The 143,779-nt window shown below is 38.6% G+C and overlaps 1 protein-coding gene and 1 long non-coding RNA gene across 2 annotated transcripts; one reads left to right on the top strand and one right to left on the bottom strand.

Moving 5' to 3' along the window:
* Positions 1-22,327: 22,327 nt before the first annotated feature.
* On the bottom strand, positions 22,328-100,593 carry LOC126946605 (uncharacterized). The gene is made up of 3 exons (XR_007722719.1): positions 100,380-100,593; positions 24,800-24,894; positions 22,328-22,666 (listed from the first exon to the last, which is right to left on the bottom strand). It is a non-coding gene; the product is annotated as an uncharacterized LOC126946605 (long non-coding RNA).
* SPIN4 (spindlin family member 4) lies at positions 23,108-27,312 on the top strand. The gene has a single exon (XM_050777022.1). The coding sequence runs from the start codon at positions 23,712-23,714 to the stop codon at positions 24,459-24,461; it is 750 nt and encodes a 249-aa protein (XP_050632979.1). The 5' UTR covers positions 23,108-23,711; the 3' UTR covers positions 24,462-27,312.
* Positions 100,594-143,779: the final 43,186 nt, after the last annotated feature.

Here is a 143,779-nt window from a genome sequence, read left to right as displayed (position 1 = left end):
TAGTCCATTTCCATTTAAGGTTAAGGTTGTTATGTGTGAACTTGATCCTGCCATTATGATATTAACTGGTTATTTTGTTCGTTAGTTGATGCAGTTTCTTCCTAGCCTCTATGGTCTTTATATTTTGGCATGTTTTTGCAATGGCTGGTACCAGTTGTTCCTTTCCATGTTTAGTGCTTCCTTCAGGGTCTCTTGTAAGGCAGGCCTAGTGGTGACAAAATCTCTAAGCATTTGCTTATCTGTAAAGGATTTTATTTCTCCTTCACTTATGAAACTTAGTTTGGCTGGATATGAAATTCTGGGTTTAAAATTCTTTTCTTTAAGAATGTTGAATATTGGCCCCCACTCTCTTCTGGCTTGGAGAGTTTCTGCCGAGAGATCTGCTGTTAGTCTGATGGGCTTCCCTTTGTGGGTAACCCGACCTTTCTCTCTGGCTGCCCGTAAGATTTTTTCCTTCATTTCAACTTTGGTGAATCTGGCAATTATGTGTCTTGGAGTTGCTCTTCTCGAGGAGTATCTTTGTGGCGTTCTCTGTATTTCCTGGATTTGAATGTTGGCCTGCCCTACTAGGTTGGGGAAGTTCTCCTGGATGATATCCTGAAGAGTGTTTTCCAACTTGGTTCCATTTTCCCCCTCACTTTCAGGCACCCTAATCAGACGTAGATTTGGTCTTTTTACATAATCCCATACTTCTTGCAGGCTTTGTTCATTTCTTTTTCTTCTTTGTTCTTTTGGTTTCTCTTCTCGCTTCATTTCATTCATTTGATCCTCAATCGCAGATACTCTTTCTTCCAGTTGATCGAGTCGGTTACTGAAGCTTGTGCATTTGTCACGTATTTCTCGTGTCATGGTTTTCATCTCTTTCATTTCGTTTATGACCTTCTCTGCATTAATTACTCTAGCCATCAATTCTTCCACTTTTTTTTCAAGATTTTTAGTTTCTTTGCGCTGGGTACGTAATTCCTCCTTTAGCTCTGAGAAATTTGATCGACTGAAACCTTCTTCTCTCATCTCGTCAAAGTCATTCTCTGTCCAGCTTTGATCCGTTGCTGGCGATGAGCTGCGCTCCTTTGCCGGGGGAGATGCGCTCTTATTTTTGGAATTTCCAGCTTTTCTGCCCTGCTTTTTCCCCATCTTTGTGGTTTTATCTGCCTCTGGTCTTGATGATGGTGATGTACTGATGGGGTTTTGGTGTAGGTGTCCTTCCTGTTTGATAGTTTTCCTTCTAAGTGTCAGGACCCTCTGCTGTAGGTCTGTTGGAGATTGCTTGAGGTCCACTCCAGACCCTGTTTGCCTGGGTATCAGCAGCAGAGGCTGCAGAAGATAGAATATTTCTGAACAGCGAGTGTACCTGTCTGATTCTTGCTTTGGAAGCTTCCTCTCAGGGGTGTACTCCACCCTGTGAGGTGTGGGGTGTCAGACTGCCCCTAGTGGGGGATGTCTCCCAGTTAGGCTACTCAGGGGTCAGGGACCCACTTGAGCAGGGAGTCTGTCCCTTCTCAGATCTCAACCTCCCTGTTGGGAGATCCACTGCTCTCTTCAAAGCTGTCAGTCAGAGTCGTTTGCGTCTGCAGAGGTTTCGGCTGTGTTTGTTATTGCCCTGTCCCCAGAGGTGGAGTCTACAGAGACAGGCAGGTTTCCTTGAGCTGCTGTGAGCTCCACCCAGTTCGAGCTTCCCAGCAGCTTTGTTTACCTACTTAAGCCTCAGCAATGGCGGGCGCCCCTCCCCCAGCCTCGCTGCTGCCTTGCCGGTAGATCACAGACTGCTGCGCTAGCAATGAGGGAGGCTCCGTGGGTGTGGGACCCTCCCGGCCAGGTGTGGGATATGATCTCCTGGTGTGCCTGTTTGCTTAAAGCGCAGTATTGGGGTGGGAGTTACCCGATTTTCCAGGTGTTGTGTGTCTCAGTTCCCCTGGCTAGGAAAAGGGATTCCCTTCCCCCTTGCGCTTCCCAGATGAGGCAATGCCTTGCCCTGCTTCAGCTCTCGCTGGTCAGGCTGCAGCAGCTGACCAGCACCGATTGTCCGGCACTCCCCAGTGAGATGAACCCAGTACCTCAGTTGAAAATGCAGAAATCACCGGTCTTCTGTGTCGCTCGCGCTGGGAGTTGGAGACTGGAGCTGTTCCTATTCGGCCATCTTGCTCCGCCCCTCTCCATAAGCATCTTGAGTGAGTTTCTTAATCTTGATTTCTAATTTGTTTGTGTTGTGGTCTGAAGGACTCTTTGTTATGATTTCTGTTCTTTTGCATTTGCCGAGGAGTGTTTTACTTTTGCATTTACTCTAAAAATTGTGATCAATTTTAGAGTAAATGCCATGTTGTGATGAGAAGAAGGTATATTCTGTTGTCTATGAATGGAGAGTTCTGTAGATGTCTATCAGGTCTGCCTGATCCAGACCTGAATTCGAGTCCTGATTGTCTTTGTCAATTTTCTGTTTTGATGATCTGCCTAATATTGTCAATGGGGTGTTTAAGTCTCCCACTGTTATTGTGTGGGAGTTTAAGTCTCTTTATAGGTCTCTAAGAACCTGCTTTATGCATGTGGGTGCCCCTGTACTGGGTGCATATATATTTAGGATAGTTAGCTCCTCTTGTTGAATTGATCTCTTTACTATTATGTAATGCCCTTGCCTTCTCTGTCCTTTTTGATCTTTGTAGGTTTAAAATCTGCTTTGTCAGAAACTAAGATTGCAATTCGTGCGTTTTTTCCCCTGTTTTCCATTTGCTTGATGAATTTTTCTCCATTTCTTACTTTGAGTCTATGTGTGTACTTGCACGTGAGATGGATCTCTTGAATATACTATACTGATGGGTCTTGACTCTTTATCCAGCTTGCTATTCTGTGACTTTAATTGGGACATTTAGTCCATTTACATTTAAGGTTAATATTGTTGTGTGACGTTGATCCTGTCATCATGATGCTAACTTCTTGTTTTGCAGACTTGTTTATGAAGTTGCTTCATATGTCACTGGTCTGTGTACTTTAGTGTCTTTTTGTAGTGGCTGGTAATGTTCCCCCCACCCCCCCACATTTAGTGCTTCCTTCAGGAGCTCTTGCAAGGCAGGCCTAGTGGTGATGAATTCCCTCAGCATTTGCTTTTCTGAAAAGGATCTCACTTCTCCTTTGCTTATGAAATTTAGTTTGGCCGGATATAAAATTCTCTTTTGGAAATTCTTTTCTTTAAGAATGTCGAATATTGGACTCCAATCTCTTCTGGCTTGTAAGGTTTTTGCTGAGAGGTCTTCTGTTAGTCTGATGGGCTTCCCTTTGTAGGTGACCTAGCCTTTCTGTCTAACTGCCATTAACATTCTGTTTTCACTTTAACCTTCAATAATCTGATGATTATATGTCTTGGGTTGATCTTTTCGTGCAGTATCTTACTGGGGTTCTCTGGATTTCCTGAATTTGAATGCTAGCCTGTCTGTTAGGTTGGGGAAGTTCTCCTGGAGGATATCATGAAGTATGTTTTCCAACTTGGTTCCATTTCCCCCATCTCTTCAAGTAGAACAATCAGTCATAGGTTCAGTCTTTTCACATAATCCCAGATTTCTTGGAAGGTTTTGTTTTTTCCTTTTCATTCTTTTTTCTCTATTTTTGTCTATCTTTTTCTGAAAGATAGTCTTCAAGCACTGAGATTCTTTCCTCTGCTTGGTCTATTTGGCTATTGATACTTGTGATTGCAATGTGAAATTCTTGTGTTGTGTTTTTCAGCTCTATCAGGTCATTTAAGTTCCTCTTTAATGTAGCTATTCTGGTTATCAGCTACTGTAATATTTTGTCATGATTCTTAGCTTCTTTGCATTGTGTTAGAACATGCTCTTTTATCTCAGCAAAGTTTACTCTTACCCACCTTCTGAAGCCTTCTTCTATCAGTTCAGCCATCGCAGCCTCAGCCCAGTTCTGTGCCCTTGATAAAGATGTGTTGCAGTCATGTGGAGGGGAAGAAGCCCTCTGGCTTTTTTAGTTTTCAGCATTTTTGCATTGATTCTTTCTCATCTTTGTGTGCTTATCTACTTTGATCTTTCAGGTTGCTGACATTTAATGGGGTTTTTTGGGGGTATTTTTTGTTGATGCTGTTGTTGCTCTTTGTTTTTCTTTAGCAGTCAGGCCCCTCTTTCATAAGGCTCCTGTGGTTTGCTGGGGGTCCACTCCAACAACAATCCCCTGGGTTCCTCCCACACCTGGAGGTATCACCGGTGAAGTTTGCAAAATAGCAGAGATGACAGTCTTTTAATTCCTCTAGAAGCTCCATCCCAGAGAAGCACTGACCTGATGCCGGCTCAAACGTTCCTATAGGAGATGTCTGGAGACCACTGTTGGTAGCTCTCACCTAGTCACAAAGAACAGGATCAGAGACTCACTTAAAGAAGCAGTCTGGCTGCCCCTTGGTGGAGCAGGTGTGCTATGCTAGAGGGAACTCCCCTTGTCTAGACTGCCGGGAATCTCCAGAACGAACAGGCAGGAAAGGCTAAGTCAGCTGAACAGCAGGGACTGCAGCTGCCCCTTTTCACAAGGGATCCATCCCAGGGAGATCAGAGTTTTGCCCATAAAACCCTGGTTGGAGCAGTTGAAATAGTTTTATGGTATCCTGGCCGGTGTTTTATATTGCCACTATTTTTTAATTTTAGCTATTTTAATAGATGTATAGTGATATCTCATTGTGATCCTAATTTACAATTATTTAATGACTATGATCTCTTGGTGTACTCATTTGCTATCTGTATATCCTCCTTGGTGGGCAGTTTGATCATGTCTTTTGTCATTTTCTGATTGTGTTGTTTACTATTTTACAATTGAATTTTTAAAGTTCTTTGTATTTTTGAGATACAAAGCTTTTGTGGGGCAGGGCATGGTGGCTCACGCCTGTAATCCCAGAACTTTGGGAGGCTGAACTGAGTGGATCACCTAAGGTCAGGAGTTCGATACCAGGCTGGCCAACATAGTGAAACCTTTTCTCCACTAATAATACAAAAAGTATCTGGGTGTGGTGGCAGGCTCCTGTAATCTCAGCTACTCGGGAGGCTGAGGCAGGAGAATCTCTTGAACCTGGGAGGCAGAGGTTTCAGTAAGCTGAGATTACCCACTGCACAGCACTCCAGCATGGGCGACAGAGTGAAACACTGTCTCAAAAAAAGCAACAACAACAACAACAAAAATAAAACAAACCAAAAAACAAAGCTTCTATTGGGTATATATTTTCCAAATATTCTTTCCTCTCTGAAGCTTGCTATTAATCCTCGTAAGAGTGTCTCACAGAGCAATTTGTTTTTATTTTGATGAGGTTAAATTTGCCAAATTTATTAATTATTTCTTTTAAAATTCTGCTTTTGGTGTTCATTATAAGAACCCTTCATCTAGAACAAAATCTGTAATGTTTTCTCTTAAAATTTTTGTAAAAATTTTGTAGCCTTGGGAGACCTAGGCAGGCAGATAACCTGGGGTAGGGAGTTCAAGACCAGCCTGACCAACATGGAGAAACCCTGTCTCTACTAAAAATACAAAATAAGCCAGACATGGTGGCACATGCCTTCATTCCCAGCTACTTGGGAGGCTGAGACAGAAAAATTGCTTGAACCCGGAAGGTGGAGGTTGTGGTGAGACAAGGTCGTACCACTGCATTCCAGCCTGGGTAACAAGAGTGAAACTCCGTCTGAAAAAAGAAAAAAAAATATATATATATATATTTTTATATATACATATAACATATATATACACACACATAACGTATACCCATATATACATATATACATGTATATACATATATACACATATACACGTATATACATATATAAATACATATATATAAATATATATACACATTTTAGCCAGTTTTCCATTTTGAGTTAATATTTTTATAAGAAGTTTACATCTAATATTTTTAATGTTTTACTTTCAAATTGAAACATAATAATTGTACATATTTATGGGGTACACTGTGATAGTTTGTGGGACTTTCATTTTTTCCTACGTATGTCCAGTTCCTCCATTTGTTGTGATTTGTTGAATAAACTGTCTTTTCTCCTTTAAATTGCTTTTGCACCTCTGTCAAAATCAGATGGACATATTTGTGTGACTGTATTTCTGGGTTATCTCTTTTGTTCTCCAAACAATGTACTTTCTTGATTACTGTAGCTATGCAATAAGGTTTAACATTGGGTAGAACAATTTTTTCAGCCATATACTCCCCTTTTAAAATTATTGTAGCTATTCTAGATATTGTGCATTTGCATAGAAATCTAAAATACAGCACTTTGGGAGCCCTAGGTGGGTGGATCATAAGGTCAGGCGTTTGAGACCAGCCTGGCCAACATAGTGAAATCCTGTCTCTACTAAAAATACAAAAAATCAGACGGGGGTGGTGGCAGGCACCTGTAATCCCAGCTACTCGGGAGGCTGAGGCAGGAGAATAGCTTGAACCTGGGAGACAGAGGTTGCAGTGAGTCGAGATCCCGCCACTGCACCCCAGCCTGGGCAACAGTGCGAGACTCCATCTCAAAAAAAGAAAAAATATATATAAGATGAACATTGTGTATGTCTATAAAACTTTGCTCAAACTTTTATAAATGTTACATTAAACCTATAGATCAAATAGGAGAGTTGACATATTTACTATGTTGGATCTTCCAACCTATGCATACGGTATATATTTACTTTTATTTAACTCTTCTTTAATTTCTGCCATTAATATTTGAAATCGTTAGGACAGAGATCCTTACATGTTTTGACAGATTTTACTTAAGAATATTACTTTATTTGAAGCAATTATAAATGTTAACTCTTTTATTATTGTTTCACAGGTTTCTGAGATGTTCATTATTTTTATCAGTTTATTTTCTCTCTGTTGTTCATATGACATAAATTCTATTTTCCTGTCCTTAAATTTGATGATTCTGTCTTCTGTCATGTCTAGTCTTACATTGACTATTTTCACAGGTGATTTTTATTTTTATTTTATTTTTCAGTTCTAAGAATTTCCATATGGTTCTTTTCTTTATTCATTCTATTTCTTTACAAATATTTTCTATTTTTTCCATTTGTTTCAAAATAATTATTACGTATTGAAGCTTTTTTCTTTTCCGTGAAGTAATTTTAAAATGTATAATTGGAACAAAATAATTGTCCCCCCCCCCCCCCCCCCCCCCCCCCCCCCCGCCCCCCCCCCCCCCCCCCCCCCCCCCCCCCCCCCCCCCCCCCCCCCACATATTTATGGGATACAGTGTGATTTTCCAGTGTAGGTATGCATTGTATAATGATCAAATCTTGATAACTACCATATCCATCACTTCAACTATTATTCATTTCTAGCTATCTTGAAATATACATGACATTCTTATTTGCTATACTCACCCTACCATGTAATAGATATTCTTCTTGTCTCACACCTGACTGCCTGCTCTCTACATCCCAGGCTCTAGTAACCATTATTGTATTCTCTACTTCTATGAAATCAACATTTTTAGATTCCAAATTGACATACTAATTTTATTTTTTGTAGATATATATCCAGTAGTGGAATTGGTGGAGAATATAGTAACTGTATTTTTAATTATTTGAGGAAATGTCATGCTGTTTTCCATAATGGTTGTAATAATTAACATTCCTGCCAACAGTGCATAGGAGTTCCCCTTTCTCCACATCCTCACCAGCATTTATTATATCTTTTGGTCTTTTTTATAATAGCTGTTCTAATTAGCGAGTGAAGATTATATCATTTTGGTTTTGATTTGCATTTCCCTGATGATTAGTGGTGTTGAGCATTTATCCATATATCTGTTGGCCATTTGTGTGTCTTCTTTTTTTTTTTGAGATGGAATCTCTCTCTGTCCCCCAGGCTGAATTGCAGTGGTGCGATCTCAGCCCACTGCAACCTCTGCCTCCCGGGTTCAAGTGATTCTCCTGCCTCAGCCTCCTGAGTACCTGGGACTACAAGTTCATGACACCATGCCCAGCTAATTTTTTTTTTTTTTTTTTTTTTTTTGTATTTTTAGTAGAGATAGGGTTTCACCATGTTGGCCAGGATGGTTTCGATCTCCTGACTTTGTGAACCGCCCAGCTTGGTCTCCCAAAGTGCTGGATTACAGGCGTGAGCCACTGTGCCTGGCCGTGTGTCTTCTTTTGAGAAATATCTATTCAGGTCTTTTGCATATTTATTAATTGGATTGTTTTGTTGTGTCTCTGTGTGTGTGCGTGTGTGTGTGTGTTTTCTTTTTTAAACTGCTATTGAATTGTTTTAGTTTCTTATATATTCTGGATAGTAACCCCTTGTCATATGCATAGTTTACAAATACCTTCTACCATTCTGTAGGTTGTCTCTTTACCCTGTTTATTTTGCAGTTCAGAAGCTTTCTGGTTTACTGAAATACCATTTCCCTAGTTTTTATTTTTCTTACCTATACTTTTTACGTCTTATTCAAAAACTATTTGCCCAGTGCAATTTCATGAAGTACTTCCCCTGTGCTTTCTTCCAGTAGTTTCATAGTTGAAGGACTTATATTTAAGTCTTTAATTTATTTAGAGTTGATAGTTTGATGTCGTGAGAAACAGTGTATAGTCTCATCCTTTTGCATGTGGATATATAGTTGTTCCAGCACCACTTATTACAAAGTTTATTTTCCTCAATGTGCTTTCTTGGTGCCTTGGTTGAAAATTGGTTGTAAATGCATCAATGTATTTCTGGGTTCTACATTCTGTTCAATTGGTCTATGCATTTTTATGCCAGTTACATATTTTTATGGTTACTATAGCTTTGTGGTATATTTTATCTTATCTTATTTTATTTATTTATTTAGAGAAAGAATCTCACTCTGTTGCCCAGGCTGGAGTGCAGTGGCATGATCTCGGCTCACTGCAACGTCCACCCCTCAGGTTCAAGCATTTCTCCTGCCTCAGCCGCCCGAATAGCTGGGATTACAGGCGCCTGCGACTGTGCCCGGCTAATTTTTGTATTTGTAGTAGAGACGGGGTTTCACCAGTGGATTACAGGCGTGGGCCACCACGCCTGGTGCTTCGTGATATATTTTAAAGTCTAATAGTGTGTTGCCTCTAGGTTAGCTATTTTTTGATCAATATAGCTTCAGCTATCTAGGGTTTTTTTTTTTTTTTTTTTTTTTGGCATTTCCAAAAGACCCTTGATAGCCAAACTATCTGAAGTATCTATTTTTATTTTATCTATATCTATTTTGAAGTATCTGTGTCTGTTTTGTCTATTTCTATAAAAAATGCCATTGGTATTTTGATCAGGATTGCATCAAACCTGTAGATTCTTATGGGTAATACAAAGACTTTAACACGAATTTTTCCAATTCATAAACAAGAAATATCTTTCCATTTATTTACATTCTCTTCAAAATTTTCCATCAATAATTTTTATTTTTCATTGTAGATAACTTTTATCTCCTTGGTTAAATTTATTCCTAGGTATATTTTTTGTAACTTTTGTCAAGAGAATTGCTTTTTTTGATTCCTTTTTCAGACAGTTTGCTATAGGCATATAGAGACACTACTGATTTTTAAATGTTGACCTTGTATCCTGCAAGTTTACTAAATTCATTTATTCTACAATTTTTTATGGCATTTACAAGGTATTATATATATAACATATGACATATATATGTTATATACATATATATATGCTTTAGCTAGAATTTCTAGTACTGTCTTGAATAAAATTAGTGAAAGTAGACATCCTTGTTCCAGTTCTCAGAGAAACTTTTTCCCATTCAACTTGTTCTCATTCCGTGTAATGTTAACTGTAGGTTTTTTGTATGTACTCTTTATTTTGTTGAAGTACATTCCTTCTATACCCAATTTCTTGAGTTTTTATCATAAATGGAAGTAGATAAAATGCTTTTTTACCAAATGCTTTTTCAGCATTTACTGAAAGAGCATATGGTTTTGTCCTCTATTCTGTTAATATATATTATGCTTAATGATTTGCATATGTCGACCCATCCTTGCATGCCTTAGGTGAAATTCCATTTGATCATGTTGAATAGTTTTTTAATGTGTAGTCGCATTTGGTTTCTAGTGTTTTGTTGAAGAATTTTGCATCTATCTTCATCAGGAATATTGGCCTAGAGTTTCCTTTCATTATTGTACTTTTATGGTTTAGGAATCAGGGTAATGCTGGCCTCATAGAATTAATTTAGAAGTATTCCCTTCTCTTCATTAAAAGAAAATTCTTTGAGTAGGACTGCCGGTAGTTCTTCTTTAAATGCTTGGTAGAATTCAGCAATGAAGCCATCAGGTTCTGGGCTTTTCCTTGATGGGAAACTTTTTGTTACTGCTGCTATTGTCTTATTCATTATTGTTCTGCTCAGGATTACTATTTCTTCAAGATTCAATCTTGGTAAGATGCCTGTGTCCTGGAATTTATCTATTTCTTCTACATTTTTCAATTTTGTGGCATAGTTCATAGTTGTGACTTATCCTATTTCTGTGCTGTCAGTTATAATGTCTTCTTTTACCTTTCTGACTGAGATTTCTCTTTCTTTCTTAATCTATGGAAAGGTTTATTGATTCTGTCTTAAAAAGTCAGCTCTTTGTTTTGTTCATCTTTTGTATATTTTTAAGTTTCTATTTTATTTATTTATGCTCTGATATTTGTTGTTTATTTTGTTCTACTTGTTTTTGGTTTAGATTGTTCTTGTTTTTATATTTCCTTGAGGTATAACATTGGATTGTTGACATCTTTTTGCTCATTTTCTGTAGGCATTTATTTGTATATTGTAGGAGTTCAGTCAGAGTGGTGGGAAAAATTGTAAAAGGAAATTATAGAAAAGTGAAGCAAACCTTCTTGGAAGGCTGGGAGGTTGCATAGCTTCAGTAAAAGATTTGGCTGAAAGCAGCCTAATCCTCTTTACCATGAGTTAATAGCAAAAGAGCAAATAATAAGGGAATGTGGGGGAGTTTTTATCTAAATAGCTTGTTTACTCATGCGGTCCTAAGACCAACCTTTGATTATCCAGGGGTTCATGATTGCTCTCTACTTGGGGTCTCAACAATGTTAATTACCCTCTAGTGGTGTTTACTTGAGACCTTTGTCATTTAATCTATACTAAATAAATGCAAACTTTGCTGGCTTATCCGGCCAATGCTGCAGATTCTGGAGCAGAAGCCCCTTAGCTTTACTGACAGCGAAAATATCTGTGTCACTGTATGTCTCTCATCCATTGCTGGGTCAGGGTCTGCAGATCGGACCACCACAGGTGGTGCCCCGCATGAGGAATGCTGCAAAGGATTGTGACGGGCCCCTTGAAAACGAAGGTGAAAAGGACTGAGCAGTTAGTCAGTAAGTCATTGGTGCTCACTCGGGATTTCCAAGTTCCAGGGGGAATTGTTCAGGCTAAGGTTTCATCACGAGTCAACAGTTATCAGCTCAATAGAAACAGTATATAAAAGTATTGACACGGCTGCTTAAAGCTAGTGGAGCCTTGGTTTCACAGGCTCAATTAAGGGACCCCTGCAAACTGTGGTATCCCATAACCCATGATTCCCAGAAGAAGGTACGCTAGAAGTAGAGCTCTGGGAACAAGTAGGGAGAAATCTTAACATCATGTGCAAGGGCAATGGATCCCAGTATCATCTCTAACGCTATGGGCTCTAGTAAGTGTGACTTTGGTCCCATTATATACAGAAGAGCGAAAAAAAAGGAAAGGAGAAGAGCTGTCACCTACCTTACCATCTACCTCCCTGTCCCTCAGCCCTGCTATCACTGGGGTGAAAACAACAAAGAGAAAATGGAGTTGCCTGAGCCCCGTCCTCCAATGACTAGGAAAAAAGACAAGAGATGCGCTACAACTATGGGAACCTGTCTTAAGCAAGCTGTATTAGAAGGGGAGCCCTTAGCCTGCCTGATAATGCAAGACCAACAAGGCAATCAGGTATATAAATACATTTCTTTCAATGTTTATAAAAAAATAAGAAAAGGCATTAGCGGTTGGAGCTATGTGGCCAAGCAGGTGGTAGATAGAAAGGCTTGGCAGCAGGGAAGCTCCAGACCTGGAGCTGCAAGTACTCCTGAGAATTTGGTCTGCAGCACACTGGGGAGCCAGGCCCCGCTAGCCTGCTAAGGCAGGGGAGGAGGCGTGCCCAGGAGGGAGGGAGCTAGCCTGCTAAGGAGGGGCCATTAGCAGAGGGGAAAGGGAGTGTGGTGGGTGGGAAGGGAGGGAGCAGCACAAACAAAGGTGATGCAATGATGCAATGCGGCTGCCACCCCGGGATCACTGCCCTCTGGCTCCGGGGGCAGCCCATGGCAAAATTTCATGTGTTCCTTGTACACAAGCAACATCCCAGATTATGATTCTCTGCTACGATTTAAGTAAAATTTAAGAATTTGAAAGACCTCTTTCTGATAATGGCCACTGTTGTTATTCCAACCTTACCCCTAACGTGACTCTCTCCAAATCCAAATTAAGTAAAACAGTAACCTCTGAAGGGAGAGAAATTACAGAGAGCCCATGAATTAATTGAGGAGCAAGTAAAAACTGGCCATATAGAACCAACACAGAGCCTTTGGAATTCACCCATTTTCATCATTCCCAAAAAGTCTGGAAAATGGAGACATTTGCACGACTTACCTGCTATTAATGCTAATTTGCAACCTATGGGGCCCCTTCAACAGGGCCTCCCCTCCCCTGCAGCAATTCCTCAAGATTGGCCTATAGTAGTTATTGACTTAAAAGACTGTTTTTATACCATTCCTCTAGCAGAGAAAGACAGAAAAATTTGTGTTTACAATAGCAACTATCAATAATAAAAGGTCAGCTTTTGTAATTGCTGATTTCATTGGAAAGTACTTCCTCAAGGGATGCTACACAGTCCTACCGTGTGTCGGTATCATGTAAATCAAACTTTGCTCCCTAGTAGAAAAAAGTTTCCTGATTACAAGGTTATTCACTTTATGGATAATATTTTACTAGCTGCCCCAATGGAGCCAAAGCTTTTAAATATATATACCTCTGTCGTAAAGAATACACAGTTAAGAGGTTTAATCATAGAATCTAAAAATGTACAAATGTCCTCTCCTTGGAAATATCTTGGGTACATGCTGACTTCTCAGTCAGTAAAACCTCAAAAGGTTAAACTAAATACTAGCAACTTACATACCTTAAATGATTATCAGAAATTACTAAGCAATATTAACTGGCTTCACTGCACCTTGGGCATTACTATGGATAAATTGCAAAATCTGTTTTATATCTTAAAGGACAATTCAGCCCTGGATTCTCCTAGGTATTTAACTCCTATAGCCAAAAGAGAGATTGAAGAAATAGAACAAGCCATCTGTCAGAGGCAGCTACATTGCATAAACCCAGGCTATTCAATCCAATTATTTGTCTTTCCAGCAAACACTTCACTACAGGGTTAATAGAACAGATGACCACAGGGCACTAGCACTCAGAGAGCTGAGGTTGGGGCCTTAATATTCGCTTTGGAAACTTTTTCGCTCAGCCCCTCGATAGTGTTAGTGACTCGGCTTACTCTGTTTATTTAGTGCAGAACCTTGAAACAGCCATAATTAAGTCCACACTGGATCCCACCCTGTGTGCTCTTTTTCTCCAACTTCAGCAATTGCTAGATCAATGTATACATCCTATTTTTATTACACACATTCGAGTCCACAGCTCACTGCCTGGCCCATTGGCTTATGGCAATGAACAAGCAGAGCTTCAGGTTATGACATCACTGCTTGCCCAAGTCACCCAATTGCATGAATTTTCCCACCAAAATTGGAGAAACTTATCTAAACAATTTCAACTCACCCAGAGACTAGCTAAACAAATTATTCTACAATGCCCAGATTGCCAGCTCACAGTCACGTTCCCTCCTTCAATAGGTGTTAATGCTAGAGGACTGGAACTTAATCAGTTATGGCAAACAGATGTTACACACATCCCTGATTTGGAAAACTAAGATATGTACATGTATCTGTTGATACCAAAACTTACTGAACAGCACACGCTGTTCTGGAGAGTTCACTCGATATACCATTAAATATCTTCTTTTAACTTTTGCATTTATGGGGTGGCCCACAAAAATTAAAACTAATAATGGTCCAGCTTATGCCAGCTCACAATTTCAACAATTTTGTCACACGTGGAACATCCAACACTCTACAGGCATCCCATATAACCCCAAGGACAGGCCATAGTAAAATGTGCCCATTCCACTCTTAAAAATATGCTCAAAAAAAAAAAAAGGGAGGAGTATGAATAAGGACCCTGCAACACTACTACCACAAGGCTTATTACCCTTAATTTTTAAAATTTAGATAACAAATTTCAACCAGTTGTAGAAAAGCACTTTGCTAAAACCTCTCAAGACATAAACCCTGCACTTTTATGTAAACAGTAATGTATGGTGTGTTCCAAATGAATTGTTAACATGGGGAAGAGGCTATGCTCATGTTCACACCCCCTCAGGTCCTCTTTGGATTCCAGCATGACACATCAAGCCATACCATTGCTTGGCTAGGACCCAACCCGATGCCAGAAATGAAGGAACTAACCCTACAGGACCCACAACCCTGGATGATGTGGCTTCCTCAGGCCACATAAGCCCTGGATGTTACCTGGGGGATGCTGAAGAAGACAACTCAGGAGGCTGAATGAATCCTGCTCTGGACGAAGACAACATTTACTCCAGATAATTTGTTCCTTGCTATGCTCTCTATTGTACATAGAAACTCGCATAGGGTATTGATCCTTTTTGTGCTCTCTCTTTGTCTGCAACCTGTACCTGCTACACTCTATTGGGATGATCTCTTAGATCTGCCTTTCTTTTGCATTTTCACCTGGGCAGACACCCCCTTCCCAGCCTTTAATACTGTAACTGCTTGGCTAGGAGGGATAGATTTACCCCCAATAGGGTCCCTCATTAATGGCACACGTTGGACTAAGGTGCCAGGTAACACTATATATCACTCTGCTATCTTCCCACTGTGTGTAAGTTATAAAAGTTCTAACCCTTACTGTGTACCTGCCCAAACACAATTATGGCTACATCATGGCAAAAGAAATGCATTAACAGCCTTAGCTGCAGGTAGCCTCAAACCGAGCAATGCAATCAATGCCACTTTCCCAAACATTCCTTCCCATGCTAAAGAACAAAGCTGGGAAAGTAATGGATTCCACTTTAGCTGGGAGGTCTGTCATGGGGAACAGGCCCGTAGCCTCCAGTTAGGCAATTATAACATCTTAGACTGGAGCCCCCACGGCCATTTGCAGGGCAGCCTTACTGATATCCTCATCCATCATGGCATCAATAACAGTATCAGCCTTCTCCCATTCCCCTATGATTTGGGCTGATTAGGGGATAGGACATCCCAGATCTCAAGTAAAGTCCATGCCACCCCAAGACACTTTATGGCACCTGGGACATCTTAGCACCTCCCTTGACACCTGGCATGGGACATATCATAATTCCAATAACAACTATACTATAACCTTTATTCATAATAACACTGATCTGTGCCTGATTTGCACTACCCATCCATATGATTTCCTTATGGGAACCAATATTTCTATTACACCTCCAAGTTCCACATTTGTGACCCAGGTGCAGAGACAGGCTTGGTTCGCCTCATGTATTACTAATTACAATATATCTAATTTAAATATTACTAGTGTCATGGTATTGAGGAGACAATCTGAGGTATTCCTACCAGTCAATTTGACATGTGATTGGCAAGGTTCCTCTGCCCTTGCCACCTTAGACCTGTCGCAGGTCAGACCCAAAAGATTCATAGGATACTTCTAGCCTTTATAGTCTCAGCCATAGTCATCCTAGCAACTGCTAGTGTGGCTGTAGCACCTATTACTGAATCAGTACAACTAGCTGCTTTTGCAGAAAATTTGGCCAGAAATGTGTCTAATGAACCTCTCTTGCAGCACGTCTGTAAGCCCTCAAGACTGCCTTGGAATATGTGGGGGAGCGAAAAGTTGTGCTAGCATTCCTACAGCAATTAAACTGCAACTGGGAGCATAAACATATCTGTGTCACTTCTCTTCTATGGAATCAATCAACAAATAATTGGGATGAGGTGAAACAACACCTCTGGGGAACCTTTCATAACAATTTAACAGCAGACATAAAGCAACTTAAAACTAAAATTTTAGAATCCCTTCACACCATAGATCTACACATCCAACAAACAGCCATATGGAAGGGTGTGCAAGATAACATCTCCTGGATAGACCCCTGTCCTGGGGGGTCACCTCTTGATTGGAAAAGAATGTTGCTGATTATACTCATGTTTGTCTTATGTTATTCACTAATTCTAGGATGCAAAGCCAGAATAAGAGCAGTAACCGCCATGCCTGAGTGACCTGTTGCTGCACACATCTGCACTCTTCAATCAATAGAGCCTAAGGCAAAAAACAGAAAAGGGGTAGATGTAGGAGTTTAATCAGGGTGGTGGGAAACATTGTAAGAGGAAATTGTAGAAAAGAGAAACAAACTTTCTTGAAAGGCTGGAGATTTGCATAGCTTCAGTAAAAGATGTGGCTGAAAGCAGCCTAATCCTCTTTACCTTGAGTTGATAGCAAAAGAGCAAATAACAAGGGAATGTGGGGGAGTTTATCTAAATAGCTTGTTTACTTATGTAGTCCTAAGACCAACCTTTGATTATACATGGGTACATGATTGCTCTCTACTCAGGGGGTTGGCAATGTTAATTACCCTCTAATGGTGTTTACTTGAGACCTTTGCCATTTAATCTGTACTAAATAAATGTGAACTTCCTGGGCTTATTGGGATGATGCTGCAGGTTTAGGAGCAGAAGCCCCTTAGCCACACTGAAAGGCAAAATATCTGTGTCAGTGTACATCTCTCATCCGTTGCTGGGTCAGGGTCTTCACGTCGGACCCTGCATTATATACTTCCCTTTTAGAGCCACTTTTGTTGTATCCCATATGATTCACTATGTTGTGCTTCTATTTTCATTTGCAATGAAGTTTTAAATTTCCCTTTAACCTTCTTCATTGGCTCATCAGTTGTTTATAAACATTTTGTTTAATTCTGTGTATTTATAAGGTTTTCAATGTTTCTCCTGCTATTTATTTATAGTTTTATTTTATTATGGTCAGAAAAAAATACTTGAAATGATTTCAATAAAAAAATATTTACACTTGTTTTGTGGCCCAACATATAGTTCCTCACAGAGAATGTTCTATTGTGCTGTTGAGAAGAATATGTATTCTGCAGCTGCTGGGTGAAATTTAAAAAAAAAATCTGTTAGGACCATTTTGTCTAGAGTGTACTTTGACTTCAACATCTCTTTGTTGATTCTCTATCTGTAAAATCTGTTGATTGCTGAAAGTGTATATTGAGGCACCCTAATATTATCGCATTGCATTCTTTCTCTCCTTCTAGGACCGCTAATGCTTGCTTTATGTATCCAGGCGTTCCATTGTTGGGCCATGTATGTTTACAGTTTTCATATCCTCCTGCTCTATTGACCGCCTTATCATTATATAGTGGCCCTTTTTATCTTTTCTTTACTGTTTTTGATTTAACATCTATCATTTTTGGTTTCCATCTGCATGAAATATCTTTTCCCATACTTTCCCTTTCAGTCTATGTGTGTCATTATAGGTGAAGGGAGTTTCCTGTAGGCAGCATATAGTTAAGTTTTTTTATATTTATTCAACCACTCTGTGTCTTTTAATTAGATAATTTAGTCTATTTATATTCCAAGCTATTAGTGGGCTTACTACTTCCATTTTGTTACTTGTTTTCTGGTTGTTTTGTAATTCCTTGCTTCCTTTCTTGTTGTCCTTTGTGGTTGACTTGCTTTGGTAGTATGTTTTAATTCCTTGCTTTCTATTTCTTGTGTATCTACTATAGGTTTTTGATTTGTGGTAACCATTAGGCTTACAAAAAATCTTATAACAAATTATTTTAAACTGATGACAACTTAATTTTGATCACAAAGAAGAAAAAAAATAAATAAACTAAAAAACTCTAAACTTTAAATCCAACCACCCCCATTTTTACTTTTTTCATGTCACCTTACATCTTATATTGCCTATTTTTAACCAAATTGTAGTTGCTATTATTTTTAATAGATTTGTCTTTTTTTTCTTCATTCTACAGGTATGAGTGGTTTATACACTGCAATTACAGTATTAGAGTATGCTGAATTTGTTTGTGTACTTACATTTACAAATGAGTTTTTTTAACCTTCAAATGTTTTTTATTGTTGTTGCTGCATATCAGTGTCCTTTTTAAAGATTAAAGAACTACAGCACATCTTGTAGGATGGGTCAGGTGACGATGAATTTCTTCAGCTTTTGTTAGTGTGAGAAAGTCTTTATCTCATCTTGCTTTTTAAGGGATTGCTTTGCTGAGTACAGTAGTATTAGCTGGCAGGTTTTTTTCCTTTAGCACTTTGAATATGTCATCCTACTCCCTCCTGGCCTGAAAGGTTTTGTTGAGAAAACTGCAGCTAGATGTATCAGAGGTCCTGTATATGTTATTTGCTTTTCTCCCCCTGTTTCTATAATATTATCTTTGTCCTTATCTTTTTCGTATTTGTTTATAATATGCCTTACAGTAGCAGTAGGAGGTTGAATCTGTTTGGTGACCTTTTATCTTCCTGTACCTGGATATTTGTGTCTTTTCTTACATTTGGAATGTTTTTATTATTATTTTCTGGAATAGTCTTTCTACCCCTTTCAATTTCTCTATGCCTTCTTTAAGGCCAACGGCTCTTACATTTGGTCTCATGAGGCTATCCCATAGGTTTAATAAGTATTTTTCATTGCTTTTAATTCTTCTTTTGTCACCTCCGATTGCATATTTTTAAATTGTTTGTATTTGAGCTCACTGATTATTTCTTCTTCTTGATCAAATCTACTGTTGTAATACCATAATGCATTTGTAATTCCATCCATTATATTTTTCAGCTCTATGATTTGTTTGATTTTTTATTATTTCAATCTCTTTGTCATATTTCCCTTATAAATTTCTTAATTGCTTCTCAGTGAAGTTCACTCAGCTTCTTTAAAACAGCTATTTTGAATTCTCTGAGAGGTCACACAAATCCATCTTTCCAGGGTTGGTTACTGGCATCTTCTTTAGTTAGTGAGGTCATATTTCCCAGAATACTCTTGATACTTAAAGACATTCATCAATGCCTGGGATTATTGAATCTTTTTTTAATGATGGTTGCTTTAAAATCTATTTCAAATATTTCCAACATCAATTTTTTATCTCAGTTTTGGGCACTCTCTTTTAAGTTGTGATTTCCCTTGTTCCTTGTATGATTTTTTTCATTGCATCCTAGTCACTTTTTAATTTTATATCATGAGACTGTGTGTTCTCTGTAACCTTTTCATTTGTTAGAGAACCCCTTTATTATTTTGTGGCTGAAGGGCTGCTTTTGTATATATGTCCAGCTTCTTCTGTTAGGTTCCCCTGACACAACCTTTGGACAAATACAGCACTAACTCACACTGCCTCATTGCACATGGGCAGTACAGAAGTTTAGCTCCCATCCCAAATTTGCTGACACCTTCACGGTGAAAATCAGTTACAGGCTCATACCATCTTACGAGCTCAAAGTGGGAGTGGGGGCTTATCTGAACTCTGGGCCCCATTGACACAAAGGGTTTAGGGAAAGTTGAGTACCATCTAGTTCCATCATGTTTCCCTTTGTTCTGTCTCACTGACTGTGGATGAGGATGGAAGCTCAGCTACTCACTGGTTTTCACTGACATTAGGTGTATAGGGAACCAGAGTGCTGGCTAGCCCTGACTTTCTCTACTGTATTCAGTCTCATTGCTGTCAGGTTTATATGGGGTGTGAGTGTATCATAACGATTACTAGCACTACCTCACACTATCAGATGAATGTGGTGGAGTAATTTACCATTTGACCTAGATGACACTATCCTGGCTGGAGAAACAGAATACTATTTGCTTCTGCCAGGGAGGTAATAGATCAGCTCTCTCTTCAACATCACCAGTATTTATCTTTCAGGGGAATAAAAACACTGCCTATTTCTGTCAGATGAATCATGGAAGATCAGCTCTCTACTTGGTAATGCCAACACTACACTGTTAGGGGAATTGGAATGTCAGTTACTTCTGCCAACAGTGGATGAAATATCAGTTCTCAACTTTGAGGGTTTTTTACTAACTTTGTTCCACACCACAAGCTATACCCCCTGTTCCTTATCACAATGAACTCTTTGCTCTTGTCACAAACTCCTGACTAGTTTGTCACATATCCTATAACGATTCACTCTATAGGTCTTTCCTTGAGCTCTTTGAAAAGACCTCACTACTCTGCCACCCTCTGAATATCTTCTTTTGTTGCTATTTTAAGCATTCAAGTAGTCTTTGCTGATCTCCCCAGCCATAAAATATCACTATCTCCTTTGGGTCCCCTAGTACTTCAGTTGCACCTCTTTTATAGCATGCATTATAATCTTTTGTGCATACTGGAATTAATAATAGTTATACCTCCCTCCACCGCCCCTCCAATTATAAATTAACACTGATATCCCAAATTAATTTTCAATAACGTTTATTTATTAAAAAGTCAATCTTCCAGAAGCTTCCAGTATTTGAAATACTGTTCTGAAATTGGATATAAGGAAAAAATCACGCCATAGCCCTCCTTGATTCACAAGCCCTGGCCAAGAGGGCTTGAATGTAAAATAGAGGAAAGGTTTAGAGGTGGGGTATGAGCCAGGTGGTTTTTAACAAGATATAATAAGACAAAATAACTTGTTTCAGGAAATGACTAGTTAGGAGACAACTGAGTACTTACTATGTAGTTCATGTGCTGAGAGATTTGTGTGTACTTACCTAATTTAATCCTCACACTTACACTTTGAGGTAAGTTTTATTGTTATCCACACATGTAAGTCGAGGAAATCTTGCTCCCCCTTGCTTTAATGTTTTCTCCTAAGCATTTTCAGACTTATGGGCACATGTATGCACAGGGTCAGTGATTTAGGTGTTTTAAATGGATAAAATTGCTGTCGGAGAGCCTCAGTTGCCAGAACGGTAGTCTTCAAAAGCTTGCGTAAGACTACTTGTTTCACTGGGGAAGATGTCTTTGCCTTGGGGTAGGACAGATGAAAGCAATTATTTATTCATTTAACAAACGTTTATTGAGTACCTATTCTGTGTAGGGTATTTGGGATGCAAGATAAAAATCCCTTCTTGAATAAGTTTGTTGTCCAGTGGGAGTCATACAAAGTAAACATTTTATCAGCATGATAAGTCCTTTTAAATCTATATGTTAGTGAATGATCTGAACATTAGAATCATAATTTTGGAGAAGAAAGGGTATTAGAATTTTTTTTTTCTTTTTTTTTTGTCTCTTCAGGCCACTTTGTGGGGTTGTAAGCAAGAATTCCCTTGAAGGATGTAACCAAAGGCCTGAGGAAACTGTTTTCCCTGCATTTGTGTGTCCTGTGGGTCATCTTCTTCTTTCACGTGTCAACTGCTCTTCTAAGCAAAAAGTGCTTGGTGCATCTTGGTCTGGGGAATTATTTGGAAGACATTATTTGTAGAACATAATGGCAAAACATTTACACACACTCACCTTCTGACTTTGAGTATGAATGTGTAGGTTGTGTATATGTGTGAATATATATACACCATGATATCATTCTAAGTGTTTGGAAATAACTGTTCATGCATGTAGCTTACCTTCCTCCTTGGAATTACTTTCTTGTGATATGGCATTAAAGAATTATCCCATCTCTGAAGTCCTTTGCCTGGGAAACATGGTGAATTGGGGGATCCTTACACATTCTGTGTGACCAGCTATTAAACAGAATGAGGACTAGGTCTCTCTGTCACTGACCTGGAAGGTAATGAAATGTTCAGGCAACCAGTATTGACACCTTGCAGCTTTTTCCCCCGGTTTTTTTGTTTCCAGGTGAATTAATTGCCTTTTTTACTCATGAGTATATGACGCTTTCTCTTTTCACCAGCGAAGAGTAGAGGAACGAAAATGAGAACCCTAGACTCCTCTGGATTTTAATGTCATCTTGTAAGTGGGATGTAGTGTTAAAAGTTTTACAGACACTCTTATTTAATCCTCACAGCAGCTCTGTGACTTAAGGTAAGTGAAATTATGGACACTTTCGTCTCTTTCAGGTTTTCGATATAAGCATGCAGCACTTTTATATACAGAAAAACAGCAAATATATACACAAAAAATCCTTTCTTTCTCGCTCTACAAAATTAAGGCCACAATATTGTTTCAATATATTCCTTTTTCAAACAATGCACTCATCTCATGTGCAGCTCTCCATGTCATTAAATATTCTCTTAAAAAATGGTTTAGACAATAAATCCATTTATGAAGGTAAAATGCTTTTATTCTTATGTTATAGATCATGTAGGATAGTGTACTATCAAAAGGAATATTACAAATATTTAATATTACCATTAAAAATCATGTTTTGAGAGTATTTAACAACCTTGGAAAATGTTCGTGACATACATGAAAAACACAAGTTATAAAAGTATGAAATATGCTCCCAATTTTATAAAATATAAGCACAGGTTTATTAACAGGAGAGAAAACAGTATTGTTAACATTTTGGTGCAGTCTGGATGGTAAAATTAATGGTAGTTTCGTCTTTTATTTCACTGAACTCTATGAGATCTCCACAGTGTCAGTACATGACCTTTACATTCTGCCAAAAAAATTTTAAAAAATAATCACCAGAAATGATCAGGTAGAAAATATAAAAGAGATTTTGGATTAAGATGGTGGACTGTGAATTATACACAGAGTTTTTATTCTCATCTTAAATGTCTTAAACTGAAAGAAAAGAATTTGTACGCACAAACTCTTTCTGGGTGTGCGTGTGTTTTACATTTTTTTTTTAAAGTGAGGAATTCCTGGAAGACAGAAAGCAGATGGAGCCACTGTGTAGGAGGCTGGCGGGCAGCAGACGGCCAGAAAGGAGGAGGAGGGGAGTCGGCCTGTCTGGCTGGCGTTTGAGGGAAACGGTCGAGGGGCGGAGGAGGAAATGAAAGAGAGGGCGCGTGTGTCAGTACAAACTGAACACGGGCACGCGCGCTGACCAGCCTGGCAGCCGCCCGCGGAGCGGAAGGCGGGATGTCTGGGGGCGGGGCCAAGGCTCAGGCGGGCTCACAGGGGGCGGGTTCCCTGGGCAGCAAAGACCCAGTCGCCAGAGTGAAGCCAAGCCAACTAGCGCTGCGAAGCCCGGGCCGCGCGGACTCCCCAGAGACGTGCCGCTGCCTGCGCCTTTGCCGCTGCAGCCATCCCTCTTACCCCGTGCCTTTCTTCCCCGTCGTCTCCTCTGTCGCCGTGCCGCAGCCGCACCAGCATCGACAACAGCTAAGTGGCCGATTCGGGGACTTGGGGTCGGGGTTGGGGCGGGCGCAAGGCACGAACTGCACTCGCGAGCCCGCCATCTCTAGCGTCGGCCGCCACTGCTGCAGTAACCCTTCTAGGGCGAGAGAGGAAAGCACTGTGGAAAGGCACACGCTGTCCCAGTGCTCACGGTTAGAGTTCGAGCATTTCTGCCAAAACCTTGGTGAGAGCCTTGCACTTGGAGAAGGGAGCACAGACCAGGTCTTTGAGATCGCAAAAAATAAAAATAAAAATAATAATAAATATATATATATATATCATATTGCATAGTGTTAACTTTTTGTCAGTTTAATCGACCAGAGCAGCAGCTTTCCCCAAGCCCTCTTAATCCTTGAGCTATGTCTCCTCCGACTGTGCCTCCGATGGGGGTAGATGGCGTGTCCGCATACCTGATGAAGAAAAGGCACACCCACAGGAAGCAACGGCGCAAGCCCACTTTCCTCACTCGTAGAAACATCGTGGGCTGCCGCATTCAACACGGCTGGAAGGAAGGCAACGAGCCCGTGGAGCAGTGGAAGGGTACTGTGCTCGAGCAGGTTTCCGTGAAGCCCACACTTTACATCATTAAATATGATGGCAAAGATAGTGTGTATGGACTAGAACTGCACCGCGATAAGAGAGTTTTAGCGCTAGAGATCCTTCCTGAGAGAGTGCCAACTCCCCGTATCGATTCACGACTGGCAGATTCCCTGATTGGCAAGGCAGTGGGGCATGTGTTTGAAGGTGAGCATGGTACCAAGGATGAATGGAAGGGTATGGTCCTGGCGCGAGCTCCTGTGATGGATACTTGGTTTTACATCACCTACGAGAAAGATCCTGTTCTCTATATGTACACGCTGCTTGATGACTACAAAGATGGTGACTTACGCATTATTCCAGATTCCAACTACTATTTCCCTACAGCAGAACGGGAGCCTGGAGAGGTGGTCGACAGTCTCGTGGGCAAGCAGGTGGAGCATGCCAAAGATGACGGGTCCAAGAGAACTGGCATTTTTATACATCAAGTGGTGGCGAAGCCATCTGTCTACTTCATTAAGTTTGATGATGATATTCACATTTATGTCTATGGTTTGGTGAAAACTCCTTAAATTCTTTGTGCTCTTTACAGAAGTTGTGGAACTGTTAGATGTAAATTATTTTGTGTTCTCGTAGTTGTGAACGCAGAGAACAGTTTAGGTGTCAGAAATTCGGGAAAGTGGATAAATTTTATTGTGCCTCCAAATCTTACCTTGACTAGTTTCACAATTTTGCCTCAAGTGTACTTTGCTACTTTTGATATTGCGTTGTTCTGTAACTTAACAGTTAAATTGGGTGCTAATAGAAAATTAAAAAGTGTTTGCAACCATTGGAACAATGCAAAAATAGATTAGGAAAAATTAATGGTGTAAACCCACACCCCGTCGTCCTTACCCCTTCCTTTCCTTACCTTGTTTCTTCTCAGAAAACAAGTGTTGAGGATGCGAAGTACATCCTTCCACCTATTTTCCCTATCTTCATACAGAAAGTATGTTCTAATAGTTTCTGTAAAAATGGCAAGCCACATGCTTTTCTCACTTGACATGTAGATGATACCTCCTTATCAGTAGCTTCGGTCTTTCTTGCTCTCTGGCTCTCTCTGGCCCTCACTCTTACTCTCTTGCACTCTCACTCTCCCCCTCCCTCCCTTCCTCTAACAGCTGAATACACAGTACTTGCTGATGTGCCAAAAAAGCATTCAGTCATTTCATTATTTATCGTCTTTTATTTCCCTTTTTTTTTTTTTCAAAATAACGCTGCTGTAATACATAATACTGGTGCTTTTATGTCTATAGGTTGGAGTCCCAGAAATACTATGTAGGCATATGTTTCAGAAATATTACAAGATTACTATCCAAAATGAAAGCACCCATTTCAGCATCCTCTTCAGCACTCTTTAATGCTTGAAAATATGAAAGGCTAAAAATTGCATTGTATTGCTTGTGACTTTAATTGCCTTTTATCTGAGTTCAAAGAGGTTTGTTGTTGCTGTCCTTATTTCTGTTTGGATTTTTCTCTGATTTGCCTGTTCTTTCCCTTTGTTCATGTATCTATTGATGTTTTTCATTATAAATTTGTAGAAATTCTTACTACACAGTGCATATGAATCATTTGTAGCTCTAATGTGTTATGATTTTTTCATCTTGACTTTATTGATCATGTATTTTCCTTTAAAATTTTTAAACATTTTAGGTAGACCACTATCTCTTTTATAGATTTTGGTTTTCTTTTTTTACCACATGGATCCCCCCACCCAAAGTCATACAAATATTCATCTACATTTTCTTCTAATAACTTTATTATTTTTAATGTTTAAATGTTTGATCCATCTGAAATTTATTTTTGTATATGGTGTAAGATGGGGATCCAGCTATAACATTTTCTCATATTGGATACCTGATTGTGACATTTATTTAAAATATTACCCATTTTCAAATTTCTGAGCCAATATCATGATTTAATTATAGTGGCTTCATCGTAAGTTTTAGAATCCGATAAAGCAAGTCCCATGTCATTAGTTGTTTTCTTTATACAATCTGTCCTAGACATTCATTCTTTCATGTGAAAAAATGAAATGCAGAATTTTAATAAAACTCTAATTATGATGGCTGACATCACAATTATAATTATATTAAAATCCTGCATTTTTGTTTAGAGGGCTCTTTAATAATATTAAATCTTAGCACTCAAGAGTCTTCATACATCATCGAAATATTTTGGTCTTGTTATTGGAATATTCTTCACGTAAGTATATCATAGCTAATTGAATTTATTTCTAAGTATTTTTACAGTTTTATTTCATATTTTGACATTGTGAATTGGTTTTTTTCTTCTCATTTGTAATTTTCTATTTTTGACAATATAGACAACCTATAGATTTTTGTATTTTTATCTTCTGTCTAATAAGCTTATTTAATCATTGAAATTACAGTAGATTTTTAAGAATATAATATTTTGGGTTTCCTAGATATGAAATTATTTCACCTGAAAATATAGATCATTTTATTTCCTCTTAATGTTTATACTGATTACTGTTACATTAGCTGGATTTTTCAAAACAATGTTGAATAGTGATGACGACAGACATGACTGTCTTGTTCTTAATTTTCATGGAAGTAAGAATGCAAAATATTAATAGGGTATAGTATTCCCTATTAGTATGACATTTACTTTTGGTTATTAGTAGATAGTCTTTAACATGTTTAAGAGTTTCTGCTATTCCTGTTTTATAGTGTTATTGCTAGAAGTGGTTCCCGAATTTTATAAAATGTCTTTTCAGCATCTATTGATAAAATTGTATGATTTTTTTTCTCTTTAATTTGTTGATGTGATGAATTAGAATGGTAGGTATTTGATGTGGAACTAAACTTGTATTTCTGGAACAAATCCTTCTTGGTCATGGTGAAATAATGATTTGCTACATTACTGGATTTTATTTACCAGTACTTAATTTAGAATTATTACATTTTCATTCCAAAGTAAAATTGTATTTTGTCCTTCTGATGCTATCTTTATCAAGTTTTGTTATTGAAGTTGTGCTAGCTTTAAAAAATATGATTATGTGAGTTTTCAATTTTTTTTCCTGTGGTCTGGAATAATTTAAATAGCATTAGAATTATTTGTTCGTTAAAAGTTAGCTAGGACAAAGTGTAAAACAATCTAATCCTGATGACACTTTTGATGGTAGATTTTTAAATCAGCTTTGTGATTTCTTTGATAGTTATTGGTTTATTCAGGTTTTTTATTAAAAAGGTATATACATTCTCTGTGACATACGAAGTTAAAAGTTGTCTCTATTATTGCTGATTGTACTGGTTGTTGCTTGTTGACTGTACTATTCAGATGCTTTATGATTTTGCATATTTTATGTCACCTAGTTCTAATTCTGAAAACATTGTAATAAAATAATCAGCTATAATGGTATTTTCAATTATCTTTGTATTTTATTTATCAAAATTAAATCAAAGTATAGGAAAGTATGAAAGATATGACAAACATTTGCTCACCTCCACCCAAAATTAATAAGTGTCAACATTTTGGCCTATTTAATATAGATAGAGATGTACATTTTATTAAAGTCAGAAAATTACAGATAATAAATCTCTTTCCCAGTACCATCCCACTTCCATTCTTTGAATAGGCAGACACTGTAATTAATTTGGTGTGATGCTTGCCCATGTTTTATGTTTTTACTGCAAATATCATCATAACTGATAATAGCATTGTTTTTTAAAAAATTTCCCCATAAATGAACTTTAAACCATGTGGAGTTTATTTTGTGTTTTGTTGTAAGGATCTATGTTTCCGCAATTGGAAAACAGATTGCAACAACACAACTATTAGGACTGACCTTAGAATGCTAGTTACTGTTTCAGGCACTTTACCACTCCTGATACTCAGAGAGGCGTGGCCCTAACTGAGGCCCTGAGGTTTCAATTAAAATGACAAAAATCTCAGTTCTCACAGAGCTTGTTTTCTTCTTAATGGGAGGCATATACCCGCTACCCACCCCTGACATTTGGGCCAGACATAGGCCTTATGTTGTCTTATGATGATTTTGGTGTTCCCCCACATTCTGACACTCAGAGGGAGGCTAACTCTATTCCTGCCATTGTTTCAAGTGTTTGGGACATAGCAGATCGAACAAAAATCTTCCTTTCTTAGACAATTATAACAATAACATAGATAAATATTATTGCTTCCTAGTTCCTGTTCTCCCACAAGACTCTAAGTCCTGAACCGTGCATTATATTGTTCCCATTGATGATGGTTGGGACTGGAGATAGAACAGTGAACTATCTAGACAAAATCACTACTGCCTTAGAGCATACATCCTAAAGGAGAAAGGAAGACAGCCATCACCATTCTTACATCCCTGGCCCTTAGGCTTTATATTGTCTCATAATAATTTGGGGATATCCCACAGTGTGCCACTCAGAGCAAGATTTGACCCTAGTTCTGACTCTTACAGATTGAGGATATGAAAGTGAGCTAGATGAAGTCAAAATGAACATTCAATCCTGCATAGCTTCAGAATTCCACTGTATATTCTGAAGTGATATGGCAAAATGTCAGAGAATAGAGCAAAGAATTCTGTCCAGAAGATTACAGGAGTAATTCAAACAAATTTTATGTTAATAATTTTAGACATGAATATTAAAGTGCATTGTGAGTGAGAATTAACTTTGTAGCTGATTACTTTTGTAAGGAAACTGACTACCTAGTAATCAAACGCCTCCCGGATTGTGAGCTATCTGCAAAAATCAGAGTTAATGTATGGGAATGGACAAGATTTTAAGAGTCAGTTTTTAAAAAACACAAGAATAAGGGCTAAATAAGTAAGTATAGGTGTAAAATGATATACTTTTTCTCTATTTTAGTCTGTATCTAAATAGACTCAAACAAGTGAATGAAGTGTGAAATGTCTACATTGTCTATCGTTTGGACAAAATATTTTCTTTAAAGATAGAAAAAAGTTTGCCATCTGTAAATTGGCTATTTCACTGAACTAATTAATTCTAAGTATGGATTTTTTTTTTTTTAAACAGTGTCCTGCTCTGTCACTCAGGTTGAAGTGCAGTGGGCGATCATGGCTCACGGCAGCCTCGACCTCCCAAGATCAAGCAATCCTCCCACCTCAGCCTCCTGAGTAGCTGGGAGTACAGGCACAAGCTACCATGCCCAGCTAATTTTTGATATTTTATGAAGATGAGGTTTCACCATGTTGCCTAGGCTGGTCTCAAACTGGAGCTCAAGGCGATCCACCTGCCTCAGCCTCCCAAAGTGTTGGTATTATAGGTGTAAGCAACTGTGCTTAGCCCTGGGTTTACTTTTAACTGTATGAACTATATTCAGGACTTCTGAAAATGTAAAGCATCCATGCTTTCTCTCCTTCACAGATTTTCCACATGCATCCTTCATTCTCTTGTTGAGTGTTCATACCACAAAAGATTTAGGTTCATTTTTAAAGACATCTAGATAACTGCCAAAGGAAGTGATGTTAGCACTTCTCATAAATCAGGGTTTCTGCTATGGTTACTTTGATTAGTACTTGTTTATTTAATCATTCATTTATTTATGAAATAATAACCCAGGATCCTCTGACAAAATGTGCAAGATGTTTTCCTGGGTGCCATGCTGGGAAACCAAGATAAATAAAACATGGTCTTTTATATGTTCCTTTGTGGCCTTCAAATCAATAGCAGAGACAAAAAGTTGCCTTTAAAGCAATAGCAGAGGCAAAAGATGGATATAAAACCCTGTATAACAAGGTAAAAAGAATGTGATAAATGTTATTTAAAGGGTTAGAAGGGTACATATGTTCTGTTAATTCAGGTGACAGAGAACTCATTAATCTTCATTATGTTACACGAGCAAGAGGGTTTCTAAGTTGATGATTTCATAGTACCAACATAGCAAATTTTATATATATATATATATATATATATATATATATATATATATATAGAGAGAGAGAGAGAGAGAGAGAGAGAGAGAGAGAGAGAGGTATAATTACATAGAGCAAAAGACACAGTATCTTGAATATATAACACACTGACTTTTCAGTTTTTCTTCTGTCATTTATTTACAGCATCATTCCATTGTAATTAGAAAAGACACTTTATATTATTTTAATCTTTCAAAATGTATTGAGAATTGTTTTGTAGCCTAAAATGTGTTCTGTCTTAGAGAATGTTCTATGTGCACTTGAGAAGATTATGTATTCTCCTGTTGTGGGGTGAGGTGTTATAACTCTGTCAAGTCTAGTTTGTTTGTAGTGTTGTTCAAATCCTCTATTTTCTACTGACCTTATTCCTACATTCTCTATCCATTTTTGAATGTTTTCAACTGAAGTCTCCAACTATTATTGTGTGACTGTCTATTGCTCCCTTCAATTCTGTGAAACTGTGCATATATCTCGGGTATCTGTTGTTAGTATATTTATTTTTATAATTTTGATATCTCCTTGATGAATTATCCATTTACTAATAAGCATTGACATTTCTTGTGTTTTTTTTTTTTTTTATTTAATGCCTACTTTGTTTGATATTGTTACAGTGGCTGTAGATTTGCAAGGAAAATCTTTTTCCTTTTTTTTTGCTTCAACCTATTTGTGTCTTTTATATCTAAAGTGAATCCCTTGTAGATAGTACATAGTTGGATCACATTTTTAAAAATTCATTCTTCCAAGCAATATCTTTTGATTGGAGAGTTAGTTCCATTTATATTTAAAGTAATGACGGATAAGGAAAGATTTACCTCTGCCATTTTTCTGTTTAAGTATGTCTTAGAAATTTTTTGTCCCTCTTTCCCTCCCTTAATGCTTTCTTTTATGTTGATAGTGGATTTTTTGTTATTAACTGATTTTCTTCTTATATTTTTGTATATAGATTTTGTAGACATTTTCTTTTTGTTTAATATGGGGATTATATGTGACATCCTAAATTTATAACAATTTAGTTGATTTGATGCACACGTAACTTCAATAACATACAAAATCTCTGCTCCTATACAGCTCTATTCTCCACCCTTTATGTTGTCACAAATTATAACTTATACAATGTGTGTCCGATAATAGAGACTCATAATTATTCTTCATAAATTTGTCATCTTAATAGTGTAGGAAGTAAAAAAGCTCTTCCCAGATTTTTGCCTTAGCAATCTACTGTTTGTTTTTATTATAGCCTTTTGCTTCAGACATGTGAGGATTGTATGACTTTCAGTGTTTTAAAGCAATGCTTGTTCTTTTTCTGACCTGAGTTTTACTTAGGTAAAACAAAGATGAAAGCCTTGTGTCAGTCATCCACGTAGTGGACAAGTTAGAGCAACCATATGAACAACCATATGAAACAATTCTACTCTTCTTACTTTGGAACCAGGGAAAGGGTGCCACACTGGGAATGCAGGCTGTCCTTGCTTCTGAACCAAAGCTACTATTGTGCCAGGAAGAGGGTGGAAAAAGAGTAAGTAAAATCATCAATTACTTCCTACTGTTTTGAAGATTTTTTTTTCTCTCTTTAGAGCTCATTTGGTTATTGTAAATTTTGACTGATTTTCTGAATTCTGAAAAAACTGGTTCCAAAAGTATCCACTTGTTCTATGTTTCTATGAGGGATGATAGCCTAGAGCTGCCTCCTCTTTCATATTGTTGATGTCACATTCCTTGTCAGATACATGTATATGCATATGTACATACATACATACAAATTTTATATATAGAGAGAAAGAGAGAGTAAATGTTTCCTCCTTGTCTGTGTGTTGCCTGTTTATTTTTGTAATCAGGTAATTCAATGAGCAAATGTTTTAAATTTGATGAAGTCCAGTGTGGTTTTTTTTTTTGGCATTTTAAGATTTGTTTCACAATCCAAAGGTGCAAAGATAACCTTCTATTTGTGTTATAGGAACGTTATGGCTTTAACTTTCATGTATATGTTTTGATTCACTTTCAGTTAATTTTTGTTTATGGTGTGAGGTATGTGTCCAGATAAATAGGTAGATCAGTCAAAGGATATATGGATAACAACATAGTTTGTTTTTCAATAGAGATATTTAGTTATTCCAGGACCATTTGGAAAATCTTTCATTTAATCACTGAATTTTATTAGTGCTTTTTACAAAAATTAATTAACCATATATGTGTTTTTATTTCTGTACTCTTTTGTGTTTTAATGCTCTATCTTTCTATACTTATGATAATGGCATTCTGTCTTGACTAATGTAGCTTCATACTATATTTTAGAATCTGATAATGTAAGTACTTCAACATTGTTCTTATTCACCTTTTCCTAGTTTTTGCACTAATATCCTTTGTTGTTTTTGATTCAAGACCTGAGTCAGTACTATATTGCATTTATTCTTCATGTCGCCTTGGTCTCCTCCAATTAGTGACAGCTTTTTAAGCTTTAAAGTATTTCATGACCTTGACACTATTAAGGAATATTCGTTAGTTGTTTTTTATAATGTCTCTTGATTTCAAGTCGTTTGATGGTTTTCTCATGACTAAAGGGGAGTTACAGATTTTTTATAAGAGTACCACAGAAGTGATGTGTCTTTCTCATTGCATAATATCAGGGGTTGCACGATGTCAGCATAACTTATTGGTGATATTAATGTTGATCACTTTTGTTGAGGTGGTTTCTCCACTTTAAAGTTTGGTAGGTTTTTTTTCTCCCTTTTCATAGTCTATTATTTGAAATTCAGTGACTAACTTTGGCTGACACTCAATGAGACTAGAATTAAGTTCCACTTCTTGTGAGGAGTATTAAATAATTTTTAAAACTTCTAGCAATTAGTAAATATTTTGGAGGCAATGTTTTGAGGCTCTGCAAATTTCTTAAATTAACCAGTGACTAAATTTAAATTTTGAACTATTGTGGAATTGTCTATTTCTCCCTTCAATTTAATCATTTTTTGTTTTATGTATTATATTTGGGGGCTTTAAAGTTAAGTGTGATATATTTTCATAATTGCTACATTTTCCTGATTGACCGTTTTATCATTATACAATGCCCTTCATTATCTCTACTAACAATTTTTGTCTTAAGTCTATTTTGTCTGTTATAAATATCAGACAAAATAAAACAGCTCTCTTTTGAGTACTGTGTGTCCAGTATCATTTCGCATCCCGTTACTTCCAACCTATTTATATATTTTAATCTAAATTGTGTTTTCTGTAGATCACATAGAGTTGTATCTTTTTAAAAATTCCATTCTACCAATATTGCCTTCTAATTAGGGCGTTTAATCCAGGTACAATTAATTTTGGTAATTTACAGATTGGTATTTACTGCTATTTTGCTTTGGATTTCTGTGTCTTATTTTTCATTTTGTCTATTCTTCCATCACTACTTTTTTTTTGTATTAAATAGATGTTTTCTAGTATACCTCGCCCAGGCTGGAGTATAGTGGCATGATCTTGGCTCACTGCTACCTCTGCCTCCTCGGCTCAAGCGATTCTCCTGCCTCAGCCTTCTGAGTAGCTGGGATTGCAGTGCCACCATGCATGGCTAATTTTTGTATTTTTTTTTTAGTAGAGATAGGGTTTTGCCATGTTGGCCTGGCTGGTCTCGAACTCCTGGCCTTAAGTGATCCATCTACCTCGGCCTCCCAAAGTGTTGGGATTACAGGCATTAGCCACTATGCCTGGCCCCTAGTATAACTTTTTAAAGCCTTTGTCATTTTATTTATTATTCATTCTGAGTTATTTTCTTCTGGGTCACTCTGGTGAGTACAATTAAATTATTACAGTCTAGTTCAGTTTCATTTCTATTTAATTTCAATAGTATACAAAATTATTGATTCCATTTATTTCTATTCTCTTCCCCATCCTCTATGATTTTATCATACCAATATTTTATTTATGCATTATTTTCTCATCAATGCAGATTTATAATTATTATTTGTATTTTAAATCAGGTATAATTATTATTTGTATTTTAAATCAGGTAGGATGAAACACAGAGGTACAAACAAAAAACATACTTCTTTCATCTTTTATATTTCCTCATGCAGTTACCTTTACCAGCCTTCTTTATTTTTTCATGGTCTTCAAATTACAGTTAGTGTTGTTTCATTTCAGCCTAAAAGTCTCCTTTTAGTATTTCTTGTCAAGCATATCTAGTAAAAAATTTTTATCAGTTCTTGTTTATCTGGACATGTTTTTATTTCTCTTTCGTTTGTAAGTTTTGCTGGATATAAAACATTTGCTTCACATGTTTTTTCTTTCAGCATTTTAAATATGGTAGGTATCCCATTATCATAAATAGTATTGGGTGAGAAATCAGTTGTTAATCTTACTAAGGATCTTTTGTATACGATCAGTCATTTTTCTCTTTCTGCATTCAAGATTCTCTCTTTATGTTTGTCTTTTGACAGTTTAATTATGATGTCTTGGTGTGCTTCTCTTTGAGTTTATCTTACTTGCAATTCATTGAGATTCTTGGATGTATATATTAGTGTTCATCAATTTTTGGAAGTTTTCAGCCATTATTTTTTCAAATATTCTTACTGCCTCTTTCACTCTCTACTTTTTCTCAGACTTCCATAATGCGTATTTCGGTATGCTTGATGATGTTCACGGGTCTCTGGAGTTTTGTAAATTTTTTTCACTCTGTTATCTTTCTGTTCCTTAGACTGGATAATCACAATTGACCTACCTTTCAGTTCATGAATTCTTTTTTCTGCCTGCTTATATCTGCTGTTGAACTTCTTTGGTTTATTTTTAATTTCAGTTCTTATATTTTTCAACTTCAGAATTTCTATTTGGTTTCTTTTTGTATCTTTTTACTGATATACTACTTGATGAGATGTTATTCTCATACATTTCTTTAATTCTTTTTTTTTTATACTTTAAGTTCTAGGGTACATGTGCACAATGTGCAGGTCTGTAACATAGGTATACATGTGCCATGTTGGTATGCTGCACCCATTAATTCATCATTTACATTAGGTATATCTCCTAATGCTATACCTCCGCCCTTCCCTCACCCCATGACAGGCCCCGGTGTGTGATGTTCCGCTTCCTATGTCCAAGTGTTCTCATTGTTCAATTCCCACCTATGAGTGAGAACATGCAGTGTTTGGATTTTTGTCTTTGCGATAGCTTGCTGAGAATAATGGTTTCCAGCTGCATCCATGTCCCTACAAACGAAATGAACTCATCCTTTTTTATAGCTGCATAGTATTCCATGGTGTATATGTGCCACATTTTCTTAATCCAGTCTGTCACTGATGGCCATTTGGGTTGATCTTTGCTATTGTGAATAGTGCCACAATAAACATACATGTGCATGTGTCTTTACAGCAGCATGATTTATAATCCTCTGGGTATATACCCAGTAATGGGATGGCTGGGTCAAATGGTATTTCTAGTTCTAGATCCTTGAGGAATTGCCACACTGTCTTCCACAATGGTTGAACTAGTTTACAGTCCCACCAACAGTGTAAAAGCATTCCTGTTTCTCCACATCCTCTCCAGCACCTGCTGCTTCCTGACTTTTTAATGATCGCCGTTCCAACTGGTGTGAGATGGTATCTCATTGTGGTTTTGATTTGCATTTCTCTGATGGCCAGTGATGATGAGCATTTTTTCATGTGTCTGTTGGCTGCATAAATGTCTTCTTTTGAGAAGTGTATGTTCATATCCTTTGCCCACTTTTTGATGGGGTAGATTTTTTCTTGTAAATTTGTTTCCGTTCCTTATAGATTCTGGATATAAGCCCTTTGTTAGATGAGTAGGTTGCAAAACTTTTCTCCCATTCTGTAGGTTGCCTGCTGACTCTGATGGTAGTTTCTTTTGCTGTGCAGAAGCTCTTTAGTTTAATTAGATCCTATTTGTCAATTTTGGCTTCTGTTGCCGTTGCTTTTGGTGTTTTAGACATGAAGTCCTTGCCCATGCCTATGTCCTGAATGGTATTACCTAGGTTTTCTTCTAGGGTTCTTATGGTTTTAGGTCTAACATTTAAGTCTGTCATCCATCTTGAATTAATTTTTGTATAAGGTGTAAGGAAGGGATCCAGTTTCAGCTTTCTTCATATGGCTAGCCAGTTTTCCCAGCACCATTTATTAAATAGGGAATTCTTTCCCCATTTCTTGTTTTTGTCAGGTTTGTCAGAGATCAGATGGTTGTAGATGTGTGGTATTATTTCTGAGGACTCTGTTCTGTTCCACTGGTCTATATCTCTGTTTTGGGACCAGTACCGTGCTGTTTTGGTTACTGTAGCCTTATAGTATAGTTTGAAGTCAGGTAGCATGATGCCTCCAGCTTTGCTCTTTTGGCTTAGGATTGTGTTGGCAATGCGGGCTCTTTTTTGGTTCCATATGAGCTTTAAGGTAGTTTTTTCCAATTTTGTGAAAAAAGTCATTGTTAGCTTGATGGAGATGGCATTGAATCTGTAAATTACCTTGGGCAGCATGGCCATTTTCACGATATTGATTCTTCTTATCCATGAGCATGGAATGTTCTTCCATTTGTTTGTGTCTTCTTTTATTTCGTTGAGCAGTGGTTTGTAGTTCCCCTTGAAGAGGTCCTTCACATCCCTTGTAAGTTGGATTCCTAGGTATGTTATTCTCTTTGAAGCAATCATGAATGGGAATTCACTCATGATTTGGTTCTCTGTTTGTCTGTTACTGGTATATGAGAATGCTTGTGATTTTTGCACATTGATTTTGTATTCTGAGACTTTGCTAAAGTTGCTTAGCAGCTTAAGAAGATTTTGGGCCGAGATGTTGGGATTTTCTAAATATACAATCATGTCATCTACAAATAGGGACAATTTAACTTCCTCTTTTCCTAATCGAATATTTTATTTCTTTCTCCTGCCTGGTTGCCCTGGCCAGAACTTCCAAAACTATGTTGAAAAAGAGTGGTGAGAGAAGGCATCCCTATCTTGCGCTAGTTTTCAAAGGGAATGCTTCCAGTTTTTGCCCATTCAGTATGCTATTAGCTGTGAGTTTGTCATAAATAGCCCTTATTATTTTGAGATACATCCCATCAATACCTAATTTATTGAGAGTTTTTATCATGAAGGACTGTTGAAATTTTCAAAGGCCTTTTCTGCATCTATTGAGATAATCATGTGGTTTTTGTCTTTGGTTCATTTTATAAGCTGGATTAGATTTATTGATTTGCATATGTTGAACTAGCCTTGTATCCCAGGGATGAAGCCCACTTGATCGTGGTGGATAAGCTTTTTGATGTGCTGCTGGATTCGGTTTGCCACTATTTTTTTTTGAGGATTTTTGCATTGATGTTCATCAGGGATATTGGTCTAAAATCTTCTTTTTTTGTTGTGTCTCTGCCAGGCTTTGGTATCAGCATGATGTTGGCCTCATAAAATGAGTTAGGAAGGATTTCCTCTTTTTCTGTCAATTGGAATAATTTCAGAAGGAATGGTACCAGCTCCTCCTTATACCTCTGGTAGAATTCGGCTGTGAATGCATCTGGTCCTGGACTTTTTTTGGTTGGTAGGCTATTAATTATTGCCTGAATTTCAGAGCCTGTTATTGGTCTATTCAGGGATTCAACTTCTTCCTGGTTCAGTCGTGGGAGGGTGTATGTGTCCAGGAATTTACCCATTTCTTCTAGATTTTATAGTTTATTTGTGTAGAGGTGTTTATAGTATTATCTGATGGTAGTTTGCATTTCTGTCAGATCGGTGGTGATATCCCCTTTATCATTTTTTTATGGTGTCTATTTGATTTTTCTCTCTTTTCTTCTTTATTAGTCTTGCTAGTGGTCTGTCAATTTTGTTGATCTTTAAAAAAAAAAAAAACAGCTCCTGGATTCATTGATTTTTTTTTTGAAGTGTTTTTTAGTGTCTCTATCTCCTTCAGTTCTCCTCTGATCTTAGTTATTTCTTGCCTTCTGCTAGCTTTTAAATGTGTTTGCACTTGCTTCTCTAGTTCTTTTAATTGTAATGTTATGGTGTAAATTTTAGAACTTTCCTGCTTTCTCTTGTGGGTATTTAGTGCTATAAATTTCCCTCTACATACTGCTTTAAATGTGTCCCAGAGATTCTGGTACATTGTAACTTTGTTTTCATTGGTTTCAAATAACATCTTTATTTCTGCCTTCATTTCGTTATGTACCCAATAGTCATTCAGCAGCAAGTTGTTCAGTTTCCATGTAGTTGAGCATTTTTGGTGAGTTTCTGAATCCTGAGTTCTAGTTTGATTGCACTGTGGTCTGAGAGTTTGTTAAAATTTCTGTTCTTTTACATTTGCTGAGGAGCGCTTTACTTCCAACTGTGTGGTCAGTTTTGAAATTAGTGTGATGATGTGCTGAGAAGAATGTATATTCTGTTGATTTGGGGTGGAGAGTTTTGTAGATGTCTGTTAGGTCTGCTTGGTGTATAGCTGAGTTCAATTCCTGGATATCCTTGTTAACTTTCTGTCTCATTGATCTGTCTAATGTTGACAGTGGGGTGTTAAAGTCTCCCATTATTATTGTGTGGGAGTCTAAGTCTCTTTGTAGGTCTCTAAGGAGTTGCTTTTGAATCTGGGTGCTCCTGTATTGGGTACATATATATTTAGGATAGTTAGCTCTTCTTGTTGAATTGATCCCTTTACCATTATGTAGTGACCTTCTTTGTCTCTTTTGATCTTCGTTGGTTTAAAGTCTGTTTTATCAGAGACTAGGATTGCAACCCCTGCCTTTTTTGTTTTCCATTTGCTTGGTAGATCTTCCTCCATCCCTTTATTTTGAGCCTATGTGTGTCTCTGCCCATGAGGTGGGTTTCCTGAATACAGCACACTGATGGGTCTTGACTCTCTATCCAGTTTGCCGTTAATATTGTTATGTGTGAATTTGATCCTGTCATGACGTTAGCCAGTTATTTTGTTCATTAGTTTATGCAGCTTATTCCTAGCATTGATGACCTTTACATTTTGGCATGTTTTTGCAGTGTCTGGTACTGGTTGTTCCTTTCCATGTTTAGTGCTTCCTTCAGTAGCTCTTGTAGGGCAGGCCTGGTGGTGACAAAATCTTTCAGCATTTCCTTGTCTGTATAGGATTTTATTTCTCCTTCCCTTATGAAGCTTAGTTTGGCTGGATATGAAATTCTGGGATGCAAATTTTTTCCTTCAAGAATGTTGAATATTGGCCCCCACTCTCTTCTGGCTAGTAGAGTTTTTGCAGAGAGATCACCTGTTAGTCCGTTGGGCTTCCCTTTGTGTGTAACCCGACCTTTCTCTCTGGCTGCCCTTAACATTTTTTCCTTCATTTCAACTTTGGTGAATGTGACAATTATGTGTCTTGGAGTTGTTCTTCTCGAGGAGTATCTTTGTGGCGTTCTCTGTATTTCCTGAATTTGAATGTTGGCCTGCCTTGCTAGGCTGGGGAAGTTCTCCTGGATAATATCCTGAAGAGTGTTTTCCGACTTGGTTCCATTCTCCCCATCACTTTCAGATACACCAATCAGAAGTAGATTCGGTCTTTCACATACTCCCATATTTCTTGGAGACTTTGTTCATTTCTTTTTACACTTTCTTTCTCTAAACTTCTCTTCTTGCTTCATTTCATTCATTCTATCTTCAACCGATACCCTTTCTTCCAGTTGATTGAATCGGCTACTGAAGCTTGTGCATTAATCATGTAGTTCTCGTTCCATGGTTTTCGGCTCCATCAGGTCATTTAAGGACTTCTCTACACTGGTTATTCTAGTTAGCCATTCGTCTATTCTTTTTTCAAGGTTTTTAGCTTCTTTGCGATGAGCTCGAACTTCCTCCTTTAGCTCGGAGAAGTTTGATGGTCTGAAGCCTTCTTCTCTCAACTCGCCAAAGTCATTCTCTGTCCAGCTTTATTTCATTGCTGGCGAGGAGCTGCATTGCTTTGGAGTGGGAGAGGCACTCTGAGGTTTAGAATTTTCAGCTTTTCTACTCTGTTTTTTCCCCATCTTTGTGGCTTTATCTACCTTTGGTCTTTGATAATGGTGACATACAGATGGGGTTTTGGTGTGGATGTCTTTTCTGTTTGTTAGTTTTCCTTCTAACAGTCAGGACCCTCAGCTGCAGGTCTGTTGGAGTTTGCTGGAGGTCCACTCCAGACCCTGTTTGCCGGGGTATCAGCAGTGGAGGCTGCAGAACATCTAATATTGCTGAACAGCAAATGTTGCTGCTTGATTGTTCCTCTGGAAGCTTCGTCTCAGAGGGGTACCCAGCCATGTGAGGTGTCAGTATGCCCATACTATAGGGTGCCTCCCAGTTAGGCTACTCGGGGGTCATGGACCCACTTGAGGTGGCCATCTGTCCGTTCTCAGATCTTATATTCCGTGCTGGGAGAACCACTACTCTCTTCAAAGCTGTCAGACAGGGACTTTTAAGTGTGCAGAGGTTTCTTCTGCCTTTTGTTGGGCTATGCCCTGCCCCCAGAGGTGGAGTCTATAGAGGCAGGCAGGCCTCCTTGAGCTGAGGTGAGCTCCTCCCCGTTCAAGCTTCCAGGCAGCTTTGTTTACCTACTCAAGCCTCAGCAATGGCGGGCGACCCTCCCCCAGCCTTGCTGCTGCCTTGCAGGTCGATCTCAGACTGCTGTGCTAGCGTGGGACCCTCCGAGCCAGGCATGGGATATAATCTCCTGGTGTGCCATTTGCTAAGACCATTGGAAAAGCACAGTATTCCGCGGGAGTGACCTGATTTTCCAGGTGCCATCCATCACTGCTTTCCTTGGCTAGGAATGGGAATTCCCTTACCCGGGGTAGGTGGTGCCTAGCCCTGCTTTGGCTCACGTTGGGTGGGCTGCACCCACTGTCCTGCCCCCACTGTCTGACAAGCCCCCGTCATATGAACCCGGTACCTCAGTTGGAAATGCAGAAATCACCCATCTTCTGCGTTGCTCACCCTGGGAGCTGTAGATTGGAGCTGTTCCTATTCAGCCATCTTGGAACCCCCCCCCTCTTTAATTCTTTAGATGTGATTTTCTCTAGTTCTTTGGACAGATTTATAATAGCTGATTTAAAGTCACCTACTAAATTTAGTATTCATCTAAAGATCTTGCCTATAACAATCACTACTTTGATGTTGTAATGATTGATTTTCTATAAAAGAATTTCCTCTTTATTAATTGAAGTTTTTCTGTTAGGAATAGCTGATCTCTTCTCTCATTCATTCGTTTATTCATCCAATTTTGTGTTTATATCAGTATGGACTTATGGATACTTATTTTATTATTTATGTTGTAATCCATTAGTTGCAGTATTTTAAATATTTTAACTTTTATTTTAGATTCAGGAGTAGTGCAGGTTGTTTACAAGGGGAACTCATAATTTGGAGGTTTCATGTACACATTATTTTGTCACTCAAGTACTAAACATAGCCTCAACACTTTTTTCTTCTGAACCTCTTCCTCATCTTAGTATCCTCCTTCAAGTTGGCTCCAATATTTGTTGTTCCTCTCTTTTTATCCATGTGTTCTCATTATTTAGCTTCAACTTATAAGTGAGAACATGGAGTATTTTATATTCTTTTCCTGCGTTGGTTTGCTAAAGATAGTGGCCTCCAGTTCCATCCACTAGAGAAATGTAAATCAAATTTACAATATTATTTTTATTTATTTTATTCCTAGATTATTTTAGGTTTGACCATTGGTAGTTTTTTATTCCTAGATTATTTTAGGTTTGACCATTGGTAATTTCTTGGCTTCTGTAACATTTTTAACTCCTTTCTTTTTTTTTTTTTTTTTTTTTTTTGATCGTGCAGCCTTTATTGGACATTTATCTTTCAGCAAAGTGCAGTTATATTTTCCATTAATTTTCAGTAACACAGTTTAAGTCTGATACCCTAAATTGTTGACCCAGGTGAGATGTAATGCTAAATACTTGTTTAGGTTAAGATGCCCCCAAATGTCATTATTGTCTGAGTAGTAAGTGCTGAGTAACAGCAGAAATTTAATCCACTAGCTTTAGGATAGGGTTTCTGTTATCTGCATTAGCTTTTCAGTGAAGTGAAAAAAAGATTTTTGCCTTTTGCATCATCCCACTTATTCAAACATCATTCTTTAACAGAGGTTAAAAGATATTTCATGAAGAACTATAGATGTTCTGTGCTTAGAGTTTGGGGGTGAATATAAATACAAATGACATGAAGTAAATGTACTTGAAAAAATACATATGGTTTTTAATAGTTGAAAATGTTTCGGCTGGGCGTGGTGGCTCATGCCTGTAATCCCAGAACTTTGGGAGGCTGAGGTGGGTGGATCACCTGAGGTCAGGATTTCGAGACCAGCCAGACCAACATGGCGAGACTCCGTCTGTACTAAAAATACAAAATTAGCCGGGCATGGTGGTGCATGCCTGTAATCCCAGCTACTCAGGAGGCTGAGACAGGAGAATGGCTTGAACCCGGGAGGCAGAGGTTGCTGTCAGCTGAGATCGCACCATTGCATTCCAGTCTGGGCAACAAGAGTGCAACTCCTTCTCAAAAAAAAAAAAAAAAAGTTTTAATTTTTGTGGAAGTCAAGGTTAGGAAAATATTAATGTGCTAATATGTGTGGCGAAGTAAACTATCACTGTTTGTACAAGTTGGCATTTTAGGACATTAGCACTAAGAAAATAGAGATTTTCATATTAGTAGCCTCTCTCATGCTCCCAAATAGGTTATTGCATCTTTTTTGTTTTTCATACTTTACATTCTGGGATACATGTGCAGAAAGTGCAGGTTTGTTACACAGGTATATGTGTGCCATGGTGGTTTGCTGCACCCATCAAATCATCTACATTAGGTATTTCTCCTAATGCTATCCGTACCCTAGCCCCACAGCCCCCAACAGGCCCCAGTGTGTGATGATCCTGTGTCCATGTGTTCTCATTGTTTAGCTCCCACTTATGAGTGAGAACATGTGGTGGTTGGTTTTCTGTTCCTGTGTTAGTTTGCTGAGTATGATGGTTTCCAGCTTCATCCATGTCCCTGCAAAGGACATGAACTCATCATTTTTTACGGCTGCATAGTATTCCATGATGTGTATTTGCCACCTTTCCTTTATCCAGTATATCATTGATGGGCATTTGGGTTGGTTCCAAGTCTTTGCTGTTGTGAATCATGCTGCAATAAACATACGTGTGCATGTGTTTTTATAGTAGAATGACTTATAATCCTTTGGGTATATAAACAGTAATGGCATTGCTGGGTCAAATGGTATTGCTGGTTCTAGATCCTTGAGGAATTGCCACACTGTCTTCCACAATGGTTGAACTAGTTTTCACTCCCACCTACAGTGTAAAAGCGTACCTACTTCTGCGCATTCTCTCCAGCATCTGTTGCTTCCTGACTTTTTAATGATCGCCATTCTAACTGGCATGAGATGGTATCTCATTGTGGATTTGATTTGCATTTCTCTAATGACCAGTGATGATGAGCTTTTTAAAATATGTTTGTTGGCTGCACAAATGTCTTCTTTTGAGAAGTGACTGTTCATATCCTTTGCCCACTTTTTGATAGGGTTGTTTTTTTCTTGTAAATTTGTTTGAATTCCTTGTAGATTCTGAATATAAGCCATTTGTCAGATGGATAGATTTCAAAACTTTTCTCCCATTCTGTAGGTTGCCTTTTCACTCTGGTGATAGTTTATTTTGCTGTGCAGAAGCTCTTTAGTTTAGTCAGTTCCCATTTGTCAATTTTGGCTTTTGTTGCTGTTGTTTTTGGTGTTTTTGTAATGAAACCTTTGACCATGCCTATGTCCTGAATGGTATTGCCTGGGTTTTCTTCTAGGGTTTTTATGGTTTAAGGTCTTACGTTTAAGCCTTTCATCCATCTCTAGTTAATTTTTGTATAAGGTGTAAGGAAGGGGTCCAGTTTTAGTTTTCTGCATATGGCTAGCCAGTTTTCACAACGCCATTTATTAAATAGGGAATCCTTTCCGCATTTCTTGTTTTTGTCAGGTTTGTCAAAGAGCAGATGGTTGTGGATGTGTGGTGTTATTTCTGAGACCTCTGTTCTGTTCTATTGGTCTATATATCTGTTTTGGTACCACTTACTGTGCTGTTTTGGTTACTGCAGCCTTGTAGTCTAGTTTGGAGTCAGGTAACGTGATACCTCCAACTTTGTTCTTTTTGTTTAGTATTGTCTTGGCTGTATGGGCTCCTTTTTGATTCCATATGAAATTTTAAGTAGTTTTTTTTTTTTTTTTAAGTTTGTGAAGAAAGTCAGTGGTAGCTTGATGGGAATAGCATTGAACTATAAATTACTTTGGGTAGTATGGCCATTTTCATGATATTATTTTTTCTTTTTTTTTTTTGAGACAGAGTCTCACGCTGTCACCCAGGCTGGAGTGCAGTGGCCGGATCTCAGCTCACTGCAAGCTCCGCCTCCCGGGTTCACGCCATTCTCCTGCCTCAGCCTCCCGAGTTGCTGGGACTACAGGCATCCGCCACCTCGCCCGGCTAGTTTTTTGTATTTTTTTTTTTTTAATAGAGACGGGGTTTCACCATGTTAACCAGGATGGTCTGGATCTCCTGACCTCGTGATCCGCCCATCTCGGCCTCCCAAAGTGCTGGGATTACAGGCTTGAGCCACCGCGCCCGGCCGTGATATTATTTTTTCTTATCCATGAGTATGGAAAGTTTTTCCATTTGATTTTGTTCTCTCTTATTTTCTTGAGCAGTGGTTTGTAGTTCTCCTTGTAAAGATCCTTCAAATCCCTTGAAAGTTGTATTCCTAGGTATTTTATTTTCTTTGTAGCAATTGTGAATGGGAGTTCACTCATGATTTGGCTCTCTGTCTAATTTTGGTGCATAGGAATGTTTGTAATTTTTGCACATTTTTTGTGTATCCTGAGACTTGGCTGAAGTGTATTTGGGATTCTCTGAATATACAATAATGTCATCTGCAAACAGGGAGAATTTGACTTCCTCATTATTCTTTATTTCTTTCTCTTGCCTGATTGCTCTTGCCAGAACTTCCAATACTATGTTGAATAGGAGTGGTGAGAGAGGCCCTCCTTGTCTTGTGCCGGTTTTCACAGGGAATGCTTCCAGCTTTGGTCATTCAGTATGATATTGGCTATGGGTTTGTCATAAATAGCTCTTATTATTTTGAGATACGTTCCAGCAATCCCTAGTTTATTGAGAGTTTTTAGCATGAAGGGGTGTTGAATTTTATCAAGGTTTTTATTTTTTTTAATTATACTTTAAGTTCTAGGGTACATTTGTACAACGTGCACGTTCGTTACATTTGTATACATGTGCCATGTTGTGTGCTGCAACCATTGACTCATCATTTACATTACGTATATTTCCTAATGCTATCCCTCCCCCCTCCTCACAATAGGCCCCAGTGTGTGATGTTCCCCTTCCTGTGTCCAAGTGATCTCACTGTTCAATTCCCACCTATGAGTGAGAACATGCGGTGTTTGGTTTTCTGTTCTTGTGATAGTTTGCTGAGAATGATGGTTTCCAGCTGCATCCATGTCCCTACAAAGGACATGAACTCATCATGGCTGCATAGTATTCCATGGTGTATATGTGCCACATTTTCTTAATCCAGGCTGTCACTGATGGACATTTGGGTTGATTCCAAGTCTTTGCTATTGTGAATAGTGCTGCAATAAACATACGTGTGCATGTGTCTTTATAGCAGCATGACTTATGATCCTTTGGGTATATCCCCAGTAATGGGATGGCTGGGTCAAATAGTATTTCCAGTTCTAGATCCTTGAGGAATCACCACACTGTCTTCCACAATGGTTGAACTAGTTTACAGTCCCACCAACAGTGTAAAAGTGTTCCTGTTTCTCCACATCCTCTCCAGCACCTGTTGTTTCCTGATTTTTTAATGACTGCCATTCTAACTGGTGTGAGATGGTATCTCATTGCGGTTTTGATTTGCATTTCTCTGATGGCCAGTGATGATGAACCTTTTTTCATGTGTCTGTTTGCTGTATGAATGTCTTCTTTTGAGAACTGTCTGTTCATATCCTTTGCCCACTTTTTGATGGGGTTGTTTGTTTTTCTCTTGCAAATTTGATTGAGTTCTTTGTAGGTTCTGGATATTAGCTCTTTGTCAGATGAGTGGATTGCAAAAATTTTCTCCCATTCTGTAGGTTGCCTGTTCACTCTGATGGTAGTTTCCTTTGCTGTGCAGAAGCTCTTTAGTTTAATTAGAACTCATTTGTCAATTTTGGCTTTTGTTGCCATTGCTTTTGGTGTTTTTGACATGAAGTACTTGCCCATGGCTATGCCCTGAATGGTATTACCTAGGTTTTCTTCTAGGGCTTTTATGGTTTTAGGTCCAAGATTTAAGTCTCTAATCCATCTTGAATTCATTTTCATATAAGGAGTTAGGAAAGGATCCAGTTTCAGCTTTCTACTTATGGCTAGCCAGTTTTCCCAGCACCATTTATTAAATAGGGAATCCTTTCCCCATTTATTGTTTTTGTCAGGTTTGTCAAAGATCAGATGGCTGTAGATGTGTGGTATTATTTCTGAGGGCTCTGTTCTGTTCCATTGGTCTATATCTCTGTTTTGGTACCAGTACCATGCTGTTTTGGTTACTATAGCCTTGTAGTATAGTTTGAAGTCAGGTAGCATAATGCCTCCAGCTTTGTTCTTTTGGCTTAGGATTGTCTTGGCAATGCGGGCTCTCTTTTGGTTCCATATGAACTTTAAAGCAGTTTTTTCCAATTCTGTGAGGAAAGTCATTGGTAGCTTAATGGGGATGGCATTGAATCTATAAATTACCTTGGGCAGTATGGCCATTTTCATGATATTGATTCTTCCTATCCATGAACATGGTATGTTCTTCCATTTGTTTATGTCCTCTTTTATTTCACTGAGCAGTGGTTTGTAGTTCTCCTTGAAGAGGTCCTTTACATCCCTTGTAACTTGGATTCCTAGGTATTTTATTCTCTTCGAAGCTATTGTGAATGGGAGTTCATTCATGATTTGGCTCTCTGTTTGTCTGTTACTAGTGTCTAAGAATGCTTGTGATTTTTGCACATTGATTTTGTATCCTGAGACTCTGCTGAAGTTGCTTGTCAGCTTAGCGAGATTTTGAGCTGAGACGATGGGTTTTTCTAAATATACAATCATGTCATCTACGAACAGGGACAGTTTCACTTCTTTTCCTAACTGAACACCCTTTATTTCTTTCTCTTGCCTGATTGCCGTAGCCAGAGCTTCCAACGCTATGTTGAATAGGAGTGGTGAGAGAGGGCATCCCTGTCTTGTGCCAGTTTTCAAAGGGAATGCTTCCAATTTTTTCCCATTCAGTATGATATTGGTTGTGGGTTTGTCATAAATATCTCTTATTATTTTGAGATATGTTCCATCGATACCGAATTTATTGAGAGTTTAGCATGAAGGGCTGTTGAATTTTGTCAAAGGCCTTTTCTGCATCTATTGAGATAATCATGTGGTTTTTGTCTTTGCTTCTGTTTATGTGCTGGATTAGGTTCATTGATTTGCTTATATTGAACCAGCCTTGCATCCCAGGGATGAAACCCACTTTATCATGGTGAATAAGCTTTTTGATGTGCTGCTGGATTCGGTTTGCCAGTATTTTATTGAGGATTTTTGCATCGATGTTCATCAGGGATATTGGTCTAACATTCTCTTTTTTTGTTGTGTCTCTGCCAGGCTTTGGTATCAGCATGATGTTGGCCTCATAAAATGAGTTAGGAAGGATTTCCTCTTTTTCTGTCAATTGGAATAGTTTCAGAAGGAATGGTACCAGCTCCTCCTTATACCTCTGATAGAATTTGGCTGTGAATCCGTCGGGTCCTGGACTTTTTTTTGTTTGGTAGGCTATTAATTATTGCCTCAATTTCAGAGCCTGCTATTGGTCTATTCAGGGATTCAACTTCTTCCTGGTTTAGTCTTGAGAGAGTGTAAGTGTCTAGGAAATTATCCATTTCTTCTAGGTTTTCTGGTTTATTTGCATAGAGGTGTTTATAGTATTCTCTGATGGTAGTTTGTATTTCTGTGGGGTCGGTGGTGATATCCCCTTTATCATTTTTTTATTGCATCTATTTGATTCTTCTCTCTTTTCTTCTTTATTAGTGTTGTTAATGGTCTATCAATTTTGTTGATCTTTTCAAAAAACTAGCTCATGGATTCATTGATTTTTTTTGAAGGGTTTTTTGTGTCTCTATCTCCTTCAGTTCTGCTCTGATCTTAGTTATTTCTTGCCTTCTGCTAGCTTTTGAATGTGTTTGCTCTTGCTTCTCTAGTTCTGTTAATTGTGATGTTAGGATGTCAATTTTAGATCTTTCCTGCTTTCTCTATGGGCATTTAGTGCTGTAAATTTCCCTCTACACTTTGCTTTAAATGTGTCCCAGAGATTCTGGTATGTTGTATCTTTGTTCTCATTGGTTTCAAAGAAAATATTTATTTCTGCCTTCATTTCGTTATGTACCCAGTAGTCATTCAGGAGCAGGTTATTCAGTTTCCATGTAATTGAGCGGTTTGGATTGAGTTTCTTAGTCCTGAGTTCTAGTTTGATTGCACTGTGGTCTGAGAAACAGTTTGTTATAATTTCTGTTCTTGTACATTTGCTGAGGAGTGCTTTACTTTCAACTATGTTGTCAATTTTGGAGTAAGTGCGATGTGTGCTGAGAAGAATGTATATTCTGTTGATTTGGGGTGGAGAGTTCTGTACATGTCTATTAGCTCCACTTGGTGCAGAGTTGAGTTCAATCCCTGGATATCATTGTTAACTTTCTGTCTCATGATCTGTCTAATGTTCACAGTGGGGATCAAATGTTTTTTCTGTATCTATTGTGAGAATCTTGTGTTTTTTTGTCATTGGTTCTGTTTATGTGACGGATTACGTTTATTGATTTGCATATGTTGAACCAGCCTTGCATCTCATGAATGCAACCCGCTTGATCATGGTGGATAAGTTTTTTGATGTGCTGCTGGAATCGTTTTGCCAGTATTTCATTGAGGATTTTCATGTTGATATTCATCAGAAATATTGGCCTGAAATTGTCTTTTTTTTTGCTGTGTCTCTGCCAGGTTTCGGTATCAGGATGATTCTAGCCTCATAAAATTAGTTAAGGTGTAGTCCCTCTTTTTCTATTCGTCGAAATAGTTTCAGAAGTAAAGGTACCAGCTCCTCTTTGTACCTCTGGTAGAATTTGGCTGTGAATCCGTCTGCTCCTGGGTTTTGTTGTTGTTGTTGTTTTTGGTAGGCTATTAATTACTGCCTCAATTTCAGAAATTGTTATTGTTCTATTTAGGGATGCGACTTCTTCCTGATTTGTTCTTGGGAGGGTGTATGTGTACAGGAATTTCTTCTAGATTTTCTAGTTTATTTTCATAGAGGTGTTTATAATATTCTCTGATGGCAGTTTGTATTTCTGTGGATCAATGATGATATCCCCTTTATTATTTTTTCATTGTATCTATTTGATTCTTCTCTCTTTTCTTCTTTATTAGTCTGGCTAGTAGTCTATCTTTTTCTGTTAGTCTTTTCAAAACAGCAGCTCTTGGATTCACTGATTTTTTGAAGGGGTTTTTCGTATCTCTATCTCTTTCAGTTCCAGTTTGATCTTAGTTATTTCTTGTTTTCTGCTAGCTTTTGAATTTGTTTGCTCTTGCTTCTCTAGCCCTTTTTAGTTGTGATGTTATGGTGTTGATTTTATATCTTTCCCAGTTTCACCTGTGGGCACTTAGTGCTATAAATTTCCCTCTAAACACTGCTTAACTGTGTCCCAGAGATTGTGGTATGTTGTGTCTTGTTCTCATTGGTTTCAGAAACTTATTTATTTCTGCTTTAATTTTGTATTTTACCCAGTAATCATTAAGGATCAGGTTGTTCAGTTTCCATGTAGTTGCGTGGTTTTGTGTGAGTTTCTTAATCCTGAGTTCTAATTTTATTGTACTGTGGTCTGAGAGACTGTTTGTTATGATTTCTGTTCTTTTGCATTTAGTGAGGAGTGTTTTAGTTCCAATTGTGTGGTCAATTTTAGAATAAGTGTGATATGTTTCTGAGAAGAATGTATATTCTGTTGATTTGGGGCGTAGAATTCTGTAGATGTCTATTAGGTCTGCTTGGTCTGGACCTGAGCTTAAGTCCTGAATAACCTTGTTCACTTTTTGTCTCTTTGATCTGTCTAATGTCGACAGTGGGGCATTAAAGCCTCCCACTATTATTGTGTGGGAGTGTAAGTCTCCGAGTTTATAGTATTCTCTGATGATTGTATTTCTGCAGGGTCAGTGATGATATCCCCTTTATTAATTTTTTATTGTGTCTATTTGATTCTTCTTTCCTTTTTTCTTTATTAGTCTGGCTATTGATATTTGTATATGAATAAAGTTCTCATGCTGTGTTTTTCAGCTCCATCAGGTCATTTATGTTCTTCTTTAAACTGGCTATTTTAGTTATTCTAGTTAGCAATTCCTCTAACCGTTTTTCAAGGTTGCTTTATGAATCTGGGTGCTCCTGTATTGGGTGCACATATATTTAGGATAGTTTGCTGTTCTTGTTGCATTGATCCCTTTACCATTATGTGTTGCCATTCTTTTTCTTTTCTTTTCTTTTCTTTTTTTTTTTTTTGAGACGGAGTCTCGCTCAGTCGCCCAGGCTGGAGTGCAGTGGCGCGATCTCGGCTCACTGCAAGTTCCGCCTCCCGGGTTCATGCCATTATCCTGCCTCAGCCTCCCAAGTAGCTGGGACTACAGGCGCCTGCCGCCATGCCCGGCTACCTTTTCCATTTTTAGTAGAGATGGGGTTTCACCGTGTTAGCCAGGATGGTCTCGATCTCCTGACCTTGTGGTCCACGTGCCTCGGCCTCCCAAAGTGCTGAGATTATAGGCGTGAGCCACCGCGCCCGGCCGCCATTCTTTTTCTTTTTTATTTTTATTGCTTTAAATTCTGTTTTGTCAGAGACTATCATTGCAACCCCTGCTTTGTTTTTGCTTTCCATTTTCTTGGGAAATATTCCTCCATTCCTTGATTTTGAGCCTATCTGTGTCTTTGCACTTGAGATGGGTCTACTGAATACAGCACACCAATGGGTCTTGACACTTTATCCAATTTGCCAGCCTGTGTCTTTTAATTGGGGCATTTAGCCTGTTTACATTTAAAGTTAATATTGCTATGTGTGAATTTGATCCTGTCATTATGATGCTAGCTGGTAATTTTGCCCATTAGTTTTTGCAATTTCTTCATAGTGTTGATGGTCTTTAAAATTTGTTATGTGTTTGCAGTGGCTAGTACTTGTTTATCCTTCCATATCTAGTGCTTCCTTTGGGAGCTCTTGGAAGGCATGCCTGGTGATGACAAAAATCTCTCAGCATTTGCTTGTCTGTAAAGGATTTTATTTCTTTTTCGCTCATGAAGCTTAGTTAGGCTGGATATGTAATTCTGGGTTGAATATTATTTTCTTGAAGAATGTTGAATGTTGGCCCCCACTCTCTTCTGGCTTGTAGAGTTTCTGCAGAGAGATCCGCTGTTAGTCTGATGGGCTTCCCTTTGTTTGTAATCTGACCTTTCTCTTTGGCTGCCCTTAACATTTTTTCCTTCATTTCAACTTTGGTGAATGTGACAATTATGTGTCTTGGAGTTACTCTTCTCATGGTGTATCTTTGTGGTGTTCTCTGTATTTCCTGAATTTGAATCTTGGCCTGTCTTGCTAGTTTGGGGAAGTTCTCTTGGATAATATTCTGAAGAGTGTTTTCCAATTAGGTTCCATTCTCCCCATCACTTTCATGTACACATAGGTTTGGTCTTTTCACATAGTCCCATATTTCTTTGGAGGCTCTGTTCGTTCCTTTTCATTCTTTTTCTCTAATCTTGTCTTCTTGCTTTATTGTATTAAGCTGATCTTCAATCTCTGATGTCCTTTCTTCCACTTGATTGATTTGACTATTGATACCTGTGTATGAACGAAGTTCTCATGCTGTGTTTTTCAGCTCCATCAGGTCATTTATGTTCTTCTTTATAGTGGTTATTCTAGTTAGCAATTCTTCTAACCTTTTTTCAAGGTTCTTAGCTTCCTTGCATTGGGTTAGAACATGCTCCTTTAGCTTGCAGGAGTTTGTTATTACCCACCTTCTGAAGCCTAAATTCTGTCAATTTGTCAAACTCATTCTCTGTTCAGTTTTGTTGTCTTGCTGGCAAGGAATTGTGATCCTTTGGAGGAGAAGAGGCATTCTGGTGTTTGGAATTTTCAGCCTTTTTTTCACCGTTTTTTCCTCATCTTTGTGGATTTATCTACCAGTGATCTTTGATTTTGATGACCTTCTTTTGGGTTTCTTTTTGTGTGTGTGTGTACATGCTCTTTCTTGATGCTGTTGCTATTCCTTTCTGTTTGTTAGTTTTTATTCTAACAGTCAGGCCCCTTTTCTGCATGTCTGATAGAGTATTCTGGGGGTCCGCTCCAGACCCTGTGTGCCTGGGTATCACCAGTGGAGGCTGCATAACAGCAAAAATTGCTGCCTGTTCCTTCCTTTGGAAGCTTCCTCTCAGAGGGGCACCTGCCAAATGCCAGTTGGAGCTCTCCTGTATGAGATGTCTGTCAACCCCTGTTGTGAGGTGTCTCCCAGTCAGGAGGCATAGGGGTCAGGGACCCACTTGAGGAGGCAGTGTGTCCCTTAGCAGAGCTAGAGTGCTGTGCAGGGAGATCTTCTGCTCTCTTCAGAGCCAGCAGGCAGGAACGTTTATGTCTGCTGAAGCTGAGCCCACAGCCGCCCCTTCCCCCAGGTGCTCTGTCCCAGGGAGATGGGAGTTTTGTCTAGAAGCCCCTGACTGTGACTCTTGCCTTTTTTTCAGAGATGCCCTTCCCAGAGAGGGGGAATCTAGAGAGGCAGTCTGGCCACAGTGGCTTTGCTGAGCTGTGGTGGGTTCTGCCCCGGTCAAACTTCCTGGAGTCTTTGTTTACAGTGTGAGGGAAAAACCACCTACTAAAGCCTCAGTAATGGTGGACGACCCTCCCCCCACCACGTTCTAGCTTCCCAGGTTGACTTCAGACTGCTGTGCTGGCAGCAAGAATTTCAAACCAGTGGATCTTAGCTTGCTGGGCTTCGTGGGGGTTTGGATCCACTGAGCTAGACCACTTGGTTCCCTGTCTTCAGTCCCCTTTCCAGAGGAGTGAATGGTCTTGTCTCCCTGGCGTTCCAGGCACCACTTGGATATGAAAAAGAACTCTTGCAGCTAGCTTGGTATCTGCCCAAACAGCTGCCCAATTTTGTGCTTGAAACCCAGGGCCCTGGCGGTGTAGGCATCCGAGGGAATCTCCTGGTCTTCGAGTTGCGAAGACTGTGGGAAAAGTGTTGTAACTGGACTGGAATGCACCATTCCTCAGGGCACGGTGCCTCATGACTTCCCTTGGCCAGGGGAGGGAGTTCCCCTACCCCTTGCACTTCCTGGGTGAGGCATTGTACCACCCTGTCTTGGCCTGCCCTCCGTGGGCTGCACCCACTATCTAACCAGTCCCAATGAGATGAGCCGGTTTCCTCAGTTGGAAATGCAGAAATCACCTGCCTTCTGTATTGATCTGGCTGAGACGTGCAGACTGGAGATGTTCTTATTCGGCCATCTTGCCGGCCACCTTGGTAACTGCATCTTTATAGACTTTAATTCTTTTCTTTACCTTTTCTGTAATCTTTCTTTTGTAGTACTTCCTTATTTTGTGGCATGACAGAGGCTTTAGGACCATCTTGTAATTTCCTTGCCCTAACCCTAGAATCAACAATTTTGTCAAGTGGTCCTGGGTCATTTTATTATAAAGTGGTATCTAGAAGCCCAGATCTGGTTTTTAGATGTGCCTGTTTCTACTGGGTGTTCTTACTTTTTGCTCTCCAACAGGAGAGAGCTATGGAATACATGCATGAATTCTTTTTTTATTTTATTTTTGTTTTTGAGACAGAGTCTCACTCTGTTGCCCAGGCTGGAGTGCAGTGGCATGATATTGGCTCACTGCAACCTCTACCTCCTGTGTTCAAGAAATTCTCCTACCTCAGCCTCCCAAGTAGCTGGAACTGCAGGCGCACACCACCATGCCTGGCTAATTTTTTGTATTTTAGTAGAGATGGGGTTTCACTGTGTTGCCCAGGCTGGTCTTGAACTCCTGAACTCAGGCAATCCACCTGTCTCGGCCTCCCAAAGTACTGGGATTATAGGCATGAGCCACCATGCCCATCCATACACACTTGCATTCTAATCCATGTGTACATCTATATTAGTGTCCTATTGTTGCTGTATCAGCACAAACTTTGTGCCTTAAATCAATGAAAAGTTGTTTTCTTACATGTTTGGAGGTCAGAAATCCAAAATAGTGTGAGTTCCTTTTGGAGACGCTGTGAAAGCATCCATTTCCTTCCCTTTTCCAGTAACTAGAACCTGCACACATTTGTGAGCTTATAGTATGCCCTGCATCTCTCTGATCTTTGCTTCTCTCTCATCACATTGCCTCCTGGCATTATGACCCACATGCCGTTATAAGGGCCCTTGAGATTACATTGGACTCAAGTGGTTAATCCAGGATGATTTCTCCATCGCAACATCCTTAATCACATTCTTTTTAGCCATCTAAGGTAACCTTTTCACAAGGTCCTTGGATTGGGACATGGACATCTTTTTGAGAAAGGAGCTTTATTGAGTGTTCAACAACACTCATCTTTATATTTAGTTTTGTGTCTATTTCTGTATACTAAAATAGTCATGAGTTCAAACTAATGTTTCCAACTCCAATTCAACACTGCAAGGGAGAAATTAGTCAGTTCTCATGCTGTGTATTAGTCAGTTCTCATGCTGCTATAAAGACAAATTCGATACTGGGTAATTTATAAAGGAAAGAGGTTTAATTGACTCACAGTTCCACAGGGCTGAGGCGGCCTCAGGAGACTTACAATCATGATGGAAGGGGAAGCAAAGATGTCCTTCTTCACATGGTGGCAAGAAGGAGAAGAATGCCTGCCCAGTAAAAGGGGATGCCCATTATAAAACCATCAGATCTCATGAGAACTAACTCATTTTCATGAGAACGAGATTGGGGAAATTGCCTCCATGATTCAATTAACTCCACCTGGTCCCTCCCATGACATGTGCGGATTGTGGCAACTACAATTCAAAATGAGATTTGGGTGGGGGCACAGCCAAATCATGTCAATGTGTAATTTCTTTTTCTTTTCTTTTTTTTTTTGAGACGGAGTCTCACGCTGTTGCCCAGGCTGGAGTGCAGTGGCGCGATCTCGGCTCACTGCAAGCTCTGCCTCCTGGGTTCACGCCATTCTCCTGCCTCAGCCTCCTGAGTAGCTGGGACTACAGGCGCCCGCCACCGCGCCCGGCTAATTTTTGTATTTTTAGTAGAGACGGGGTTTCACTGTGGTCTCGATCTCCTGACCTTGTGATCCGCCCGCCTCGGCCTCCCAAAGTGCTGGGATTACAGGCGTGAGCCACCGCGCATGGCCAATTTCTTTTTCTGACATTAAGAAATCTGGTTATCATTAACTATAACGTATTTACTTGTATATTTGTATGTATGTTAAGTTGTTTCAAAATTGGTAAAACTTACACCTCTGAAAGATAAATTTAACCAACCAGAGAGTACAGCATTTGTGTATAGTTCTTTTATCTTCAGCTTTACAGTATCTGTAAAACATGCCTTTAAAAAGTCTTTAGGCCAGCTTCCTTATTCTCCCTTAAATGTGGTAAACTTATACATTTGTAATACATTTAGATTCACTTATTATAGTCTGTGTGTCATTCAAAGTCCTACAATATCCTGATTGCTTTTGTTTATTTTTAACTTACAGTTTTTGCTTTCTGCTGTGCTCAGTCCTAGGGGTTTTGATAAATAGATTTATATGTCTTCTACCACAATATGATATAGTAGAGTTTCATCATCCTAGAAATTCTCCTTGACATTTGTCTCCTTGACATTCAGACGCCCTCCCCCAATCCTTGTCTACCAATGGTCTCTTTCCTTTTTCACTATAGTTTTGTCTTTTTCAGAATGTCGTTTGAATGGAATCATACAGTGTTTAGCCTTTTTATCTAGCTTCATAGCAAATGCATTTAAGATTCATCACATGTTGTATGAGTCAATCTAAATATTAGCCCATCATACAGATATACTACATTTTGCTTATCTATTCATCTGTTGAAGGACATCTGGAATTTGTCAAGTTTTTGGCAATTATGAATAAAACTACTATAATCATTCGTGTACAGGTTTTTGTGTGAATGTATGCTTTCAAATCACTTGGATAATGACCTAAAATGAGACTGCTGGCTCATATGGTAAATGTATTTCTAAATTTATTAGTTACTGCCAAACTGTATGGTATTGTCTTTTATCATTTATTTCTCCATTTTTTTAAATTTATTTATTATTATTACACTTTAAGTTCTAGGGTACATGTGCATAACGTGCAGGTTTGTTACATATGTATACTTGCGCCATGTTGGTGTGCTGCACCCATCAACTCGTCAGCACCCATCAACTCGTCAGCACCCATCAACTCGTCATTTACATCAGGTATAACTCCCAGTGCAATCCCTCCCCCCTCCCCCCTCCCCATGATAGGCCCCGGTGTGTGATGTTCCCCTTCCCGAGTCCAAGTGATCTCATTGTTCAGTTCCCACATAGTGAGAACATGCGGTGTTTGGTTTTCTGTTCTTGTGATAGTTTGCTAAGAATGATGGTTTCCAGCTGCATCCATGTCCCTACAAAGGACACAAACTCATCCTTTTTTATGGCTGCATAGTATTCCATGGTGTATATGTGCCACATTTTCTTAATCCAATCTGTCACTGATGGACATTTGGGTTGATTCCAAGTCTTTGCTATTGTGAATAGTGCTGCAATAAACATACGTGTGCATGTGTCTTTATAGCAGCATAATTTATAATCCTTTGGGTATATACCCAGTAATGGGATGGCTGGGTCATATGGTACATCTAGTTCTAGATCCTTGAGGAATCGCCATACTGTTTTCCATAATGGTTGAACTAGTTTACAATCCCACCAACAGTGTAAAAGTGTTCCTATTTCTCCACATCCTCTCCAGCACCTGTTGTTTCCTGACTTTTTAATGATCGCCATTCTAACTGGTGTGAGATGGTATCTCATTGTGGTTTTGATTTGCATTTCTCTGATGGCCAGTGATGATGAGCATTTTTTCATGTGTCTGTTGGCTGTATGAATGTCTTCTTTTGAGAAATGTCTGTTCATATCCTTTGCCCACTTTTTGATGGGGTTGTTTGTTTTTTTCTTGTAAATGTGTTTGAGTTCTTTGTAGGTTCTGGATATTAGCCCTTTGTCAGATGAGTAGATTGCAAAAATTTTCTCCCATTCTGTAGGTTGCCTGTTCACTCTGATGGTAGTTTCTTTTGCCGTGAAGAAGCTCTGTAGTTTAATGAGATCCCATTTGTCAATTTTGGCTTTTGCTGCCATTGCTTTTGGTGTTTTAGACATGAAGTCTTTTCCCATGCCTATATCCTGAATGGTACTACCTAGGTTTTCCTCTAGGATTTTTATGGTATTAGGTCTAACATTTAAGTCTCTAATCCATCGTGAATTAATTTTCGTATAAGGAGTAAGGATAGGATCCAGTTTCAGCTTTCTACTTATGGCTAGCCAATTTTCCCAGCACCATTTATTAAATAGGGAATCCTTTCCCCATTTCTTGTTTCTCTCAGGTTTGTCAAAGATCAGATGGCTGTAGATGTGTGGTATTATTTCTGAGGACTCTGTTCTGTTCCATTGGTCTATATCTCTGTTTTGGTACCAGTACCATGCTGTTTTGGTTACTGTAGCCTTGTAGTATAGTTTGAAGTCAGGTAGCGTGATGCCTCCAGCTTTGTTCTTTTGACTTAGGATCGTCTTGGAGATGCGGGCTCTTTTTGGTTCCATAGGAACTTTAAAGCAGTTTTTTCCAATTCTGTGAAGAAACTCATTGGTAGCTTGATGGGGATGGCATTGAATGTATAAATTACGTTGGGCAGTATGGCCATTTTCACGATATTGATTCTTCCTATCCATGAGCATGGTATGTTCTTCCATTTGTTTGTGTCCTCTTTTATTTCAATGAGCAGTGGTTTGTAGTTCTCCTTGAAGAGGTCCTTTACATCCCTTGTAACTTGGATTCCTAGGTATTTTATTCTCTTTGAAGCAATTGTGAATGGAAGTTCATTCCTGATTTGGCTCTCTGTTTGTCTGTTACTGGTGTATAAGAATGCTTGTGATTTTTGCACATTAATTTTGTATCCTGATACTTTGCTGAAGTTGCTTATCAGCTTAAGGAGATTTAGGGCTGAGACAATGGGGTTTTCTAAATATACAATCATGTCATCTGCAAAGAGGGACAATTTGACTTCTTCTTTTCCTAACTGAATACCCTTGATTTCTTTCTCTTGCCTGATTGCCCTAGCCAGAACTTCCAACACTATGTTGAATAGGAGTGGTGAGAGAGGGCATCCCTGTCTTGTGCCAGTTTTCAAAGGGAATTTTTCCAGTTTTTGCCCATTCATTATGATATTGGCTGTGAGTTTGTCATAAATAGCTCTTATTATTTTGAGGTACGTTCCATCAATACCGAATTTATTGAGCGTTTTTAGCATGAAGGGCTGTTGAATTTTGTCAAAAGCCTTTTCTGCATCAGTTGAGATAATCATGTGGTTCTTGTCTTTGGTTCTGTTTCTATGCTGGATTATGTTTATTGATTTGCGAATGTTGAACCAGCCTTGCATCCCAGGGATGAAGCCCAATTGATCATGGTGGATAAGCTTTTTGATGTGTTGCTGAATCCGGTTTGCCAGTATTTTATTGAGGATTTTTGCATCGATGTTCATCAGGGATATTGGTCTAAAATTCTCTTTTTTTGTTGTGTCTCTGCCAGGCTTTGGTATCAGGATGATGTTGGCCTCATAGAATGAGTTAAGGAGGATTCCCTCTTTTTCTATTGATTGGAATAGTTTCAGAAGGAATGGTACCAACTCCTCCTTGTACCTCTGGTAGAATTCAGCTGTGAATCCATCTGGTCCTGGACTTTTTTTGGTTGGTAGGCTATTAATTATTGCCTGAATTTCAGAGCCTGCTATTGGTCTATTCAGGGATTCAACTTCTTCCTGGTTTAGTCTTGGAGGAGTGTAAGTGTCCAGGAAATTATCCATTTCTTCTAGATTTTCCAGTTTATTTGCGTAGAGGTGTTTATAGTATTCTCTGATGGTAGTTTGTATTTCTGTGGGGTCCGTGGTGATATCCCCTTGATCATTTTTAATTGCGTCGATTTGATTCTTCTCTGTTTTCTTCTTTGTTAGTCTTGCTAGTGGTCTGTCAATTTTGTTGATCTTTTCAAAAAACCAACTCCTGGATTCATTGATTTTTTGGAGAGTTTTTTGTGTCTCTATCTCCTTCAGTTCTGCTCTGATCTTAGTAATTTCTTGCCTTCTGTTAGCTTTCGAATGTGTTTGCTCTTGCTTCTCTAGTTCTTTTAATTGCGATGTTAGAGTGTCAATTTTAGATCTTTCCTGCTTTCTCTTGTGGGCATTTAGTGCTATAAATTTCCCTCTACACACTGCTTTAAATGTGTCCCAGAGATTCTGGTATGTTGTATCTTTGTTCTCATTGGTTTCAAAGAACATCTTTATTTCTGCCTTCATTTCGTTATGTACCCAGTAGTCATTCAGGAGCAGGTTGTTCAGTTTCCATGTAGTTGAGCGGTTTGGATTGAGTTTCTTAGTCCTGAGTTCTAGTTTGATAGCACTGTGGTCTGAGAGACAGTTTGTTATAATTTCTGTTCTTGTACATTTGCTGAGGAGTGCTTTACTTCCAATTACGTGGTCAATTTTGGAGGAAGTACGATGTGGTGCTGAGAAGAATGTATATTCTGTTGATTTGGGGTGGAGAGTTCTATAGATGTCTATTAGGTCTGCTTGCTGCAGAGATGAGTTCAATTCCTGGATATCCTTGTTAACTTTCTGTCTCGTTGATCTGTCTAATGTTGACAGTGGGGTGTTGAAGTCTCCCATTATTATTGTATGGGAGTCCAAGTCTCTTTGTAAGTCTCTAAGGACTTGCTTTATGAATCTGGGTGCTCCTGTATTGGGTGCATATATATTTAGGATAGTTAGCTCTTCCTGTTGAATTGATCCCTTTACCATTATGTAATGGCCTTCTTTGTCTCTTTGGATCTTTAATGGTTTAAAGTCTGTTTTATCAGAGACTAGTATTGCAACCCCTGCTTTTTTTTGTTCTCCATTTGCTTGGTAAATCTTCCTCCATCCCTTTATTTTGAGCCTATGTATGTCTCTGCATGTGAGATGGGTCTCCTGAATACAGCAGACTGATGGGTCTTGACTCTTTATCCAGTTTGCCAGTCTGTGTCTTTTAATTGGAGCATTTAGTCCATTTCCATTTAAGGTTAAGATTGTTATGTGTGAACTTGATCCTGCCATTATGATATTAACTGGTTATTTTGCTCGTTAGTTGATGTAGTTTCTTCCTAACCTCGATGGTCTTTACATTTTGGCATGTTTTTGCAATGGCTGGTACCGGTTGTTCCTTTCCATGTTTAGTGCTTCCTTCAGGGTCTCTTGTAAGGCAGGCCTAGTGGTGACAAAATCTCTAAGCATTTGCTTATCTGTAAAGGATTTTATTTCTCCTTCACTTCTGAAACTTAGTTTGGCTGGATATGAAATTCTGGGTTTAAAATTCTTTTCTTTAAGAATGTTGAATATTGGCGCCCACTCTCTTCTGGCTTGGAGAGTTTCTGCCGAGAGATCTGCTGTTAGTCTGATGGGCTTCCCTTTGTGGGTAACCCGACCTTTCTCTCTGGCTGCCCTTAAGATGTTTTCCTTCATTTCAACTTTGGTGAATCTGGCAATTATGTGTCTTGGAGTTGCTCTTCTCGAGGATTATCTTCGTGGCGTTCTCTGTATTTCCTGGATTTGAATGTTGGCCTGCCCTACTAGGTTGGGGAAGTTCTCCTGGATGATATCCTGAAGAGTGTTTTCCAACTTGGTTCCATGTTCCTCCTCACTTTCAGGCACCCCAATCAGACGTAGATTTGGTCTTTTTACATAATCCCATACTTCTTGCAGGCTTTGTTCCTTTCTTTTTCTTCTTTGTTCTTTTGGTTTCTCTTCTCACTTCATTTCATTCATTTGATCCTCAATCGCTGATACTCTTTCTTCCAGTTGATCAAGTCGGTTACTGAAGCTTGTGCATTTGTCACGTATTTCTCGTGTCATGGTTTTCATCTCTTTCATTTCGTTTAGGACCTTCTCTGCATTAATTACTCTAGCCATCAATTCTTCCACTTTTTTTTTGAAGATTTTTAGTTTCTTTGAGCTGGGTACGTAATTCCTCCTTTAGCTCTGAGAAGTTTGATGGACTGAAGCCTTCTTCTCTCATCTCGTCAAAGTCATTCTCCGTCCAGCTTTGATCCGTTGCTGGCGATGAGCTGCGCTCCTTTGTCGGGGGAGATGCGCTCTTATTTTTGGAATTTCCAGCTTTTCTGCCCTGCTTTTTCCCCATCTTTGTGGTTTTATCTGCCTCCGGTCTTTAATGATGGTGATGTACTGATGGGGTTTTGGTGTAGGTGTCCTTCCTGTTTGATAGTTTTCCTTCTAACAGTCAGGACCCTCAGCTGTAGGTCTGTTGGAGATTGCTTGAGGTCCACTCCAGACCCTGTTTGCCTGGGTATCAGCAGCAGAGGCTGCAGAAGATAAAATATTTCTGAACAGCGAGTGTACCTGTCTGATTCTTGCTTTGGAAGCTTCCTCTCAGGGGTGTACTCCACCCTGTGAGGTGTGGGGTGTCAGACTGCCCCTAGTGGGGGATGTCTCCCAGTTAGGCTACTCAGGGGTCAGGGATCCACTTGAGCAGGGAGTCTGTCCCTTCTCAGATCTCAACCTCCGTGTTGGGAGATCCACTGCTCTCTTCAAAGCTGTCAGACAGAGTCGTTTGTGTCTGCAGAGGTTTCTGCTGTTTTTGTTAATTTTACTGTGCCCTGTCCCCAGAGGTGGAGTCTACAGAGACAGGTAGGTTTCCTTGAGCTGCTGTGAGCTCCACCCAGTTCGAGCTTCCCAGCAGCTTTGTTTACCTACTTAAGCCTCAGCAATGGCGGGCGCCCCTCCCCCAGCCTCGTTGATGCCTTGCCGCGATATCGCAGACTGCTGTGCTAGCAATGAGGGAGGCTCCGTGGGCGTGGGACCCTCCCGGCCAGGTGTGGTATATGATCTCCTGGTATGCCTGTTTGCTTAAAGCGCAGTATTGGGGTGGGAATTACCCGATTTTCCAGGTGTTGTTTGTCTCAGTTCCCCTGGCTAGGAAAAGGGATTCCCTTCCCCCTTGCGCTTCCCAGGTGAGGCGATGCCTCACCCTGCTTCAGCTCTCGCTGGTCGGGCTGCAGCAGCTGACCAGCACCGATCGTCTGGCACTCCCCAGTGAGATGAACCCAGTACCTCAGTTGAAAATGCAGAAATCACCGGTCTTCTGTGTCGCTCGCGCTGGGAGTTGGAGACTGGAGCTGTTCCTATTCGGCCATCTTGCTCTGCCCCCCCCTTTTTTTTTTTAGTTTATAGAAACATAAATGATTTTTTGTATGTTGACTTTATTCTGGGACCTTGCTAAATTTACTTGTTATATCTAATAGTTTTTATAGATCTCTTTGAATTTTCTCTGTACACAATCATGTCCTCTGTGAATAACAAGTCATTACTAAGAGAATGCCAGCAACCCTTACTCATCTCTAGAAGAAAAATATTCTTATATTATATTTTTCAAGGTTCTCCAGAGAGACAGAACTAATCGAATATTCATTCTGTCTCTTGTATTATTCATTCCTGAAGAGTCTGGACCATTCATAGTCTTGTCTGGATTGGGTTGTTGTAATTTTCCATTGACCTTATTTATGGGCCATATCATCCATGAGATTTGTATGTGTGTGTGTGTGTATACATATATATGTACATATATATATATGTACAGACAATATATTGAGAGCGAATTTATTAGGAAAATTGGATCACATGGTTATGGAGACTGAGTCCCATGAAAGGCCATCTGCAAGCTGGAGACCCTGGGGTGCTGGTAGTGTAACTCAGTCCAAGTCTGAAGATCTCAGAACCAAAGAAACTGATGGTGCAATTCTCAGTCCAAGGCCAAAAGCCTGAGATCACAGAGGGGCACTGGAATAAGTCTTGGAGTCCAAAGGCCAGGGAGCCTGGAAAAGAACAGTATCCCAGATTCAGCAAATAGATTGACATATTCACCTTTTCTCTCTTGTAGTTATCTCTGGCCCACCAACACATTGGATGATGCCTTCCCACATTGATGGTGGATATCCCCCACTTAGTCCTCTCAGACTCACATAGTCATCTCTGGAAACACCATCAAAGACAAGCCCAAATATAATATTTTATCAGGTTATTAGGTATTCCTCAGTCCTGTCAAGTTGACATCTAAAATTAACTATCACCAGCCCACTCACTGTCAGCTTGGCACCCATATACATCTCCTTAAACCATATTTAATCTGTAAGTAACACTATAACAAGGTAATAATTCCACTTAACATGATACACCTATTTTACACACAAGTAAAATACATTAGCCCTTTTCTCAGAAGAAAAGGTAAAGTTTTTTTGGTGATGTTTATTCTTCTCCTTATATACTATGACTTGAGTACTGTTATGTAAAATTAACAATACTTATATACTGATATAAATTCAGTCAATCTTATATTACATGATAAGAGAAGAGTGAAAACAAAGATATTACATAATATATGTATATATACACACAGACATATTCTTAACAAAATAGGAAATAAATTCGTATAACAATTAGTCTTCATTTTTGTAACTGGTTACATGGCCCTAGCTGGTGTTTGTAACTACTTTCTTATACTATATATTTAGTACCCGCTTTGCCTTCCGGAAGTACCTTAGCTGGTGGTGGTTCTTTATCTAGTGAGGTGACCCAAATCTTTATTCCTGAAGTCTGACCATTAGTAATCTTGCCTAAATTGGGTAGTTGTAATTTTCTATTGACCTTTATTACAGGCCGTAGTAGTACTAAGAGATGCCCTAAGGGATCTTCTATATTCCAAACATCTCCTTAACTCCATTGTGAAGTGGCGGTACAATTTCCCCTTGGTAGTCTGGATCAATCACCCCAGCAAACTGTGTAACTCATTTCTTATCCTATTATCTCAGAAGCATGAGAAGCCCGAAGTGGCTGAGCGGCAGCTTGAATGTGCAGTTCAATTGAATTATTGTTGTGTCTCATAGAGGAAGCATTCTTCTCTTTGGAATTAAGATATCTAGAGCCAGGAGAGCATAAAGTCACAGAAACAGGAAGCAAAAGTTTTGCTAGCAGGTCACTAGGGATAATAAATCATGAGTGATGTCACTCCCATTTTCACCTCTTAATTTCTGGATCCATGAATCCTGGCCATGTGAGGAATAGTAGCATACACTGGGCACTGATTTAGAGCATATAAGGCCTTCTGGAGAACCTTTCCCCAGCCCTGCAAGATACTGTCACTTAGCTGGTGCTGTAATTTTGAATTCAAAAGACTCTTCCACCATTCAATTAAACCAGCTTTTTCAGTATGATGAGGAGTATGGAAATACCAGTGAATTCCATGAGCATGACCCCACTGCCATACTCCTTTGGCTATGGAGTGAGTTCCTTTGTCAGAAGCAATGCTGTGTGGAACACCATCATGGTAAATAAGACATCCTATGAGTCCACATATGGTAGTTTTGGCAGAAGAATTGTGTGCAGGGAAAGCAAATCCATATCTACAGTGTCTATTCCTTTAATGACCAAACACTGTCCCTTATATTTATTGAGTGGTCCAATATAATCAGTCTGCCACCAGGTAGCTTGCTGATTATCCCAGGAAATGATCATCTAAGACGTTGATCTCTGCTGCTGTCAGATTGGGCACCCAGCAGTGACCATAGCCAGGCTGGCTTTTGTGACTGGAAGTCCATGTTGCTGAGTCCCTGCATAATCTCTCCCATCACACCATTGCCACTTGGTTCATGAACCCACTGAGCAATGATGGGGTGGCTGAGGAAAGAGGTTGACTAGTATCCACAGAGTAGGTCATTCTATCCACCTGATTATCAAAGTCCTCCTCTGCTGAGGTCATTCTTTAGTGTGCATTCACATGGGACAAAAATATCTTCATATACTTTGCCCACTCAGAGTTTTATTCACATACCTCTTTTCCAAATTCTTTGTCACCAATTTTTCAATCATGTTCTTTCCAAGTCTTTGACCATTTGGCCAAATCATTGGCTACAGCCCGTGAATTAGTATATAACCACAGATTTGGAATTTCTACTTTCAAGCTAAGTGCACATTCAGGTGCACTGCCTAAATTACTGCTCACTGAGAAGATTTCCCTTTACCATTGCCATTGCAGGTTGTCGCAGAAAGTGACTATGCTGCTACAGCTCTCCACTTTTGGGTGGTGCCTACATATCATGCAGAACCATCTGTAAACCAGGTCCTAGTCCTTTCTTTCTGTGTCAGTTGATTATAGGGTACTTCCCATGAGGCCATCAGTGCAGGCTGAGAGAGAGGTGGTGTAGCAGGAGAAGGAACCATGGGTTTTTGGCGCCAATTCTTCATATAACTTGTGTCTTCAGGATCTTCTTGGGCCTCATCACATATATACGACTTCCATTTGATGATGGAGTACTGCTTTGCCTACCCAACTCTATGATTTTGTGGGTAAAGTAACACGCAGTTCAGAATGGGAAACTCAGGTCACATGGTAACTTGGTGGTCCATAGCCAAGCATTCAGTTTCTACTAAGGCCAAGTAACAGGCCAAAAGCTATCTCTCAAAAGATTAGTATTTATCTGCAGATAATGACAGGGTCTTGCTCAAAAATCTCAGGGGGCTTTACTCTGATACACCTGTAAAGGCTTGCCAAAGACTCCAAACAGCATTTATATCTGCCATTGACACCTCAAGTACCATTGGATTCGTTGAATCTTAAAGCCCAAGAGGCAGAACAGCTTGCACAGCAGCCTGGACCTGTTGCAGAGCACTATGTTCTAAGTCCCAGTCAAAACTAGCAGCTTTTCAGGTGTCTCAGTAGATGGGACAGAGTAATACACTCACATAAGGAATATGTTTTGTCCAAAATCTAAATAGGCCCACTAGATGTTGTGCCTCTTTCTTGGTTGTAGGAGGGACCAGATGTAACAATGTATCCTTCTCTTTAAAAAGGATGTTACCACACCATTGGACCCTTAGAAGTTTCACTAAGGTAGAAGCCCCCTGAATTTTAGTTAGATTTATTTTCCATTCACATGCAAATGGTTTAGCAATAAATTCAGAGTGGCTTCTACTTCATGTTCACTAGGTCCGGTCAGCAAAATGTCATCAATATAACACAGCAGTGTGATATATTGTCAGGGGAAAAAGGCAATCAAGATATCTACAAACTAAACTGTGACACAGGGCTGGAGATAAGGTAAGACAATGAAGGCGTATTGCTGGCCTTGACGGCTGAAAGTAAATTACTTCTGGTGGGTCTTATGGGCAGGGATCAATAAAAAGGTTTTTGCCAGATCACTAGCTACATACCAAGTACCAGAAAAATGTGTTAATTTTCTCAAGAAATGAAACCACATCTGTTACAGCAGCTGCAATTGGAGTCACCCCACTTGGTTAAGCTTACAGTAACACACTGTCCTTCTCCAGGATTCATCTATCTTCTACACAGGCCAAAAAGGAGAGTTGAATGGAGATGTGGTGGGAATCACCACCCCTGCATCATTGAAGTCCTTGATGGTGGCATCAATCTCTGCATTGCCTCCAGGATTGCAGTATTGTTTTTGCTGTACTATTTTCCTAGATAGAACCAACTCTAGTGGTTTACATTTAGCCATTTCCACTTAATAGTCCTGACTACACAGGTTAAAAACTCAGCGTGGAGATTCCGCCAGTTGCTAAATATGTATATTCCAGTTATGCATTCTGGAACTGAAGAAATGATCACAGAATGAATTCAGAAACCCACTAGACCCACTGTGAGTGGCATCTGATCTAAAACTGCATTAATCACCTAACCTCTGTAAAGCCCTACTGTAACTGGAGGGTCACAGTGATGTTTGGATCTCATGTAATCAGCATCAGTTCAGAGCCAGTGTTCACTAGTCCCTGAAAAGTGTTATTATTCCTTTTTCTCCACTGCAGTTACCCAGGCAAAGCACCATAGGTCCCTTTGAAGAAAAATCGGATAAAAATAAATGGTACAGATTTTTAGTAGTGTACTGGTGTCCTTCCTGGAGGGGACCTGGTCTCCCTTTCATTCAAGGTTTTCTAGGTCTGTAAACTGGCTCAAGTCTGGGAATTGATTTAGGACCCATCATTCTCTGTTTTTATTACTTGGGTTAGACTTTTATTTACTTGACTTGAAAGCTTTCTACTTATATAAAGTAAAAATTTAACAGTTTTCTATCTGTCCACTTCTAGGAACACCATGTTTAACTAGCCAATACCATAGATCCATGAAAATCAGATTCTTCTGGTTGTTGTTTTGCCTTTGCTGTCTATTATGGTAACTATGCATACCTTACCTTTGAGAGCTGAGTGCCACAACATGGCCTCTTCCACCCCAAGATCGAATTATTCCTATTACATTTAAGTTTTTTAAATGGTTGACTGAGGATCCCATGGTAAGGTCCAGCTTACAAAGAAGTGAAATCATGGAGCACTTCAGGGATACTGGGGATCCCCTCACAAATCTGTTTCACAAGGTATTGGTGAAAGGTATGTCTTCTGAACTTTCCTGGTGTAGGTTAGTAGATTTTATGTGACAAATTTACTCTAGTATTCCAGTATCCCTACAGCTTTGAGTTTTATATTTACATATTATTATATATTATTTATTACATATATGTATTATATATATATTACATATAGTTTTGAGTTTTACATTTAAGTCTTTAATCCTTGAGTTAATTATTGTACATGGTGTAAATAAGGGATCCAGTGTCAATTTTCTTTATATGGCTTGCCAGTTCTTCCAGCACTATTTATTAAATAGAAAAAATATTCCCCATTGCTTGTTTTTGTTGGGTTTGTCAAAGATCAGATAGTTGTAGGTGTGCAGTCTTATTTCTGGGTCTATGTGTCTGTTCTTATACAAGTACCATGCTGTTTTGTTCGCTGTAGCCCTGTAGCATAGTTTAAAGTTGGATAGTGTGACACCTTCAGCTTTGTTCTTTTTGCAGAAAACAAAGGCATACTACGATGTTGGTTGGTGGCTCCTAGGATTGCCTTGGCTATCTGGGCTTTGTTTTTTTTTTTTGTTCCATATGAATTTTAAAATAGTTTTCTCTAGTTCTGTGAAGAATGTCAGTGGTAATTTAATGGGAATAACATTGAATTTATGAATTGCTTTGGGCAGTATGGCCATTTTAACAATATTGATTCTTCCTAACCATGAGCATGGAACGTTTTTCCATTTGCTTGTGTCATCTCTGATTTTTGTAAGAAGTGGTTTGTAATTCTTTTTGTAGGAGCTCATGATTTTCTTTCATCACTTTGTCCAGTGATACTAGGAGCAACCAACTATTATTATATTTCTTTCTTTTCTGCAAATGTTAAAAGGTATCATGTGTAGAGTCACTAATTTTGTGCCTCTTATAAACAGTGAATTAGTAGTACCAAATGGATTTATTTTGCATATCTCTATAAACAGTTTATACCATGGGCTATCATTGCATTCTGTACTATTATAAATAGAGGCCTTAGTATTTTTAAATCTAATCAGATTAAAGCCACTTCCAGATACCCAAAACCAATGAAAGAAAATGAATCTTTAAAAGTTTGTTTCTCTAGAGCCACTCCTAGTACCTAAGTCTGTGTTAAGGCTTTCCAGAAAGGCAGAACCAATGGGATATAGACAGATTATATCTATATTTATAAATAGATATAAATATATATCTATTTATTTATAAATAAATAGATATATTAGATAGATAGATACATGCGAGGTTTTATTAGGGAAATTGGCTCATATGATTATGGAGCTGGAGAAATTCCCTGACAGGCCATCTGCAAGTTGGAGATCCTGAAATGCTGTAGTGTGGCTTAGTCCAAGTCTGAAGGCCTCAGAACCATGAAAGCTGGTGGTGTCACTCTCAATCTAATGCCAATGGCCTGAGAACCCATGGGGCCACTGGTGTAAGTCCTGGAGTCCTAAGGCCAGCAAGCGTGAAGTTGTCCAATGATAGAAGAGGAAGAGTGTATTCTAGCTCGAGAAGACAGACATATTTACCACTTCTCAGTTTTTGTTATTTCAGGATCCCCAGCAGATTGGATGGTGCCCTCTTACATTGAGTGTGGATGTTCCTTACCTAGTCTACTCAATTCACAGGTTAATCTCCTCTGAAAACACTCTCACAGACACACTGTGAAATGTGTTTTACCAGGTTTCTAAGTATTTATCAATCCAGCCAAGTTAACACCTAAAATTAATTATCATAGATATGAATGATGAAAACTGTTAAAACTTGAATGTTGTTTTGCAATTTTTTATCTAATTTAAAATACATGTTTAATATAATTCCACAGAAGATATTAATTTTTAAATGCTTTCTCTACATTAGAAACACTTTCAGCCCTTACCTTAGCTTGATAATGTTAATTTAAAGGGATTTAGATTAACAGCCACTACAGGGATTGATACTTTCTAGGAAATATCTTGGGATGCTAATGAGCTGTGATGGTTAATACTGAGCGTCAACTTGATTGGATTGAAGGATGCAAAGTATTGATCCTGAGTATGTCTGTGAGGGTGTTGCCAGAGGAGATTAACATTTAAGTCAGTGGGCTGGGAAAGGCAGACCCACCCTTAATCTCGGTGGGTACCATCTAATCAGCTGCCAGTGCAGCTAGAAGATAAAGCAGGCAGGAACATGTGAAAAGACTAGACTGGCCTAGCCTCACAGCCTACATTTTTCTTCCATGCTGGATGCTTCCTACCCTCAAACACTGGACTCCAAGTTCCTTAGTTTTGGGGCTTGGACTGTCTCTCCTTGCTCCTCAGCTTGCAGATAGCCTATTGTGGGACCTTGTGATCATGTGAGTTAATACTTAAGAAACTCCCATGTATATTCTATTATATATATATTCTATTTTATATATATATTCTATTATATATATATTCTGTTATATATATATTTTATATATATCATATATATACACACACATTCTATTATATGCCCATAACTAATAGTAGATATATGTATATCAGGATCCAATTATTTTATATATACATATATATCTCCTATTAGTTCTGTCCCTCTAGAGAATCCTGACTAATACAGATTTTGGTACCAGGAGTGGTTCTACAGGAACATAATATTAAGGACGGAGTTCTTTCATTGATTTTGGGGTTTCTGGGTTTGGCTGCTTAATATTATTATACCCCAAAACACTAAGAACTGTGCTTCTAATAGTATGGAAAACACTGATGGTCCTTGGCATAAAGTTTTTAGAGATTTATGCAAAATAAATTCACTTAACACTCTTGATTTACTGCTTGTGAGAGGCAAGGAGTTTAGTGATTCTGTACATAATACCTTTGACCATATGTGAAGCACCAAGGAATATAGTGAAGCTGGTTGGTTGCTCCTAAGTTCAGTGGACAAAGTGATGAAAGAAAATTATAAACTCAGAGATTCTAACTCCCAGGTTTAGAAGCAAATACTGAGCCTCAAATCTGCTGAGATTGCCTTGAGTGAGAGTCTCACCTCCTGTAGAGAATGAGCTGAAATTGTGGAAAACAGACACAAGCTCTCATCATGCAAATGGCTAACCTGCAATGAAAAATGCGTGTACAGCCTTGCCAAGTGTCTATTGTTAAAGGGAGGGCATTGATCGGAAAAGAACAAGACTCTGCCACTTGGAATGGGAACATGTGGGAGGACCTTGATGAAGCTGGGGACGCTAAATTTGTAAACTCTGATGAACCTTTTTTGCCAGAAGGAACAGCTTTCCCATCCGCAGTAGTGGGAACATCCCCTCCTTGACCCAAATGCTGCCATCAGCCTTTCCACTGTTGTCTGAGGAGATAAAACCTGTGCTGCCTGAGGCAACAGTGATGGCCTCCCTGAGGCGGTTGCCAGGCAAGATAATGTTGATTCTCCTCAGGAGCGACCTCCAATACCACTGTTTGATTCTAGACCTATAACTAGACTAAAGTCCCAGCAGGCCTGTATAGGTGAGTTTGAGAGTGTGACCCATGAGGTGGTGCACTACACTTGAAAAGAACTGCTTTATTTTTCTAGTTTAAATAAACAGAAATCTGGATAAAAGTCATGGGAATGGATATTAAGGGTGAGGGATAATGGTGGAAGAAACAGAGTTGGATCAGGCTGAATTTATTGAAGGGCCCACTAAGTAGGGACTCTGCATTTAATGGTGCAGCTCGAGGAGTTAGAAAAGGTTCTAATAGTTTATATGCTTGGTTAGTTGAAATATGTATTAAAAGATGGCCCACTGTGAGTGAGCTGGAAATGCCTGATCTCCCTTGGTTAAATGTAGAGGAAGGCATCAAAAGGCTTAGGGAGGGTGGAATGCTAGGGTGGATTAGTTACTTTTAACCTACTCATCCCAGTTGGGAGGGTCCAGAAAATATACCATCGACCAATACCTTGCAAAATAGATTTGTGAGGATAGCACCTGCATCTTTGAAGAGGCCTGTAATTGCTCCTCTTTATATTTCAGATGTAACGGTGGGAACTACAGTCACTCAACTACAAAATTTAAATACGGTGGGAATAATTGGATCCTGACGTGGCAGGGGCAAAGTGGCAGCACTCAACCATCAAAGGCAAGGTAAGTGTAGCTATCATAATGGACAATAGAGAAAAAGCAGTAATCAGAATAGTCTGACTCATGTAGAGCTCTGGATTGGCTAATTAATCATGATGTTCCTAGAAGTGAAACTGATAGGAAGTCTATTGCATTCCTACTTAATTTATGTAAGCAGAGAACGCCTAGGTAGAATGGACAAAAGACTAATTTGAATTGTAAAAACAGAGAATCATGTCTTTTCGATCAATTTCCCAACTTGAGCCAGTTTACACGCCCAGCACCCGTTGAATGAAGGCAAGGCCAGGACCCCTTGAGGAAAGGCTCCACTACACAACCAACAAAATACACTGTTAACCTTTCTCCCATCCTTCCACAAGGAGACCTCCAGCCTTTTACCAGAGTAACTGTGCTTTGGGGAAAGGGATCAGACATTTCAGGGACTACTGGACACTGGCTCTGAGCTGATGTTGATCCCAGGGGACCCATAACGTCATTGTGGTCCTCCAGTTAAAGTATAGGCTTATGGAGGTCAGGCAATTAATGGAGTTTTAGCTCAGGTCAGACTTACAGTGGGTCCAGTGAGTCCCCAGGCTCATCTGTGGTCATTTCTCCAGTGCCAGAATGGATAATTGGCATAGACATACTTAGCAGCTGGTAGAACCCCCACATTGGCTCCTTGACTGGTAAGATGAGGGTTATTATGGTGGGAAAGGCCAAATGGAAGCCATTAGAGCTGCCTCTACCTAGAAAAATGGTAAATCAAAAACTATATTTCATCCCTGGAGGGATTGTGGAAATTAGTGCCACCATCAAGGACTTGAAAGATGCGGGGGGTCTGATTTCCACCACGTCCCCGTTCAACTCTCCTATTTGGCCTATTGTGGAGGAAAAGTTAAATATTAAATTTGAACTCAATTGAACATGGACACAAACAATGGTCAACTTCTGGAACAGGTTGTGTGAGCTCCTTGAGGTGTTCATTTGGCCCTGTTTCAGAGAAATCTATATTAGTTATTGAAAAACAGCAGACAATAGCAAAAATAAAGTTAACCTTTTTGTGTTCCTTCAGCCCCGTCACGAAGGGCCCTTGTGACTGGGCCTCGTACCAAACAACTCATTACAGAAAGAGCTATGGTCCTAGACTACGCCGAAGTTTCACGAGACCTCGTCTGTGCATGGGGACGTGTCTGACTCTGGAGCCCAGGTTGTTGCTTCCCAGTCTGGTGGTGAATCCTCCATAGTCTGGTGAGTGCAGTGTCCGACTCTGGAGCCCAGGCTGTTGCTTCCCATATATATATATATATATATATATATATATACACACACGTCTTTTCCCTTCTCTCCTGACCATTGCAATTTGCTTATTATATTAATTTGCCTATATTATTTTGCTTATTATATCATTTGCTTATTATATTATTTGCGTATTATATCTGCATTGCTGTTTACGTGAGATACAGCTTGTTTACTCTTAAAGATACTGTGTGTGTGATTTTCTCCCCTCGTGCGTTTCCCGCACAGAACACCTGTGCAGAAGACAGATGAATCTTAGAGAATGACAGTGGATTATCGTAATCTTAACCAAGTAGTGACTCCAATTACAGCTGCTGTACCAGATGCAGCAAGTGGCTTCGTTTCTTGAGCATATTAACACATCTCCTGGTACCTGGTATGCAGCCATTGATTGGCAAATGCCTTTTTCTCCATTCCTGTCCACAAAGCCCACTAGAAGCAATTTACCTTCAACTAGCAAGGCCAGCAGTATACCTTTACTCTCTTACCTCAGGGGTGTATCAACTCTCTGACTTTGTGTCATAATCTTATTTGGAGAGAACTTGATTGCTTTTTGCTTCCACAAGATATCACACTGGTTCATTACATTATGACACTATGCTGATTGTATCCAGTGAGCAGGAAGTAGCAAACACACTGGACTTATTGGTGAGACATTTGCATGCCAAAGGATGGGAAATAAATCTGACTAAAATTAAGAGACATTTTACCTCAGTGAAATTTCTAGGGGTCCAGTGGTGTGGGGCCTGTCAAGATATTCTTTCTAAGGTGAAGAATAAATTACTACATTTCGTCCCTCCTACAATCAAGAAAAAGTCATAGTGCCTAGTGGGTCTATTTGGATTTTAGAGGCAACACATTCCTTATTTGGGTGTGTTACTCTGACCTATTTACTGAGTGACCCAAAATGCTGCCAGTTTTGAGTGTGGTCCAGAACAGGAGAAGGCTCTGCAACAGGTCCAGGCTGTTGTGCAAGCTGGTCTGCCACTTGGGCCATATGACCCAGCAGATCGAATGGTGCTTGAGATGTCAGTGGCAGACAGGGATGATGTTTGGATCCTTTGGCAGGCCCCAGTAAGTGAATCACAGCGGAGACCTCTGGGATTTTAAAGCAAGGTCCTGTCATCTTCTTCAGATAGCTACTCTCCTTTTGAGAGACAGCTCTTGGCCTGTTACTGGGATTTGGTGGAAACTGAATGTTTGACTATGGGCCATCAAGTCACTGTGTGACCTGAACTGCCTGTCATGAACTGAGTGCTTTCTGGCCCATCTAGGTATAAAGTGCATCATGCGCAGCAGCATTCCATCATCAAATGAAAGTAGTATATATGTGATCGGGTTCGGGCAGGTCCTGAAGGCACAAATAAGTTACATGAGGAAGCGGCTCAAATGCCGATGGTCTCCACTCCTGTAACTGTGCCTTATCTCCCCCAGACTGCACTGATGGCCTCATGGGGAGATCCCTATGATCAGTTGACAGAGGAAGACAAAAGACTAGGGCCTGATTCACATATGGTTCTGCAAGATATGCAGGCACTACCCTAAAGTGGACAACTGCAGCACTGCAGCCCCTTTCTAGGACATCCCTGAAGGACAGTGGTGAAGGGAAATCTTCCCAGTGGGCAGAACTTCAAGCAGTGCACCTGGTTGTACAGTTTGCATGCAAGGAGCAATGGCCAGATGTGTGATTATAGAATGATTAATGGGCTGTAGCCAATGGTTTGGCTGGATGGTCAGGGACTTGGAAGGAGAATGATTGGAAAATGGGTGGCAAAGAAATTTGAGGAAGAGGCATGTAAATGGACCACTCCGAATGGTCAAAAACGTTGAAGATATTTGTATCCCATGTGACTACTCACTAACGGGTGACCTCAGCAGAGGAGGATTTTAATAATAAAGTGGATAGGATGACCTGTTCTGTGGATACCACTCAGTCTCTTTTCCCCAGCCACCCCTGCCATAGCCCAACGGGCCGATGAAAAAAGTGGCCATGATGTCAGGGATGGAGGTTACACATGGGCTCAGCAACATGCACTTCCACTCATCAAGGCTGACCTGGCTACAGCCACTGCTGAGTGCCCACTTTGCCAGCAGCAGAGACCAATACTGAAACTTCTGTATGGCACTACTCCTCAGAGTGATCAGCCAGCTACCTGATGGCACGAGGTTTCCATTGTGGAAAGGGCAGAGGTTTGTCCTCACTGGAATAGACACTCCAGGTATGGGTCTGCCTATCCTGCATGCAATGCTTCTGCCAAGACTACCATCTATGGACTCATGGAATGCCTTATCGATCGTCATGGTACTCCACACAGCATTGCCTCTGACCAAGACACTCACTTTATGGCTAAAGAAGTGCAGCAGTGGGCTCCTGCTCATGAAATTCACTGGCCTTACCATGTTCCCCATAATGAGACTGGATTGGTGGAATGACCTTTTGAAGTCACAATTATAAATGCCAACTAGGTGACAATACTTTGCAGGGCTGGGGCAGAGTTCTCCAGAAAGCCATGTATGCTCTGAAATAGCATCCAATATATGGTGCTGTTTCTCCCATAGCCAGGATTCACGGGTCCAGGAATCAAGGGATGGAAGTGGAAGTGGCACGACTCACCATCATTCCTAGTGATCTACTAGCAAATTTTTTGCTTCCTATTCCTGTGACATTACTTTCTGCTGGCCTAGAGGTCTTAGTTCCAGAGGGAGGAAGGCTACCACTAGGAGACATAATGATTCCATTAAACTGGAAGTTAAGATTGCCACATGGACACTTTGGGCTCCTCCTGCTTTTAAGTCAACAGGCCCAGAAGGGAGTTAAAGTGTTGGCTGGGGTGATTGACCCAGATTATCAAGATGAAATCAGTCTACTATTCCACAACAGAGGTAAAAAAGAGTATGAATGGAATACAGGAGATTCAGTAGGGTGTTTTTTAGTATTACCATGCCCTGTGACTAAGGTCAATGGGAAAATACAACAGCCCAATCCAAGCACAAATACAAATGGCCCATACCCTTCAAGAATAAAGATTTGGGTCACTCCATCAGTGGGAAAAACAAAACAAAACAAAACAAAACCAAAAAAAAAAAAAAACACAAAAAAACATGGCCCGCTGAGATGCTTGCTGAAGGAAAAGGGAATACAGAATGTGTGGTAGAAGAAGGTAGTCATCAATACCAGCTATGACCACATGACCAGCTGCAGAAACGAGACTGTAGTTGTCATGAGTATTTTCTCCTTTTGTTAAAAACATGTTTGTACATGTATGCACTTGTACTAAAAAAACTTCATTTTACTTCCTTTTTCTTTATCATATGACATAAGATTTATTGACTTCATATCAACATTTAAGTATTATTAACTTTACGTGATAGTAGTTGTGTTGGGGATTGGTGAGTTTCCAGTTATACAAAGGATAGTTTTATTATGTTAGGCGTAATTATGACCTCATTATTGTCTTTATTTGAGGGTCTCAGGAGATGTGTATGGGTTCAAGTTGACAAGGGGTGGACTTGTGATGATTATACTGAGTTTCAACTTGATTTAATTGAAGGATACAAAATAATGACCCTGGGTGTGTCTGTGAGAGTGTTACCAAAGGAGATTAAAATTTGAGTCAGTGGGCTGGGAAAGGCAAACCCACCCATAATCTTGGTGGGTACCATCTAATCAGCTGCCAGTGTGGCTAGAAGATAAAACAGGCACAAACATGTGAAAATACTAGCCTAGCCTCACAACCTACATTTTTCTCCCATGCTGGATGCTTCCTGCCTTCAAACATCGGACTCCAGGTTCTTCAGTATTGGGACTCCGACTGGCTCTCCTTGCTTCTCAGCTTGCAGATGGCCTATTGTGGGAGCTTGTGATCATGTGAGTTAAGGCTTAATAAACTATATCTATATAAAACTCTGTGTGTGTGTGTGTGTGTGTGTGTATATATATATATATAATTAATTGTATCCCTCTAGAGAACCCTGAGTAACAAATGTGTTTCCAGCATTTTACAGACATAAGGCAAATCATATTTATCACTTTTTTCTGTTGTTACAACAAACTCAAACTGGCTTAAGTCATGTGTCATGATAATGTAAATTAAAATTTGTAAATCCAAAGAGAATTTTTAGTAACATTGGTAATATTACTCAGTGTACTTACTTCTATTTTATAAATTTACAGGTAACATTGTATGCTTTTATTGTGTACAACATAGTTTTTAAGTAAATGTAAATTGTAGAATGATAAAATATATCCGATTAATGAATGATTTTATATTTTGACTATTGTGATAGTGCTAGAATAAACATGAGATGGCAGCTATTTACTTGACCCACTGATTTTAATTCATTTCAATATATACCTAGTAGTGGGATTGCTGGACAACATGGCAGTTTTATTTTTAATTATTTGAGAGACATTCATACTGTATGAGTCCTCTTTGCTCCGCATTCTCATTAGCACGTTTATATTGTCTATTTGATAATGATCCTTATAACTGGGATGAGGTGATACTGAACTGAGGTTTTTATTTGCATTTCTCAGATGATTAGTGATGTTGAACATTTTTTTTGACATACCTGTTCTTCATTTGTATGTCTTTTGTGGAAAAATTTCTATTCAGATATTTTTAAATTTTTGCATCAAGTTATTTACTTGTTTGTTTTTTTCTATTGAGTTATTTGAGTTCCTTGTATATTCTGGATATTATTACATTGTTGGATAAATTGTTTGCAAACATTTTTTCTTATTTGGTAGGTTGTCTCTTCACCCTTTTGATTGATTCTTTTGTTACACAGAAGCTTTTTATTTTGATATGGTTCCATTTGTCTATTTTTGCATTTGTTACCTGTGCTTTTGAGGTTTTATGAAAAAGAAATTGCCCATACAAAAATCATAAAGCATTTCCCCTATGTTTTCTTCTGGAAGTTTCATAGTTTTAGATCTTACATTTAAGTCTTCAATACATTCTGAGTTACTTTTTGTAGATTCTGAAATATAATGGTTTAATTTTATTCTTCTCTATGTAGATATCTAGTTTTCTCAACACCATTTGTTGAAGAGACTGTCTTTTCCCCATAACATGTTCTTGATATCTTTGTCAAACATCGGTTGGTGTAAACTGTGTGGATTTATTTCTGTTCTCTCTATTCTTTTCCACTTGTCCATATGCCTTATTTTATGTCAATACAATGCTCTTTGCTTTGCTGTGTTTTTGCAGTACACTGTGAAGTCAGGTTGTAGTATAAGGATGTTAACTTTTTTGGTTGTTATTAAAATTGATTTGGCAATTTAAGGACTTTTGTGGTTTCATATTAATTTTAGAAGATTGTTATCTATTTCTGTGAAGAATGGTATTGGTGTTTAGATAGGGATTCATTAAATCTGTAAATCTTTTTAGGTAGTGTGAGCATTTTAACAATATTAGTCCTTCCAATGCATGAACATAAGATATAAATTTATTTGTGTATTTTTCAGTTTTTTTCATCAGTGTTGTAGAGTTTTAACTGCAGCAATATTTAACCTCCTTGGTTAAACTTATTCCTAGGCATTTTGCTTTATTGTATTTGTAAATTGGAATTATTTATTTATTTATTTTCAGATAGTTTGCTATAAGCATATAGAAATTCTACTAATTTTTGTATGTTGATTTTATAATCTGCAAATTTACTGAATTTATTTATTGGTCTAACAGCTCTTCAGTGAATTGTTTAGGATGTTTTATGTGTAAGGTCATATCATCAGCAAACAATGATAATTTAATTCTTCCTCGCAATTTGAATGCCTCTTTATGCTTGCCTAATTACTCTGCTTAGGACTTCTAGCATTATATTAAATACAAGTATTGAAAGTGGAAATCCTTGCCTTGTTCCTCTTCTTAGAGGAAAGGATTTCAACTTTTCCCCATTCAGTATGAAATTTACTGTCAGGCCGGGCGCGGTGGCTCAAGCCTGTAATCCCAGCACTTTGGGAGGCCGAGACGGGCGGATCACGAGGTCAGGAGATCGAGACCATCCTGGCTAACATGGTGAAACGCCGTCTCTACTAAAACATATAAAAAACTAGCCGGGCGAGGTGGCGGGTGCCTGTAGTCCCAGCTACGCGGGAGGCTGAGCCAGGAGAATGGCGTGAACCTGGGAGGCGGAGCTTGCAGTGAGCTGAGATCCGGCCACTGCACTCTAGCCTGGGTGACAAAGCAAGACTCCGTCTCAAAAAAAAAAAAAAAAAAAAAAAAAAAAAAAAAGAAATTTACTGTCAATTTGTAGTATATGGCCTTCACATTATGTTCATGTACATTTCTTCTATACATAATATGTTGAGTAATTTTTTTATCATGAAGAAGGATGAATGTTGTCAAATGCTTTTTCTGCATCTATTGGCATGATCATATAATTTTTGTCCTTTATTATTTTAATATGATGTATCACATTTATTGATTCATGCATGTTGGACATCCTTGCATCCCTGGAAGGAATCTTAATTGATTATGGTGATGATCTTTTTATGTGTTGTGGAGTTTAGTTTGTTATTTTTTAATTTTTTATTTTAGGTTTAGAAGTACATGAACCGGTTTCCTATATAGGTAAGTTCATGTCATGGGTGTATCCTATAAGGATTATTTTATTACCCCGGTACTAAGTCTAGTGCCCAGTGTTTATTTTTCCTAATTCTCTCCCTCCTCCTTCAAGTAAGCCCTAGTATCTGTTGTTCCCCTCTTTGGGTTCTTACATTCTCATTATTTACCTCTCACTTATAATTGGAATCACGTGGTATTTGGTTTTCTGTTTCTGGATTACTTTGCTAAAAATCATGGCCTCCAGCTCCATTCCTCTTCCTGCGAAGGAAATTATTTCATTGTTTTTATGGCTGCATAGTATTTCATGGTGTATATGTAACACATTTTCTTTATCTGCTCTACAAGAGATGGGCATTTAAGTTGCATCCGTGTCTTTACTATTGTGAATAGTACTGCAATGACAAGTAATAGTTCTGGTTTCAGCTTTTTGAGAAATTGCCATGCTGCTCTCTACAATGGCTGACTCCCACTAAGAGTGTATACACATTTCTGTTTCTCTGCAAACTCACTAGAATCTGTTTTTTTTTCTTTTTTTCTTTTTGACTTTTTACTAATAGCCATTCTGATGAGATTGAGTGCGTTCAGGGTGGTATGGCCACTGACAGCACTAGATAGCTCATCAAGACAGAAAATCAACAAATAAGCAATGGATTTAAACTATACCTTAGAACAAATAGACTTAACAGATATTTACAGAACATTACAGCCACCTACTACAGAATATACATTCCATTCAGCAGCACATGGAACATTCTCTAAGATAGACCATATTATGGGCCACAAAATAAGTCTCAATACATTTAAGAAAATTAAAATTAAAACTATATCAAGTACTCTTTCAGACACCAGTGGAATAAAACTGAAAATCAACTCCAAAAGGAACACTCAAAACCATGAAAATACATGAAAATTAAATAACCTGCTCCTGAATGATCATTGGGTTAATAATGAAATTAAGATGGAAATTAAAAAATTGTTAGAACTGAATGATAATAGTGACACAACCAATCAAAAGCTCTGGGATACAGCAAACGTGGTATGAAGAGGAAAGTTCATAGCCTTAAATGCCTATATCAAAAATTCCGAAAGAGCACACATAGGGAATCTACAGTACCACTCAAGGAACTAGACAAACAGGAACAAATCAAATCGAAACCCAGCAGAAGGAAAGAAATAACAAAGATCAGAGCAGAACTAAATGAAATTGGAATGAACTAAATGAAATGAAATTCCAATTTCATTTAAAATATACAAAAAACAAAACCAAAAGCTGGTTCCTTGGAAAGATAAATGAAATTGATAGATCATTAGTGAGATTAACCAAGAAGAGAGAAGGCCCAAATAAGCTCAATTAGAAGTGAAAATGGAAATATTACAACTGATACCACAAAAATACAAAGATCCTTAAAAGCTACTATGGACACCTTTATGCACACAAACTAGAAAATATAGAAGATATGGATAAATCCTGGTAATATGCTACCCTCCTAGATTAAACCAGGAAGAAATAGAATCTCTGAACTGACCAATAACAACCAGTAAGATTGAAATGGTAATAAAAACACACCAACAAAAAAGTCCAGGACCAGACAGATTCACAACTGAATTCTATCAGACATTCAAAGAAGAATTGGTAGCAATTCTATTGACACTATTCCAAAAGATAAAGAGGAAATTCTCCCTCAATCATTCTATGAAGCCAATATCACCCTAATACCAAAACCAGGAAATGACATATCAGAAAAAGAAAACTACAGATCAATATCCATGATGAACATAGATGCAAACATTCTCAACAAAATATAGCTAACCAAATCCAACAGCATATCAAAAAGATAATCCGCCACGATCAAGTTGGTTTCATACCAGGGATGCAGGGATGATTTAACATACAGTAGTTAATAAATGTGATAAACCATATAAACATAATTACACAGAAAAATCATATGATCATCTCAATAGATGAAGAAAAAACATTTGACAAAATTCAGCATCCGTTTATAATTAAAACGCTCAGCAAAATCAGCATTGAAAGGACATACTTGAAGGTAATATAACCCATCTATGACAAACCCACAGCCGACATTATACTGAACAAAGAAAAGTTGAAAGCATTCCCCCTGAGAATTGGATCAAGACAAGGATACCCACTTTTACCACTTCTATTCAACAGAGTACTGGAAATTCTAGCCAGAGCAGTCAGACAAGAGAAAGAAATAAAGGGCATCCAAATCAGTAAAGAGGACGTCAACCTGTCACTGTTCGCTGATGATATTATCATATACCTAGAAAATCCTAAAGACTCATCCAAAAAGCTCCAAGAACTGATAAATGAATTTATCCAAGTTTCTGGATACAAAATTAATGTATACAAATCAGTAGCACTGCTATACAGCAACAGCTACCAAAGTGAGAATCAAATCAAGAACTCAATCTATTTTACAATAGCTGCAAAAAAATAAAGAAAATAAAATACTTAGAAATATACCTAACCCAGAAGGTGAAAGACCTCTACAAGGAAAACTATACAACACTGCTGAAAGAAATCATAGAGAACACAAACAAATGAAAACACGTCCCATGTTCATGGATGGGAAGAATTAATATTATGAAAATAACCATACTTCCAAAAGCAGTCTACAAATTCCATTAAACTCCCACCAAAATACGACCATCATTCTTCACGGAACTAGAAAACTCAATCCTAAAATTCATATGGAACCAAAAAAGAGCCTGCACAGCCAAAGCAAGACAAAGAAAAAAATCTGGAGGCATCACATTACGATTCAAATTATAGTACAAGTCTGTAGTCACCAAAACAGCATGGTACTGGTAGAAAAATAGGCAGATGCACCAATGGAACAAAATAGAAAACCCAGAAATATAGCCAAATATATACAACCAACAGATCTTTGACAAAGCAAACAAAAACATAAAGTGAGACAGGACACCCTATTTGACAAATGGTGCTGGTGTAATTGGCAAGTCTCATGTAGAAAAATAAAACTGGATCCTCCTGTCACCTTATAAAAAAATCAACTCAAGATGGATTGAAGACTTAAAAGTAAGACCTAAAACCATAAAAATTCTAGAAGATAACATTGAAAAAACCCTTCTAGACATTAGGTTAGACAAAGACTTCATGACCAAGAACACCAAAGCAAATGCAACACAAACAAACATAAATAGATGGGATTTAATTAAACTTAAAAGCTTTGGCACAGCTAAAGAAATAATCAACAAAGTAAACAGACAACCCTCAGAGTGGAGGAAATCTTTGCAAACTATGCATCTGACAAAGGACGAACATCCAGAATCTATAAGGAGCTCAAACAAATCAGCAAGAAAAAAAAAAATTTCATCAAAAAGTGTGCTAAGGGCATAAATAGACAATTATCAAAAGAAGATATACAAATGGCCAACAAACATATTCAAAAAATGCTCAACATCACTGATTATCAGGGAAATGCAAATCAAAACCACAATGCCATACCACCTAATTCCTTCAAGAATGGGCATAAAAAAAATTAAATGTTGACATGGATGTAGTGAAAAGGGAACACTTTTACACTGCTGGTGGGAATGTAAACTAGTAAAACCACTGTGGAAAACAGTGTGAAGACTCCTTAAAAAATTATAAGTAGAGATACAATTTGATCCAGCAATCCCACTCCTGGGTATCTATCCAGAGGAAAAGAAGTCACTTTTCAAAAAAGATACTTTCACATGCATGTTTATAGCAGCACATTTCTAAATTGTAAAAATATAGAACCAATCCAAATGCCCATCAATCAATGAATAAATGAAGAAAATGTGTATATGTATTTATATAAAATATAATATACACACACACACACACATACACATACACACCATGGAATACTACTCAGCCATAAAAAGAATGAAATAATGGCATTAGCAGCAACTTGGAGACCATTATTCTCAGTGAAGTAGCTCAGGAACAGAGAACCAAACATTGATCTCATTCATAAGTGGAAACTAAGCTTTGAGGACACAAAGCCATAAGAATGATACAATGGTCTTTGGGGACTCAGGGAAAAGGGTGAGAAGGCTAAAAGACTACACACTGGGCACAATGTTCACTACTTGGTTGATGGGTGCACCAAAATCTCAGAAATCACCAGTAAATAACTTATTCTTGTATCCAAACACCACCTGTTCCCAAAAACGATTGAGATTAAAAATAAATAAGTAAAATTTCATTAACTGACCTTTTAGTGGTTAAAAAAAAAATAGCCATTCTGACTAGTATGAGATGGCATATCATTGTGGTTTTGATTTGTGCTTTTCTAATGATTAGTGATATTGAGCTTTTTTTTTCACATGCTTGTTGGTCACATGTATGTCCTTTTTGAAACTGTCTTTTGATCACTTTTTAATGGGGTTCTGTGTTTTTTTCTTGTAAACGTGTTTGTTTACATACATGTTTGCAAATGTTTTATGCATAGTTTGCAAAAGTTTGCATAGTTTGCAAATGCTTTATCAGATTCTGTAGGTTGTCTGTTTACTCTGCTGATACTCTTCTCCGAAGAAGCCCTTTACTTAAAATAGATCCCATTTTTCTGCTTTTGCCGCAATTGGTGTCTTAGTCATGAAATATGTACTAGCGCCTATGTCCAGAATAGCATTGCCTAGGTTGTATTCCAAAGTTTTTATACTTTTGGATTTTACATGTAAGTCTTTTATCCATCTTGAGTTTAATTTTGTATATGGTATAAGGAAGGGGCCAAATTTCAATTTTCTGCATATGGCTAACCAGTCATCCCAGCACCATTTATTGAATAGAGTCATTTCCCCATTGCTTCTTTTTGTCATCTTTGTCAAAGATCAGGTGGTTGCAGGTGTGGTCTTATTTCTCGGCTCTCTGTTCTGTTTCATTGGTCTATGTGTCTGTTTCTGTACCAGTACCATGCTGTTTTGGCTAGTGTAGCACCATAGTATAATTTGAAGTTAGGTAATGTGATACCTCCAGCTTTGTTCTCTTTGCTTAAGATTGCCTTGGCTACTTGAGCTTTTTTGGTTCCATATGAATTTTAAAATAGTTTTTTTTCTAGTTCTGTGAAGAATGTCATTTGTAGTTTGATAGGAATAGCATTGAATCTGTAAATAGCATTGGGCAGTTAGGCAATTTTAATATTGATTTTTCCTGTCCATGAGCATGAAATATTTTTCCATTTGCTTGTGTCATCTCTTATTTCTTTGTAGAAGACAGAAAAAAGAGTGAAGCTAGCATATCTGGTGAAAGAAATATCTAAGTAGCAAAGCATTCAGTCTGCTGTATGGCTACTTTTAACTGCTTATATAAAATAAGAGAGGAAGGAGATAATATAAAAACAGAATTTATAATTTTAAAAGAAAGCATAGTAGAAAGAATTAGAAAATTTGCAGCCTAGTCATATGGTGGAGAATGAAAGAGCATTTTTAGTAGAGGAAACCAAGAGTGTAACCAAGTGACCTATTGATAAGATTAGTGTGGATAGAATAAAGCCAGGGGCTATTCATCAGAATAGTGGCCGAAAACCCTAAGGTATTTCAGAGATATGTGATGTGGCCCCTCCCATCACAGGCCCAGAGCTCTAGGAGGGCAGAATTTATTTAGGGGATGGGTCCCTGCTTTTAGTTGCCTCAGGTGTCTGCTCCCAGCATTTCAGAAGTGCAGCAGTGTTCAGCCACCCCAGCTATAGCTCAAATGGCCTCAGGTGGTGTGGCCTGCTACTCTGGAAGGTGCAAGTCATAAACTTTGGCAGCATCTATGTGGTGCTAATACTGAAGATATGCAGAATGCAAAAACTGTCGGGGGATGAATTTCTTCATTTCGATTTCAAAGGATGTCACAGACAGCCTGAGGAGCAAGGAAGAGATGTCACAAAAGCAAAGACACCACAGAGAGCCTTCACCAAGTCAGTGCCTAGGGCATCTATGGGAGCAAGGCCATTGCAGAGAGTCCGCACAAGGATAATGCCTAATAGAGCCTTGGGAGCAGCACCACCACAAAGACCCCAGAATTACGGAGCTATTAATGTACAAAGCCAACTCAGGAGAGCTTAATTGTGGGGTGAGTCCTGCAACGTGGTTTGTGTGGGGCTTCCTTAAGGCCTTGAGGTCACAACACCCACACCAGTGTGCACAGGATGTATGTGTGAGGTCAAAGGAGATTATTCTTTGGCTTTAAGACTGAATATGTTTTTTTCCTTTTGGGGTTTGGACTTACTTGAGACTTGTAACTATTTTCAGTTTGCCCATTTTCCTTTTTGGAATAGGAATATGTCATATGTCTGTCCCACCATTTTATTTTTGAAATAGATAACTTGTTTAATTTCACAGGCTAACAATTGGAAGAAATTTGCCTCAAGATGAATTGTGAATTGAGTCTCACTCATACCTGATTCAGATGAGACTCTGAACTTAGGATTTTTGAGTTGGTGCTAGAAAGAGTTAAGACTTTGGGGCTATTGATACAGAATGAGTGTATTTTGCATGTGAGAAGGACATAAATATTGAGGGATGGGATAGAACGCAATGGCTTAAATGTGTCACAAATATCCTGTGATGGAAACTTGACCCTCACATCCATATATTGATTGGAGGTAGATCCTTTGGGAAGTAATTAGTATTAAATACAGTTGTCAGGGTGAGGCCTTCATGATGGAACTGGTGCCTTTGTGAAAACAGAAAGAGAAACTGAACTGATATAGACATTCTTGCTCTCTTTCCATGTGATGCCCTTCACCATATCACAACACAGCTGGAAGACCCTCACCAGATATCAGCACCATGGCTCTTGGAGTTCCCAGCCTCTAGAACCATAAGCTAAATGAACTTATTTTCTTTGTAAATTACTAAGTCGTAGGTATTCAGTTATAGCATAGAAAATTTACTGACAACCATTTAATATAATACTTCATGTGTTGTTTATTAATGTCTTTTATCAAGTAGAGAGACTTTCCTGATATTCTAAGCTTGCTAAGGGATTTTATAATGAATGGACACTGTATTTTGTCTTATGTCTTCTCTGCATCTATTAAGATGCTCTTTAATATTTTTGCTGTGTAGTATTAAGGTGTTGTGTTTTATTAATTAAATTTGAGGCAATTAATGCAACCATTCATATATACTCTTACATTTAATTCCCTCTATATACTGATGTGTTATTTTCTTTAAACACTGTTGTATTTTGTTAAAGATTGCTGCATCTCTATTAATGAAGGATATTGACGTGTAGTTCTTCTTCTTTGACATGCCTTAGTCTGGCTTTGGTGTCAGGATGATATTGGCCTCATAAAAAGAGTTAAGAAATATTCTGTACTCATGTATTTCTGAAAAAAGTTTGTTGAGTAATGGAATTGTTTCTTTACATATTTCATAAAAGCTACCAGTGAAAACATACAGTCTCTGACTTTTCTTTGGGCTGAGATTTTTAATATCTAAGAAAATGTCTGTTTTATCTCTGTTATTATTTTATGTTAATTCCTGAGTCATTTGGGGTACAGTAGTAATTTTGTAGAAGTTAGCCTATTTTATCAAAGTTGTTTAGTTTATTGGCATAAAGTTGCCCATAGTATTTATTCCCTTACACTTTTAATTTCTGAAGGGCCCATGGTAATATCTCCTTTGATTTCTAACTTTCATAATTTCTTTATTTTTCTTCTTAGTCTAGCTAATGTATTGTCAAATTTGTAGATATTTTCAAAGAGCCTACTTTAAGTTTGATCAGTTTCAATGTTTCTATGATCTCTATTTAATAATTTTTTGGAGTAATTTATATAATTTTCTTTTTTTGCTTGCTTTTTGTTGGTTTCCTCTATTTTCCATAATTTTTATGTTAATGCTTAGATTTTTTTATCTCATTTAAAAAATAAGTTTAACTTTTATGTAGGATACAGGGGCTACATATAAAGGTTTGTGACATAAGTGTATTGTACCCAGGTAGTGAGCATAGTACACAATAGGTAGTTTTTCAACCCACATCCCCTTTCCTCTATCCCACTTCTAGTAGTCTACAATGTCTATTTTTCTCATGTTTATGTACATGCGTGCTTTATCTGTAACTTTCACTTATAAATGAGAACATGTAGTGTTTAGTTTTCTGCACCTGTGTTAGTTTGCTTATGGCTTCTACCTCCATCTGTGTTGCTGCAAATGACATGATTTCATTTGTTGTTACTGATGCATAATATTCCATGGTGCATGTGTACCACATTTGCTTTATTCAACTGAACACTGATGGACACCTAGGTTCATCCCATGTCTCTGCTATTGTGGATAGTGTAGCAATCAAGGTACAAGTACATGTGTCCTTTTGGTGTAATGATTTATTTTTCTTTGGGTATATACTTAGTAATGGAATTTCTGGATCAAATGATAATTCTGTTTTAATTTTCTTGAGAAATCTCCAAACTGCTATCCAAAGTGTCTGAACTAATTTACATTGTCACCAACAGTGTAAAAGCATTTCATTTCATATCCAGCTTCGTGAACATCTTGTTGCTTTTTGACTTTTTCTAATGGCCATTTGACTGGTGTGAGACGGTGTCTCATTTTGGTTTTTATTTGCATTTCTCTGATGATTAGTGATATTGAGAATTTTTTGATAAGTTTTTAGCTGCTTGTATGTCTTCTTTTGAGAAGTGTCTGTTCATGTCAACTTCAATTTTTAATGGAGTTGTTTGTCTTTTCTTGTTGATCTGTTATCTGTAGATTCTGGGCAATAGGCCTTTGTAGGAATGCATAGTTTGTGAATATTTCCTTTCATTCTCTATGTTGTCTATTTACTCTGGATAGTTTCTTTTGCTGTGTAGAAGCCCTTTAATTTAATTAGTTCTCACTTGTCTGTTTTCTGTTTTTGATGCAATTGCTTTTGGGGGCTTGGGCAAAATTTTTTTGTCAAAGCCTATTTTGTTTTTTAATTTTAAATTTCATTTTAAATATGTGGGTACAGGTGCAGGTTGTTACATGGGTATATTGTGTAATATCATCTATTTTTAGTCAGTTTTATAGAATCTGCAAATTTTTCTTGTTTTTTTCATCAACTTTTAAGTTACAGGGTACATGTGCCATGGTGGTCTGCTGCACAGATCAACTCATCACCTAGGTATTAATCCCAGCACCCACTAGCTATTCTTCCTGATGCAATTCATCCCCCTAACACCCAACAGGCCCCAGTGTGTGTTGTTCCCCCTGTGTGTTCATGTGTTCTCATCATTCAGTTCCCACTTATAAGTGAGAACATGTGGTGTCTGGTTTTCTGTTCCTGGATTAGTTTGCTGAGGATAAAACTTCTAGCTCCATCCATGTCCCTGCAAAGGACATGATTTCATTACTTTTTATGGCTATATAGTATTCCATAGTGTATATGTACATCATGTTCTTTAGCCAGTCTCTCGTTGATGGACATTTGGGTTGAGTCCATGTCTTTGCTATTGGGAATAGTGCTGAAATGAACATACATGCATGTATCTTCATAATAGAATGATTTATATTCCTTTAGGTATATACTCAGTAATGGATTGCTGGGTCAAATGGTATTTCTGCTTCTAGATCTATCTTCCATAATGGTTGAAAAAATTCATACTGTCACCAACAGTGTAAAAGTATTACTTTTTCTCTGCAGCCTCGCCAGCATCTGTGGTTTCTTGACTTTTTGATAACTACCATTCTGACTGGCAGGAGGTAGTATCTCATTGTGGTTTTGATTGGCATTTCTCTAATGATCAGTGATGCTGAGCTTTTTTTCACATTTGTTGGCCACATGAACATCTTCTTTTTTTTTTTTTTTTTTGAGATGGAGTCTCGCTTTGTTGCCCAGGCTGGAGTGCAGTGGCGCGATCTCGGCTCACTGCAAGCTCCGCCTCCTGGGTTCATGCCGTTCTCCTGCCTCAGCCTTCAGAGTAGCTGGGACTACAGGCACCCGCCACCACGCCTGGCTAATTTTTTGTATTTTTAGTAGAGACGAGGTTTCACGGTGTTAGTCAGGATGATCTCGTTCTCCTGACCTCGTGATCCTCTCACCTCGGCCTCCCAAAGTGCTGGGATCACAGGTGTGAGCCACCATGCCCGGCCGAATATCTTTTGAGAAGCATCTGCTCATATCCTTAGCCCACTGTTTAATGGGATTGTCTTTTTCTTGTAAATTTGTTTAAGCTCCTCTTAGACTCTGGATATTAGACCTTTGTCAGATGCATAGATTGTAAAAATTTTCTATCATTCTGTAGGTTGTCTGTTCACGCTGATAGTTTCTTTTGTTGTGCAGAAGCACTTTAGTTTATTTAGATTCCATTTGTCAAATTTTTCTTTTGTTGCAATTGCTTTTGGTGTTTTTGTCATGAATCTTGAATGGTATTGCCTAGATTTTTTTCTAGAGTGTTTATTGTTTTTGGTTTTACATTTAAGTCTTTAATCTATCTTGAGTTAATTTTTGTATGTGGTGTAATAAAGGGGTCCAGTTTCAATTTTCTGCCAATGGCTAGCTAGTTCTTCAGCACAATTTATTAAATAGAGAATCCTTTCCTCATTGGTTGTTTTTGTCAAGTTTGTACAAGATCAGATGGTTGCAGGTGTGCAGTCTTATTTCTGAGTTCTCTGTTTCGTTCCATTGGTCTATGTGTCTGTTCTTGTACCAGTACCATGCTGTTTTGGTTACTGTAGCCTTGTAGTATAGTTTGAAGTCAGGTAGTGTGATACCTTCAGCTTTGTTCTTTTTTAAAGCCAATGTTAAGAAGAGTATTTCCTAGGTTGTTTTCTAGCAATTTTGTAGTTTGAGGTCTTACATTTAAATTTTTGAACCATTTTGAATTAATTTTTTGTATATGATACAAAGTAGGACCCAACTTCTATCTCCTGCCTGTGGCTTTTATTTCTGAGGTTTCTATTGCCTTCCATTGGTCTATGTGTCTGATTTTGTACTAATACCATGCTGTTTGGGTTATAATAGCTTTTCAGTGTAGTTTGAAGTTGGGTAGTGTGATTCCTCCAACTTTGTTCTTTTTGCTTAGGATGGCTTTAGCTGTTCAAACACTTTTTCGGTTCCTTATAACTTTTAGAATCTTTTTTTTTTTTTTTCTATTTCTATAAAGAATGATGTTGATAGTTGGATAGGAATATCACAGAATCTGTAAATTTCTTTGGTCAGTCTTGCCATTTTAGTAATATTGATTCTTCCAATCCATTGGCATGGAATTTTTTAAGTGTGTTTGTGTCATCTCTGATTTGTTTCAGCAGTGTTTTGTAGTTCTCTTTGTAGAGATCTTTCACCTTCTTGGTTAGCTATATACCTAAGTATTTAATTATTATTTGTAGCTAGTGTAAATAAAATGGTATTTTTGATTTAGCTCTCAGCCTAGACATTACTGGTGTATAGAAATGCTACTGATTTTTCTACACTGATTTTTTAAATTGCAAAACCTCACTAAAATCACTTATTGGTTCTACTAGCCTTTTGATGGAGCCTTTGGGGCTTTTTAAGATACAGAATTATATTGTCAAGCAAGGGAGATACTTTGACTTCTTTTACTATTTGGATGTCTTTTTTCCCCTCTTGCCTAATTGCTCTGGCTAGGACTTTCAGTACAGTGTCGAATAGAAATTGGGAGAGGGGACATCCATGTCTTGTTTCAGTTTTCAAGGGAAATGAATGGTTCCAGCTTTTGACTATTAAGTATGATTTTGGCTGTGGGTTTTTCATAGGTGACTTTTATTATTTTGAGGTATTTCCTTTCAATGCCTAGTCTGCTGAGGCTTTTTATTATTAGGTGAAGTTAGTTTTTATCAAAAGCTTCTCCTGCGTCTTCTGAGATAATCATTCGGTTTTTGTTTAAATTCCATTTATGTAGTGAACTGAATTTATTGGTTTGCATGTGTTGAACCAGCCTTCCATCCCAAAATAAAGCCTACTTGATTATGGTGAATTAACTTTTTAATGTGCCCCTAAATTCAGTTTGTCACTCGTTTTTTTTTTTTTTTTTTTTTTTTTTTTTTTGAGAATTTTCATGTGTATATTTATCAGTGACGTTAACCTGAAGTTTGCTTTTTCCACTGTTTTTCCATGATCTTGATATTAAGTTGATGCTGGTTTCATAGAATGAGTTAAGGAGGAGTCCCTCCTCCTCAAGATTTTGGAATAGTTTCAGTACAACTGGCATCAGTACTTCTCTAAGAATTCAGCAGTGATTCCTTCTGGTCCAGGGTGTTATTAGGTTGGTAGGTTTTTTTGTTCCTGATTCTATTTCAGAGCTCTATATTGGTCTGTTAAGGGTTTCTACCAATTCCTGATTCAATATTGGAAAATTGTGTGCTGTCAGAAATTTGTGCGTTTCTTCCACATTGCTTAATTTGTGTGCATAGAGTTATTCATAATATTTTCTGAAGATCTTTTGTACTTTTCTGTGACTAGTTGTAATGCCATCTTTGTCATTTCCAATTGTACCTATGTGGATCTTTTCTTTTTTCTCTGTTAATCTAACCAGTGGTATATCATCTTGTTTTTCTTTTTATAAGAACCAACTATTGATTTCTTTGATTTTTATGTTTATTTTTGCATCTCAATTGCATTCAGTTCTCTAATTTTGGTTATTTTCTACTTTTACCTTTTGGTTTTTAAAAATTCGTATAGGTTCAAAGTTAGACTTTTAATTCGGGATATTTCTAACTTCTTGATGAATGTGCTTAGCACTATAAATATTCCTCTTAATGCTGCTTTAGCTGCATATCAGAGATTTTTGTAAATTGTTTCCCTATTTTCATTAATTTCAAAGAATTTAATTTCTGCCTTAATTTTGATGTTTACCCAGCAATTATTTAGAAGTTGCTTAATTCCTATGTTAGTGTAGTTTTGAGAGACCTTCTGGATACTGATTTCTATTTTTTTTTTTAATTGTACTTTAAGTTCTAGGGTACATGTGCACAACATGCAGGTTTGTTACATATGTATACATGTGCCATGTTGGTGTGCTGCACCCATTAACTCGTCATTTACATTAGGTATATCTCCTAATGCTATTCCTACCCCCTCCCCCCTCCCCACAATAGGACCCGGTGTGTGATGTTCCCCTTCCTGTGTCCAAGTGATCTCACTGTTCAATTCCCACCTATGAGTGAGAACATGTGGTATTTGGTTTTCTGTTCTTGCGATAGTTTGCTGAGAATGATAGTTTCCAGCTGCATCCATGTCCCTACAAAGGACACGAACTCATCCTTTTTTATGGCTGCATAGTATTCCATGGTGTATATGTGCCACATTTTCTTAATCCAGTCTGTCACTGAAGGACATTTGGGTTGATTCCAAGTCTTTGCTATTGTGAATAGTGCCACAATAAGCATACATGTGCATGTGTCTTTATAGCAGCATGACTTATAATCCTTTGGGTATATCCCCAGTAATGGGATGGCTGGGTCAAATGGTATTTATAGTTCTAGATCCTTGAGGAATCACCACACTGTTTTCCACAATGGTTGAACTAGTTTACAATCCCACCAACAGTGTAAAAGTGTTCCTATTTCTCCACATCCTCTCCAGCACCTGTTGTTTCCTGACTTTTTAATGATTGCCATTCTAACTGGTGTGAGATGGTATCTCCTTGTGGTTTTGATTTGCATTTCTCTGATGGTCAGTGATGATGGGCATTTTTTTCCTGTGACTCTTGGCTGCATAAATGTCTTCTTTTGAGAAAGGTCTGTTCATATCCTTTGCCCACTTTTTGATGGGGTTGTTTGATTTTTTCTTGTAAATTTGTTTGAGTTCTTTGTAGGTTCTGGATATTAGCCCTTTGTCAAATGAGTAAATTGCAAAAATTTTCTCCCATTCTGTAGGTTGCCTGTTCACTCTGATGGTAGTTTCTTTTGCTGTGCAGAAGCTCTTTAGTTTAATTAGAACCCATTTGTCAATTTTGGCTTTTGTTGCTGTTGCTTTTGGTGTTTTCAACATGAAGTCCTTACCCATGCCTATGTCCTGAATGGTATTTCCTAGGTTTTCTTGTAGGGTTTTTATGGTTTTAGGTCTAACATTGAAGTCTCTAATCCATGTTGAGTTAATTTTCATGTAAGGAGTAAGGAAAGGATCCAGTTTCTGCTTTCTACTTATGACTAGCCAATTTTCCCAGCACCATTTATTAAATAGGGAATCCTTTCCCCATTTCTTGTTTCTCTCAGGTTTGTCAAAGATCAGATGGCTGTAGATGTGTGGTATTATTTCTGAGGGCTCTGTTCTGTTCCATTGATGTATATCTCTGTTTTGGTACCAGTACCATGCTGTTTAGGTTACTATAGCCTTGTAGTATAGTTTGAAGTCAGGTAGCATGATGCCTCCAGCTATGTTCTTTTGGCTTAGGATTGTCTTGGCAATGTGGGATCTTTTTTGTTCCATATGAACTTTAAAGCAGTTTTTTCCAATTCTGTGAAGAAACTCATTGGTAGCTTAATGGGGATGGCATTGAATCTGTAAATTACCTTGGGCAGTATGGCCATTTTCACAATATTGATTCTTCCTACCTATCCACGAGCATGGTATGTTCTTCCATTTGTTTGTGTCCTCTTTTATTTTACTGAGCAGTGGTTTGTAGTTCTCCTTGAAGAGGTCCTTTACATCCCTTGTAAGTTGGATTCCTAGGTATTTTATTCTCTTTAAAGCTATTGTGAATGGAAGTTTATTCATGATTTGACTCTCTGTTTGTCTGTTACTGATGTATAAGAATGCTTGTGATTTTTGCACATTAATTTTGTATCCTGAGACTCTGCTGAAGTTGCTTATCAGCTTAAGGAGATTTTGGGCTGAGACAATGATGTTTTCTAAATATATAATCATGTCATCTGCAAACAAGGACAATTTGACTTCTTCTTTTCCTAACTGAATACCCTTGATTTCTTTCTCTTGCCTGATTGCCCTAGCCAGAACTTCCAACACTATGTTGAATAGGAGTGGTGAGAGAGGACATCCCTGTCTTGTGCCTGTTTTCAAAGGGAATTTTTCCAGTTTTTGCCCATTCAGTATGATATTGGCTGTGGGTTTGTCATAAACATCGCTTATTATTTTGAGATACGTTCCATCAATACCGAATTTATTGAGAGTTTTTAGCATGAAGGGCTGTTGAATTTTGTCAATGGCCTTTTCTGCATCTATTGAGATAATCATGAGGCTTTTGTCTTTGGTTCTGTTTACATGCTGGATTACGTTTACTGATTTGCGAATGTTGAACCAACCTTTCATCCCAGGGATGAAGCCCACTTGATCATGATGGATAAGCTTTTTGATGTGCTGCTGGATTCGGTTTGCCAGTAGTTTATTGAGGATTTTTGCATCAATTTTCATCAGGGATATTGGTCTAAAATTCTTTTTTTTTGTTGTGTCTCTGCCTGGCTTTTGGTATCATAAAATGAGTTAGGGAGGATTCCCTCTTTTTCTATTGATTGGAATAGTTTCAGAAAGAATGGTACCAGCTCCTCCTTGTACCTCTGGTAGAATTCGGCTGTGAATCTGTCAGGTCCTGGACTTTTTTTGGTTGGTAGGCTATTAATTATTGCCTCAATTTCAGAGCCTATTATTGGTCTATTCAGGGATTCAATTTCTTCCTGGTTTAGTCTTGGGAGAGTGTATGTGTCCAGGAATTTACCCATTTCTTCTAGATTTTCTAGTTTATTTGCGTAGAGGTGTTTATAGTATTCTCTGATGGTAGTTTGTATTTCTTTGGGGTCGGTAGTGATATCCCCTTTATCATGTTTTATTGCATCTATTTGATTATTCTCTCTTTTCTTCTTTATTAGTCTTGCTAGTGGTCTATCAATTTTGTTGATCTTTTCAAAAAACCAACTGCTGGATTCATTGATTTTTTGGAGGGCTTTTTGTGTCTCTATCTCCTTCAGTTCTCCTCTGATCTTACTTATTTCTTGCCTTCTGCTAGCTTTTGAATGTGTTTGCTCTTGCTTCTCTAGTTCTGTTAATTGTGATGTTAGGGTGTCAATTTTACATCTTTCCTGCTTTCTCTTGTGGGCATTTAGTGCTATAAATTTCCCTCTACACACTGCTTTAAATGTGTCCCAGAGATTCTGGTATGTTGTATCTTTGTTCTCATTGGTTTCAAAGAACATCTTTATTTCTGCCTTCATTTCTTCATACCCAGTAGTCGTTCAGGAGCAGGTTATTCAGTTTCCATGTAGTTGGGCGGTTTTGATTGAGTTTCTTAGTCCTGAGTTCTAGTTTGATTGCACTGTTGTCTGAGAGACAGTTTGCTATAATTTGTCTTCTTTTACATTTGCTGAGGAGAGCTTTTCTTCCAACTATGTTATCAATTTTGGAATAAGTGCAATGTGGTGCTGAGAAGAATGTATATTCTGTTGATTTGGGGTGGAGAGTTCTATAGATGTCTATTAGGTCCACTTGTGCAGAGTTGAGTTCAATTCCTGGATATCCTTGTTAACCTTCTGTCTCATTGATCTGTCTAATGTTGACAGTGGGGTGTTAAAGTCTCCCGTTAATATTGTATGGGAGTCTAAGTCTCTTCATAAGTCTCTAAGGACTTGCTTGATGAATCTGGGTGCTCCTGTATTGGGTGCATATATATTTAGGGTAGTTAGCTCTTCCTGATGAATTGATCCCTTTACCATTATGTAATGGCCTTCTTTGTCTCTTTTGATCTTTGATGGTTTAAAGTCTATTTTATCAGAGACTAGTATTGCAACCCCTGCTTTTCTTTGTTCTCCATTTGCTTGGTAGATCTTCCTCCATCCCTTAATTTTGAACCTATGTGTGTCTCTGCATGTGAGATGGGTCTCCTGAATACAGCAAACTGATGGATCTTGACTCTTTATCCTATTTGCCAGTCTGTGTCTTTTAATTGGACCATTAGTCCATTTACATTTATGGTTAATATTGATATGTGTGAACTTGATCCTGTCATTATGATATTAGCTGGTTATTTTGCTCATTGGTTGATGCAGTTTCTTCCTAGCATCAATGGACTTTATGGCATCTTTTTGCAATGTCTGATACCTGTTGTTCCTTTACATGTTTATTGCTTCCTTTAGGATCTGGTGGTGACAAAATCTGTAAGCATTTGCTTGTCTGTGAAGGATTTTATTTGTCCTTCACGTATGAAGCTTAGTTTGGCTGGATATGAAATTCTGTGTTGAAAATTCTTTTCTTTAGGAATGTTGAATATTGGCCCCCACTCTACTCTGGCTTGGAAAGTTTCTGCCAAGAGATCTACTGTTAGAGTGATGGGCATCCCTTTCCGGGTAACCCGACTTTTCTCTCTGTCTGCCCTTAACAGTGTTTCCTTCATTTCAACTTTGGTGAATCTGACAATTATGTGTCTTGGAGTTGCTCTTCTCGAGGAGTATCTTTGTGGTGTTCTCTGTATTTCCTGAATTTGAATGTTGGCCTGCCTTGCTAGGTTGGGGAAGTTCTCCTGGATGATATCCTGCAGAGTGTTTTCTAACTTGGTTCCATTTTCCCCGTCACTTTCAGGCACACCAATCAGACATAGATTTGGTCTTTTTATATAATCCCGTATTTCTTGGAGGCTTTGTTCATTTCTTTTTGCTTTTTTTTCTCTACATTTCTCTTCATGTTTCATTTTATTCATTTGATTTTCAATCACTGATCATCTTTCTTCGATTTGATCAAGTCAGTTACCGAAGCTTCTGCATTTGTCATGTACTTCTCGTGTCATGGTTTTCATCTCTATCAGTTCTTTTAAGGTCTTCTCTGCATTGATTATTCTAGTTGTCCATTCATCCATTCTTTTTTCAAGGTTTTTAGTTTCTTTGCAGTGGTTACGTAGTTCCTCCTTTAGCTCTGAGAAGTTAGATCAACTGAAGCAGTCTTCTCTCAACTCATCAAAGTCATTCTCCATCCAGCTTTGTTCCATTGCTGGCGATGAGCTGCGTGTCTTTGGAGGGAGAGATGCACTCTTATTTTTTGAATTTCCAGGTTTCTGCACTGCTTTTTCCCCATCTTTGTGGTTTTATCTGCCTTTGGTCTTTGATGATGGTGACCTACTGATGGGGTTTTGGTGTGGGTGTCTTTTCTATTTGTTAGTTTTCCTTCTAACAGTCAGGACCCACAGCTGCAGGTTTGTTGGAGTTTTCTTGAGGTCCACTCCAGATACTGTTTTCTTGGGTATCAGCAGTGGAGGCTGCAGAAGATAGAATATTGCTGAACAGCGAGTGTTGCTGTCTGATTCTTGCTCTGGAAGCTTCGTCTCAGGGTATACCCAGCCATGTGAGGTGTGATGTGTTGGTCTGCACGTAGTCGGGGATGTCTGTCTGTTTGGCTACTCAGGGGTCAGAGACCCACTTGAGCAGGCAGTCTGTCCGTTCTCAGATCTCAGCTTCCATGCTGGGAGAACCACTGCTCTCTTCAAAGTTGTCAGACAGGGACTTTTACATCTGCAGAGGTTTCTTCTGCTTTTTGTTTAGCTATGCCCTATCCCCAGTGGTGGAGTCTACAGAGGCAAGGAGGCCTCCTTGCGATGTGGTGAGCTCCACCCAATTCGAGCTTCCTGGTGCCTTTGTTTATCTACTTAAGCCTCAGCAATGGCAGGGGCCCCTCCCCAGCCTCACTGCCACCTTGCAGTTAGATCTCTGACTGCTGTGCTGGTAATGAGGGAGGCTCCGTGGGCGTGGGACCCTCTGAGCCAGGTGTGGGATATAATCTCCTGGTGTACTGTTTACGAAGACTCTTGGTAAAGCACAGTATTAGGGTGGTAGTTACCCGATTTTCCAGGTGTTGTTTGTCTCAATTTCCGTTGGCTAGGAAAAGGAATTCCTTTCCCCCTTGCGCTTCCTAGGTGAGGAGATGCCTCGCCCTGCTTCAGCTCTTGCTGGTCGGGCTGCACCCGAAGACCAGCAACTGTCAGACATGGCCCAGTGAGATGAACCCCGTACCTCCGTTGAAAATACAGAAATCACCCATCTTCTGTGTCGCTCACGCTGGGAGCTGGAGGCTGGAGCTGTTCCTATTCGGCCATCTTGGGCACCACCCCCGAGATGGCTTGATTTCTATTTTTATTGTACCTTTTCTGAGATTGTGCTTGGTATGATTTCAGTTTTTTTTTTTTTTTTTTTTTTTAATGTATTGAGACTTGCTCTGTGACCAAGCATGTGATTGATCTTAGAATATGTTCTGTGAGCAGATGAAAAGGATGTATATTCTGTGTTTGTTGGGTGGAGTGTTCTGCAGATGTCTATTAGGTCCAATGAGTCATGTGTGAAGCTTAAATCTAGAGTTCTTTGTTAGTTCTATACCTTGATGACCTCTGTCTTATGCTGTCAGTGCAGTGTTGATTTCTTCCACTATTGCTGTGTGGTTTTCTAAGTATTTTTGTAGACCAAAAAGAACTTGCTTTGTAAATCTCAGTTCTCAAATGTTGGGTGAATATATATTTAGGACAGATAAGTCTTCTTGTTGGATTGTACCCCTTAACATTATGCATTTCCTTCTTTGCTTTATTTTTTATTGTTTTAAAATATGTTTATCTGATACAATAATAGTAACTCCTTTTTTTTTTTTTTTTTCACGGTCCATCTTCTTCACCCTTTTCTTTTTTTTTTCAGTCTCGTTGTGTCATTACACGTGAAATTGGGCTCTTGAAACTAAGAGATGGTTGCATCCTGTCTTTTATCCAGCTCACCACTCTACATCTTTTAAGTGGGGTATTTAGCCATTTATTATTCTGGGTTAGTACTGGTTTGTGAGATTTTGATCCTATCATTGTGTTAGCTGGTTGTTATGTAGACTTGATTGTATGGTTGCTTCATAATGTTTGCTTTATGTGCTTAAGTGTGTTTTTGTGGTAGCAGATGTCATTCCTTTGATTCCATGTTTAACACTCCTTAAGTGACTCTCATCATCCTCACTGCTCATTATATGTTGATTATAATGCAGTAGCATGCTAAAAGACATTCCCACCAGTGCCATGACAGTTTACAAATGTCATGGCAGTGTTATGAAGTTAGCCTATATTCTCTAAAAAGAGGAGAAACCCTCAGTTCCATGAATTGTCCACCTCTTTCCCTGAAAACTCATGAGTAATCCACCCCCTGTTTAGCATATAATCAAGAAATAACTGTAAGTATACTTAGTTGAGCAACCCATGCTGCTGCTCTGCCTATGGAGTAGCCATTCTTTATTCCTTTACTTTCTTAATAAATTTGCTTTCACTTTATGGATTCACCTTGAAGTCTTTCTTGCCTGAGATCCAAGAACCCTCTCTTGGGGTCTGGATCGAGACCCCTTTTGGTAACAGATAGGCTCTTACTCAGCTGCATGGCTCCTTTGTATTTCATAGTGTTTTCAGCTCTGGTATTTGGTGCAGTGGTGGGAGAGGTAACCTCCTCTCCGGGCACACTACTGGGCTTTGAGAGTGCACCCTCCAATCACTGGCACTGAGACCATGTTTCTTTTGTTAGGTATTCCAGGCTGTGGGAATCCCTCAAGCAGAGTCCACAGCATGGTTATAGGCCCCACCTCTTCTGGGCTGCCCTTATGGAAGAAGGCAAGCCCCACTCTTATGGCAGCCCATGAGTCCATGCAACTCACTCCTATCCATGATCTGACATTGTGGGCTCCTCTTTTCACTTGAGTACCAAAGACATATTTCAGCTCCACACTCCCAAGCTGGGAACTGCAGCCCTTGGGTGAGCTCAGGCGTTTTTGTTGCCTCCCCAGCTTGGGGCAACTGTGGTGGGGTCTATGGTGGTGGCACTGGCAGAGTGCCTGTCAGGTGACTTGAGTGGGGGTGGCTCCATCCCAGAGAAATCCAGAGCCACAGCTGATTGGAGTAATTACCCAGGGAGGGGAAAGCTGTGTTCTGGCCCCAAGCTGGGGGGCCCTGCCTGGTGAAGAGCAGAGGGGAAAGGGGCTCCTGGGAAAGACAGTCTCACCTCCTCTCCTTAGAGCCATGTACTGAAGGTGCAAGCAAAACAATCAGACTCTTTGTTATGCCCCCAGCCCAAGGGCAGCAAGGGCAAGGTGTCATGGCAGAGGAGCTGTCAGTTGACTCTGGGAACTCCACCCCAAAGAACTACAGAACCTGCTGCAGGATCTGTGATGATCAGCTGAAGGTGGGGTGGCTGTGCTGCAAACTCAAGCCAGAGAGCCCTGCCTGGAGAAGAGCAGGGGAGTCAGGAGTTTCCACAGAAGAGAGTCTGGCCTCCTCTGCATAGGGTAACTGTAGCATGCAGTAAGCACATGAAAGCAATTAAGATGTTCATTCCTTTTGTAGCCTAGGGGAAGCAAGGGTGGTTACCGCAGCAACTGCAATGGCCAAGGGCTTGTCTGTTACCTCTGGGAGTTCCCTCTCAGAGAAATGTAGAACTACAACTGGCTAAAGTAGTGAAGTGGTGATGGGATGGCTTCACTGGTACCATAGGCCAGTGGGCTTTGCCTCCTGGTGTAGCAGAGGTAAGACCCTAAGCCTGTCTGCTTCTCAGCACTATGGTTGCAGCCCTTATTCTGGGGTGCATGAGAGATTCTGGCCTACCTTTTTGGCCAGCTATGACAGCTGGTGCCATGCTTCTCAGGGATCCAAGGACTGTGAAACTCAATGTGTTCTTGAGTGGTGGCTCTTCCCAGACTTCAGGCAGTTGACTGTGCCATTCTGGAGGTAGGCATGCGGGCATGGGGTGTAGGGGAATGGGCAGGGTTTGAGAGTTCTTCTGTGCCCAGGATTGCAAAGGTCCATGGCAGAAATGTGGGTCTCCAGGGGCTCTTAGTCACTCACCCTTTCCCCATGGTAGGTAGCCTCCCCTGGCTCTGTGCCAAACTTTTGTAGGCAGCTGTCTTGCCTTGCTCTTCGCTGTTCTCTGAGGGCAACCAGTGCTTCCATCATGAATCCCAGCTTGGCCTTCTGGACTAACAGCTAGTGTTTACTTGTGACTTTGTCTCCTCTCCCTGAGAGCAGTGCACACTAGCTGCTTCTAATTAGTCATCTTGGTGCTTCTGTTTTTTCTCTTCTAATATAGGCACTGAAATTGCTTTACTTGTATTCCAGTAATTTTTATATGTGAGCGATGACTATCTAGTCCAGTGGCATGAGGGAAACAGAATTTACCAAGACAGTATATATCTGGAAGCAGGAAGAAAGACACAGTTATAGTTTATTTGCTTTATGTCTTTGACTTCACCTGCTCCTGCCAGCCTGACTCATTTTTCCTAATTAGGATGCCACATTTCCTCCCTGACAGAGCAACAATGACAAACTTTTGGCATGTGGGTATAGGTCTTATCTTCCAACTGCTTCCTGATGACCAGGGGTATAGAGTTGTCCCTACCAAGGATTGTAACATTACATGGGCCTAAATTCTTGGGTTGGGAGTTAAATTTGGCAGAGTTGTTGTGAGACAAATGGGGAACAGCATTTGCAGCCTAAAATTTTATCCTGCTGCATCCAAAGGAGAGCCATGGAGTTTTTTAGTGGCCAGTATCCTCACTACAGTAATATCTTGGTTTGAATGTGTTGTATTCTAGAAGACACAAATTTGAGTAGTAAATTCAGGATGCAAGGGATGAAAAGAAGGAATAATAAAATGTCTGTTTGTGACCCCAGGAATAAGAGCAACCAGGAGAACGATCTCCAAGTAGATGCCCATTAATACCATCCTTGTGACACTTTTTTCTCAATTTCAGCCTCTAGCTCCCTGAGGTTTTTGACATGAGCCCACAATATTTCTGACAGATTGACAAAAATGCACATTCTTCTTCAAATGCTACACATATGTCCTCTTGGGCTGCCATAAGCGGATTTAGGCCACAGCAATTTTGGAGAACAATTGGTGCTAGGGAGTTGACCTGAACTTCCAAGGTGTCAGAGATGCATTTGAGCTCGGTGGCAAGTTCGATTGAGAGGATATGGTAAGTATGTGCTGTGAGGCTCATACCTTTTATTCTTATACCTAATCCAGTGACAATCCCTGTGCCAGGGAGTAAGGGAATTAGATGGATTGGCCATTTTGCCCTGCTAGAACTGTAAAGCATGATTGGGAAGGACTAATTGGAAGGAGCAATTTGGGTGTCTGGGGCCAAGTAAACTAGTGTATGTGTTCCAGTCCATTTGGCTGGAAGACAAACATAGGCATTGGTTCGGCAAAGGAAGAAAGGTCCCTCAGATTTAAAGCAAGATAATAGAGTTACAGTGAAGAAATGGAGTGTGTTTCGGCCTTCTGACCTGAAGAAGTATTGAGTAGCTAGCATAGTAATTGTAAGAGACTGTAAGGTGTAGATGTTACAATTTGCATTTGGGTGGGTTTTGTTTTCCCTAAACAAATGAATGTGTTGTATGGCTGGAAACATCTGAGATTTAGGGTTGCTAAGTGTGAGAATTTGTAGGTAATTGTTAGGGGAATTTGCAACCTTTCAATTTTGCCATTGAGTTAGGTGAGAACAAATGTCTGGAGATGGATGATCTGTACAGAAATGAGAGTTTATATTTTGGAGATTTGGGGCATTGGGATCCACTGGGCCTTATATTCTAACTGGTACCATATTATGTTTTTCCCTTGATATGTATTTTCTGTTGGTGTGATTTATAGTTATGGTGTAATTGCAAAGAAGCTTAGAAATGTCAGCCATGGGGTTGGAGTAATGTTTGTTGTCTGTTGCTTTAAGGCAAATAGCTTGATGTTTAAGTTGTGCTTGTTTAAAAAGGGGGGCTACAACAGGATGTTTGAGTCTACAGTTGTCTCTTGGGTTGGAGGACCAGTCCTTTGAGGGGGTTGTTATTTTTAGCTTGGTTGTGTCATGTATCAGCTTAAATAGGCAGAGAATGCAGCTACCATTCCACATGTATGTTTTTGGGGCTCCATGGAAGTTGGGGGAACAGGAATTTGGAGTGAAAGATGGTATTAAAATGGATCTAATACTGAGTATAAATAAAACAATGAAGCGTACGATTTGGGGGCTAAGGGTAAGCAAAGCCAACAATCTTTTGTACACAGAGAATGTTGTTTCTTTAATAGCTTATGGGCCCTTGCAAGCAAGGTGTAATCCAGGAAGCTTGGCAAAGTAAAGTTCGTTATAAGTGTTAACACTAAGTGTAGAGATATCCAAGTAATGAGGATGAAGCCTGACAAGTTAAAAGCGACAAAATATAGTGAAGTCAGGGACACAGGAAAGGAGAAGGGCTATAAAGTGTATAAGAAAAATAGTTAGAAAAACACTTTAGTACCACAGCACATCATCATTGTGGTGTAGTGTATATGACATTACTAGAACAAATATAAAGAAATTTCATCTGGGTGGTAATCTAGAAGTCCTCCTGCAAATAGCAATCATATACTACCTCCCTTGTAAAAGCATTAATATTAAGAGGGTAAAGCTGCTTAAGTTAGGGAGTTGAATAATTGCTTAGAGCCTGTAGTAGAATTCAATAAAAAGAGTAATCTCTAACAATAGTTATCTCTAACAATGTCTCTAAAAGAGACATTGGGCTAATTTCCATCAACCTTAAGGGAAGGTCAAAAATTCGAGGTTGCCGCAGTGACCAGGCAAGGGTATGATGATGGGGTTATTAGAATACTTATTCTTTTTTTTTTTTTTTTTTTTTTGAGACGGAGTCTTGCTCTGTCGCCCAGGCTGGAGTGCAGTGGCCGGATCTCAGCTCACTGCAAGCTCTGCCTCCCGGGTTTACGCCATTCTCCTGCCTCAGCCTCCCGAGTAGCTGGGACTACAGGCGCCCGCCACCTCGCCCGGCTAGTTTTTTGTAGTTTTAGTAGAGACGGGTCTTCACTGTGTTCACCAGGATGGTCTCGATCTCCTGACTTCGTGATCCACCCGTCTCGGCCTCCCAAAGAATACTTATTCTTGAAAATGAAGTTTAATGGCAAAGGAGACTGCTATTCCATCCAGACAGAAGAAGACAGTTAAAGCACAGAACAATGAAAACAATGACCACGATGCAGCCCACAGATTCAATTAAGAAGCCGGGGAAAAAACGAGGTTCATTGATTTTCAGGAAAATAAAGGGAGTAAGAAAAAGAAACTCCTGGCCTTCCACAGTGGTACATGCTTATAATCCTAGCACTCTGGGAGGCTGAGGTGGGCGGGTCATCTGAAGTCAGGAGTTTAAGACCAGCCTGGCCAACATGGCGAAACCTCGTCTCTATTAAAAATACAAAAATTATCTGGGCATGATGGTGTGTACCTGTAATCCCAGCTACTCAGGAGGCTGAGGGAGGAGAATCACTTGAACCAGGGAAGCAGAGGTTGCAGTGAGCTGAGATCGTGCCATTGCACTCCAGCCTGGGCGACAAGAGCAAGACTCCATCTCAAATAAAAAAGAGAAAGAAAGAAACTCCTTTAAGGTGGAGTTGAGAATTAGGGTAAATATCGCCTCAGTCCGAATTAACTCACAGCTGCGTGTAATGGAGGGCTCTTCATTTGGTGCCTGAGCAGCTTTGACCCCTGGAGTGATGAATCCATGGGAACCTTGGAGCTTTACACCTGTAGGAATAGTAAGAAGAACTTGATATCACCCAGTTCAGACAGGTTCTCACAGCCTTTTGACCTGCAGGAGAGTTTAAAGACACACCGAGACTCCAGGTGTGAATTTAGAGTGTATGTTCCCTGAAAAGGAGGGATCAGGTTTGGGGCTGTGGAGATTTTAGTAATGGCTAATGGCTTTAATGGACTAAGAATTATAACATATTGTTTTAGGTCTAACATTTAAGTCTCTAATCCATCTTGAATTAATTCTCATATAAGGAGTAAGAAAAGGATCCAGTTTCAGCTTTCTACTTGTGGCTAGCCAATTTTCCCAGCACCATTTATTAAATAGGGAATCCTTTCCCCATTTCTTGTTTTTGTCAGGTTTGTCTTCAGGACATAGGCATGGGCAAGGACTTCATGTCTAAAACACCAAAAGCAATGGCAACAAAAGCCAAAATTGACAAATGGGATCCAATTAGACTAAAGAGCTTCTGCACAGCAAAAGAAACTACCATCAGAGTGAACAGGCAACCTACAGAATGGGAGAAAATTTTTGCAATCTACTCATCTGACAAAGGGCTAATATCCAGAACCTACAAAGAACTCAATCAAATTTACAAGAAACAAACAAACAACCCCATCAAAAAGTGGGCAAAGGATATGAACAGACACTTCTCAAAAGAAGACATTCATACAGCCAACAGACATATGAAAAAATGCTCATCATCACTCACCATCAGAGAAATGCAAATCAAAACCACAATGAGATACCATCTCGCACCAGTTAGAATAGCAATCATTAAAAAATCAGGAAACAACAGGTGCTGGAGAGGATGTGGAGAAACAGGAATACTTTTACACTGCTGGTGGGACTGTAAACTAGTTCAACCATTGTGGAAAACAGTGTGGTGATTCCTCAAGGATCTAGAACTATAAATACCATTTGACCCAGCCATCCCATTACTGGGGATATACCCAAAGGATTATAAGTCATGCTGCTATAAAGACACATGCACACATATGTTTATTGTGGCACTATTCACAATAGCAAAAACTTGGAATCAACCCAAATGTCCTTCAGTGACAGAGTGGATTAAGTAAATGTGGCACATATACACCATGGAATACTATTCAGCCATAAAAAAGGATGAGTTCGTGTCCTTTGTAGGGACCTGGATGCAGCTGGAAACTAGCATTCTCAGCAAACTATCACAAGAACAGAAAACCAAACACCGCATGTTCTCACTCATAGGTGGGAATTGAACAATGAGATCACTTGGACACAGGAAGGGGAACATCACACACCGAGTCCTATTGTGTCAAGGGTGGGGGAGGGATAGCATTAGGAGATATACTTAATGTAAATGACGAGTTAATGGGTTCAGCACACCAACCTGGCACATGTATATATATGTAACAAACCTGCACGTTGTGCACATGTACCTTAGAACTTAAAGTATAATAATAATAATAAAAAGAATTATAACATATTGTGTGGAATAATGATTTTCTGGATATAACAGGAGGTCTGTTTGTAAGAGCAGTCTTCCATAAAGAACTGCAAATGGGCTGAGATGGGTTTCTGATTTTGGGGTGATAAAGGACCTTAAGAGGGCAATAGGGAGCAGAGCTGGCCATGACTGTTGGGTTTATTAGTTTTGTAAGATGCCTTTTTATGATTTGATTGGTACTTTTACCTTTCCAGAGGATTATGGATGTCAGGCTGCATGCAACTAGTATTTGATTTGAAGGGCCTTAACAACTTCTTGGGTTATTTGAGAAATGAAAGCAGCACTATTGTCTGACTGCAGTGAGTGAGAGGGCCCAAAATGAGGAATAATGTGGTTCAAAAGGGCCGTGGGGACTTCTGATGCCATGCCTGTTAGGTTTTGATGGGAAAGGCTTCTATCCACCCCATAAAGGTGTCTACAAAGATTATCAAGTATTTAAGTCCCTTGCATGGAGGCATGTGTGTAAAATCTAGCTGCCAGACTTCTCCTGGTAGGATCCCTAATCTTTGAATGAGTTGAAGGAGAGGAGGAGGTTTGTGGGCCCCTTCAGGATTGGTTTGGCAGCAGGTGGGGCAAGCCTGTGAGATGGCTCTTAAAGTTTAGGTTATTCCTTTACCGATAAACACTGACTCTATTAAGTCTTGGAGGGCTTAGCTCATAAATGAGTTGAATGGTGTAAGCTGCTTAAAAATTTTCATTGTGAGGCTCCTTGGAGCAAAAGTTTGCCATTAGGGCTTTTTAGCCAGCCCTCCAAGGTATGAGAGAAGCCTTTCTCTAGAGCCCTTTGTATTTCTTCCTGCATATGCAGTGGAGACAGCTGAGTTAGGTTAGCAACTAAAACTGCCTAAAGAGGCAGCTCAGTAGTCACTCTTGCTTATCAGCCCGATTGTTCACAATAGAGATTTTATCATTGCTTCTCTAATGGGCTTTGCAGTGAATGATAGCTGCCTGTGCAGGAAGCAAAATTACCTCTAACGGTTCCATGATTTCAGGAGCATATCTAACTGGAATATTTTGGGCTGTTAAGAGTCGCCTTTCTTGCCAAATGGCTGCATGGGTATGTACTACATGAAAGACATAGGTCAGTCTGTGTAAATATTAAGTTTCATGCATGCTCCTAATTGCAAGGCTCAGGTAAGGGCAATAAGTTCTGCCTTCTGGGCTGAGGTGGTGTCACAGGGTAGGGACCCAAATTCTGTAACCTCAGTAAGACTAACAATAGCATACCTTGATAACTGGGTACCTTCTAACATGAAACTATTGCTGTCTATGAACCAAGTGGCCTCCCAGTTGGTAAGGAGGATATCTTGGAGGTCCAGTCAGGAGCTACAAATTAAATCAATACTTTTTTTTTTTTTTTTTTGTCTGAGACAGGGTCTTGCTCTGTCTCCCAGACTGGAGTGCAGTGGTGCAATTTCAGCTCACTGCAACCTCCGCTTCCTGGATTCAAGTGATTAGCTGGGACTAATCCTCCCGAGTAGCTGGGACTACAGATGTGCCACCATGCAAGCTAGTTTTTATATTTTTAGTAGACATGGGGTTTCACCATGTTGGCCAGGCTGGTCTCCAACTCCTGACCTCAATTGATCCACCTGCCTAGGCCTTCCTAAGTGCCGGGATTACAGGTGTGAGCCACTGCAACCAGCCTTAAATCAATAGTTTCTAAGCAGGAGTGTTTAAGTGATCCTTCCACATTTGGATATGGTAACAGGATGGCATGATTAAGAACTTCACACTGCTTAAAGTTTTTTTTTTTTTTTTTTTTTTTTTGAGACGGAGTCTCGCTTTGTCGCCCAGGCTGGAGTGCAGTGGCCGGATCTCAGCTCACTGCAAGCTCCGCCTCCCGGGTTTACGCCATTCTCCTGCCTCAGCCTCCCGAGTAGCTGGGACTACAGGCGCCCACCACCTCGCCCGGCTAGTTTTTTATATTTTTTAGTAGAGACGGGGTTTCACCATATTAGCCAGGATGGTCTCGATCTCCTGACCTCGTGATCTGCCCGTCTCGGCCTCCCAAAGTGCTGGGATTACAGGCTTGAGCCACCGCGCCCGGCCAACTGCTTAAAGTTTAATTGTGGTGTTTGTAGAAAGAGTGTTTGATATCTGCATATTTGATTTGTGACCCAGTGAAAGGCCTTTGAGTTTAAAGTATCCACCATTTGGTGTGGGGTATACACTGTTATTCCTTGGCCTCAGCTTGGAGGCCTCCTCAACCAATCAGGCCACAGAGGCTAGTGCCAGGGAAATGGAGTCCAGCCCTGTGTCAACAAATTGAGGTTCTTTGATAAGTAAGCTACTGGTCATTTGGAAGGCCCCAATGGCTGGATTAAGTCTCCAAGGGTAATACCCCTTCTTTCAGGTACAAATAAATAGAAAGTTTTTCTAAGCTATGGTAAGGTCAAAGGTGGGGCAGTTGTAAAAGCTTGTTTAATGGGTTTTATGGTTTTGTTCATTTCAGAGCTCCAGTAAAGGGTTCTTCCTCTGGTCCCCATAGTGTCTCACAAAGAGGGTTTTGCTATGAGTCCAAATTGGGGGATCCAAATATGACAGAAACTTGGCATTTCCACGAAGGAGTGCAACTGTTGTTTAGTTGCTAGTGTGCCCATGTTTAAGATGAGGCTTTTGCAGTGATCAGAGAGACTTTTAAACCCTGGGGTTAGTGTAAGTCTCAGAAATTGCACTTCCTGAGAGGAAATTTGAGTTTTAGAAGGAAAAACCTCATAACCACAGGAAGATAACCTCTAAAGAGTTTTCATAGTAGTTAGATATTCTAGGATGAATAGTATTTAATACCTTCAGTTGGACTGCAGATAGGCAGGTCATCAGCATATTGGAGCAGGGTGCTATTAGGGGATAGTTGAAGGGTGAACAGATCTTTGGCAAGAGCCTGTCCAAATGGTTGTGAGCTATCTCTGAATCCTCAGGGGAGGCCTGTCCAGGTTAATTGTTGGGAAGTATGAGTGGAAGGATCTCACCATTCAAAGGCAAATAAAAATTTTGAATCTTAATGTACTGGAATGCAAAAGAAGGCATCCTTTAAGTCTAATACTGTGAACCAAAACTGCCAGAAGGAATTTGTCCTAACAGGATGTAAGGGTTCAAAACAATGGGGTGTATAGGAACTACTGGATCATTGATGGCTCTCGGGTCTTGTATCATTCTAGAGGTGCCTTCTGGCTTTTGACAGCTACAGTGGGTGTGTTACATGGGGAATTACAAGAGTGAAATAACCCTGTGACCAGAAATTTTTCTATTAAGGACTGTAAGCCTAATTGAGTTGCAGGATTTAGAGGGTATTGAGATTTCCTAGGGAAAGAATTGAAGTCCTTAAGGATGATCTTTATAGGGTCTGCATGCAAATAACATTCTGGAGTGGATGAGTTTCATACTTCAGGGGGATCTTGTTGTAAAATGAAAGGTTGTATGGTATTGGAGCCCTTAGTATTAAATGGTAATAATGCCAGTATTGAGCAGGCCTGGTTGGAAAACTGACGCTAGTTTGAAGTTTTGCCATTATATGCCTCCCAAGAAAAGGGATGGAACAAGTGGTCAAGACCAAAAATAAGTGGGTGAAAACATTTTTTTCCCTAGTTGCATACCAAAGATGAGGTAAAATAACTCTGTTTCAGTTGGCCCTCCTTGCCTGTGAGGAGGATTGAGGACCAAAAGGTAGGTCCAGAGAATTCAATTAGGGCAGTGTAACTAGCTCCTGTGTCAATAAAAAAAAAAATCTCAATTTTATATCCGGCCACACACAAGGTTACCTGAGATTCAGCAGTAGTGATGGAAAATACAGGAGCCTGGATGGCCTCTGGGAAAGTGAGGAAATGGCCCCTCTTGGGGCTTTTTCTTCTCTTTTAAGGTCTCCTCAGCTTTTTCATAATTGAGGAACAAAGTTAAGGGCATTTGCCTTTGCTTTCCTCCCAAGTCGGCCCATAATTGAGACTTGTTTGAGGATGACTACCTATCATAAGGGAGCGAGGAGCATTCCAGTTTCCAGTGTCCCGGTTGCTTGCAGTATTGGCAAAGGCCAGGTGGTGGCGGTAGAAAACCAGGTGACACTCATGGAGGGTTTTGGCCATTTCTGTCAACATGCCAAGGCTGGTTATAGCTATAACAGAGAATGGGACTTTTATTGGTCAATGGGTGACGTCCTGATGCTTGGTCTGTGGTCCGTGGTTTGGGCAGGCAGGTAGCAAAGACAACAGCCATATAATGAGCTTGCTGCCTGTCTCTTTCTCTTTCCTTCCTATCCTGTCAGTTATTGAGGCTTCCTCCCAGTTATTAAAGAATTTAAAGGGCATCTATAGCAAAGTAAGGAAAGGGGTCTGTGGCCTTTGAACTAGTTTTTAAAGCTTATGCCTAACGTCTGGAGAGGCCTAATAAAATGCACAGCCAGAATAGTGAGGCCCTCTTGGCTCTAGAGATCCATATTAGTGCATTTTCTCATAGCTTCAGCTACCCTAGAATGGAATAGGGCTGGGTTTTCATTTGGCCCCTGTGTAACTTCTCTTAATTTAGCATAATTTACAGGTTTAATGACAGGCTTTTTCATCCCCTCAATCAAGCAAGTGATCATGTAATTGTGGTGGACTCTATCAGGGTCTCCTTCTTGACAGCCCCCATCTAAGATCACTATCATGAACAGCTGTTCTTCTTGGGTTCTGAGTTCTGTTCTTCCTGAGTTCCAAATGTTCCAGGCGTGGAATTCTTCTGCCCATCAGTGGGCTAGAGACCAAATGTGGGTCTTTTCCTTATGAGTGCAACAGGTGGTAAAGATAACCTAAATGTTTTGCCAATTGAGATAAAAGGAAACTGCCCTTTGAATTTCTTCATAAAATGGGAGGGGTACTAACTAAAAGAGCCAAGATTTGCCTCTATTTCAGACAAATCAGATGTAGGGAATGGGACATGGGCCCTGATGATTCCTATACCCCCATTTGGCCACTTCCCAGAGTTGCAAAACTTTATCTGATGATGGGAGAGAATCAGAGGTGACTCTTGATCTGGTAAGGGGAGGAGAAGTGGTTCTGGGTATAGAGGAGGTAAAGAGGGAGAGACAGAAGGTGTAGCTGAGGAAGGAGGTGTTGAAGGGGAAGATGTGTAGTCAGGGGAAATGAATGGAGAGACCAAAGTAGGGGAAGTTTGGAACATGAGAGTGTAAAAGAGGGGTCATCCAAAATGTCTGAGGAATCTAAGGGACTTAAGAATTTTGCCAGTCTCATTCTACAATTGTCTCTAAAGTCTAGGTTTTTTTTTTTTTTTTTTTTTTTTTTTAATAGAAACATAAACTTGAACATAGGGCACCTCAGACCATTTGGAAGAGTTATGGCAAAAGAGACCAAGCTGTAAAAGAATATTGGAGTCTAGGCTTCCATTCTGGGTCCAGTTCAATTTCTGTGGGAGGTGGTAAGGAGGCCATACTGCGTTGCAAAGAAAGATTAGGTGTTTCTTTCTGTGGGGTTGAGGGTCAAATTTGTCCCAGTTATTCAAAATACAGTCTAGAGGTGAGTCTACAGGAATAGATGGGGTTTGTGGGATGAAAAAGCATGCCATTTTGGGGCAGTTCCAGTTGGGGCATGAACCACACTTTCTCTCAAGACATCTCTCCGAAATGAAAAGAAGGTTCTGTTTATGTCCACTGAGGGACTCAGGGTGCACTTTCTAAGGGAGTGTCTCAGCCATTAGAAAAGTCCTCTTGGCTGATCAGAGGCCTCATGCTGGATGGCCAGTCGAGGTACTCATTTATGCTGGGTGATCAGCTCAGGTTTGAAGAAAAAGGGTAAAGGAAGATCTCTGTCTGGTGTTGACCCAGGAGAGCGAGTAGTTAAGGGAAGACTCACTGTTCTGAGGCTCTCTGAGATCACCTGATTTAGCACATCCAGAAAAGGATGAATGGCTGACTCCACAGGAGAATTTAGAGTGAGAAAGAGGGTCTGAGTCACCTAAAACATGTGTGAATTTACCCTGAACAAGCTTCTGCTGTCAATTGCTGCACATTTAGGCATCAGGGACTTTTGATAAGAAAAAATAAGAAAGAGCCTTTTTTTCTTCTGGGCAGGGCAGCCAGTACTGTTCATTCTTTGGCCTTCAGGTGGCACCATAGACTGGCCCTGCCTGTTACTTTTAATTGCCAGAGAGCTAATAGAAGCCGGCGGATGAAAGACTGAAAAGAATAAGTATACTCAGGTCCCGCTCCCTAATGGGCGATGGTGGTCAGACACTTCCGCAAAGATACCTTCCAGTACTACTAAAGAGTAGCTCCAGCTACAGTGCAATTGCCTCTGTGCTTAGAAACTGTCCAAAGATTGAAAAAAGAGAGGGGAGAGAATTCTCTGTGAAGAGAGAGTCCCCATATGGGCCACCAGAATGTTGCTGGTTAGCGATGACTATCTGGGCTGGTGGTGCAGGACTAAAAGAATTTACCAAGAGAGTTGTAGGTAGAAAAAAGGCAGATTTATTAGAGAAAGTATGAAAATACACTGTGAGAAGGCAACAGATGGTAGCAGAAGAGAAGCTGACTGCCAGGAGCAAAAAGGCTTGCTCAGGATTTTATAGAATGGAACTTGGGAACTTGCATTCTTCTGTCAGCTGGGATATTTGATAAATTGAGGAATTTGATGGTAAACAGGAAGTTTTTGAGTTATATATGTTATTTGTTCAGGAGGGCTATATGTCCTGGGCCATAAGACCTATAATTTATCTGCTCACTCTTTTTGTTTATATGTCCTGAACCATGAAGAAAGGGATAAGGCATAGCTTATTTGCCTTTTATCTTTGCTTTCCTCTGGTCCTGCCAGCTGGACTCCTTTTTCCAAATTAGGACTCCACAATATATTATGTATTTGTATTTGTTCAGATAAAAATACTTTTATGATATTCTGTATATTTTTCTTTCACCAATAATTTATTTATAAATGTGTTTTAATTTTTAATTATTTTATGATTAAAGATGTATTTTTGTTTTCTAATTTAACTCTACTGTGGTGGAATAACATATTTTTTATGATTTCAAACCTTTAAAATTTATTAATACTTGTTCCATGGACTAGAATATGGTTTGTCTTGCAGAATATTCCCTGTTGCAAAGAAACAATGTATATTTTGCTGTTGTTGTGTGGAATGTTTTATAGATGTCTGTTAGGTAAAGTTAGTTAGAAATGTTGTTTAAAGTTTCTATGTCTTTGCTGAATTTCTGTCTAGCTCAATTACTAGGTTGTTTTAGTCCCTATTATTGTTGAATTCTCTACTTCTTCCTTCAGTTCCCTCAATTACAGTTTTATGTATTGGGGACTCTGCTTTTGAGACATGTGTGAGTTGTCCTGCCTTTCTGAACAAAACCAATGTATTTCTTAAATGTATTTGATTGATGTCTTAGGCCTCCCTAAAATATATCAAACCAAACTGTACCCCTACCACCTTGGGCTCATGTTCTCAGGACCTCCTAAGGTCTCTGTCACGAGCCATGGTCACTCATATTTGGCTTAGAATAAATCTCTTCAAATATTTATTTGAAGAGATTTCAAAACACCTGATGTTTTGAGCCCTCGCAGAGGTCATAGACCTCTGGAGAGAGAAACTGAGATGCATAAGAGGGTGGAAACGAGTCAGTGGTAACACACTGTGGAGTCCTGCCCTCAGGCAGCATGCATTGGCCTATCACAAAAACACCCTAGACTGCAGCTCAGTTCCTCCTTTTAAGAAAAAAAAAAAAAAAAAAAAAAAGAGGGGGATAAATGAGGAGAAAACAGGAGAATGACCCCCTTTTTGGCAATCCATAGGTTTTATGGCACCTCTGCTTGCCAGAGTTTATATAAGATGGAAGTAATATGGTCTTTGTGCACATTTACATTGAGGAAAAATAGTCCTAAGGTTGACCTGCATGCTGTGGAGTTCCTAGGTTCTATTTTCTTTTCTGCCTGCTTTAAGTCTATTGTTACTTTTCTGCAGAGATAAAAACCACTGTTTGGATCTAACAGTGGCTTTCTTCTTTCTTTTTTTGTTTGAGATGGAGTTTCGCACTTGTTGCCCAGGCTCACTGCAACCCCCGCCTCCCGGGTTCAAGCCATTCTCCTGTCTCAGTCCCCTGAGTAGCTGGGATTACAGGCACGTGCCACCACACCCGGCTAATTTTTGTATTTTTAGTAGAGACAGTCAGGCTAGTCTCGAACTCCAAACTTCAGATGATCCGCCCGCCTTGGCCTCCCTACGTGATGGGATTACAGGTGTGAGCCACGATGCCCAGCCTAACAGTGTGTGTGTGTGTGTGTGTGTTGCAAGCTGGCAAAATTGTATTATCTCGTGACTAAAGTACTGAAGCAATTGCAATGGGAACTTTGTGTGTGTGAGTGTGTGTATGTATATGTGAGTGTATATATTTGAAGACCTTTATAATAGGCTTATTTACTTTTATGTTCAATTGGCAACTGAATCCATTTTAAATTTCTCTCTAGCACACCAGACTTTCTCTTCCTACCTTATGATGTAAATTTTGCTATCTGATTTTCACCTGAGTTGCCTGTAATGTGCAAATCTAAGGCTATTAACTGACAACTGCCTAAGGTAAGATAGAAAAATGGAAAAAATGGTCTTTATGAATCTATAAGATGTATTTCTTTCGGCATGCCTAACACGTCTATATATGTATATGTTGTGTACACAATATTCCACTACTAAAAAGAAAGAGCTATGATTAATTGGCTTAAAATATGTAAAAGCGCTTGAATCAAATACTTAAAAGACTAGTCAAATGCTTTTTCAAGTTCATGTGACTTAAGTAAAATCTTTAAATAAGCCAGCTTTAAAATTATTAGTAAAATAATATCAGCAATATTAGCATTTTTTTTGTTTGCTTTATTGTAGTTTTATGTTTCTTCCTGCAGAATGCTGTAAGATTTGCCATAAGGGTTATAAACTATAAAACCCAATCCAAGACAGAATGATCATTGCTTGTATATGCTTATGAAATATTGTTGGCTTAAATAAAAACAGCTAAACCCTGAGTTATTGGTATAAATACCCTTAAATTTAACCATAAGTCTTATTACTTACGTAAATACCTGAAATTCAGAGCTATAAAAATGGTAAATAGGAAAATAACTTTAAATATTGGTTATCACAGTTTTTTTAAATAATCTTGGTAAACTATTAAATTAATCAGGTAAATATAATTGAATAAATGCTTGTAAACAAACTTGAATTAATTTAGGATCTAAGGTTCTTATTTGATATTAAATATCTGGATAAATTCCAATTGAAAAATTATAGGAAAACTTTTTTTACTACTATACTTTAAGTTTTAGGGTACATTTGCACAACGTGGAGGTTTGTTACATATGTATACATATGCCATGTTGGTGTGCTGGACCCATTAGCTCATCATTTACATTAGATACTTCTCCTAATGCTATCCCCTCTCCTTTCCCCACCCCACAACAGGCCCCGGTGTGTGATCTTCCCCACCCTGTGTACAAGTGTTCTCATTGTTCCATTCCCACCTATGAGTGAGAACATGTGGTGTTTGGTTTTCTGTCTTCGCTATAGTTTGCTGAGAATGATGGTTTCCAGCTTCCTCCATGTCCCTACAAAGGACATGAACTCATCCTGTTTTATGACTGCATAGTATTTCATGGTGTATATGTGCCACATTTCCTTAATCCAGTCTATCATTGATGAACATTTGGGTTGGTTCCAAGTCTTTGCTATTGTGAATAGTGCCACAATAAACATACGTGTGCATGTGTCTTTATAGTAGCATGATTTATAATCCTTTGGGTATATACCCAGTAATGGGATGGCTGGGTCAAATGGTATTTATAGTTCTAGCTGCTTGAGGAATCGCCACACTGTCTTCCACAATGGTTGAACTAGTTTACAGTCCCACCAGCAGTGTAAAAGTGTTCCTATTTCTCCACATCCTCTCCAGCACCTGTTGTTTCCTGACTTTTAAATGATTGCTGTTCTAACTGGTGTGAGATGGTATTTCATTGTGGTTTTCATTTGCATTTCTCTGATGGCCAGTGATGATGAGCATTTTTTCATGTGTTTGTTGGCTGCATAAATGTCTTCTTTTGAGAAATATCTGTTCATATCCTTTGCCCACTTTTTGATGGGGTTGTTTGACTTTTTCTTGTAAATTTGTTTAAGTTCTTTGTAAATTCTGGATATTAGCCCTTTGTCAGATGAGTAGATTGCAAAAATTTTCTCCCATTCTGTAGGTTGCCTGTTCACTCTGATTTCTTTTGCTGTGCCCAAGCTCTTTAGTTTAATTAGATCCCATTTGTCAATTTTGGCTTTTGTTGCCATTGCTTTTGGTGTTTTAGACATGAAGTCCTTGCCCATGCCTATGTCCTGAGTGGTATTGCCTAGGTTTTCTTCTAGGGTTTTTATGGTTTTAGGTCTAACATTTAAGTCTTTAATCCATCTTGAATTAACTTTTGTATAAGGTGTAAGGAAAGGATCCAGTTTCAGCTTTCTACATATGGCTAGCCAGTTTTCTCAACACCATTTATTAAATAGGGAATTCTTTCCCCATTTCTTGTTTTTGTCAGGTTTGTCAAAGATCAGATGGTTGTAGATGTGTGGTATTATTTCTGAGGGCTCTGTTCTGTTCCATTGATCTATATCTCTGTTTTGGTACCACTACTATGCTGTTTTGGTTATTGTAGCCTTGTAGTATAGTTTGAAGTCAGGTATCGTGATGCCTCTAGGTTTCTTCTTTTTCCTTATGGTTGTCTTGGCAATGCAGGCTCTTTTTTGGTTCCATATTATGAACTTTAGTCTTTTCCAATTCTGTGAAGAAAGTCATGGGTAGTTTGATGGGGATGGCATTGAAAGGAAAACATTTTTTAAATGTTCTTATTTAAAGGTAAAATATCTTTATCTAATTCAAAGCTTATTTAAGGGTTATGTATGAAAGAAGATAAAGGAATCACGAAATAAGAGATATAAAAAGAGTTAAGGGTATAAAGAGGTATTTTTGGTTAAAAAAAAAAAAAGGTTAAAAAATTTTGTATAAGAAAGAATCTTTGTAGTAAATTTTTATCCTAAAATAAAATGATGGCATTGCTCAAGAAAGAGGGACATTTAAGACAAACCAGTCTAAACAAGTTGCGAATGAACTATGTAAGTTGTAATAATGTTATTTAGAAGGAATTTTTAAAGGGGTTGCATAATTCAATTGGCTATGATTAAGAAGAAATTATAATAGATTTCCTAGAGATGGGTCTTTGATATTAAAAAATACACTAATACAAAACTGAAAATTAGTTAAAAGAAGATTTTTATTATAAATATTTAACTTACTTTTAATGCAAAATTTTAAAATTTTAAAATTCTGTGATAATTCTCTTTAACATTCGTCAGACCGATATCTCAGAAGTTCAATTCTTTCTCCTTTAGAAAGGCCTTAATAGCTCTCTCCTTCACCTTTTGTTGACTAGTGTATCTTTTATTAATTATCTAAAGTAAGTGAGAAAATTTTTTGAAAGTGGGCAAATAAAATATCTTTTGGGCCTGCCTTTTTATTGTGCATGCCTGTTATATCTCTATCTTTATGTGTCATGTAGAAGTGATATTTCACTAGCAAACTACATGAAAAAGCTCTAATCAAGTAACTTAAAAATGTAAATGCTTATCAAATTGATAAAACCTAGCTGAGATGTCTTTTAATTCACATGACCTTGGTAGTCTTTAGTAAAATAGATTTGTAAATTTAATCTCAAAACTCTCCCCAGTAATTTAATATCTTAAAATTATGTTAAGACTTCAGTATTTTTCCCCACTGGAAATTTGGGTTACTAAAATTTAAAATAGTAGGAGCATAAAATATGCTATTAAAAATTTTATAAAACACAAGGATGTCACTTTTCAAAAAAAAGTAAGGTTTTTTTTGATTAATAACTATTTAAGAGTTGCTTTATAATGAAGGAAATTATACAGATAAAATGAAACGGATAGAAAAACAAGGTAGGGCAACAAAAGCTAACTCTTTCTGTGTTAGTCCTGTGGTTATCAAGAAAAATAGTTGATATGGGGGAAGGGTACAACCAAGTAACCATTAAAAACCAGATGGTGTAATGCAAAGAAATTGTTCCATTTTGTAGACCAGTATCATTCAGTTTCTTTAAAAGTAGTAGATTGTAAAAATAACCACTTTAATCTAAAATTATTAATTTTAAATGCTGCTGAATTTAAGAGCTTATTTGGATTAATACAGGCCCACAGCTCATTACCGAACAATCACTGAGTATCTGCGATCCAAATGCATAGAGGTTTATTCCTGAGAAAACAATCAGCCTAGTGGGTCAGATAATACCATTATAAGGTCTGTTGATTCTGCACAGGGGACTGCCCAACTCTCTCTATAAAATAGCAAGTGAAGTACCCCAGATGAAGCAGTTAATATGTTTCATATGCAAGCTATGCGGGACTAGCTTTATAATAACTGTGATATCCCCCCACCAAATATGTCTATTATCTGGATCATGGTATATTTGGTGGTTAAGGGGGGCCCTTTTACATGGATGCCCCTCTCACAGAATTATAGGTCTGTTTAAGAAGCCTTATCAAATCGGTTTCTCATATGTCTTAAAGATGCAACTCCCTGCTGGGAACCCAAGCCCTTTTCACCAGAAAAATTAAAATGGTCTGGGGTTAAAAAAGGCTTCTGGGGACCAGAACATAAAAACATGCAGATTAATAGAATTATAAAATGTAAGATGTTTAAACAAGCTCTATGTGAGGTAGTTGTAACCCCTTTTACCTAAATGTCTTATGAAAATAGATACTATATCTAACTGGGGAATGTTTTCCTCTTTCTAGTACTATAAAGCTGAAGACATGTAAATCCGCTCATGTAAATCCTCCACTGCATAGTCTTTTGTATGGAGCACTTATGGGGATCATAACAAAAACCATGAGTACTTTTCAATAACAACAACTGAGCTAGAGAATTTCTACTTCATGGGGCATTTACTGCCTTGCTGTGGAATATTAACTGGAGCTACCACTATACTAATGGAAATAATGTTTCCCAAAAAGTTCCATGATAAAATAAAAATGGTTTACATAAAATCTTGCTATCTAATAAGCAGAGAACCTTTTCCTAAGACTAACTGTAAGAAGCTGCTAAATTCTACATTGCCAAATAGCTCTCATGAGCTGTTCGGTTTGTAAATGACATTTCCAAACAAACATCTTGTCTTAAAAGCTGCTGCTGTGATTAAAAGAGGGTCAAGATTTTTTTTCTTTTAAGTTATTTGGATAAAGTATGTTTTTGTAAGCAAATTTACCTTTCTGAGTTCTCCAAAATTCAGATTGTAATTTTATAACATTATAGTTGTCTGCATTAAATAATAATTAAAAAATAATTATTTTAAGGGAAAAGTATGACATGATAATAGATTTTAGCCCTAACTTTTTAAGTGCAGATAAAATTATTATTTCTTGGCTACAGTAATCCTCTAGAAAGTACCAGATTATAATTTTTCTTCATTTTTTTAGTTGGTTCCCTAATAGACTAGGGCACCTTTCTATTTCTTTTTTCTGTTCTAACTTACAAATTATTCTGTATCTGTCAAACTATAAATGTTATTTATCTCTCCTTGTTTTACTTCCAAGGAAACCAAAATCATGATATTCTGAAGACCAGAGATATGAATCTCCTTCATTTGGCATCCCACTGGCCCCGATCTGTTTCACTGCTAATGTTCTGCTGCCAAAACTATACAAGCTGCCTCCCCCTCAGGCCCAGAGACTATCACGGAAGAGGTGGGTTCATAAGATTGTAAGGGCCAGTTTTCAGGGATAAAATTAGGTCAAGAACAAGCTCTCCAAATCAAGAATGGGGTACAAAAAATGCCTAAACAGTTAGTAAAACAACTTTAGTTGCCTTCTAAATTATAATGTGTCACTTTTGCACACACCCCAACCATAAAAATTTTCTGCTTACTATAAAATTAAAGAAAAATATTTACTAACAGGATAAAATAACTTGAAACAAAGCCTCCTGATTATCATACTCCAAGTATAAGTTGTAAAGATAAAAATATATTTATACATATTTTTAATTATATTTTAAAATAATGCTTATGTTTTGCATAGCTAATTGCTGTAAGTCTGTAACAGAAACCAAGCTCAACACATAAAAGTTAAAAATAAGTCAGTGTTGTAACTTTGCCTTTTGGTTTTATTGTCAGCTTTTTAAACTTAAAATAATAATTTTAAGAAATGATAAATGCCTGTCCACATCCATTCCTATATGGCCTAAAACAATTGGCTATAAGTATTTTGACTCTGAAGGCCCTCAGCCATAGGGAGTCCTTCTGAGGGAAAAATGACACCGTAAGATTATATGACTTCTCCTGTGGCAAAACCTTTTCTCTCCCAAATACCAGTATATGGTGCAATACAAAAGTATTGGAAAAAATAGATTTATCTACTGTTAACAAGTCTATAACAATTTACACAATGAGAGCGAGGTGTTTCTTGCATTTAATGTATACCCTTCTCAGGATGCTGTATCTATGGAGATAAATTGGTTGAAAGAGAAATTAATTTATTAAATTTGAACTTAATGTTGGTCCTACAATTCTCAAATAAGATTTATCATAAGTTTCAAGTAACCCTTGATAAGGAGGGTAAACACATTGTGAGTCTGATCAAAGAATATAATGATGCATGCAGAGTTTTTTGTTTTTTTTTTCTGGTTGGTTGGGTTGTTTACTGCCCTCTGATTCTACTTATAACCTTGGACACCCAAATATTCACTACCTTTATGATGTTTGTTACTATATTAACATTGGACATTTCTTGTAAATGTTATGCCAGATACAGGAGAAGGAAAAGACACAGTTAAAGACCTGGATCATGATAACTCAGAAATAGACCTGATCTGGGATTTTTTTTAGACTAAACCCTAGGCCCGACTCCATCTCACCCATTAAACAATTGGCTATTACATCAGTCAGACCATGTCCTCCCCACATTGTCCAAATTGTTAATATTTAAAATTATTACTATCAAGTCAGAGAAGTCTAGGAACAAATCTTCCTAGCACCATGGGAACCTGCCAGATGGCCAAATCAGACAACTTTAGGAAGGAGCCTCCCTAGCGCTGTGGGAGTTTTTTAGCCTGCACATGCATTCTATGGAATGCTTTTTGGCCAAGAGGCGCACTGAGGAATAAGTTCTGATTTTTTTTACCTTGCCCAAATTCCTATCTAAGGAGTCTGGGGAGTCATGCCCTACAAACCATAAATTCTCATCAGATGGGTTTCATTTAACCCTATATATCATGACTTACTTTCCAGTTGGCCTCTGGCATAACATTCTGAGATAAGGAAGAAAATAAAAATATTTTTCCCCAAAACTTGTTTCTCTAATGGCCCTGAAAATCTCCATCTGTAAAGAATCTCTATTAACATAAATCTTTTTCTTCCAGGCCCTTCCAATCCTGAATAGATTAACTAAAAGTGTAGCACCTTTTAAAGATCTGAATAGGAAACATTTTTCATCTATTGTCTCTAAGGGCAGCCACTATAAGACTTCAAAAGAACTTTGGTCTCTACAATCTTTTTTAAAATTTTTTAAAAATTATGCTTTACCTTCTGGGATACATGTGCAGAACACGCAGATTTGTTACATAGGTATACACGTGGCATTGTGACTTGCTGCACCCATCAAGCCATCATCTACATTAGGTATTTCTCCTAATGCTATCCCTCCCTTAACCCCCATGCCCTGACAGGCCCTGGTGTGTGATGTTCCCCTCCCTGCATCCATGTGTTCTCATTGTTCAACTCCCACTTATGAGTGAGAACACACGGTGTTTGGTTTTCTGCTATTGTGTTAGTTTGCTGAGAATAATGGTTTCCAGCTTCATACATGCTCCTGCAAAGGACATGAACTCATCTTTTCGTATGGCTGCATAGTATTCCGTGGTGTATATGTGCCACGTTTTCTTCATCCAGTCTATCATTGATGGACATTTGGGTTGGTTTCAAGTCTTTGCTCTTGCGAACAGTACTGCAATAAATGTGTGCGTGTGTCTTTATAGTAGAATGATTTATAACACTTTGGGTATATACGCAGTAATTGGATTGCTGGCTCAAATGGTATTTCTAGTTCTAGATCCTTGAGGAATCACCACACTTCCACAGTGGTGGTGGAACTAATTTACACTCCCACCAACAGAGTAAAAGGATTCCTCTTTCTCCACTTCCTCTCCAGCATCTGTTGTTTCCTGACTTTTTAATGATCACCATTCTAACTGGTGTGAGATGGTATCTCATTGTGGTTTTGATTTCCATTTCTCTAATAACCAGTGATGATGAACTGTTTTTAATGTTTGTTGGCTGCATAAATGTCTTCTTTTGAGAAATGTCTGTTCATATACTTCACCCACTTTTTGATGGGATTGCTTGTTTTTTTCTTGTAAATTTGTTTAAGTTCTTTGTAGATTCTGGATATTAGCCATTTGTGAGATGGATAGATTGCAAAACTTTTCTCCCATTCTGTAAGTTGCCTGTTCACTCTGATGATAGTTTCTTTTGCTGTGCAGAAGCTCTTCAGTTTAATTAGACCCCATTTGTCAATTTTAGCTTTTGCTGCCATTGCTTTTTGTGTTTTAGTCATGAAGTCTTTGCCCATGCCTATGTCCTGAGTGGTATTGCCTGGGTTTTCTTCTAGCATTTTTATGGTTTTAGGCCTTACATTTAAGTCTTTAATCCATCTTGAGTTAATTTTTGTGTAATATGTAAGGAAAGGTTCCAGTTTCAGTTTTCTGCATATGACTAGCCAGTTTTTCTAACACCATTTATTAAATAGGGAATCCTTTCCACATTGCTTGTTTTTGTCAGTTTTGTCAAAGATCAGATGGTTGTAGATGTGTGGTGTTTTTCATTGTTATTTCTGAGACATCTGTTCTGTTCCATTGGTCTATATATCTGTTTTGGCACCAGTACCATGCTGTTTTGGTTATTGTAGCGTTGTAGTATAGTTTGAAGTCAGGTAGTGTGATGCCTCCATCTTTGTTCTTTCTGTTTAAGATTGACTTGGGTATGTGGCCTCTTTTTTGGTTCCATATGAAATTTAAAGTAGTTTTTCCTAATTATGTGAAGAAAGTCAATTGTAGTTTGATGCAGATAACATTGCAAGTATAAACTACTTTGGGCTATGTGGCCATTTTCACAATATTGATTTTTCCTATCCATGAACATGGAACTATTTTTTCCATTGGTTTTTGTCCACTGTTATTTCCTTGAGCAGTGGTTTGTAGTTCTCCTTGAAGAGGCCCTTCATGTCCCTTGCAACTTATATTCCTAGGTATTATATTATCTTTGTAGCAATTGTGAATGGGAGTTCACTCATGATTTGGCTCTCTGTCTATTATTGCTGTGTATAAGTGCTTGTGATTTTTGTACATTGATTTTGTATCCCAAGAATTTGCTGAAGTTGCTTATTAGCTTAAGGAGTTTTCGGGCTGAGACAATGGGGTTTTCTAAATGTACAATCATTTCATCTGCAAACAGAGACAATTTGACTTCCTCTCTTCCTATTTGAATATGCTTTATTTCTTTCTCTTGCCTGATTGTCCTGACCAGAACTTCCAATACTAAGTTGAATAGGAGTGGTGAGAGAGGGAATCCTTGTCTTGTGTCAGTTTTCCAAGGGAATGCTTCCAGTTTTTGTCCATTCAGTATGTTTTTGGCTGTGGGTTTGTCATAAATAGCTCTTATTATTTTGAGATACGTTCCATCATACCTAGTTTATTGAGAGTTTTTGGCATGAAGGGGTGTTGAACTTTGTCGAAAGCCTTTTCCACATCTATTGTCTTAATCTGAACATTTTCCTTCATCAATTCCATGTCTTTAGACAAACTCAACCAATTGTCAGCCAGAAAGTGTTTAAATTTACCTATATCCTGGAAACCTGCCAGCTTTGAGTTGTCTCACCTTTCTGAACTAAACCAATGTATTTCTTAGATGTATTTGATTGATGTCTCATGCTTATCTAAAATACATGAAACCAAGCTGTACCCCAACCACCTTGGGCACGTGTTCTCAGGACCTCCTGAGGGCTGTATCATGGACCATGGTCACCCATACTTGGCTCAGAATAAATCTCTTCAAATATTTTACAGAGTTTGGCTCTTTTTGTTGACACTCTTAGAATATTAGTTCTTAAATTTCATAACTGAGTATTTAAGTGTACGTATCAATTGGGTGTCTGTAGGCTTCTAATGTGCAGAGAGCTCACTAAAATTTTTTGTGTTATTTTAAAGAGGCAAGAAATCATGATTGGTCAGGTATGCCAAGAATGTTCAGGGAATACCGTATGAGTCTGAAGTGTAGTTACATAGGAGGAATTTCCCACTATGAATTTACCCTTCTTTAATGGAAAGTTGAGTTTATAATAATACTGGTATGTGCATAATGGCAGATGATGTTTTAGTGAATTTGTTGTTACTGTAAAATTTTACAAAACTTTGCCATTTCATTATTAAAATATAGTGTAAATAAAATTTATGGAAAATATAATATGGTAAACCATATTAGACATTTTGTGGAAGAAATTTGCTTATTTTTAGGCAGGAAGGCACTGCTAAAGACTAGGTTCCCATTTATTAATTTTGCATCTCCATAAAACATTAGTGTATTTTTGACAATGTTTAAGTCCCGGCTACACCAAGTAAACTTAAAAGGAAATTAGGTCATTAATTAGTAAGATACATTTACTTGTGAGTAATTTCTTGTAACAACTTTATTGAGATTTACAAACCATGAAATCCACCCATTTAAAGTATACAGTTAATGGTTTTGAATATACTTACAAATATGTACAGCAACCATTACTATTTAATTCCATAATTTTTATCACCTGCTTGGAGTAATTTAAATAAAAATTTGAAAAGGCCCTTTGAAATGGATAAATTTTTATTGAATTTTTAATGTAACTGATGTATTCTTAAAACATCAAGATCAAATCATAGGTAAGATAAATATGCGAGATAGAATAGCCCCCATAATTGTTGTGGAGGTATCTGTGAATCATAGGAATCACATTTTATAGCGCAGCTAAGACTTGAATATATAAAGGATATCCAAAGTTGCCTATATCCACATGCATAGAAGTGCTGTTTTCTTTTAGATTCACCAATCAACTTTATAGAATTTTCATGTGAAAAGAGTAATGAACCTTTCTGTGAAGCTTGTATGTTTGGAGTGAACAGAAACACTGCAGTAGGGCCTCTGGGCCTAGGAATTGCATAGTAGAATCTAGAAGGAGGAGTGATTTGTACAAGAATACTCCTGTGAATTGTTTGTTTATTAGTTTTTATGTTTGTGTACTGGAAAAAGTACACTCAAGAGTCTACTGTTTTTGAAGTCGTAATAAAATTAAAAAGAGTTAAGAATATTCAAAATTCCAGTGGACAAGGTAAAATAGGCCTAAAATAAGTCAAAACTAAATGAAGTATGCTTTTGTAATTTGCTGGATGCCTCAATTAAATCAGTATGTGTTCATATTTAGAAAATCTTACCAAGAATTTGTTGTATCTATACAATATAAGGGTCTCTTTAAAGTAATATATGGATGTAAAAAATTGTTGTTCCCTAGAGGAAAGCAGGTCTATTAGGGAGGATTTTATCTCAGTTCATTTAGAGAGGCTTCTTTATGGAATTTGATTACATCATCAAATTCCTGGACCTGTGATTCATGCAATATTTAAAACAACAGGAAATCTTTTAAGACAAAGTTAGGTTTCCACATCTGCAGAGATAAATTTGAGGGCATGATGTATACTTTATAATTAGAAAAGATCTTCATGGAAATAATTTGTCCAAATTAATGAGAGATACCCTTTGAATAATATGTTTATTATCTTTCTTGAAGGGATAATTTAATAAGTCATGTAATTTTAAGGCTCAGAGACCACATCATTGAACAGCTATATGCTCAACGTGGAGAAGTCCCACTAATTGAAGTACGTTTTTCAGGTCCGTTCGTGTTAAGTATATTTACACTGTTGTGCAACAGAGATTTTGGATTTTTTATTTTTTGAAACTGAAACTATACGCTAGGCATGAAGTCCCTGACTCCTTCCCCCAGCTCTTGATAACCACCTTCCTATTCTCTGTTTTTATAATTTTGACCACATTAGATACTTCATATGGGTGGAATTACAGAATATTCGTTCTTTTGTTACTGGTTTATTTTGCTTAACATAATGTCCTCAAGGCTCACCCATGTTGTAGCATGTAACAATATTTTCCCTTTTTTTTGAAGACTGTTGTTTATATACTTTCTCTTTATCATTTTATCTGTTGATGGATATTTAGGTTATTTATACCTCTTGGCTACTGAGAACAGTGCTGCAGTGAACATGGACATGCAACTATCTCTTTGAGATCCCACTTTGGGTTCTTTCGGATATATACTCAGGAGTGGGATTGCCAGATCACATGGAAATTATATTTATAAGTTTTTTAGGAACCTCCATAGTGTTTTACATAATGGCTGCCTGATTTTATATACCTACCAACAGTGCAAAAAGATTTCAGTTTCTCCATATCCGTTCCAACATTTGTTATTGTATGTAATTTTAATAGTGGCCATCTTAAGGGGTATGGGGTGATATATCATTGTGGTTTTGATATGCATTCATGTTATGCTAGTGATGTTGGGCATCATTTCATATGTTTGTTGACTATTTGTGTACCTATTTGTCTATTCATGTTGTTTTACCTATATCTTAATTGGGTAATTTATTTTGGTCGTTGGTGGTGAATTGAAGTTCTTTATATATTCTAAATCTTAACTCCTTATCAGATATATAATATGCAAATATTTTCTTCCATGTTGTCTTTTTCACTCAGTTGTTTTTTTTCTTTGACGTGTGTGAGTTTTTAAGTTTGATATAGTTTCATTTGTCTATTTTAACTTTTGTTGCCTATGCTTCTGGTGTCATCTTTATTAAATAATTGCCAAATGTAATGCCTTGAGAGTTATCCCTATGTTTTCTTCTATGACTTTATATTATCAGGCCTTGCATTTAGATCTTTAATTCTTTTTCAGTTAATTTTTCTGTATGGTGTGATTTATGGGTCCACATTTATTCTTTTGTGTGTGGATATCCAGTTTTCTCAACACCATTTATTGAAGAGTCTGTACCTTTCTCGTTGTGTAGTTTGGTACCATTCTCAAAAATAATTTGGTTATGTATGCAAGGTTCATTTCTTGGCTCTCTATTCTGTATTACTGGTCAATATCTCTAACTTTGTAAACATTCTTTATCTTGATTACTTTTTTGTAGTCTTTTGAAATCAGGAAGTGTGAGTTCTCCCATTTTATTTATTTTTTTTACAAGACTGTTCAGACTGTTTGGATTTCTTGACATTCCTTATAAATTTTAGGATTTTTTCTTGTATTTTTGTAAAATAATAAAAAATTGAGATTTTGGTAGTGATTCAATTGAGTCTGTAGATTACATATTGTGGACATTTTCACAATATTAAGTGGTCCAATACATAAGCACAGGTTGTTTTTCAATATTTTTGTTTCTTATTTGAGTCTTTTAGTAATGTTTTGGTTTTTTCGCCATACATCATTTACCTCCTTGTTTATTTCCAAGTATTTTATCCTTTTGATGTTATAGCAAGTAGAATTGTTTTCTTTATTTTCTTTTCTCATTGGTAATTTATAGTGCATAGAAACAACTGATTTTTGTATGCTTGTGTTGGATATTGAAATTTTGTTGAAATCATGTATCAGTTTCAACAGTTTTTTTGTATGCATGTAATCTTTAGTGTTTTCTGCCATACAATTCTGTCAATTTGGATGTCTTTCGTTACTTTTTATTATGTGATATTTCTGTCTAAGACTTCCAGTGCTATGTTGAATAGTAGTGGAAAGAATGGGCCTCCTTGCCTTCTTCTGGATATTAGAGAGAACTATTTCCATCTTTCACCATTAAGTATAATGTTATCTGTTGGTTTTTTATATATGGCTTTTATTACTATAAAGTATTTTTCTTTTATTTCCAGTTGTTGAGTGCTTTATATTATAAAAAAAAAAAAAAAGGTATGTTGAATTTTCATTAAAAGAGGCCAGGACACAATTTTTGTTCTTTATTTTGTTAATATAGTGTATTATATTGATTGATTTTTTGTTTTGAACCATTTTTGCATTCCAGGTATAAATCCCATTTTATCAGTATGTATAATACTTTTAATCTGCTATTGCATTTGATTTGCTATTTTCCTGAGTATTTTTTGCATCAGTAATCATCACGAATAATGTTCTGTGGTTTTATTTTCTTCTTGTTTCTGGTTCTGGTATTAGAATAGTACTGGCCTCATAAAATGAGTTTGAAAGTGTTCCCTCTTTTTCTATTTTCTAGAAAAATTTGAAAATTCGTGCTAATTTTTGAACATTTTGTAGAATTCATCACTGAAGACAACTGATTGTGGGCTTGTTTTGGTATGGGAAGTTTTTGATTATTGCTTGATTCTCCTTACTAGTTATAGTCCTGTTCAGAATTTTTTCATTTCTTTATGATTCATATACAATAGGTTATATGTTTGTAAGTTTATCTTTTTTCTATATTATTCAATTTGTTAGTTATAATTTTTACTATATAATTTTTATACTCCTTTTTATCTCTGTCAGATCAGTTGTTATATCCCCTCTTTCATTTCTAAATTCAGTTATTTGAGTCTTCTCCTTTTTGTCGTATTCTAACTAAAGATTTGTCAATTTTATTGATCTATTCAAAAAACTGTCTTTTGGTTTTATTTTTTCTATTGTTTTTCTGATTTCTAATTTATCTCTTCTCTATCTTTATTAATTATTCTTCTTTTGCTAATATTGGGTTCAGTTTGTTTTCCTCTTCTAGTTCTTTAAGGGCTTATGCATGTTTCCTAATTGAAACAATATGCATGTTCCTGCTTAGGAAATCCCTCTAGTGTCTGTCTGCGATATTGCAGCCTCTACGTGTAGCAGTAAGCTATAGAACTGAAGCCCTACCTAGTGTCTGTCTGTGGTATTGCTGACTCTAGTTGTAGAATTAGTCATGTTTTGTTTTCAGTGGCCTGCAATTTGGCCACGTACTCCTGTCATCACTTAGATGCAGGCAAGTTAGAAAATAGTTGCTTGGACAGCACCATGAGAAGACAGAATGTTAGCTGAGGATTCCACTCCTTTCCATTTCAAAGGAGAAGTTAGAAATTAGGGACTTCCTCCCAACCACATTGTACTGTGCTGGGGAAGGGGGCGCTCTGTTGAGTAAATGCTATATATATAATTTTTTTTTCCTGGCTTCAGCTCACCATGGTGCAGGAACCTTTTAACTGGTTTGTGGATTTGTCACTAAGGCTACTGACTCATATGTTTTAGTTCCTGTTTTCTTGAGTGAAGAAGCATCTGGGGCTTTCATATTCTGCCATCCTGCTGAAGTTACTGCTTGCATCATGCAGTGTTTCAGAATGACCAATCTGACTGAAAGTTGTTATAGAGATCTTAAAAAACATTATTTATTTTTGAATAAACAAAAATTTTTTATGAGCCCACTAAATCTAAATTTGCATGTAAAGCATCCAATGGCCATGAAGTGTTGATAATCTGGATAGATTCCTTATGGTTTCTATGGGTCTACTAACCAGAGAAGGCCAATTACAGATACCAGGTAAATAATTAAACATGTGCTTCAAAGCCATGTAAGTATAACACGTCCAGGGAAATGTCATGAAATCTCAAGCACTTTTAAATTGAATTACTTCCCCTTTGTAATTTTATTATCTTGCTTTATCCTGAAGATTCCATTAAGTGGCTGCTGGGTATATGCAGCAAAGTAATATTTTCATGATTTCACTGTTTCCATTTGGGGGCTATTTGATGGTAAGGTGAATTAAATCCACTTAATTTATATTTTAAGGCATTAGTAGAAGGCAAACTCATTAGGAATGGATGTGTGTATGTTCTGAAAAATGCAGATGAGCCTTTATTAATCTTCATTTGCAGAAATGTGACAATCATTTATCTGAAATTCCCAATTTTTTCAGTTGGCACTGATAACTTTAAGGCTCAGATGAAGAATTCATGGAAATGAGTCATCAAAATCATGAAATATTTTTGGTTTGTTTGTTGGAAGGCTCATGTCAATGAGAGTGAGGTATATTTGATGTATACATTTCTTATCAAAGGTCACATAAATGGAACATGAACAATGGCCCCAGCATTGAAATGAGAGACCTAGAAGTAATATTAGTCACATTGAGAAGGTAGCTGCTTGTAAAGAGAGGAACAAATCATTAGGCAGGATGCTCTAAGGTAGCAAAGGACTCCACATAGTGTTACAGAATATCCTATAACATTACAAGGATAAATGAAAAGGGCTATTAGGACTAAAATTAAAATCAATTCCAGGGCTTACTAGTAAATATTAGCCAATTTTGGTCCTCCAAAATTCTGGTTTTGAGATAATATTCACACACTTAAATTGTCAAATTAGCAGTATCAGTGATATACATCTCAAAGAGTTATTTCGAGAATTAAATAAGATAATACGTAGGAAATATGCAACAGAGTCGCTACCTAAAGGTGGGGTATATGGCAGCATGGGAAATTGCTAATACACATGTAAACATTCCAATATATAAAATACCTTTTTGAATCATGGCAATGATAATAGTGTAGTATAATGAGCCAAAGATGACCTACGCATATTGGACCCTAGGTTGTTTAATTCTTTTCTCCTGTGTGTGTGTGTGTTTTTAATTTTCATTTTTCTTTGTTTCTTCTAAAAAAAGAACAGGATACATGTGCGGAATGTGCAGGTTTGTTACATAGGTATACATGTGCCGTAGTGGTTTGCTGTACCCAGTGACCCATCCTCTAAGTTCTCTCCCCTTGTCCCCCAATCCTGCATAGTATTGCATAGTGTATATGTACCACATTCTCTTTATCCAGTCTCTCATTGATGGGTATTTGGGTTGGTTTCATGTCTTTGCTGTTGTAAATAGTGCTGCAATAAACATGTGTTTGCATGTGTCTTTATAGTAGAATGATTCATATTCCTTTGGGTATATACCCTGTAATGCGATTGCTAGGTCAAATGGTATTTCTAGTTCTAGATCCTTGAGGAATTGCCCTACTGTTTTCCACAATGGTTGAATTAATTTACCTTCCCACCAACAGTGTAAAAGCGTTCCTATTTCTCCACAGCCTCTCCAGCTTCTATTGTTTCTTGACTTTTTTATAATCGCCATTCTGACTGGCGTGACATAGTATCTCATTGTGGCTTTGATTTGCATTTCTCTGATGATCAGTGATGTTGAGCTTTTTAAAATATATTTGTTGGCCACGTTAATGTCTACTCTTGAGAAGTGTCTGTTCATATCCTCTGCCCACTTTTTGATGGGGCTGTTCTTTTCTCGTATGTTTGTTTAAGTTGCTGTTTACTTCTTCACTGCAATATGATAACTGTTAGTTCAAAAACCTGCTGGTGCCAAATGAAATTTTGCACATCAAAATTGCTTTTTTTCCTTTTGAACATCTAATCTGGAGACTTCTTTCTATAATACTGAGTGACATCGCCTAAACATATAAGCCCCTCTCTGATACATCCCAACTCTCTCAGAGAGTTCCTTTGTCTTTTCCCTTTCTGTATGGTGGGCCCCTGGCCATATGCTTCAGGTCAGTTTCAGGCTGTGAAAGTTTTATCCTCTCATGTGAAAGCACTGCCTAATAAAGCTTCTTGAGTGTTACTGCCTCTCATCATCATGGTTTTTTCCTTGATTAACCCCAAATCCCTGGACTCAAACAGGTGATGACCAAGATGGGATTTTGGGGATTAGAATATGGGCATGAAGACTGCCTAGCCAGTGAGACCATCCATTGACATAATGATCCTGGATAGCTTTAAGTGGCTGGGTCTTAAAATGTAAAACACCTCTGCTTTAGTTTGAGATGGCATTGCTTCATGCTGTATTATACTCTATATTTTTCGTGATTTTCTCCTGTGTCTCATTAGCCTGACTGAGGAAGCACCAAAATGTCTTTGAACCCACATCATGAAAACTGAATTTTTGTGTTACAGGTGTTAAGATACCCAGGGAAGGAGGCCAAGCCATTTACCAGGACCCCTCACTAGGCAGGCTCTGAATATTGTAATACCTGTGGGCCTTAATAAGAAAGAGAAGAAATGCAGGAGTCTAGAGAAAGAATGGATTTTCCTTGATCCCACAATAGAGATTCCTGCAGTGGGACTGGTGATTTGGGGAATTCTGAAATGAGAAGGCATCTTCATCCTTAAGGACTACTATGGCAGGTTAAGGAGCCAGTGAAGCTGAGATGCAGGACTAGGCCAGTCAGCTAAGTGCAGTTAGGGCAGGCAGCTTTGTAAATATCATGCCTCTGCTATTGTCCCATCTGATCTGCTGCTAAAAGTGATGTAAATTCTAGTCTCTCCCCAGCAGGATATGGACACCCCAAACCTTTGGACTGAGCCAGCTAAATCATTACTTAAAATTTTGAGTAAAGACATGGAAATGTATATTCTTGCTTCTCTAAAGACTCCAAAGGAGGTGGCTACTCATGAAAAATATGTTGCAAACCATGAGACATATGTTGGGCCCCATCTTTGACGATTTCTCACCAGGGTGCCACTCAGAAGGGATTTAAAAGCTCAAACTCCCCAGGGGAAATAAGATAAGCTGAGCTGGCAAGGAAAATCATGGGAAGACAACCAGCACCCTTTTTTAAGAAGTAGAACTGTGTCACCATAATAGGAACTGGGATAATGTACCCCTTACATTGCCAGTAACCACATGCAAAGTAATAAAAGAGAAAAGGCAACAGGAAAAGACCAAAAAGGAGGAACTAGTTCTCACTTGGAGGAAGAGACTTGCTCCAGCTATTGTCCTAAGGCCCAGTATCTTCTTAAGTATTTAACCGACAAACCACTCATGGTTTAAAGTGTAAACCCAAAATATCTGAGACAGGTCTCAACCAATTTAGAGAGTTTATTTTGCCAAAGTTAAGGACGTGCCCATGAAACAGCTTCAAGAGACCCTAATGACTTGTGCCCAAGGTTGTCTGGGCACGGCTTGGTTTCGCACATTTTAGAGAGAAAGAAGACATCAATCTGTATTTGTAAGATGTACACTGGTTCTGTCCAGAAAGGCAGGAAAACTGGAGGAGGGGGAGTTGACTTCCAGGTCATAGATAAATAAGAAACAAAAGGTTGCATTCCTTTGAGTCTCTGATTAGCCTTTTACCGAATACACAGTTTACATGCCAGAGGAGGGTATAAGATTAATCACTTATCCCTTAGTCTGACCTTAGTAAAACAATAGGGTAGAGGAAGCAATCAGACATGCATTTGTCTCCTGTGAGCCTAAGAGGGATGACTTTGAGTTCTGTCTGTCTTTTGTCCACAAAGAATTTCCTTGTGGGCAAATAATAAGGGAGATATGTAGCCCTTTTTTTTTTTTTTTTTTAAATCTTTGTAGTTATCTTGTTTAGGAATAAAATGGGAGGCAGATTTGCCTGACATAGTCCCCAGCTTTATGTTTGTATTGGCTTAGTGATTTGTGTTGGGGGGGTCCCAAGATTTATTTTCCTTTGATATCTCCCCCCTTTTCTTTTTAAAATCTTTTGGAGAAAACATTTTAGAAGAAAATGAGCTTTTTGGTCCAGGTTTTCCTCATGACTAGGATGGTTTGTTCCTAGACAGGTAGGTCTCATGTTACTAGGAAAGGTCATTTTTAGTAGGTTGTGAATTCTTACATTCTACAAAGAAAAAACAGGAGGAAGAAGGGAGAAAAGCAACAACAACAAAAATATGAAAAGTAATCCTGAAAAATCAATGTAGGCCATCTTACTCTGAAGTTCATACATCAGTAGGCAGGTTTGCAAGTGGTTTATATATGTAAATAGTTTGTTGTAATTTCATTTTCTTCTGAAGTTTAACTTTTCTAGCTTCAGTTTGCAGGGCTTAAAGAAAGCACAGGTTAATTTTTGGTTATTTCAAATCAGGGAAAGTTGGAAGGGGGAAGGAAAGAAAAGAAAATTTAAATATTATTTTGAAGACTTATAGCCAGGAAAAATTTTAGAATTCAGTCCAAGCTGTAGAAAATAATAAAAATTCAAAAACATTAGGCAAGATTAGAATCTAACCACAGGTGTACTATAGTGCAAAAGAAAAACAAATCATGGGACCCCCAAATCACTGAGCTAAAGAGAAAGTCAAGCTGGAAACTGCTTAGGACAAACCTGCCTCCCATTCTATTCAGTCATCCTGCTTACTGAGATAAATGCATATGTGATTGCCTCTGTTGGAAAAGTTTATGAGAAACTCAAAAGAATTCAACCTTTGTCTCTTATCTACCTATGACCTGGAAGCCCACTCCTCACTTCTAGTCATCCCACCTTTTGTGGACCTAACCAATGTTCATCTTACATATATTGATTTAATTCTCATGCCTCCCTAAAATGTATAAAACCAAACTGTTCCCTGACTACCTGGGCACATATCATCAGGACCTCCTGAGGCTGTGTTACAGCACATGTTCTTACTTGGCAAAATAAACTTGCTAAATTTACTGAGACCAGTTTCAGATATTTGGAGTTCAGAGTTTGGTAACCATGAAGGGATTCTTAGTGGAGGTGCCCCGACCTTTGACAAATCTCTATTGGTGTCCGGTACCAGCTTGAGCTATCTTTATGGCTCAAACTAATGGAACAAGTTGCTGAGGCCTGGGGGCCACTTCTCCCGCCGCCACCTCCCCCATGCTTCCAGAGAATCCCTGATCTTCAAAAATTTGGTTAAGGTCTAAAGTGTATTTTCCTGCATAGCTCCTTTTTTTTTTTTTTTTTTTTTTTTTTTTTTGGAGTTTTACTTGCTTCCAACAAGGAAGGCAAGTTTTCCTGTTTCCATGATGGTAAAAGGCAGGTAACTCCTTTCTGGCGTTTGAACTTGTTTCCAAGGTGAGGTAAGTTTGAGTTTTTTCCTGCTTCTAGGATGGTAGAGAACAGTCTTCAGCCTGAGATCCATCCCTAGGTAGGTAGCTGAATTGGGGTATTTTTCTTGGCTAAAGTTAAAACTAACAACCAGCTGGTCTTAATTTCTCCTTTACATTAGAGCACTCAGTAATCAAATAAATTGGGAGATAATTTGTTTTGCTTAATAGTTTCTTGTTGTTATTTGTTTGTTTGTGTATTCGTTGTTGATTAGGTCTTTTTCCCATTGGGTTTGACCAACACTATCCGACTTGATCAAATTCAAAGGAAAATTCCAAATTGTAGAGAACAAGGCCTCTGATGTGGCTGAATTTCCACACACAAAAAAAATAAAAAATAAAAAAGATGGGGGATGGGTGGGAGAAAAACAGCAAACAACCAAAACGATTTTTTTTATTTTGACTACTTAAGGGGCTTTATTTACATAATAAGGCCATCTTGTTGCTAGCCAAACCAAACTGAAAGAGCAATGGCTGTCACCCCATGCTGCAGTTTCAAAGCTGAGGTTCTACTTTCTTTTTTGTTTTTACTATGACAGCCTGGGTTTGCTTCCTAAATCAAGTCCTTTGTGGTTTGATACTTGCTACCTCTGAAATATCAGCAATCTCTCCTATCTAAAATGTGGTAATGATGTCAGAGGTGTTTGAACCAGAGCAACTCCATCTAAAATGGGCAATGGGTAAAATAAGACTGAGACCTACTGGGCTGCATTCCCAGGAGGTTAGGCATTCTAAGTCACAGGATGATCTAGGAGGTCAGCACAAGATACAGGTTATAAAGTCTTTCTTTGCTCATAAAACAGGTTGCAGTTAGAAAAAAAAGCCGGCCAAAACCCACCAAAGCCAATTTGGGGATGAAAATGACTTCTGGTTGTCCTCACTGCTCATTATATGCTAATTATAATGCATTAGCGTGCTAAAAGCCACTCCCAACAGCACCATGACAGTTTATCAATGCCATGACAATGTCAGGAAGTCACTCTATATGGTCTAAAAAGGGGAGGAACCTTCAGTTCATGGAAGTACCCATCCCTTTCCCAGAAAACTCATGAATAATCCAGCTCATGTTTGACATATAATCGAGAAATAACTAGAAGTATCCTTAATGGAGCAGCGCAAGCTACTGCTCTGCCTATGGAGTAGCCATTCTTTATTCCCTCACTTTCTTAATAAATTTGTATTTACTTTATGGACTTGCCTTGAATTCTTTCTTGTGTGAGATCCAAGAACCCTCCCTTGGGGTCTGGATTCAGATTCCTTACTGGTAACATCTTTCTGGCAAACCACTAAGGGATTATACTGAAGAGACCTCCGACCCAAAGGAAAATCTTCTGTGTGCAGCACCGAATGGCCAACTTTGGGTAAGTGAGGTGCATTTAACTCGGTAAAGAATGGGATTGGGTTAGAGACCCAACTTAGAAAAGTTAGAGTCTCCCCTAAGACAGAGAGGGTTGAAGACCCCTTTTAATAAAAGGCAAGGAGGCTTGACTGAATCTGTTTGGGGCCCAACGTAGGAAGGTTAGAGCCCTTCCTAAGATTTATGGGTTGGAGGCCCCCCTCAGTAAAGTTCCTCTTGGCTAAAAGTGGGTTTGGCACTACTGGATGTTAACTGCTATTTTCTTTGGATTTGTCTGCCTTGCACTCTTTGCTGATGGCTATGGGAGACAGAATTAAACATATTCGGATCAAAGGACACGGTAAGCTATTTCTCCCCAAAAGGGAAACACTCGAGAGCTGATGGGATTTCTGGATAAGATGCCTTTGTGACCAACGAGCAGCTGCTTGAACTTTTGATTCAGTCTCACTGCAATGGGTGGGTCTTTCTCTGGCCTCCCTGAGTTTCTCACCTTCCCCACCCTGCTGCAGGCAATGCTTTTCTCCCTTTTTCTTCTTTCTCTTTCCTATCTTTTCTGTCATTCAGGGGGAACCTCCTTGCCCAGAGATCACATGTTGAAAAATGTCCTTGGGAGCTTTGTCTTGGGCTCTGCCATATGTTGTATACATTTAGTGGTACTTTGTCTTGATCTCCACCATCCAGGGAACAGGAATTTGGGGATTCATGTCATAGTTAGCTCTGAAAATTATATTGAGCCGTTAAAAGCCAATGCAAGCTCAAAATTGACTGCTGTAGTCTCCTGGGAAGAGCAATAAAATATTTCCAATTCTACTGCTTAGCAGCTAAGGCTTTGTCTTTTTCCAATGGTGGCACAGATTCAGGGTTCCATTACTGACTTAGAGAATAATTTATTTCTGGTTTGATATCTGCATGACATTTATCATTTGTTGATTATCTTCCCCTCCACAAACCATCTTTATTTTTTCTTTCTTTGAGGATAGAAATATTGGCCATTTGGCCAGGCTAAATTTGGGTGATAAGAAACTTAAAAGGATTTTTAAAAAGAGTGTTACATTTAAAAGTCAGCCTAATTAAAAGAGGATATTCAAGCTCTAAAAGCCTGGGACTCCTTGTGAACAACTAGAGGTGCCACAGAACCCGTTTTGGGAAAAAAAAATCTTTTTTTCCTCATGAAACACCAACAACCAGAAGTGGATAGATCTCTATCAAAATCTAAGGCTCCAGAGGAGGTTCCAAGATGGCCGAATAGGAACAGCTCCGGTCTACAGCCCCCAGTGTGAGTGACACAGAAGACAGGTGATTTCTGCATTTCCAACTGAGGTACTGGGTTCATCTCACTGGGGCTTGTCAGACAGTGGGTGCAGGACAGTGGGTGCAGCCCACCAAGGGAGAACCAAAGCAGGGTGAAGCATCGCCTCACCCGGGAAGTGTAAGCAGTTGGGGAGCTCCCTTTCCTAGCCAAGGGAAGCTGTGACAGATGGCACCTGGACAATTGGGTCACTACAACCCTAATACTGCACTTTTCCAATGGCCTTAACAAATGGCACACCAGGAGATTATATCCCATGCATGGTTTGGAGGTCCCATGCCCATGAAACCTCACTCATTGCTAGCATAGCAGTCTCAGATCAAACTGCAAGGGGGCAGCGAGACTGGAGGAGGGGTGCCCGCCATTGCTGAGGCTTAAGTAGGTAAACAAAGCTGCCAGGAAGCTCGAACTAGGTGGAGCCCACTGCAGCTCAAGGAGGCCTGCCTATCTTTGTAGACTCCACCTCTGAGGACAGGGCATAGCCGAACAAAAGGCAGCAGAAACTTCTGCAGATTTAAATGTCCCTGTCTGACAGCTTTGAAGAGAGTAGTGGTTCTCCCAGCACAGAGTTTGAGATCTGAGAACGGAAATACTGTTTCCTCAAGTGGGTCCCTCAGCCCCAAGTAGCCTAACTGGGAGGCACCTCCCAGTAGGGGCCAACTCACAACTTACATGGCTGGGTGCCCCTCTGAGACGAAGCTTCCAGAGAAACTATCGGGCAGCAACATTTGCTGTTCTGCAATATTCGCTTTTCTGCAGCCTCGCTGGTGATACCCAGGAAAATGGGCTCTGGAGTGGATCTCCAGCAAACTCTAACAGACTGGCAGCTGAGGGTCTGGACTGTTATAAGGAAAACTAACAAACAGAAAGGAAATCCACACCAAAACCCCATCTGTATGTCACCATCATCAAAGACCAAAGGTAGATAAAACCACAAAGATGGGGAGAAACCAGAGCACAAAAGCTGAAAATTCTAAAAATCAGAGCACCTCTCTCCCTTCGAAGGAATGCAACTACTCACCAGCAATGGAACAAAGCTAGATGGAGAATGACTTTGACAAGTTGAGAGAAGACTTCAGATGATCAAACTTCTCCAAGCTAAAGGTGGATGTTCGAACCCATCGCAAGGAAGCTAAAAACCTTGAAAAAAAGATTAGACAAATGGCTAACTAGAATAACCAGTGTAGAGAAATCCTTAAGTGACCTGATGGAGCTGAAAATCATGGGACAAGAACCAAGTGATGCATGAACAAGCTTCAGTAGCTGATTCAATCAACTGGAAGAAAGGGTATCAGTGATTGAAGATCGAATGAATGAAATGAAGCAAGAAGAGAAGTTTTGAGAAAAAAGGGTAAAAAGAAATGAACAAAGCCTCCAAGAAATGCGGGACCATGTGAAAAGACCAAATCTATGTCTGATTGGTGTACCTGAAAGTGACGGGGAGAATGGAACCAAGTTAGAAAACAATCCAGGATATTATCCAGGAGAACTTCCCCAACTGGGCAAGGCAGGCCAACATTCAAATTCAGGAAATACAGAGAACACAGCAAAGATACACCTCGAGAAGAGCAACTCCAAGTCAAATAATTGTCAGATTCACCAAACTTGAAATGATGGAAAAAATATAAAGGGCAGCCAGAGAGAAAGGTCAGGTTACCCACAAAGTGAAGCCCATCAGACTAAGAGCAGATATCTCAGCAGAAACTCTACAAGCCAGAAGAGAGTGGGGGCCAATATTCAACATTCTTAAAGAAATGAATTTTCAACCCAGAATTTCATATCCAACCAAACTAAGTTTCATAAGTGAAGGAGAAATAAAATATTTTACAGATAAGCAAATGCTTAGAGATTTTGTCACCACCAGGCCTGCCTAACAAGAGTTCCTGAAGGAAGCACTAAACATGGAAAGGAACAACCAGTACCAGCCACTGCAAAAACATGCCAAATTATAAAGGCCATCAGTGCCAGGAAGAGACTGCATCAACTAATGACCAAAATAACCAGCTGACATCATAATGACAGGATCAAATTCACACATAACAATATTAATGTTAAATATAAATGGGCTAAATGCACCAATTAAAAGACACAGACTGGCAAATTGGATAAAGAGTCAAGACCCATCAGTGTGCTGTATTCAGGGGACCCATCTCACGTGCAGAGACACACATAGGCTCAAAATAAAGGAATGGAGGAATATCTACCAAGGAAATGGAAAATGGAAAAAAAAAAAAAAAAAGCAGAGGTTGCAATCCTAGTCCCTGATAAAACAGACATTAAACCGACAAAGATCAAAAGAGACAAAGAAGGCCGTTACATAATGGTAAAGGGATGAATTCAACAAGAAGAGCTAACTATCCTAATATATATGCACCCAATATAGAAGCACCCAGATTCATAAAGCAAGTTCTTAGAGACCTAAGACCTACAAAGGGACTTAGACCTACAAAGAGACTTAAACTCCCACACAATAATAATGGGTAAGTTTAACACCCCACTGTCAACATTAAATGGATCAATGAGACAGAAAGTTAACAAGGATATCCAGAAATTGAACTCAGCTCTGGACCAAGCAGACCTAATAGACAGCTACAGAACTCTCCACCCCAAATCAACAGAATATACATTCTTCTCAGCACCACATCACACTTATTCCAAAATTCACCATATAGTTGGAAGTAAAGCACTCCTCAGCAAATGTAAAAGAATGGAAGTTATAAAAAAAAATCTGTCTCTTAGACCACAGTGCAATCAAACTAGAACTCAGGATTCAGAAACTCAGTCAAAACTGCTCAACTACATGGAAACTGAACAAACTGCTCCTGAATGACTACTGGGTACATAACAAAATGAAGGCAGAAATAAAGATGTTCTTTGAAACCAATAAGAACAAAGACACAACATACCAGAATCTCTGGGACACATTTAAAGCAGTGTGTAGAGGGAATTTTATAGCACTAAATGCCCACAAGAGAAAGCAGGAAAGATCTAAAATCGACACCCTAACATCACAATTAGAAGAACTAGAGAAGCAAGAGCAAACACATTCAAAAGCTAGCAGAAGGCAAGAAATAACTAAGATCAGAAGAGAACTGAAGGAGATAAAGACACAAAAAAACCTTCAAAAAATCAATGAACCAGGAGCTGATTTTTTGAAAAGATCCACAAAATTGATAGGCTGCTAGCAACATTAATGAAGAAGAAAAGAGAGAAGAATCAAATAGACACAATAAAAAATGATAAAGGGGTTATCACCACAGATCCCACAGAAATAAAAACTACCATCAGGGAATACTATAAACACCTCTATGCAAATAAACTAGAAAATCTAGAAGAAATGGATAAATTCCTGGACACATACACCCTCCCAAGACTAAACAAGGAAGAAGTTGAATCCCTGAATAGACCAATAACAGGCTCTGAAATTGAGGCAATAATTAATAGCTTACCAATCAAAAAAAGTCCAGGACCAGACGGATTCACAGCCGAATTCTAACAGAGGTATAAGGAGGAGCTGGTACCATTCCTTCTGAAACTATTGCAATTGATGGAGAAAGAGGGAATCCTACCTAACTCATTTTATGAGGCCAGCATCATCCTGATACCAACGCCTGGCAGAGACACAACAAAAAAAGAAGATTTTAGACCAATACCCCTGATGAACATCAGTACAAAAATCCTCAATAAAATACTGGCAAACCAAATCCAGCAGCACATCAAAAAGCATATCCACCATGATCAAGTGGGCCTCATCACTGGAATGCAAGGCTGGTTCAACTCATGCAAGTCAATAAACGTAATCCAACATATACACAGAACCAAAGACAAAAATTACATGATTATCTCAATAGATGCAGAAAAGGCCTTTGACAAAATTCAACCGCCCTTTATGCTAAACACTCTAAATAAACTAGGTATTGATAGGGCGTATCTCAAAATAATACGAGCTATTTATGACAAACTCACAGACAATATCATACTGAATGGGCAAAAACTGGAAGCAATCCCTTTGAAACTGGCACAAGACAGGGATACCCTCTCTCACCACTCCTATTCAACATAGTGTTGGAAGTTCTGGCCAGTGAAATCAGGCAGGAGAAAGAACTAAAGGGTGTTCAATTAGGAAAAGAGGAAGTCAAATTTTCCGTGTGTGCTGATGTGCAGATGACATGATTTTATATTTAGGAAACTGCTTCATCTCAACCCAAAATCTCCTTAAGCTGATAAGCAACTTCAACAAAGTCTCAGGATACAAAATCAATGTACAAAAATCACAAGCATTCCTATACACCAATAACAGACAAACAGAGAGCCAAATGATAAGTGAACTCCCATTCACAATTGCTTCAAAGAGAATAAAATACCTAGGAATCCAACTTACAAGGGATGTGAAGGACCTCTTCAAGGAGAACTACAAACCACTGCTCAACGAAATAAGAGAGAACACAAACAAATGGAAGAATATTCCATGCTCATGGAAAGGAAGAATCAATATTGTAAAAATGCCCATACTGCCCAAGGTAATTTATAGGTTCGATGCCATCACCATCAAGCTAACAATGACTTTCTTCACAGACTTGGAAAAAACTACTTTAAAGTTCATATGGAATCAAAAAAGAGCCCACATTGCCAAGACAATCCTAGACCAAAAGAACAAAGCTGAAGGCATCACACTACCTGACTTCAAACTATACTACAAGGCTGCAGTAACCAGAACAGCATTGTACTGGGTACCAAAACAGAGATATAGACCAATGGAACAGAACAGAGTCCTCAGAAATAATACCACACATCTACAACCATCTGATCTTTGACAAGCCTGACAAAAACAAGAAATGGGGAAAGATTCCCTATTTAAAATGGTGCTGGGAAAACTGGCTAGCCATAAGTAGAAAGCTGCAACTGGATCTCTTCCTTACACCTTATACGAAAGCTAATCAAGATGGATTAAAGACTTAAATGTTAGATCTAAAACCATAAAAACCCTAGAAGAAAACCTAGGCAATACCACTCAGGACATAGGTATGGGCAAGAACTTCATATCTAAAACACCAAAAGCAATGGCAACAAAAGCCAAAATTGACAAATGGGACGTAATTAAATGAAAGAACTTCTGCACATCAAAGGAAACTACCATCGGAGTGAACAGACAACCTACAGAATGGGAGAAAAATTTTGTAACCTTTCCATCTGACAAAGGGCTAGTATCCAGAATCTACAAAGAACTTAAACAAATTTACAAGAAAAAATCACACAACCCCATCAAATAGTGGGCAAAGCATATGAACAGACACTTCTCAAAAGAAGACATTTATGCAGCCAACAGTCATATAGAAAAATGCTCATCATCACTGGTCATCAGAGAAGTGCAAATCAGAACCACAATGAGATACCATCTCACACCAGTTAGAATAGCAATCATTAACAAGTCAGGAAACAACACGTGTTGGAGAGGATGTGGAGAAATAGGAGCACTTTTACACTGTTGGTGGGACTGTAAACTGGTTCAACCATTGTGGAAAACAGTGTGGTGATTCCTCAAGGAGCTAGAACTAGAAATAGCATTTGACCCATCTATCCCATTACTGGGTATATACCCAAAGGATTATAAACCATGCTGCTATAAAGACGTATGCACACGCATGTTTATTGCAGCACTATTCACAAT

The sequence above is a fragment of the Macaca thibetana genome, chromosome X, assembly GCF_024542745.1.
Source record: "Macaca thibetana thibetana isolate TM-01 chromosome X, ASM2454274v1, whole genome shotgun sequence".
Classification (NCBI taxonomy): domain Eukaryota; kingdom Metazoa; phylum Chordata; class Mammalia; order Primates; family Cercopithecidae; genus Macaca; species Macaca thibetana.
This window is presented reverse-complemented; position numbering and strand designations above follow the sequence as displayed.

Coding starts and splice junctions, on each gene's coding strand:
- SPIN4 (XM_050777022.1), top strand. CDS start 23,712: ATGTCTCCTCCGACTGTGCCTCCGATGGGGGTAGATGGCGTGTCCGCA.